General features: G+C 41.8%; 11 non-coding genes and 8 pseudogenes across 11 annotated transcripts; 8 read left to right on the top strand and 11 right to left on the bottom strand.

The window, feature by feature from the left end:
• Window positions 1–34,178: 34,178 nt before the first annotated feature.
• trnay-gua (transfer RNA tyrosine (anticodon GUA)) lies at window positions 34,179–34,267 on the top strand. Its single transcript is given in 2 exon segments — window positions 34,179–34,215; window positions 34,232–34,267. It is a non-coding gene; the product is annotated as a tRNA-Tyr (tRNA).
• Window positions 34,268–34,502: 235 nt separating this feature from the next.
• On the top strand, window positions 34,503–34,575 carry trnak-uuu (transfer RNA lysine (anticodon UUU)). The gene has a single exon. It is a non-coding gene; the product is annotated as a tRNA-Lys (tRNA).
• Window positions 34,576–40,872: 6,297 nt separating this feature from the next.
• Window positions 40,873–40,961, top strand: trnay-gua (transfer RNA tyrosine (anticodon GUA)). Its single transcript is given in 2 exon segments — window positions 40,873–40,909; window positions 40,926–40,961. It is a non-coding gene; the product is annotated as a tRNA-Tyr (tRNA).
• A 226-nt stretch (window positions 40,962–41,187) lies between these two features.
• trnak-uuu (transfer RNA lysine (anticodon UUU)) lies at window positions 41,188–41,260 on the top strand. Its single transcript has one exon. It is a non-coding gene; the product is annotated as a tRNA-Lys (tRNA).
• Window positions 41,261–47,561: 6,301 nt separating this feature from the next.
• On the top strand, window positions 47,562–47,650 carry trnay-gua (transfer RNA tyrosine (anticodon GUA)). Its single transcript is given in 2 exon segments — window positions 47,562–47,598; window positions 47,615–47,650. It is a non-coding gene; the product is annotated as a tRNA-Tyr (tRNA).
• A 226-nt stretch (window positions 47,651–47,876) lies between these two features.
• Window positions 47,877–47,949, top strand: trnak-uuu (transfer RNA lysine (anticodon UUU)). The gene has a single exon. It is a non-coding gene; the product is annotated as a tRNA-Lys (tRNA).
• A 5,961-nt stretch (window positions 47,950–53,910) lies between these two features.
• trnay-gua (transfer RNA tyrosine (anticodon GUA)) lies at window positions 53,911–53,999 on the top strand. The gene is given in 2 exon segments: window positions 53,911–53,947; window positions 53,964–53,999. It is a non-coding gene; the product is annotated as a tRNA-Tyr (tRNA).
• Window positions 54,000–57,689: 3,690 nt separating this feature from the next.
• On the top strand, window positions 57,690–57,762 carry trnak-uuu (transfer RNA lysine (anticodon UUU)). Its single transcript has one exon. It is a non-coding gene; the product is annotated as a tRNA-Lys (tRNA).
• Window positions 57,763–59,156: 1,394 nt separating this feature from the next.
• LOC136723242 (U6 spliceosomal RNA) lies at window positions 59,157–59,263 on the bottom strand. The gene has a single exon (XR_010806640.1). It is a non-coding gene; the product is annotated as a U6 spliceosomal RNA (small nuclear RNA).
• Window positions 59,264–60,242: 979 nt separating this feature from the next.
• On the bottom strand, window positions 60,243–60,361 carry LOC136723248 (uncharacterized; annotated as a pseudogene).
• Window positions 60,362–60,570: 209 nt separating this feature from the next.
• On the bottom strand, window positions 60,571–60,689 carry LOC136723245 (uncharacterized; annotated as a pseudogene).
• A 218-nt stretch (window positions 60,690–60,907) lies between these two features.
• Window positions 60,908–61,026, bottom strand: LOC136723236 (uncharacterized; annotated as a pseudogene).
• Window positions 61,027–61,241: 215 nt separating this feature from the next.
• Window positions 61,242–61,360, bottom strand: LOC136723238 (uncharacterized; annotated as a pseudogene).
• A 217-nt stretch (window positions 61,361–61,577) lies between these two features.
• On the bottom strand, window positions 61,578–61,696 carry LOC136723247 (uncharacterized; annotated as a pseudogene).
• A 210-nt stretch (window positions 61,697–61,906) lies between these two features.
• On the bottom strand, window positions 61,907–62,025 carry LOC136723246 (uncharacterized; annotated as a pseudogene).
• A 209-nt stretch (window positions 62,026–62,234) lies between these two features.
• On the bottom strand, window positions 62,235–62,353 carry LOC136723239 (uncharacterized; annotated as a pseudogene).
• Window positions 62,354–62,569: 216 nt separating this feature from the next.
• Window positions 62,570–62,688, bottom strand: LOC136723237 (uncharacterized; annotated as a pseudogene).
• A 7,568-nt stretch (window positions 62,689–70,256) lies between these two features.
• LOC136723240 (U5 spliceosomal RNA) lies at window positions 70,257–70,371 on the bottom strand. The gene has a single exon (XR_010806639.1). It is a non-coding gene; the product is annotated as a U5 spliceosomal RNA (small nuclear RNA).
• A 23,366-nt stretch (window positions 70,372–93,737) lies between these two features.
• Window positions 93,738–93,814, bottom strand: LOC136723243 (small nucleolar RNA SNORD66). The gene has a single exon (XR_010806641.1). It is a non-coding gene; the product is annotated as a small nucleolar RNA SNORD66 (small nucleolar RNA).
• Between the last annotated feature and the right edge of the window lie 50,365 nt (window positions 93,815–144,179).

Below are 144,179 nucleotides of genomic sequence, written 5' to 3'. Positions count from 1 at the left end.
CGGGGCTGAGAAACAAACCAACAAAAATCATACTTGCGTGCACAGAGCCTCAGTGAGCTCTTGTGTTTTTTCATTCGGTGAGAAGATTGATGTTCATTCCGTAACCTACAATATAATTGAGCACTGTTGCAAAATACGAGGAGTTCAAAAAAAATGTTCTGATCCAAGCTCGGTTTGGTTCTACTTCCTACAAATGCAAAAAGTATGCAAACAACGTATTGCAAACAGCTGGGGGCTCTACAAGGTCACTTCAGTTCATACAAATGATCAATACATAATAACTCTGTGAATGAACTGAGTTCGTGTTTAATTTTAGCTTCACATAAAATACAGACACAAAAATGACATGTATTATTTTACTTATTTAGAATAACATTGATGATATGGCCAGGTTGTAGTTTAATGATTAAAATAAGGGGGAAAACTAAGATCCGAGGAGTTCAAGCATACGTTTGATGTGTCTAACAGTGTGTTTTTTATTTATTTAATTTTGTTTCCATTTTGATTATTTATTCAATTTATATGCCTATGAGATAATCTGGCTTCAATCACAGATGCCCCGGGGACCCAGGGTTTATGAAATTTAAACTCCAAAAACCCTGGCCTGGAATTTTCCCCCGATTTTGGAAACCCTACTGGGGAGTTTGTTCCAGATTGTGACAACTCTATGTGTGAAGAAGTGTCTCCTGTTTTCCGTCTTGAATGCTTTGAAGCCCAATTTCTTTTTGTGTCTCTGCTGATCTGGAAAAGCTCCTCTGGTTTGATGTGGTCGATGCCTTTCATGATTTTGAAGACTTGAATCAAGTCCCCATGTAGTCTCCTCTGTTCCAGGGTGAAAAGGTTCAGTTCCTCAGTCTCTCAGTAGGACATCTCAGTAGGACATCAGCTCTAACTAGTGCATCGTACAGTCTGAACATCACTGCCCTTGATTTAAAAGCAATGGCCCTAACACTGATCCCTGTGGATCTCCACTAACAACCTCACTCCAGATAGAAGCAACTCCTCTAATCGACACCCTCTGTTTCCTCTACATCAACCAGTTCATAATCTACTACTTACATTACCCTGAATGCCTACAGCTTCCAATTTGAGGATCAGTCTTTGGTGTGGAACCTTATCAGAAGCTTTTTGAAAATGTACGTATATCATATCATGTGTTTTCACATGATCTACAGCTGCAGTTGCATGTTCAAAAAACTCTAATACATTTGTAAGACATGATCTGCCTCGTCTAAACCCATGTTGACTATCTCCAAGAATATGGTTTTCATTAAAATGCTCCTCTATTTCTGTCTAATCATTTTTTCCAACATTTTACAAGTAATGCAGGTGAGACTGATTGGTCTGTAATTTCCTGGCTCAGTTTTGTCCCCTTTCTTGTGGATTGGTATGACATTTGCTATCTTCCAGTCAGTTGGCACATCCCCTGTTCTAAGTGTCTTTTGGAATATTTGAGTTAGCGGCCTGTAAATAATTTCCCACATTTCTTTAAGTACTGTTGGAAATATACCATCTGGCCTAGGTGATTTGTTTGTTTTTAATTCTGCTAGTCCCTGTAGTACCTCCACCTCATTTTTCCTGATCTCTCTTAGGGTTTGACTGGACTGGTTATTATCCTGTGGCATGTTATCTGTTTTTTCTTTTGTAAAAACCTCTAAAATACTCATTTAGAACATTTACCATATCTTGTTCATTTTCCAAAATACTTCAATTTTTGCCCTCTATCTGTTTCACTTCATCCTTTATTGACCTCTTGCTGTTGTAGTATTGAAAAAAGCTCTTTGCATTAGTTATAGAGCTATGTTTCTTTCTATTTCCCTCTTTGCTTTCCTGATCCCTTTCTTAAGATCTATTTGCAGTTCAACATATTCTTTGTATTTTGTTTAGTCTCTATCCCTTTTGTATGCGCTATACCACATTTTCTCTCTCTTCAAATTTTTTTGCATACTTCCATTAAACCATTTTGGCCAATGTTTTTTGGTCCTCAATTTGCTAAGTTTTGGTATAAATTTCTCCTGAGCCTCAAGTAGTATATTCTTAAATATACCCATCCATTTTCAACTGAATCTGATCCAGTGTGCTCCAGTCTACCTCTTCCAAGTGTCGCCAAAATTGTAGACCATTGCTTTAGACTTGGGCCTTGTTTCTAGAAAGAATGCCTCAAAGATGACCATATTGTGATCACAGTTTGCTATTGATTCTATAACTAATGTCCCTCTGACTCTATCAAACATCTCGGTTATTTGAAGGGAAATCTGTCAAGGTCACTGTTAAGGTACAACGCTTCAGTTGAAGCAGCCCTTCGGATCCCAGTGAATCGGGCAGTCAGGTCAGTCAGCATTTCAGCTACAGGGGAGACTTTTCAGCAGGAGACGAGCGCTCGGGAAGAAAAATGCACAGACACAGAAGTAGTCTGTTCGTTTATCTTCAGTTTATTGAAAGTTTCACACAGCCTTTATACAGTCTAACAAACATCTTCAGTGATAGTTACGGGGCAGTCCCGATATGTAGTTACACACCATAATAGTACTGATTTTGCAGTGTTCCCACAAGCAGGTGCACATGTCATGCCTCGTGGGAATGTTATTGTCCGAGGATGTGTGTAACCCATAATATATTTGTGTTTCGGGAAGGGGAAAATGTAGCACATACTGTACGAACAACATGTTTTGTGTCTGCCACAGCTGCTTGGATTACAAGCAGTTCTGCAAGCTATTTCAGCAGTGTGCATAAGACATAGATAATAAGTAAAGTTATGAATAACTCACAGTTCCTAACTAGTAACTTACTGGAAAGTTTCCTATATTTTCTAACAGTTATACAGTGGGTATATACAATACATAGGAGGCAATTTTACCCCAACAGTCACCGTTGACAATTGGAAACAGCTCCTCAGTGGAATATGCCAGTAATGAGGACATAAGTGTACAAACATAAAGAAAGTCCTGCTATTACAAACTGCCAGCAAATGCATGTAATGCATTACTCATCTATTCAAAATACCTAGTTTACTGCATTACTATGATTATTATTATCCAATATAGAAATATATTAACACATTAGTCTCAGTAACGTGCATTTTTCACCTTTAATTTTGTGTAATTTCCAGGAAAATAGTGTTGATACATTTTGAATAGTCAGTGAAACATATCAATTTTCAAAGACTTCATGTCCCTCTTAACAGCCCTAGCAAACAATGCATTTACAGCATATTAATAAATAAAGAATACTTTAAGGGGGATGGTGTAAAACATCCATAGGAACAGCAGAGAAACTGTAAGTTAAACATGAACCTGAGATATTTCCACAATGTTTCTGGGTTCAAAAATAGGATCACCAAATAAATAAGCAAGTAAATCTTAAAGTACAGCTATAGATAATTCATTTTTGTAAGGATATTATACATTATTGACAATGTTTTCTGTATCAGTTGTTAAAACCCCTAAAAAGAGCACATTATAAATGGTCAATGTGATTTATTTCCAGCACACAATCCCCAAAGAAATGACAGGAATTAAGGACTGTGTTGTGGAAATACCATTTTAACTTGTATAAAAGGAAAGCTTTAAAGTTAATCTCTACTTTCTTTGGGTCTCAAATATTTAATTCTTAATTCCCCTAACTGGTCTTGGTTTGTATCGTTGAAATGCAATTTGATCACAGAATTTATCTATTTAACATGTCAAACAGTAGGTGGCAGAGTTTACATTACATTATTTGTCATTTAGCAGACGCTCTTATCCAGGGCGACTTACATTTGTACCCATTTATTATTATTATTATTATTATTAATATTTTTATTTCTTGGCAGACGCCCTTATCCAGGGCGACTTACAACATAACTGCAAAAATACAGTGAAGTACAATCAATCAATCAATCAATCAATCAATTTTTATTTGTATAGCGCCCTTCGCAGGGTAGCCACAGAGTGCTTTACAGACTGGTAAACATACAACAAACGTACAGCAAAATAAAAAACATAAATACAATAAAATCAAATATAGACCTGTAAACATTTTACATGATCTAGAATAAAGTGAGTGAACATTTAAGTAAATAAAGCATTTAGGAACGGAGGAGAGAAAAACAAGAAAACTCCTAAGAATGGCATGTAGGAGAAAATGAATCTCTGGGGGTCCACGGCCTAGGGCCTAGGCCTAATGGTTGCCTCCCCTCCAGGCAGTATACTTATTACAGCAGCAAGGAGATCAGAAAGTTCTTTATCGGTGCTGCTGGCTGTGGTCTTCCCTGTGGAGGAGGCCTCTCGCTGGCCATCGGGGGTGGAGGGTTTGGACCATCAACAGGCTTTGGGTTGCGATGGCTCATCAAACCTTGGGTGTGGATGCCCCGTTGACCCTCCATTGTGAGGTGCTTCTGGGATGGGTTGTGCCTCATCAGACAGGTAGGGAGGTGCCAGTCCCTTTAGTGCTTTACATGTTAATAAGAGCACTTTAAAGTCTATCCTGTAGTGCACGGGCAGCCAGTGAAGAGAAGCCAATACTGGAGTGATGTGTTCATGTTTTTATGTTTTTGTTAGGATTCTTGCAGCAGCATTTTGGACTGAAGTGCACAAATAGCTCTGTTTGTGCTGCCTGACAGAATGGCATTACAGTAGTCCAATCTAGATGTAACAAATGCGTGTATCAATTTCTCAGTGTCCTGTAACGAGAGGAATTGTCTTAGTCTAGCAATGTTTCTAAGCTGGAGGAAGGAAGATCTCGACACATTCTGAATGTGTGATTCAAAAGATAGATTATGATCACAGATGACACCCAGGTTTCATGCCATCCCCTTAGGGGAGAAATTAAAGTTATCATTACTCAGTTTTGTTAGTGAATGATGAACAGTTCGATTTTTGTCTCCTAAAATTATGACTTCTGTTTTGTCAGAATTAAGCATAAGAATTTTTTTTGTCATCCATGTTTTAATCTCAGACAGACAGCAGATTCATTTTTCTAGGTCTATGGTGTTGTTAGGATTTACTGACAGATATAATTGTGTGTCGTCTGCGTAACTGTGAAAGTTAATATTATGTCGTCGAATGATATCACCTAAAGGGAGCATGTACAATGAAAAAAGTACAGGTCCGAGGACTGAGCCCTGTGGGACTCCGTACTTAACCTCAGTTAAATTTGAGTGGTTCTCGTTAATCTGTGCATATTGGAGTCTGTTTGACAGATATGATTTAAACCATGAAAGCACATTGCGAGATAGGCCAATACGGTTTTCTAAGCGGTGTATCAAGATTTTGTGGTCGATTGTGTCAAAAGCCGCACTTAAGTCTAATAAAATAATAACACTGGTGTGCCCTACATTGGAGGACTGAAACACGTCATTCAATACTTTTAACAGGGCCGTTTCTGTACTCAGGCCGGAACGGAAGCCTGATTGAAATTCTTCATAAAGGTGATTATCGGTTAAAAAAGCTTGCAGTTGGTTTGCAACTACTTTCTCTAGAACCTTAGAAAGGAAGGGAAGGTTTGAGATAGGTCGATAGTGTTTAAGTTGGTTAGGGTCGACACTGGGTTTCTTAAGAAGTGGTTTAATTACAGCTATTTTAAATGATTCAGGAACAGATCCTGAGAATAAAGAGACATTGATAATATTGTGTATTCTGTGAATAATTCATGGCAGAGATTGTTTTAGCAGTTTAGTGCGTATAGGGTCTAGTGCGCAGGTTGTTGTTTTCATTTTAGTAATTAAGGAGACCAATTCCTGGTGATTTACTACGTTAAACGAGTCCAAGGTAGGCAGGGGCTGTGAAGGACTGCATGTGTCAGCTATAAAATCTGTGTATGTTTCCTGTTCTATCTGTTTTCTAATGCTGTTAACTTTGCTATTGAAATGATCCACGAAGTCACTACAGGTGAAATTGGGGGGGATGACCTCTGAAGGCTTTACCTTCTGGTTAGTAAGTGTCGCTATTGTATTAAAAAGAAAACGCGGGTTGTTCGTCGAACCACGGTGAGTGTTTTGTTGGTTTTTATTTGTCGTGTCCTTAATGGGGCTACTAAAGCAGTGCTTAGTGTATTGTTGAAATTATTTAATAATTCATCTGCAGATCCTTCTTTTGATAAAGCTAGCATTTGGCAAGAGGATAGTGATTTTATAAATAGCAGTGGGATTTAGGCAGCGAGTTTCTATGTTCCTTTCCGTGTGTCTAATTCTACTCCTCCTACAAGGCAATCAATCATTACAAATTAAATTTAGCTAAAACAGCAATTCAAAATAATACATTTTACAAATTTCAATTTACAATTTACACAAGTACAGTAAGTGACTTCCTACATCCTTGACAGTGAAAGCTAAGTGCTGTCAAGATGTAGGGTCACAGTCAAGGGCTACGGGAAAGGGAGCAAGGAGTAAAACAATCAAGAACGCGAGAAGCATAATAAAACTGTGAAGTGCTATCTAGCAGGGATAGAGGACTAATATTACAAGTGCTGTCGGAAGAGATGCGTCTTGAGTAAGTGCCGGAATGAGGTCAAGGACTCTGCTGTTTTGACTTCGGTGGGCAGGTCGTTCCACCATTTAGGTGCCAGGGATGAGAAGGAGCGGTTCTGGAGGAGGCAGAGTTGGTCTATACAACTGGGTATTTTACTGGAGCAATCTAAGTGAAGTACCTTGCTCAAGGGTACAACAGCACTGCCCCACCTGGGATTTGAACCCAAAACCCACAATATGAGTCCAGAGCCCTAAGCACTACTCCACAGTGTTGCATTAATCACAGACTGTACCAAGGCTCCATGTGATTCTTTATTGCACTTATACTGTTATTATTGTTTATTTGATTTAATTTTAATTATTCACTGATTGAGTCATGTTCTCAAATTGTTTGTTTTCATTGATTGTATTCACTGATTGATTGACTTTTATTGATATTCACTATTATTGAACAGGCAGAAGCTTTGATCCCCGATGCGGCGCACCTGTATCACTGAGCAGCGGCCGCCTTCCCTCACGGCCACTACACCTGTGGACACTCAGCTGGAGATAAAGGCTGCCCTGCCAGAACAAAGGGGCACGGCGGAGCACCAGCAGGGACAGTGACTGCGGGACGGGTTACAGAGGAGAGGATATCGGCTGTGAGGGTGCCAGCCGGTAGGCACTAACTCCTCGCAGGGTCGGAGCGGGTCCCTGCAGATCGGGAGCTGCCTGGAGAAACATTAGCCGCTGGACGCAGTGACTCGACAGCGACAAGAGGATCTAAGGAACTATTACTGGCCAGAGACATTGACTTGGCTTCTACAAGACTGTATTCCTGGACTTGCCTTCTTGGTTCTGCGGTTTCCAGCTTCTCGGCGATAGACGGCACTTTGGGGCTCCGGACCAGCAGCCGGAGGGAGAAGCACATAGCGGACGGGTGAGAGGGACGCACTCAATATCCCTGTGAGCTTGTGATCGCAGCACTTGCCAGTGAGCGAGCGTGTCCTCCTCCTGAGACTGCTCTTTGTCCTGGATTGGGGCTGCTTGTGCGGACGAGCTGCTCGTTTGTGAGGATCTCTAGCCTGGGACGGAACCGGAGGCCGAGCCGGGTTGGGACTGTGTAATTGAGACCATTCTCTCGCCATTCTCCATCGTTTCATACATACGTTTTTTGATTGTGAATATAGGGGGTATTGTCTGGGCTTAGTTTTATTTGGGAATTTAGTATAGTTTATTATATTTTCAGCTTTTGTATAGGTTTCTGTATTTTTATTTTTGCCCAGGTGATTAAAGGCAATTTTAATTGTAAAAAAAACATCGAGGGAACGGTGCCCTGCTAGTTGCCCCTGTTGTATTGTACATGGTGAATTTTATTTAATGGACTAGAATAAGACCTTTCTTATTTACTGGTGGCGTCTGTCCTGGGACCTTACCTGCAGGGGGAAATAAGTGAGTGTAACTCAGTTGGGATGGCATAGCGAGACTTCATGCGACCCAGTCAGAGGTGATTCTAGGGTATGTGGGGGCCCCAGGCAAAATAAATCCTGATGGTGAAGCCAGGGAGAGCATGGTGGGGTTTCCCATTTGCGACACCCCTGGACCCACTGTTCACTGCCACTCGTGACAATTTTCAGGTTTTTCTGAATGCTTAAACACTAACAGTGATTCTTGAAGTACTATCTCTGAAATAATTAACACTTTTAGGCAATGTATTTAACAAGTGAGCAATGGGTTCAATCAAATATGAGCTGTTATACTGTTGCAGGTATAATTGGGATATTTTGAGATGGAAACCGGTAAGTGCTGTAGTCTTACTGGTACAGTAATATGTACTGTACTTTCATAATGAGAAGGATCTCTCACTACAGTTTCTCAGTCGTTTATACACTGTGACCGAAAGCATGCACAGAGTGATCCGAGGTTCAAGCTAACATCCCAGAACCACTTCTGCAGGACTATGCACACCTTCACCTTGCTTCAACTCAATTGGTGAGTCCAGTTCACTCATGTTGCAAAACATTACTCGCAACTCTCAATGTGTTGGCACAATTGTCATTGAGAAAACACCTGTACCTTTTGTGCAATACATGAGTCATCAGACAAAACTCAAAGTGCTAATGTACTACAACACACTTCACGTCTGCAAACCCATCCATCCATTTTCAAAACACACAATTCCTGTGAGGGTCGCGGGGCAGCCAGAGCCGATCCCGGCAGTGATAGGGCACAAGGCAGGAATACAACCAGGACAGGATGCCAGGCCATCGCTGGGCAACATATACACAGCAATTTAACATAACCTAAACTGCATGTCTTTGGACAGTGGGAGGAAACTGCAGAGCCTGGAGAAAACCCACACGGACACGGGGAGAACATGTAAACTCCAAACAGACTAGATCCCATGACCCATGGAGTTGTGAGGTAGCAGCACTAACCACCGCACCACCCTGTGCAAACCCAATTAACCAAATTGTTCACTCAGTTGTCCTCGTTCTCTCAAGTATATAAAAAGGTCACACGAGGACTCATGATTGTACAAGAAAAATGGAGCCACAAAGAGCAGAAAGGGGAAGAGGGAGGGGAAGACACAGAGGACGATGAAGGCGACGGAATATATTGAATGAAATAAGAGCCACACTGGTTGATAGTGTAATCAACCATGGGATGAGTATGCGAAAAGCTGGGCAGTGAGTGCAGCCCAATTTGAGCCTCTTTACTGTGGCTGGAATCATCAGGACATTCAGGACTACGAACCGGTGAGTGGGTATAAATTTACCATGCACAATATTTGGATTTCATATATCAACAAGAGTACTGCAAGTCTGTACATCACATTGTATTGTTTGCATACAGGGCTGAGAAGACCAGCTGCTGGTGGGAGAAACGAGGCTGAAATAGTCAACATGGTGTTGGCAAAAAATGCGATTAGACTCAGAGAAATCCAAACGTGTATAATAGAGGACAATGGGATGTTTCAGAACATAGACCATGTTTCAATATCCACTATTGATCGTTTGCTGAGAAGGCACAGGATGAGCATGAAGCAAATATATCGTGTACCATTTGAGAGGAACTCTGATCGTGTGAAAGAGATGTGCTACTTTTACATGCAAGTGAGTATGAAACTGTTTCCAGTACTATTGTGCACTTGGAAGAGACAGAGGTCCAGGAAGTGCAGTAATGCACCATGTTCTAATCACTGTTCCTACATGGTCAGAGAATACTCAAGCTTGATGCCAGCGATGACCACATTGAGTTCATCTATGTGGACGAGGTAGGATTCAAGAGGCAGTGCTGGGGAAGGAACATCATTGGCCAGCGAGCAGGTCCCTGGCCAAAGGGGTGGAAACATAACCATGTGGGCTGCTATCAGTCATTGCATTTTTATGCTTGTTATATATAAATACATTGATAATTTTTGGGTAGGCAGGATCATCCATGCATCCATCCATTTTCAAAACCACTTAGGGTCGCAGGGAAGCTGGAGCTGATCCTAGCACACATAGGGTGCAAGGCAGGAACACACCCAGGGCAGGATGCCAGGCCAGCACTGGGCAACACACACATACAGGGCAATTTAGTATGGCCAATTAAGCTAACCCACATGTCGTTGGACGGTGGGAGGAAACCCACATGTACCCGGGGAAAACATGCAAACTCCATACAGACAGGCAACCCAAGCTGGGTCTTGAACCTGGGACCCCTAGAGCTGTAAGGCAACACACCACTGTGCCACGCCTGGCCAGGATCAAACATTGTATAATATAAAGTTCTTTACTGTCTGTGTTGATGGATTCTTTTTGTTTTCCTACATGAATCTTCCATTTTGAGGAGAGAGTTTTATTTTTCTAAACACAGTGTATTCTTAATGCTCAGTGTGAGAAACAGATATGATGTATGTGTGTGTGATTCTGACCCAATTCTTTGATTTTGAGGGCTGTGTATATAGTTTTTAGGCCAGAATTTTCCCCTCTGTGTGTTTAGCAGATGTGACTTTTTATTATGGGCATTGTGTTAACAGTTTAGGAGTATTGTGGTATAATAGTGTGTATGCAATTGGGAAAAACTATAAAACCATTCAAATGTTTTTAGAGGACTGCAAGAAAACCAGTATCTGGTCGACTGTTCACCCTAGAGCAGGAGACGCACATTGTAAATATAAAATAACTGCATCACACTCAGAGAACTGCAGGACCACATAATGGCAGATAACACACATTCCACAACATCAACAGAGTGAGTCTCTCTGCACTCTCTCGTCTACTGAAACTTAATAGAATTGGGATGAAGCAGCTATACAGAGTTCCTTTTGAACAAAACTCAGACCGTGTAAAACAACTGAGATATGAATATCTGCACGTAAGATATACTATCCTATCATTGGTACTGGATCTGGAAGTGCATGGTGCTACATCATATTGACTGATCCCTGTCTTTTCATACTGTGCTACATTGTTTTGTCATGGAGCTAGAAGCAGATTCAGTGCATCGTGAGCTAATATATGTGGACGAGGCAGGTTTCAACCTTGCAAAAACAAGCGGCCACGGCAGAAATATCATCGGACACCGTGCAATCATCAACATCCCAGGACAATGTGGTGGCAACGTAACAATGTGTGCGGTCCTTCACCATCATGCAATCCTTGGCCCATACAACACTGCACACATCATCACATTTCTGGACACCCTCCACAAACAGACTAATCCCTAATGACTGGGTGCCAGAACAGCCCAGGTACGTTATCATCTGGGACAATGTTAGTTTCCACCGGGCTGCTGTGGTCCGCAATTGGTTCACAGGTCACCCACTTTTCATCACACTCAATCGCCCCCATAATCTGCGTTCTTGAATCCTATTGAAGAATTCTTCTCTGTATGACGTTGGAAGGTGTATGATCGCCAGCCCCACCAACGCATACCCCTTCTACAGGCAATGGAGGAGGCTTGTGGAGACCTCGATCAGGGGTCATGCCAGGCCTGGATATGGCACTCCAAGTGATACTTTCCATGCTGCCTGGCTCAAGACAACATCGCATGTGATGTGGATGAAGTCTTATGGCCAGACCCACAAAGAAGGTGAGATGTAGACTAATTTTTTCTGTTCTTTTTCCTAGCACAAATGTCTTTTCTTCTACTGCATTTTTGTTGTTTGAGGAGTGTTAGAACATTGAGAGAAAGAAAAAAAAACATTCCCCTTATTTGTATTGATAATGGGTTACAGTGAGGGAAAAAAGTATTTGATTCCCTGCTGATTTTGTACGTTTAAGAGAGTGCTCCCTTTAAGAGAGTGCTCCTAACCTCAGCTCATTACCTGTATTAAAGACACCTGGGAGCCAGAAATCTTGCTGATTGATAGGGGATCAAATACTTATTTCCCTCATTAACATGCAAATCAATTTATAACTTTTTGAAATGCGTTTTTCTGGATTTTTTTGTTGTTATTCTGTCTCTCACTGTTAAAATACACCTACCATTAAAATTATAGACTGATCATTTTTTTGTCAGTGGGCAAACGTACAAAATCAGCAGGGGATCAAATACTTTTTTCCCCTCACTGTATGTTCGGAATACACATTATTAGTATTATTTTTTTTTCTTGGCAGACGCCCTTATCCAGGGCGACTTACAAAATAGAAGCGCAATACAAAGTGCAAGAATACAATTCAGTACAAGGCATCAACCATTACAAATTAAAATTTACATTATACAAGGCAATTCAAAACATAATACATTTTACAACTTCCAATTTACACAAGTAAATACAATAAGTAAAGTCATACATCCTGGAAAGTGAAAGCTAAGTGCTGTCAAGATGTTAGGTCCCAGTCAAGGGCTACGGGAAAGGGAGCAAGGGGGAAATCAATAATACAAGTATTAGTAATACAAGGCAAGAAGCATGGTAAAATGTTGTGAAGTGCTACCTTACAGGAGAGTAAAGGGACTAATATTACAACTAATATATCCTTCCGGCGCTAACTCAAGACATCTTTTCAGACAGTACTTGTAATATTAGTCCCTTTAATCCCCGTTAGATAGCACTTCATAGCATTTTGTCATGCTTCTTGGATTATTGATTGATTTTCCTCCTTGCTCCCTTTCCCGTAACCCTTGACTGTACCTTACATCTTGACAGCACTTAGCTTTACTTTCCAGGATGTATGTCCGCACTTACTGCACTTAACTGTATAAATTGGAAGTTGTAAAATGTATTATATCTTGAATTGCTTTGTTTAATGTAAATTTGAATCTGTAATGTTTGATGCCTTGTATTTAACTGTATTCTTGCACTTTGTATTGCACTTATTTTGTAAGTCGCCCTGGATAAGGGCGTCTGCCAAGAAATAAAAAAAATAATAATAATATTGTGTCGGTATCGGGAGCCAGTGGCGGGAGCGGAGCAGTGGAGTAGTGTGTGCGAGGGAAAGAGATTACCAGGTGAGCCGCAGAGTTCTGGATGAGCTGGAGCAGCGGGTAGTAGTTGCAGGCAGGCCGGCCAGGAGGGAGTTGCAGTAGTCCAGGCGGGAGAGGACCAGTGACTGGACGAGCAGCTGAGTCAAGAAGTTGGTGCGGAAGGGACGGATTCGGCGTATGTTGCTCAGGAAGAATCTGCAGGTGCCTGTCAGTGTGGTGATGTGCTGGGTGTAGGAGAGCGCAGGATCAAGGATGACTCCTAGATTTTTAGCGGAAGAAGCAGGAGAAAGTGTGGTGGATTCCAAGGGGATTGAGATGGGGAGATCAGCAGAAGGTGAGGAAGAGTGGGGGAAAAAGAGGAGATCCGATTTAGAGAGGTTGAGCTTGAGGTGGTGTGACTGCATCCAGGCGGAGATAGCAGACAAACAGGAAGAGATGCGAGAAGGGATGAGAGGGTAAGAAGAGGGAAAAGACAGGAAGATCTGGGCATCATCTGCATAGAAGTGGTAGGAGAAACCATGGGATGCGATGAGGGGGCCCAGGGAGTGAGTGTAGAGAGAGAACAGGAGCGGGCCCAGGATGGAGCCTTGGGGTACGTCTATGAGGAGAGGTTGGGGGGTGGATGAGGAACCTTGCCATGTCACTTGGTAGGTCCAGTCGTTGAGGTAGGAGGAGATCCAGGTGAGAGCAGTTCCAGAGATACCGAGGTCAGCAAGGTAGGAGAGGAGGATGGAGTGATCGACAGTGTCAAATGCTGCAGAGAGATCAAGGAGGATGAGGACTGAGGAGAGGGAGGCCGCCCGAGCACACCGGGGGGAGTCAGTGACTGCCAGGAGAGCCGTCTCGGTGGTGATTCTGAGTCTGAGATGTCCAGGGGTGTCACGAAGAGTTGCGAAGGGGAACAGCCTCTAGACAAGATGAGGTCTAACTGGCAACCTGCACTGTGAGTGGGTGGAGACGAAGAGAGAAGTTAAAGGAGTAAAAGAGAGGAAGAAATCCGGCAGAGTGGGAGGGTTTGGAGAGGATGGTAGGTGAGGACAGCGAGGGGAGGGAGGAGAGAAGAAAGTCGAGTTCATCCAGGAAGGTGGTGAGTGGACCAGGAGGACAGTAGAGAACTAGAAGAAAGAGGTGAGAGGGAATTCAAAGCTGTTGGAGGCGATAGAGGAGAGAGAAGGGGGTGGCACAGAGAAGAGCAGAGAAGGGGAGATCAGGAGCCCTATTCCCCCCCCACCCAGTAAGACAGGGGGAGTGGGACAGGACAAACACAGAGGATAAGGCAGCAGGGGTGGATGAGTTCTCCGGGGAAATCCATGTCTCAGTGAGAGCAAGGAAATCCAGAGAGTGGTGGGAGGCGAAGGCGGAGATGAAGTCGGCCTTGTTGGAAGCATACTTTACACATTTGGATGCCTGTGTGTATGTGTGTTTACTACATGTATGAATAAACTTTATTGCAAACTGCTATGCCCTGTACATGAAAAAGCAAAAGCCACAAGTGTTTTTCATTTATACTATCATTCATGCTTAGTTGGCGCTTTGTGTGCCTATTCAAATAATGGTTTGTGTGTACTGTATTGCATACGCAACCTATCGTTATCTTTCAAGTCGGAAGCACTGCCCAAGGGGGAGGGGTTGCTGTATAACAAAGCTGTCGCAGGGGCAGAGGCAGCGAGCTGATAAGGGAGCCTGCCACGAGGTGCACCGCAAGTGTGCCTAGGCAACACAACTCCAGACAGTTACCTCAGGGATCCCGTAGGGCCGCACCTGAGCCGTCCAGGAGCGAGGACCATAGTCACGCTCTACCGGGAGCTGTCTGCTATCAGCATATACAAAGCGGGGCTACAGAGGTTAACTCTTATGCCCTCCACTTACAAGAACAAGGCCGGCTGCTCTACTAGTGCAGCTAGGAGCGAGGCTGTAATCTACTTGCACAATGTCTGGTGTAGGCAATCAAGCACTTGTGCGGCCTCCGTGCAATATCATGGCAGTGGACCCCTGATCCAATAGGAGCGGGTCACAGACCCAATGAGAAAAATACAATATAATACATAGCTGGCTAATCAGCAGAGTAGCCGAGCTGAACAATATACAATATAAACATATCGCATGACAGGAAGACCTTCATGGATTTTACTGCCGCTGCTAGCACTCCTGCTGTGGAGGAAAAAGCCCTGTGGACAAACAACCAACACAGCAAGCAGTCGGAATATATATAGAACTATATAAATATGACTATTATTTTTTAAAGGGTCTTCTTGTGAACGAAACTGAAACCGAAAGGGGCAGAATTGGGATTAGCTATCAATAATAACTAAACACACACCAGACAGAGACTATGTGTAGTGAAAAACGGTGGTGAACAACACTATGAAGTGAGCCAGCTAGCCAGATGAAATACGCAGTTTGAATGTTTATTACAAACACAGAGAGCTTACATTCCTGAGTCCAGCGAAGAGGCAAAAGAGGATGAACCTCCGCTGACGTCACATTTTATAGAACAGGAAGTGGGAAGGGACCTGTTCTGAGTGACGCGCGCAGGTGCCAATGCCAGCTTTGATAGAGTGATGTTTCGATCGGGTTCCTACGGAAGTGCGCAGAAACCCCTCCCCCTTGGGCAGTGCTTCCGACTTGAAAGATAACATAATGATATGATTATCTGTAACCCACTTTACTCTTATATCTGACAATTGAGATTCACACAGAAATGTTTTTACTTTGATTAACTTTAGTCAATCTCTCAATGAAGCTAAATAAAATGTATTGTGTTTGTTGAACGAAAGTTGTTGATTGATTTTGAAGTCGTGAAAAATGTTTTATAGTCTGTAATTAGTAAGCAAACTTCGGAGGTTTCAGGAGAAGCATGCAATCTGCCTTAATGTTTCTAAATAGCCCTATTGTAAATATAAACCAAAGATATTAAATGTTGTAATTTCCAAAACAGGGCAGTTGCCATAATATCAGGTACTGTCAAATGTTCTCTAGCCGAAAACTGTTTTTTTCAGTTTGTTACGCCATGGCGTCCAACTCGTAACACCTTTTTTCACTATGTCACCATAGAGACATTTCAAGCCAGGCAGTTTATTAGGTTTACAAATAATAATAAATAATCTAGCTGCTGTTTGACGTCTCCCATGTCAGCTTCTCCTTGTACTGCTTCGAGACAGGACAGAAGATTGCTTTAGTTTCTATGTCGCCACAGTTTCAATGAAGGCACTGTTCCTCGGAAGATGTCACAGAAAATATACAGTATCCTCTTGGACTGGGGCTGGTATTGCGAGACCATGACCGTGCAGGCCCCACACCCCCATCTCCACAGCCATACTTCGTCCCAGTCAGCCTCACTGCGGAGAATAAAGGAGTCAAGGAAAAACATCCTTGGCAAGAATTCATGAGCTCGGCAGGATGACACAAAGAAGGAAATACTACAGAGTAACGAAACAATCACCAATCTAGATGTACACGTAATGTCACTTAAGGAAATATTGAAAGTTTAAAGTTTTTAAATACTGATTATCCCCCAGTCCATTATACTGTGGGTGCAAATATTATATTTCCTCATAGTTTACATTTGCTTACTATAGTATGTTTTTCCAAGGTTTTGCATGTAAACAATACATTAGCTGTTCTTCTCTTATAATATTATTATTGTTATACTGTTTAAAGTTATTGGATCCTATAGGGTATGAAGTTAAAAGTCACACATGAAAGAAGACAACAACATGCCAAAAAATGCAACGAAGTATCCCATAACCACAATATGTAATCTTTACATGCAAAAGTTAATAGAAACAAGAATATCGAAGTTGCCATGGTAAGAATACATAATGTCTCCGTATAGAATAGTATTCAAAGTTATACAGTATATCTAACCTTTAATTAGTTATTTTAAATCAAACTTATGTGTAATGATTGTAGGCTATTCATATTGCAGATATTAAACCACTAAAAACATGATCCTAAGTCAAACTCACTAACAAGCCATTCAGCGGTGGTTCTAGCCCCTTTCATCTCGGGGGGCATGGCTGGGGCCAGTTGTAATCGTAGCGGGGCCATCATCGGGGGGGTGTATTGTCCATGATGTTAGTGGTGGGGGGGGTGCTGACAGTGTTTTGTCCACGGTGCCAGTTAGGGGGGCCACAGGGGGTATGTGCCAAATTTGAGGTATGTGCCTATCCTGCGTTTTCTTTTTTTTCTTATTTCTTTTTTTTTTTACATACCAAAGTAAAGCTGTGACCTTATTTGGCAAAGTAGGGTTCAGGATTTAAATTCACAGTGGCTACCTGAACTAACAGTAATGGGGCACACAACAAGTAAACAGAGAAAATAACTACACTATTCCTACCCTCCCAAATCTTACAGGACAGGACAGGTGAGATGCCCCTACTCCAAGATACTTATACAATAGAAAAACTATGGTAATAATAATATAGCCCAAGACAAAAAATATTAATCTTTCTAGACTGTATTAAAGTTCAGCACTTCGGAAAAATAGAATTATTTTGTATTTCAATAAAACAAAAATTATTACTGGTATCCACACACCCAACCAATGTAAATGTCACGGACGGTGTTAATTAGCTCCTTAATCACCATTACTTATTATATTTATATTTCACTTCACTTTATGCAATATGGCTTGTGTATTTTGTTTGGTTCTATATTGCCATTATTTTGTGTGTTGATTATCTTTCACTTTATTGTTTAATTTGTTATTCACTTAGTATTATTTTGATTGTTTGCACGCGTGCCTTATTATTTGTGTTTCTTTGAGCCAATCACCACCGCACAACTCACCTGGGTCCACCTGCACTCTTCACACGCGTCCCCACTTAATCACCCTGCCCTGGGAGAGGAGAGGAGGGAGCGTCTGATACGAGCCGCAGAGACCTCCCACATTGGAAAGTGGACTACAGCAGACAGGAGGGGAGGTGGCAGACCTGGGAGCAGGACCCAGATCAACACGGCGCACAGGGACAGAATAGTGATGTCGTTCGCGAATGTGCCGGGTCCCGTCTGAGAAAGGATGTCTGTTCTTATGTTTTTATTTCTTATAAATGAATACAAGACAGAAAAAAAGTATGAATGTTGTGTTGATGTGCTGCGTATGATGACATTGTCCCGGTGCTCCCGTTTGGTGCAGCACACACACCTCAACACAAGATTCAGTCAGTGCGAGTGGTGCGGCCGAGCAGTGTGGCGAAAAAAAAATACGATCTTCCAACAGCAATTTCAACTAAAAAAGGAACACAATACAAACTCTTCAATGTAAAGCCAAAATTCACAACAAGCCAAAAAAAAATAAAAAACGGGTTAATTGTTGTTTTAGATCAATTGATTGGAATATAGCTAATAGGATCAGCACAATCCAATCAATCAATCACTCACTCACTTGGCCCTGTTACACAGACTGATTAATAGCAGTATGTTTAAGTCTAACCATAAATTCATAAATTAAAGCAAAGAAACTATTACTATGGGCAAGGACTTGTATAAAATCAAGTTTAAACAATGAAAACATGTAATCAAATACACATAATCCCACAAACAAATACATATAGATTTAAAATAGAGTCAGAGAGCTCCCGTCAACTGAACAGCTCCCCAGCATTTGGCGCACACTGCACACTGCACACTGCACATGTAAAAACAAGCAGCCCCCTATTATCTGCACACAAACCAACACAAGCAATGCTAGCCATAGAAAGAGTCTCTCTTGTGTCTTCTGAGCACTGCTTATATCCCCATCTGCTCCCGGTATGACATCCCGTGATTGGTCGCAATGCTCAGTCCAATTAGGGTTAATAAGAGCCAATTCAATCAGTGACAGAGCCGACTGGCTCATCACAGTACTACTATATTTACAGCATGACATAACAGCGTGGCGCTGGAGCGGGAAAGTGCGCTTCTTTTTGCACATCGTCTACATGCGCGAAAAGCCTGGACACTTGGGCTAAAAAAAAGACAAAAATAGAAAGTGTGAAATATGAACGTTAACATTGTAGCGCAAACATTGGGCTTCGAGCCACGTGTAACAGACAGTGCGATTCAGAACAAAGTCAAAAATAGCTTCTGCACAACAATACAACTCTTAGCTAGTAAATTCATGTGGAAAATGGACGCCCCGTCTACAGGGCTGCGGCAAGTCGTGGCCTATTTGTTGGGGAAGGATGTTGAGCTCGGTTTTCCAAACGAGCCGCTGCATATTGACCTATGTCTATTGTCTAAATGTCTATTTATTTATTGATGTATTCATTTATTTATTTCAACATGTATTGATTCATTGATGATTTTCTCTGTGTATTCATTTTTAATTCTGGCATGGATTATCCTGCATACAAAAGCAAAGGCCCGGGACAGTGCGAGCATGACTTATACAGCGCAGTGCAATCATGGTCGCTGCTTGACATCGTCCTGCAAATAAAAAAACATTGGCTGGATGTCAAGTCACACATTGCCGGGCCAGACCTCGAACCCGGATCCTCCGGATCGTCACCCTGCTGCTCTCCAGCTGAGCTACTCCGGCAACGGAACATCAGCGCGGAAGGGCGCTATTAACTGTGCGCTGTTTCTGCCGTCACTCATCTCCTGCAATGCCGTGTTTATGTGAGAGCTGTGACGCGCTGTAGCAGCAACTACATGTTTACTACATCTCATCTCCTCTGGGGTTTCAGTGTTTGTGAGACGGTGACACTAAACGCTGAAGTATAATGTCGGCCAATAAGCGCACTGGACACCGCCCATTGGCTGTGATTGACACAGCGGGTTTGTATGACGTCATTCACTGCTACAATGATCGAGTCCAGAAATACACCGTGGTCGTGCAAAAATGCTTTTTCTACTCTTGCGGTTTTTATTTTACACTACAGGAATAAATAACTAAACGAATATTAAATACATAGATACATGTCCCTGCCGATTCCAATGTTGGCGATTCATTGAACATGTAGCACTATTTGCACATGCATGTATTTATTGTCTCACATTAGAGATGAGATGTAGAAAACATGTAGTTGCTGCTACAGCGCGTCACAGCTCTCACATAAACACGGCATTGCACATGCCTGTAGCCAAAGTCCGTTTTTTTGTCTTCATTAAAATGATCCTTTACAGGAGTATTACATGCGAAGCCAAGGCCGGCCCTATCGGAATAGGCAAATGCTAGGGGCGCCCGAAACAGTGAACATTTGTACGGAGGTTTGTTGCACTCAGTGCTTGTTATTGTGTGGAACCAAGTCACAGCAATTCCTGGTTATTAGCCAATAGGATGTGAGTGTTAATATGGGATGTCCTGTATAGAGCTGCTGTTAGGGAGTCAGTCAGTGAGTTGCACTGGGCAACAGCGGCACTTTGTACTGTCAAAAACAACACAAAAACAGCTATTGGGTTTTGCTGATTTCTATACATAAGCAGCTAAAATTGGACATTGTCAACCTCGCCTCTAAAATATAAAAGTGCGCACACGACCGGGGGTCACGGTGCCATAGCTTGTGTTCACCTAGAAACTCGTCCGGCAGCGGCGGACACAGCGGATTTCAGTGCAGACGCGTTTCAGCAGCGACACGTTTCCATCACACCCACCGGCACCGCGTCCAGTTTGCATATATAATGTTGCTTGATATGGGATTTTCCGCTGCTGATGTGTGGTTGTGAAGCAAAGATATGTTTGAGTCCAAATCTGCCTGATTTCATGGAGATTTTGAGCTGTTTTTTGACTTGTCTCCAGTTGTTAAAATCTTCCCCAGAACCCGCACCCTGAATTACTCAATCGTCTTCGCCCTCATTTTTCAACACTAATTTTGTGCAGTGCACAGTGGGACAAAGGGAAATGGTACAGACTTTAATCTAATAAGACACAAAATGCTTGAAAGTTTCTATTATGTTTATCTATATGACTACAATAATCTTTAACAAATTAAAATGTAAGTGGTCTGAAACAGTTTTAATACAAATATATACATTTATTTAACCAGTTGATTTTTGTACTTTGTGAAATGAATGTACTAAATATAAGCAACGGGGTAAATGACTAATTCACAGATTTAGTCCATGTCTGGACCTTGACTATACCTTGACCAAGAAATGTGGACCCTGACACAACATAATTGACTACCCCTGCTGTAGAACATTGCTACATTATGCATATTGCACTAAGGTGTCTGTAATATCGTTTTTTCGTGCAATACTTTTTTAATACTGTATTTATAATTCATTTTATGTCACTTGTTTCTTTAAATTATGTTTTTATACTGTTTGTGTGGGGGTTTTGTTTCTAAAATAAAGAAGATCTCAAAGACATAAAGCTATGCAGTCTGTGAGTGTATGAACACAATGACCCTGCGATGCAGGGGGCACCACTTAAAATCTTGCCTAGGGCACCAAATTGGCCCTGTGCGCAGCAACTGACGTTATGCAAACGACATCCAGCTGGATAGTGAGTATGGGGTGAAAAGAGCAGGAGAGACGGGAGAGAAAGCAGGCAGCAGCGTCATTGTCGCAGAATATTGAACATATGTTCAAAAACACTGCCAAACAGGGTAAGGTTGTTATATGTACTACCTAATCTAACAGTTGAGATAGATAACGCTAACTACGTGCTAGCAAACAGTCGTCAACTCCACGCAGAAGGTAGCTAATGTTTTTACTCGTGTGTGTCTGTGTCTGTCAGGATTACACAAAAACTACAAGACCGATTTTCACAAAACTCAGTGGAGGGGTGTAGCATGGGTCAAGGAAGAACACAGTAAATTCTGACCATTATCCATCCAGTGGGACTAGCTAGCTACAGTGACCGATTCAGAAGATTTTTACCCTGAATATGTGTGATGTGTCGGTGCTCCATTCACGTGTGTGTGTGTGTGTGTGTGTGTGCATGTGTCTGTGTGTCTGTGTGCGTGCATGCGTGTGTTTGGACTGAAAAAGGTGGTACATGATCTTGGTAAGCAATTTGACAGCATTGTAGTAAATATTTTCGGTGCATCAAAAAGCGTCCTCGTTAAGATACCAGCAGACAAGCTAATCAGCACAAATTAGTGCATAAAAAGTAACCAAAATGAAGTATTTAAACCTCATAATTGAATACAAAATGAGGGGAAAAACTGCAAAAAGGTCCACTTTTTGAAAAAAAGAACCCCCCTTCCACTAGGCTGGCTACGGGCCTGTTGCAGGAGATGAGTGACAGCAGAAACAGCGCACACTTAATAGCGCTCTTCCGGGTCTTTCCGGAGTTGCCCGAGTAGCTCAGTCGGGAGCGCGTCAGACTGAAGGTATGAAGCCCCAGGTCCGATCCCTGGCTCTGGCAATGAGCTACACTGTTTCCACTTCCACACTTTTACTCTGTACAACAATCTGACGCAGAGCAACCATGATTTTACAGCGAAGTGAAATCATGGTCACTCTGCTTCAGATTGTTCTGCAAAGTAAAAGCTTTCATTACATGTCGTGTAAAAAAAGTGCAAAAGTCCAAAAGTGTCTTGACAAGTGTTGAAATTAAAGCTAGACCCACGCTAACGCGATTCTTTAAATCCCAGACGATATTTAAAATGGTGGGCTGCTCACATTTAATGACAGGCAGGATTTCACGGAATTTAGGTCTTTTGCATCATGATGCCCCAAAACAACTATTGTTATTTGAGGTATTTGAATCAATACTTATGAAAATCAAAATCAAAAACTCAAAATAATGTAACTTGTTTTCGTGGATGTGCTCGACTCTCATTGGCTGCTGCCGGTCTCGGACCCGAGTCGCATCTTTAATATGAATTGTGTTGAATCTACTCGCCTGCCTGGCGAGCTGCAGGTTTGAGCAGAGGGCAGCGGCTCATCGGTTAGGCCCCGACCTGCTGCTTTCTGTTCAACCGGACACTTAATGACTCCATTGAATGAACAACCGGCTTAGATTGTACTTTTCAAATTGTGTAAAAAAGAGTTGGTTCTTTAATATGTTATTCATACAATTCTATGCTTAACTTAAACCCTCTACAGTTAAAAATAATGAAAATGCTCTGATTAAGGTTCAATTAAGCAATCGAGAGCTCTGTTGGAACAGATACCACAGGCAGTGCCCATCTTGCCCATCTTGCCAAAGACTATCAACATCAATATTATTAGCATTAGTAATGTAACTATTCTCAATTTCCCAGCTGAGCTCACAGACACTTTCACTGACCCCCCCCTCCTTCCTGGGGGGTGAATCCCTTCCTAATTGATAGGGTATTTCTGTTAGTGAAAGGACTATTTCCATACAATTTCATGACTTTAGACTTTAAACTATATCTCATTCAATGATTTATTTATTTTACATTAAGTTATACCTTCAGTAGCTTCCTTATTTTCCCTCATATTCCATTCAACCACCATCACAACTCTCATGCTGAAAGTGGCAGCACATGTCTTTCACACATATCAAACTCCCTTTTTCCAGCTTCCCAAGCCTTATTAACTCTTAAACCCCTCGTCAACTTCCTCAAACCTTCCTCAACATCGCTCAGACCCACTAAATTGCTCTGTATCCTAACAGCTGTTCTTTCTCCTTTTCCTAATTTCTTACAAGAAAATTCAAGTTATATTTATTGACATGTATTATTACTATTTATACACACATTTCACTCCATTATTTTAACTAAAATATTTACTTAACAAAATATCTTTTAGAAAATAAGCCTTTTAATTGATTTCAATAATGATTCCCAGGTACCTCAGGAAAACAAAGTTTCAAAAAATGTGTCCAGTCAATGATTTCCCCAATGAAGAGTTTGCGTGAGCACTAAGACTGTCCACCTGCGCGGCTCATATGTCCTTATTGTGTCAACTTCCTCCTATTGAAGTCCAATCTACACCGGTACATGTTCAGAAGAACTGTTCCCGAAACCAGATTGAACTGATCAATAGTTAATTTCTTACCTACACACTGTATTTAGGGATCTTATATCTGGGAATTTCAAAAACTCTTCATTGTGGAACTCACAGCTACCAAATGACCCTTTAATTTCCTGGAGTATCTGGTTATCTATTGAAGACTCTGTATAGGAAGTTGAAGAAAGTGTTTTGTGATAATTATATAATGTTTTATATTAATACTAGCATTAGAAGTAGTTTTGTATACAGACTGAGCAGATTCGATTTAGCAGGACAAGTAAAGGGTCAACAAGGTTGATTTGTTAGAAACTCCTGTCAGAAATGAAAGATCACCCAGTGCCGAAATAGCCTACAGATGTCTGCTGAGAATTTGTTTATGACTTAATCATTTCTCCAGATAGGCAGGAATTGTTTCTGTTAACGAGCGATTGACACTAGGTAAATGACGACCGTGGGATCGCATCTTCCTAGTGCACATCAAAGACGGACATCTGCTTTGGATCCATCACCTCTTCACGGGAGGACAGATCATAAAACGGACCCGGACCTGTATCTTCTGATTGGATGAACGGCCATAAGATGTTACGTCATTTTCCTATAAAGCTGCACTCATGTTGGTAAACATTAAGTTCTCACTGAAGGAATTATGCCTGACGTGGGGCTTCCGAGCGGCTTGATTAAAGTTCTATTTGCTTTATCTCCACGATTTCTCCACTTATTTCCGAGACGGTTCTACATCTATGTATTCATATCTTCACCATATTTTACTGTTTCCTCAGATTCCCATTTCAGAAATTAGCTCAAATTCAATTTTCAACATTTTATTTTGTAGTTCTGGTTTGTAAAATAGTATTTTATTTTTATTTTCTCCTTTAAATGGTTCAATGTTAATTTAGCTCACTTATTCAATGCTTGTCATTTTATATTTCTATAGTATCCTTCAAATTCGTACCCTTTGACTATTTCACTCATCTTAAATCCAAGGTCTAATTTTAACATTTATTTCAGGTATTTTATGCTGGCCCCAAACATTTTCTGAAAATAAGACTATAATATATAACTATTCTGTTTACATTCTCCTGCCTGGATTTTACATCAGGCTGTCAGGGCTGCACCAGAGTGCTGCTCCTGTGGATTTCAGCCTTTCATTTCCCTTTAATTTGACTTTATAGAATTTGTCCATAATATGATTTTTAACAAACAAATCCTTGTCCTTCTGGGTCTTAGACGACACCATTACTATTTATTTACTTTATTATTACTTTATTTTTATTATTTAGTGTATATTGTGTATTACTTTAACATTATTCTCATAATAGAATATATAATTTATTTATAATTTGTGATGCCTTATGCACTCTATATGCACTCTATATACAGTTAAATGTTTAGATCCAGCCTGGAGCTGAACCTCTGGAGCCACTGGGGAGCTGTTCAGTTGACGGGAGCTCTCTGACTCTATTTTAAATCTATATGTGTTTGTTTGTGGGATTATGTGTATTTGATTACATGTTTTCATTGTTTAAACTTGGTTTTATACAAGTCCTTGCCCATAGTAACAGTTTCTTTGCTTTAATTTATGAATTTATGGTTAGACTTAAACATACTGCTATTAATCAGTCTGTGTAACAGGGCCAAGTGAGTGATTGATTGATTGGATTTTGCTGATCCTATTAGCTATATTCCAATCAATTGATCTAAAACAGCAATTAACCCGTTTTTTTTTTGTTTTTTTTTGGCTTGTTGTGAATTTTGGCTTTACATTGAAGAGTTTGTATTGTGTTTTTTTTTTAGTTGAAATTGCTGTTGGAAGATCGTATTTTTTTTTCGCCACACTGCTCGGCCGCACCACTCGCACTGACTGAATGTTGTGTTGAGGTGTGTGTGCTGCACCAAACGGGAGCACCGGGACAATGTCATCATACGCAGCACATAAACACAACATTCATACTTTTATTCTGTCTTTTTTTTTTTTTGGATTGTTGTGAATTTTGGCTTTACATTGAAGAGTTTGTATTGTGTTCTTTTTTAGTTGAAATTGCTGTTGTAATTGTGGTAACTTATATTGGTGTGTTTATTGTATGGTTTATCTGATGTTTATATTGTGGTTTCTTTTCACTTACATTGGTGTTTATTGTATGTTTTTTTTTAGTATTTCTTTAATGAAGGTCAATTGCGGTTTTATTATAATAATTGGTCGTATGTATTTGAGGGAGAAATTAACTTAACTGTTTAATGGATATTGACTTTTTATGGATTGTTTAGTGATACTGTGATTGTTATTCTATTTGCCTAAATTGCACATTGTGTACCCAGCGTATTAAATTGGTTATTAAAAAGACTTGGTTATATACTTCCTCTTGGCTTTTCACTCTCCCTTTACATCACTAATTTTAGCTTCCAGGGTTATTCGACCGGACCGTCCGGTAAACCAAAGGTGGTGGCAGCTACACGCTCCTCTGTCAAATCCAGTTAGGACACGACCTTACTAGGACAGGTTTCGTTACAGTACATATTGATGATCCTGTACTGTTATCCTTACCAACAAAGGCAGATGTGACAAATGAATGCATAACAATAATATTAGTAAATTGGGTTTGATGTATAAGGTGTTGTAGATTATGCAATAGATCTCAACGTCATTTACTGATAGACATCACTCTTTATCACTTTCACTTTTGAAGGAACTGCTTTGTATTCTGTGTATTGTTTTATTGTAGTGCTGCTTCCTTTCTTGGCCAGGTTTTACTTGCAAAAGTGATTTTATTCTCAATGTAAGCTCAAAGTCAAATAGTTTAAATAAGAAAACAATGTATTGAAATGAGAACATCATGAACCTGTGTAATTATGCTGAAGGACAAGCACTGAAAGCAGAGAGAATTTTGTGTTTGGCATTGAATAGCCTTAAAGAAAACTATGCCGTTTTTGGAAACTTTCATATTTAAGTTGAATGTAGGTAAAAACATTCCAGTCACTCTGAAGAGAGAATACAGTTTACTGTGCGAATAAGTAGCCCCTGAATTGAAGATAAAAATCAAAAGTGCTGTTCGTAATTAGTTTACACTTTTACATCAGATGTCTTGTTTTTGCTTTCCAAATTGAGGAGTTGTGGCATATAATGTAAATGAAGTTACTTCACTAGTAGTGTGATTTCTACGTTGTGTATGTGTGTTTGTATATATGAACTCATACATTTTTTAAAGATTGTATTTGGAAAACAAATTCAGGTATAGCACGTGTCCCCCTTTTGAATGGGTTCTATATATAACATTTTAAAACGAATGATTCTGTATAGAACGCTATGTTTGGGGGTTCTTCATGTAACCCCTTTGAAGGGGTTCTACATAGAGCCATAAAGGGATCCACCAGAGCGATTACTCGAGGAACCCTTTATGGTTCTGTGCAGAACAATTTCTTCTAAGAGTGTGGAGTGTCGCCACACAATTTCTCTCAGAGGGCTTTTGACCAATGGCAATCCAATCCTGAATGACGTCACCACTATCCTGTTGTACTTTATGGGAGAGATGTATTAAGTAGTTTATAATGAGAAGAATAACAATAATCACCTGTTTTTCATAGTTGCCTATAGGTTTTGTAGTTTTGTATCCATTGTCTCCTTCATATTAGGAAAGGAAGTTGATCCATAGCCTACTCAGAGACAACTGAGAGTTGGTCTCTGAGCAGCAGCACAAAGGGGTCGAGTCTCTCAATGTCCGTGTGTTGGAGATATTCCACCATATTGGTCCCAGCCTTTAAAACAATGTTAATGAAAGGTACTCACAGTCATTTTAAATATTACATCCTGTAGTGTTTCCTTTCAAAATATGATCTTATTATGACTTGAACTAAATAAATCCTTTGACCCACTAATACCAAATTACAGTTAGGGGGGCCACAGGTGTGATTTGAAAAAACGATCTTCCATGTCTTTCTGTTTTGTTTTGACCTGGGGATCTGTAATTGTCCAAGTGGCTACTGCACATGTACTTATTTTATATTAAATGTGTTATTTAATTAGGCTTGGTTCTGGTGAGCATGTACAAGACGTCAGCTTTTTAAATAACTGTGTGTATTGGATCATACACATTTTAGAAATACTCTCTCAAACTTCCCGCATTGGTACCTCACCAGGGAGGTAGAAAACAGCAATAGCATTGAAAAAGTGTGATTGTAGTTCTGCTCTTCTGCAATATATTTCTACAAGATCAAGAACGGGCTCTGAAAACACTGAGGGTACAGGACGAGGACAGCGAAGCAATGAGCAACACTTGATACAGGATAAGAGCAACGGATACTTAGAATTTATAGGTGTAGGCCCCGTAGTAAAATATTCCCATCCGTTTTCATGGTACAATACTTTGATAATGACCCCCAATAGTCTTTCAAATGCCAGAATATCTGATAAACATTTTTTTTTCTGAATTGAAAACCCTAGCTGGCTATGCATTCGTTTGGCACCATCTAACATTTCGGAATCTGTGCATTCTTTACCCTTCCACAGGCGGTACACACTGGCAGCAAAACATAAATTGTTACCTTGGTTTATGTCTATTATTTTACTAAATAAAATACCTTTTAAGCGCCTCCGCGCACCACCACCACCTTGCATATTTCTAATCACAGTGACCGTTATTCGCAAACTCCCATGTGTTAGAATTTCGGTGTGACTTTGTAGTAAATTAGCTATGCTCTCTAAGAAATCTGCAGCGTCCAGCTCCCCCACATTTCGCCTCCTCGATTAGAAAGGATTATTTAATGACCCCGAGCTCGGTCTCAGCTGTACAAAATCATTAGGACCCACATTGTGTGATATTTCATTTAGCAATCCTTGCACAGCTCCATGCACAATACGGACAGCATTCATATAAGATTGTACCAGATCCAGGTTCACAAACCTGAATTCTTCATAAAACTCCATATCCCGAAACCTATTAATTTCTCGGTCATAGCGACGAATAATCTCCAAAAACCCCCGAGGAGGGTCCCCGCCAACGCCACCCTCAGCCATTTGTTCATCATTTTCATTATTCATCTCTAACATTGCAGCATCACCACCCCCAATCTGATTATCATTGTTATTAGCTACCGATGCTAGTTCCTTAGATACATCCTGATCTATATATTCCTGAATTTCCAAGTTTACCGGATGGCCTCCCGTCTGGAGAGTGTGCAACAGTGTCTGTGACCGTGCTAATTGTGACACATTTGTTCTAAATTTAAGCCTACGCAGCATTCTTTTCGCAGCATTAATTTTATTTCTCATTACCCCCCTAATTACACAAGCAGACTGACAGTTTTTGTGCTTCTCCTTTTTCATTGTTTGTCAATTGTTGTTTTCAGAATTGGTTGTTTTTTGTAACAACCCTTCTCGATCGTGCAGAGACTGATTGATTCACAGTGTTAATTACAGATTCATCAAACTCTCATCAGAAACGGGGCAATTCCCTATTTGTTTTAACAAATTTGTCAAAACATGTATTTTGCACTGAGCGGTGTTTAACGCCTCCACAAGCTGACTTGCTTGCTTGCTAAACACCAGGGCCCTACAATCACCAGGGGTCTGTATGTCAACACAGGGTGATTGATCACATTTCATCTCAGTATCCCCACTAGTGGTGGCTTTAACCGTGCTTTTACCCCGTTTACCTCTTTTTACAGTAGCGGAGCTCGGTCGGTTCACTTTCACACATTGCACCCCCACATCGGTGGTGTCGTGTGCCACCCGGTTTGTCTTACTCAGGGCTTTTCTGGGCGCTGTGTTTCCCCTTTGTGTGACTGGTGGCTGTCTCCCCCGCTGTAGAACGGACCTCCCTTTATCAGCACGATCGGATCTCTTCAGCTGTTTTCCACTTGACACGCCTCTCAAGCAGGGCAATGCAGGCTGTGCCGCATTTTTAGCTATAATAAAACAAACATGTCAATTACACTTTATACAGTGACTTTTCACTACATTTCGAACAAATACAAAATATAATAATATTATTATTATTATTATTATTAATAACATTGGTAAAAACGGTGAATGTTACACACCTCCATTCAAAGTTTGCTCTGTGACTTGGGGTGGGTGGGGGAGTGCTTAGTTATGTGGGTTAAACAACTGTCAATTCAAAAAACAAACATTGGTCCCATAAATGTACACAATATAATGTTTTAGAAGATGTAATTAATTTATAATATATAACAACTTGTTCTATGGCATACCATGGAATCTGAATAAAACTGGCCATTAAACGGACCCCATCATCATCAAATGGACCCCAGTCAGATGCCATTATGAAGAGTGTGTCCCTTCATATATTATATTGGATGTGTAAAATTAACTGCTTGGAGCGGCTTATTTATGGGGGGGCAAAATGGTATTTCATAATTTTTCTAAGAATCACACAAAATTGTATTCCACATAACATACCAGGAAACCGCCAAAAATGTTGTTCTCATTACAGAATTCAGTTGGGGCGGAATGTTGGGGTGTCTATTTCACTCCGATAAAGTTGATCTCCAACAGACATCTGTATCTATGCATGCTATGGTCATGGTCTCACGTTCAAAACAACGTGTACACACTGGGTGAGGTGACCATTTGGAGAGATAAATTGTTATCACATATTTGTTATGGACACGAGCCTAATGGGTACAAATGACTGTACCCACGTGGCACCCATACACGCACCCAACTCCGTCCACACTCCTCCTCCTCTGTATAGCCACTGCCCCCCATTTACCCACGTGTCCCCACACACGCCCCCAACCCCGCCCACACCCCGCCTCCTCTGTAGAGCCGCCGGCCACCATTTACAGTATAAAGAGCATGCTGGTAAACACAGAAAACATGTCACCCGTTCGGGACAGAACAGGTCTGCGGTAACTGGTGGAAACCCCCATAGCGCACTATGGCTACACCAGCTAAGAAGACACCCCCTAGCGACCACGCTGCTGATGAAGATGCGGGGGCACCTAACACAAAATTAAGATGGTCGGAAGACAGGGACCCAAAAGAGGTAACACTTTATTTTACTTTAAAAACGTGTTTAGAATATTATTATTAATTTTAAACGTATGCCGGTGTTTACATGCTGTTAGGCCGTATGTGTGTATATATGAATTTCAATGCAAAGTGAATTTAAATGCATGTTTTCTTCTTTGTATGTTTATCAAAAGAATAGTGTCAGCGCTCCTCCTCTGAGCCCCAGGGATGCTCTCCCAATGTCTGATGAAGACGAAGGTGTCAACACTGGTGATGAGTCTGAAGATGATGACAAGGACCATGAACATGGCAGGGAGGATAAAACCTCAGACACTGATGATGGAGTTGGACCATCAATGGAAAGAGAGGTAAATATAGAGGTCCTACAACTGTGTTTAGTTGTGTACTTCTTTACTGACCGACACACATTACAGTTTTAAGTGTTATTTTCTTTTCTCTTCATTAGAATAGTGGAGTACCAGACACCAGTGATATTGATTCCTCTGTCAACTCTTTAAGACCCCGAACAAGATTGAACATTGCATGCTTCTGTTCTTGCCTTGCTAGAACCCACAAGAGTTTTGATTCAGACAGGGAAGTTCCGAGATATAATTGTAAAAACTATGATGATCATGTAACACTAGTGATGACACACACCATAAAGGGCATTATTGCGCTAGTGTTACAACATTGTATTGGCCGTGAATTAGTTGATAAGTGTGAGGCCTGTCTGATAGGTGACCCCAGCCAAGCACAGCATCTCTGTCTAACTTTAGATCACGAGCAAGGGAGTGTCTGGAGTAGTGTCGCTCTTATATGTAACAAAATAAGTGTCACCCGCTTTCTAAATGTTGTGTTATGTGTTGCACGTGCCCTATGTGGGCTATGCATCACCAGACAGACTGAGAAACAAGTGAAATCTCTTTTGCATAGCTTAGAAACATGCACAAAGGAATTAATGTTTAGTTCCCCCCCCCGCTGTACCGAACCCATAACGAACCGAGACTTCAAAACCGAGGTACGTACCGAACTGTCAGTTTTGTGTACCGTAACGTTACACCCCTAACAAATGCTGTTAAACGGCATATTTGAAACAATACATTTTTGGGAAACAGTCGCGGCTATCTAAGTTTATTTATTCAACGTTGCAGAACCTGAAGGGGAGGGAGTCATATCTCAAAGGAGATCTGATAACACTTTATTTTAAGGGGCCAGAAGTATGCATTAGTTAAGCACAAACACACTCGTAATTAATTTTTAACTTTACATATTAGTCATTATTTATTAAACATTTGAAGGATCCACATTCATGCAATAAATAAACATAAACCTAGTAATTAATGATTAACCGAATGCACAGTAAATGCATTTTAGCCATTATTTACAACTTAGCAAACCATATATTATTGTAGTGTTATGTTGGGTGTATTTTGATAAGAGCATTTTAGCTCTGAGCTGAAGCACTGATCTAAAGAAGACCTCTCCCCCCACCAAAAGTTATCAGATTTCCTTAACTCATCAGCTTGGAACTGGTTTACATCAAAGTGACAGTTTTGGGGAGGATGGCACCGAGAATAGGCCAAATAGTTTGGAATCCTGCTATGAGATAGGAGAAAGGGGCCTGTAGGTAATAAAAACTCTTTGAAGTGGACGAGAGCCGAAATCCCGACATAGAGCTACGAACCCGGGCCAACCGGCATTTCCAAAAGATGGCATGGATTGACATCAGTCATAAATCAAGCCCCCCTCCAATAGGACACTGGGGGCTGAAACCGAAATCCAATCTAAAAAAATCAAGAACCAATCACCTATTGATCTGACAGACTATAAAGAACAGCGCACGGTCTCTCTCTCTTACTCTCTCTCTCACCTGAACCAGAAACTCGCAACCTGTAGCTCTGTTGCCAGAACCGGAACCAGAAACCAACCAAGTCTTTGCCGGCAACAGAAGAATTAAACTGGGAGAAGGAGATTGAGCCGTACGAAGAATTCTTTTAAAGGACTTTATTAAATAAAGAACTTTACAGACCCACCTGATCAGTGGAGTTTTACAGCTGGACAATTGACTAAGTCGACTGAATACGAAAGTGCCAGTCATTTAAATAGCTATTTGAGTCTTAAGAAACTTGACCCTTGGAACAAACAGGGCCCTGCTTTCCTCAAAGACTTTGTCTTCAAGTAACTACGGTGGAACCCTGCTTACAAAGAAGATTTTGTGCACAACCTTGGAGCCTTCAAACCAATGGAAAATCTGTTTGGAAAAGACTCTACATTCGCGAAACCCCAACTTCCAGGTGCATCGACTGAGTGGAAGTTCTTGGACAAAGCTGAACCGGACTGCCTTTGTTCCAACCACACGGACCTCGTGCCGTGTGCTGTTATCTGAGCCCGAAGCCAGAGAGGCCTCTCTGCGACGAAGTTCAGATAAGTTTAACAGTTTGGAGTTTGTGATTCATGACATTTAAGAAATCAATTAGAAATGTTAATCTGTGATTCATAACTCTAGAATGTGTAATATCATTTAGTTTTCTTAAATATAAATGTGTGTTGCATTCAACTGTTTTGTTGATAATTTTAGAAATAAAATCTGTCAACGCCGAGAAATATCTTCTCATTCCTGTTTAACTGTTTAGTCTGAAATTGACACAAGTCAATAGACGTTAGATTATTGGTGGCCCTGCCTATCCTTGATCATTGAATAATAATCAGTTAAGGGAAATTGTGGTAACAAGTAATGATAGGATCTTTCTCGGCACCTAAACGTAAATGAGACTGATATATATATAACGAGAAGTTACCTGACATAAATACTAACCTGCGTAGTTATTTAATGTCTGACTAACAATACTAACGAGAGACTCACCTTCGTCTTACTAACCGGTATTGTAGTTAATGTGTTTATAACCTTTTTTGTTTAACGATTTGTGTGTTATCATATGCGATCCCATGGTCTTTGATTTGGTCACGGAAGTGATTTGTCTTTGATTTGTTGATCTAGAGTTGAATTTTGATTAGCTTTTCCCTTTTGTATAATTAGTGTAGTGCTACATTTAGTCTTTGTTTTTGAATAAATTTAACAATTTATATCTTTGGAATTGGTGTCTGTGTCCAATTATTACAGAAATTGAGTTCTACAAGATTCCAGGATTCGTGATAAGGTGATACTATAAATTCACTTCTTAAATTGAAATTTATAAGTGTACCTTACGATACAACTGATAGCACTGCAACTCAGTGTAGGTGTGCGTTCAGTCCGGCAAACACAACATTTCAGTTATGAAACGCTTTCTACAGGTGATGTATAAATGTAATATTTTCACACATTTGAATAAGTTTGATTTGATACAAGATTTATGAAGTTGACCAAACAAAATGACATAATATTTTTCAGGGGATAAAAATCTCACGACACAATTGGGTAGTCCTCACGGCACACGGGTTGAAAACCACTGAGCCAAGCCACGGTGCTTCTTGGCTTTGCACGGCCACTGAGACTGCCAGGGGAAGACGGTGAGAAGCTTCCCTTCGATAGCTCAGTTGGTAGAGCGGAGGACTGTAGGTTTCAGGCAGCGGGCATCCTTAGGTCGCTGGTTCAATTCCGGCTCGAAGGAAGGCGTGATTATGGTTTGACATCGGTTTTGGACGAGCTCCCAAATGTCAAGCCATTGGAATTGCATGAGGACAAGGAGAAAACACCGGAAATTCGGATTTGCTGTGGAGAACTCGCATTGCCCAAACATCTCATATGCATGTGACCCTTTTCACCCTGAGCCCAGTTTTCTAAACCGGCCAGAAAGCGGTCTGGAACAATCATGAAGCCAACACATTGTGAAGCACTTCACTGAAGGCCGGGTAGCTCAGCCGGTAGAGCATCAGACTTTTAATCTGAGGGTCCAGGGTTCGAGTCCCTGTTCGGGCGCCTTGTTGACCGAGGGCCATGATGGTGAAAAGCCTGGATGGCCTTCCAGGTGACAATGAAATATGCAGTTGCGTCTAGGCAAGGTGTCTAGTCCTCTTTGCTTCTTTCGGCAAATATCCAGCCTGGGCAAGTGTTGTCTTCCAGAGGCAAGTCAAGCCAGGAACTCTGAGAGATGTTTTTGCCGTTGACGACGTGTCACTTTAGAACAGCACAACATGCATCTCTACTTGACTTGGCACAATCTGTGAGGGTTGGGCCAACACAACGTGTCCACACATTTGCAGGCGTCTTGAAATACTTGGAATGACCTGTGGCCCCATGCCATGCAGAAGTCCACAGCTATGCGTGTCAGCATGCTCTGCTCCTCATCCCCAATGTGCCACTTGTAAGAACTTTGTAAAAAGCGACAGAGAACATGATCAGCAAAGAAACACAATTCTCCTGAGAACGACAATCATCGTGCCGATCGTAATCTCAGTGCATACCTGGATGCCCAACAAGCCAAGCCAGTGGTTCCCAAGCGTTGTAATGCCACGGCACACTTTGCTGAGACCAAAAACCTTCGCGGCGCACCAACATGAAAAAAAAAAAAACGGATTTACTAGGTATTGTCTCACCTGAATGGCAACAGGCTGCTAAAACTATTATCACACGCACATTGCATGTTAAAGTATGTCAGTAAGGGAGTAATTTAAAGGGCAAATGTGTGAAGTGCAAGGAGTGGCCCTTAGTGGTTAGGTAAAAAAGTACACAGACAAACTAAATAATCCCTTGATACAAATCATTTATTTAGTGCAGACAGACCAAGACCAGCCACAATAAACTATTCGCAGTAAACATAAATTCACAGCAAAATAGGTTCAGTTCACAATATCCTATAACAAGCTGTATTTAACGAAGTAGTTAAACGTTACAAAGGGCATTACAATTGTTGAAAAACAATAGCACACGGATCAAACATGCTATCCCCGCCATTTTATTCGATTTGATTAGACGTTTCGCGACCGAAATGTTTTGTGTGCAGACTGAACGCACACCTGAGCCGAGCACGATCACTATACATATCCACAGTTAATCTAAGCAGTATCATATTGTAACCGTTTCGGTCTGTTATCAACCCTTCCGGATCCAAAACCAGGAGTCAGACACCCTTTTCGGTGGACATGCTGTTGACTTCTCACAAGCACCATCTGCCTTCACAAAGGCAGCGCTAGCAGTGGAAAGAACGAAGAACTGCAGGAGAAACGCCGGTGCTATTTAGAGCCCGATTATTCAACACAGAGGGGGAAAACCAAGGCCAAATGAGACTTAGAGGAACAGGAGACATCCAACAACAGTATAAAGATAAAAAGGAATTCACCACATGTCCCTTTAATCAATTGCCTTGCAGTTCCACTGTGTAGCGTTATGTTGGGTGTATTTTGATAAGAGCATTTGGGCTCTGAGCTGAAGCACTGATCTAAAGAAGACCTCTCCACCCCCAAAGTTATCAGATTTCCTTTGCTCATCAGCTTGGAACTGGTTTGCATCAAAGTGACAGTTTTGGGGAGGATGGCACCGAGAAGAGGCCAAATAGGTTGAATCCTGCTATGAGATGTCTGGAGAAAGGGGCCTGTAGGTGATAAAAACTCTTTGAAGTGGACGAGAGCCGAAATCCCGACATAGTGCTACGAACCCGGGCCAACCGGCATTTCCAAAAGATGGCATGGATTGACATCAGTCATAAATCAAGCCCCCCTCCATTAGGACACTGGGGGCTGAAACCGAAATCCAATCTCAAGAACTCAAGAACCAATCACCTATTGATCTGACAGACTATAAGGAACAGTGCACAGTCTCTCTCTCTCTCTCTCTCTCTTTCTCTCTCTCTCTCTTTCTCTCTCACCTGAACCAGTAACTCGCTGCCACAGCTCAACCTGTAGCTCTGTTGCCCGAACCGGAACCAGAAACCAACCAAGTCTTTGCCGGCAACAGAAGAGTTAAACTGGGAGAAGGAGATTGAGCCGTACGAAGAATTCTTTTAAAGGACTTTATTAAATAAAGAACTTTACAGACTGCGCATGCCCGCCTGTGCCCACCTGATCAGTGGAGTTTTACAGCTGGACAATTGAGTAAGTCGAATGTATATGAAAGTGTTCAGTCATTTAAATAGCTATTTGAGTCTTAAGAAACTTGACCCTTGGAACGAACAGGGCCCTGCTTTCCTCAAAGACTTTGTCTTCAAGTAACTACGGTGGAACCCTGCTTACAAAGAAGATTTTGTGCACAACCTTGGAGCCTTCAAACCAGTGGAAAATCTGTTTGGAAAAGACTCTAATTTCGCGAAACCCCAATTTCCAGGTGCATCGACTGAGTGGAAGTTCTTGGACAAAGCCGAACCGCACTGCCTTTGTTCCAAACCACACGGACCATGTGCCGTGTGCTGTGATCTGAGCCCGAAGACAGAGAGGCCTCTCTGCGACGAAGTTCAGATAAGTTTAACAGTTTGGAGTTCATGATTCATGACATTTGAGAAATCAATTCGAAATGTTATTCTGTGATTCAAAACTCTAGAATGTGTAATATCATTTAGTTTTCTTAAATATAAATGTGTGTTGCATTAAACTGTTTTGTTGATAATTTTAGAAATAAAATCTGTCAACCCTGAGAAATATCTTCTCATTCCTGTTTAACTGTTTAGTCTGAAATTGACACAAGTCAATAGACGTTAGATTATTGATGGCCCTGCCTATCCTTGATCATTGAATAATAATCAGTTAAGGGAAATTGTGGTAACAAGTAACGATAGGATCTTTCTCGGCACCTAAACGTAAATGAGACTGATATATATATAACGAGAAGTTACCTGACATAAATACTAACCTGCGTAGTTATTTAATGTCTGACTAACAATACTAACGAGAGACTCACCTTCGTCTTACTAACCGGTATTGTAGTTAATGTGTTTATAACCTTTTTTGTTTAACGATTTGTGTGTTAGAGCATCAGACTTTTAATCTGAGGGTCCAGGGTTCGAGTCCCTGTTCGGGCGCCTTGTTGACCGAGGGCCATGGTGGTGAAAAGCCTGGATGGCCTTCCAGGTGACAATGAAATATGCAGTTGCGTCTAGGCAAGGTGTCTAGTCCTCTTTGCTTCTTTCGGCAAATATCCAGCCTGGGCAAGTGTTGTCTTCCAGAGGCAAGTCAAGCCAGGAACTCTGAGAGATGTTTTTGCCGTTGACGACGTGTCACTTTAGAACAGCACAACATGCATCTCTACTTGACTTGGCACAATCTGTGAGGGTTGGGCCAACACAACGTGTCCACACATTTGCAGGCGTCTTGAAATACTTGGAATGACCTGTGGCCCCATGCCATGCAGAAGTCCACAGCTATGCGTGTCAGCATGCTCTGCTCCTCATCCCCAATGTGCCACTTGTAAGAACTTTGTAAAAAGCGACAGAGAACATGATCAGCAAAGAAACACAATTCTCCTGAGAACGACAATCATCGTGCCGATCGTAATCTCAGTGCATACCTGGATGCCCAACAAGCCAAGCCAGTGGTTCCCAAGCGTTGTAATGCCACGGCACACTTTGCTGAGACCAAAAACCTTCGCGGCGCACCAACATGAAAAAAAAAAAAACGGATTTACTAGGTATTGTCTCACCTGAATGGCAACAGGCTGCTAAAACTATTATCACACGCACATTGCATGTTAAAGAATGTCAGTAAGGGAGTAATTAAAAGGGCAAATGTGTGAAGTGCAAGGAGTGGCCCTTAGTGGTTAGGTAAAAAAGTACACAGACAAACTAAATAATCCCTTGATACAAATCATTTATTTAGTGCAGACAGACCAAGACCAGCCACAATAAACTATTCGCAGTAAATATAAATTCACAGCAAAATAGGTTCAGTTCACAATATCCTATAACAAGCTGCACAAAGGCAGCGCTAGCAGTGGAAAGAACGAAGAACTGCAGGAGAAACGCCGGGGCTATTTAGAGCCCGATTATTCAACACAGAGGGGGAAAACCAAGGCCAAATGAGACTTAGAGGAACAGGAGACATCCAACAACAGTATAAAGATGAAAAGGAATTTACCACATGTCCCTTTAATCAATTGCCTTGCAGTTCCACTGTGTAGCGTTATGTTGGGTGTATTTTGATAAGAGCATTTGGGCTCTGAGCTGAAGCACTGATCTAAAGAAGACCTCTCCACCCCCAAAGTTATCAGATTTCCTTTGCTCATCAGCTTGGAACTGGTTTGCATCAAAGTGACAGTTTTGGGGAGGATGGCACCGAGAAGAGGCCAAATAGGTTGAATCCTGCTATGAGATGTCTGGAGAAAGGGGCCTGTAGGTGATAAAAACTCTTTGAAGTGGACGAGAGCCGAAATCCCGACATAGAGCTACGAACCCGGGCCAACCGGCATTTCCAAAAGATGGCATGGATTGACATCAGTCATAAATCAAGCCCCCCTCCATTAGGACACTGGGGGCTGAAACCGAAATCCAATCTCAAGAACTCAAGAACCAATCACCTATTGATCTGACAGACTATAAGGAACAGTGCACAGTCTCTCTCTCTCTCTCTCTCTCTCTCTCTATCTCTCTCTCTCTCTTTCTCTCTCACCTGAACCAGTAACTCGCTGCCACAGCTCAACCTGTAGCTCTGTTGCCCGAACCGGAACCAGAAACCAACCAAGTCTTTGCCGGCAACAGAAGAGTTAAACTGGGAGAAGGAGATTGAGCCGTACGAAGAATTCTTTTAAAGGACTTTATTAAATAAAGAACTTTACAGACTGCGCATGCCCGCCTGTGCCCACCTGATCAGTGGAGTTTTACAGCTGGACAATTGAGTAAGTCGAATGTATATGAAAGTGTTCAGTCATTTAAATAGCTATTTGAGTCTTAAGAAACTTGACCCTTGGAACGAACAGGGCCCTGCTTTCCTCAAAGACTTTGTCTTCAAGTAACTACGGTGGAACCCTGCTTACAAAGAAGATTTTGTGCACAACCTTGGAGCCTTCAAACCAGTGGAAAATCTGTTAGGAAAAGACTCTAATTTCGCGAAACCCCAACTTCCAGGTGCTTCGACTGAGTGGAAGTTCTTGGACAAAGCCGAACCGCACTGCCTTTGTTCCAAACCACACGGACCATGTGCCGTGTGCTGTGATCTGAGCCCGAAGACAGAGAGGCCTCTCTGCGACGAAGTTCAGATAAGTTTAACAGTTTGGAGTTCATGATTCATGACATTTGAGAAATCAATTAGAAATGTTATTCTGTGATTCAAAACTCTAGAATGTGTAATATCATTTAGTTTTCTTAAATATAAATGTGTGTTGCATTAAACTGTTTTGTTGATAATTTTAGAAATAAAATCTGTCAACCCCGAGAAATATCTTCTCATTCCTGTTTAACTGTTTAGTCTGAAATTGACACAAGTCAATAGACGTTAGATTATTGGTGGCCCTGCCTATCCTTGATCATTGAATAATAATCAGTTAAGGGAAATTGTGGTAACAAGTAACGATAGGATCTTTCTCGGCACCTAAACGTAAATGAGACTGATATATATATAACGAGAAGTTACCTGACATAAATACTAACCTGCGTAGTTATTTAATGTCTGACTAACAATACTAACGAGAGACTCACCTTCGTCTTACTAACCGGTATTGTAGTTAATGTGTTTATAACCTTTTTTGTTAAACGATTTGTGTGCTATCATATGCGATCCCATGGTCTTTGATTTGGTCACGGAAGTGATTTGTCTTTGATTTGTTGATCTAGAGTTGAATTTTAATTAGCTTTTCCCTTTTGTATAATTAGTGTAGTGCTACATTTAGTCTTTGTTTTTGAATAAATTTAACAATTTATATCTTTGGAATTGGTGTCTGTGTCCAATTATTACAGAAATTGAGTTCTACAAGATTCCAGGATTCGTGATAAGGTGATACTATAAATTCACTTCTTAAATTGAAATTTATAAGTGTACCTTACGATACAACTGATAGCACTGCAACTCAGTGTAGGTGTGCGTTCAGTCCGGCAAACACAACAATTCAGTTATGAAACGCTTTCTACAGGTGATGTATAAATGTAATATTTTCACACATTTGAATAAGTTTGATTTGATACAAGATTTATGAAGTTGACCAAACAAAATGACATAATATTTTTCAGGGGATAAAAATCTCACGACACAATTGGGTAGTCCTCACGGCACACGGGTTGAAAACCACTGAGCCAAGCCACGGTGCTTCTTGGCTTTGCACGGCCACTGAGACTGCCAGGGGAAGACGGTGAGAAGCTTCCCTTCGATAGCTCAGTTGGTAGAGCGGAGGACTGTAGGTTTCAGGCAGCGGGCATCCTTAGGTCGCTGGTTCAATTCCGGCTCGAAGGAAGGCGTGATTATGGTTTGACATCGGTTTTGGACGAGCTCCCAAATGTCAAGCCATTGGAATTGCATGAGGACAAGGAGAAAACACCGGAAATTCGGATTTGCTGTGGAGAACTCGCATTGCCCAAACATCTCATATGCATGTGACCCTGAGCCCAGTTTTCTAAACCGGCCAGAAAGCGGTCTGGAACAATCATGAAGCCAACACATTGTGAAGCACTTCACTGAAGCCCGGGTAGCTCAGCCGGTAGAGCATCAGACTTTTAATCTGAGGGTCCAGGGTTCGAGTCCCTGTTCGGGCGCCTTGTTGACCGAGGGCCATGATGGTGAAAAGCCTGGATGGCCTTCCAGGTGACAATGAAATATGCAGTTGCGTCTAGGCAAGGTGTCTAGTCCTCTTTGCTTCTTTCGGCAAATATCCAGCCTGGGCAAGTGTTGTCTTCCAGAGGCAAGTCAAGCCAGGAACTCTGAGAGATGTTTTTGCCGTTGACGACGTGTCACTTTAGAACAGCACAACATGCATCTCTACTTGACTTGGCACAATCTGTGAGGGTTGGGCCAACACAACGTGTCCACACATTTGCAGGCGTCTTGAAATACTTGGAATGACCTGTGGCCCCATGCCATGCAGAAGTCCACAGCTATGCGTGTCAGCATGCTCTGCTCCTCATCCCCAATGTGCCACTTGTAAGAACTTTGTAAAAAGCGACAGAGAACATGATCAGCAAAGAAACACAATTCTCCTGAGAACGACAATCATCGTGCCGATCGTAATCTCAGTGCATACCTGGATGCCCAACAAGCCAAGCCAGTGGTTCCCAAGCGTTGTAATGCCACGGCACACTTTGCTGAGACCAAAAACCTTCGCGGCGCACCAACATGAAAAAAAAAAAAACGGATTTACTAGGTATTGTCTCACCTGAATGGCAACAGGCTGCTAAAACTATTATCACACGCACATTGCATGTTAAAGTATGTCAGTAAGGGAGTAATTTAAAGGGCAAATGTGTGAAGTGCAAGGAGTGGCCCTTAGTGGTTAGGTAAAAAAGTACACAGACAAACTAAATAATCCCTTGATACAAATCATTTATTTAGTGCAGACAGACCAAGACCAGCCACAATAAACTATTCGCAGTAAATATAAATTCACAGCAAAATAGGTTCAGTTCACAATATCCTATAACAAGCTGTATTTAACGAAGTAGTTAAACGTTACAAAGGGCATTACAATTGTTGAAAAACAATAGCACACGGATCAAACATGCTATCCCCGCCATTTTATTCGATTTGATTAGACGTTTCGCGACCGAAATGTTTTGTGTGCAGACTGAACGCACACCTGAGCCGAGCACGATCACTATACATATCCACAGTTAATCTAAGCAGTATCATATTGTAACCGTTTCGGTCTGTTATCAACCCTTCCGGATCCAAAACCAGGAGTCAGACACCCTTTTCGGTGGACATGCTGTTGACTTCTCACAAGCACCATCTGCCTTCACAAAGGCAGCGCTAGCAGTGGAAAGAACGAAGAACTGCAGGAGAAACGCCGGTGCTATTTAGAGCCCGATTATTCAACACAGAGGGGGAAAACCAAGGCCAAATGAGACTTAGAGGAACAGGAGACATCCAACAACAGTATAAAGATAAAAAGGAATTCACCACATGTCCCTTTAATCAATTGCCTTGCAGTTCCACTGTGTAGCGTTATGTTGGGTGTATTTTGATAAGAGCATTTGGGCTCTGAGCTGAAGCACTGATCTAAAGAAGACCTCTCCACCCCCAAAGTTATCAGATTTCCTTTGCTCATCAGCTTGGAACTGGTTTGCATCAAAGTGACAGTTTTGGGGAGGATGGCACCGAGAAGAGGCCAAATAGGTTGAATCCTGCTATGAGATGTCTGGAGAAAGGGGCCTGTAGGTGATAAAAACTCTTTGAAGTGGACGAGAGCCGAAATCCCGACATAGTGCTACGAACCCGGGCCAACCGGCATTTCCAAAAGATGGCATGGATTGACATCAGTCATAAATCAAGCCCCCCTCCATTAGGACACTGGGGGCTGAAACCGAAATCCAATCTCAAGAACTCAAGAACCAATCACCTATTGATCTGACAGACTATAAGGAACAGTGCACAGTCTCTCTCTCTCTCTCTCTCTCTCTTTCTCTCTCTCTCTCTTTCTCTCTCACCTGAACCAGTAACTCGCTGCCACAGCTCAACCTGTAGCTCTGTTGCCCGAACCGGAACCAGAAACCAACCAAGTCTTTGCCGGCAACAGAAGAGTTAAACTGGGAGAAGGAGATTGAGCCGTACGAAGAATTCTTTTAAAGGACTTTATTAAATAAAGAACTTTACAGACTGCGCATGCCCGCCTGTGCCCACCTGATCAGTGGAGTTTTACAGCTGGACAATTGAGTAAGTCGAATGTATATGAAAGTGTTCAGTCATTTAAATAGCTATTTGAGTCTTAAGAAACTTGACCCTTGGAACGAACAGGGCCCTGCTTTCCTCAAAGACTTTGTCTTCAAGTAACTACGGTGGAACCCTGCTTACAAAGAAGATTTTGTGCACAACCTTGGAGCCTTCAAACCAGTGGAAAATCTGTTTGGAAAAGACTCTAATTTCGCGAAACCCCAATTTCCAGGTGCATCGACTGAGTGGAAGTTCTTGGACAAAGCCGAACCGCACTGCCTTTGTTCCAAACCACACGGACCATGTGCCGTGTGCTGTGATCTGAGCCCGAAGACAGAGAGGCCTCTCTGCGACGAAGTTCAGATAAGTTTAACAGTTTGGAGTTCATGATTCATGACATTTGAGAAATCAATTCGAAATGTTATTCTGTGATTCAAAACTCTAGAATGTGTAATATCATTTAGTTTTCTTAAATATAAATGTGTGTTGCATTAAACTGTTTTGTTGATAATTTTAGAAATAAAATCTGTCAACCCTGAGAAATATCTTCTCATTCCTGTTTAACTGTTTAGTCTGAAATTGACACAAGTCAATAGACGTTAGATTATTGGTGGCCCTGCCTATCCTTGATCATTGAATAATAATCAGTTAAGGGAAATTGTGGTAACAAGTAACGATAGGATCTTTCTCGGCACCTAAACGTAAATGAGACTGATATATATATAACGAGAAGTTACATGACATAAATACTAACCTGCGTAGTTATTTAATGTCTGACTAACAATACTAACGAGAGACTCACCTTCGTCTTACTAACCGGTATTGTAGTTAATGTGTTTATAACCTTTTTTGTTTAACGATTTGTGTGTTAGAGCATCAGACTTTTAATCTGAGGGTCCAGGGTTCGAGTCCCTGTTCGGGCGCCTTGTTGACCGAGGGCCATGGTGGTGAAAAGCCTGGATGGCCTTCCAGGTGACAATGAAATATGCAGTTGCGTCTAGGCAAGGTGTCTAGTCCTCTTTGCTTCTTTCGGCAAATATCCAGCCTGGGCAAGTGTTGTCTTCCAGAGGCAAGTCAAGCCAGGAACTCTGAGAGATGTTTTTGCCGTTGACGACGTGTCACTTTAGAACAGCACAACATGCATCTCTACTTGACTTGGCACAATCTGTGAGGGTTGGGCCAACACAACGTGTCCACACATTTGCAGGCGTCTTGAAATACTTGGAATGACCTGTGGCCCCATGCCATGCAGAAGTCCACAGCTATGCGTGTCAGCATGCTCTGCTCCTCATCCCCAATGTGCCACTTGTAAGAACTTTGTAAAAAGCGACAGAGAACATGATCAGCAAAGAATCACAATTCTCCTGAGAACGACAATCATCGTGCCGATCGTAATCTCAGTGCATACCTGGATGCCCAACAAGCCAAGCCAGTGGTTCCCAAGCGTTGTAATGCCACGGCACACTTTGCTGAGACCAAAAACCTTCGCGGCGCACCAACATGAAAAAAAAAAAAAAGGATTTACTAGGTATTGTCTCACCTGAATGGCAACAGGCTGCTAAAACTATTATCACACGCACATTGCATGTTAAAGTATGTCAGTAAGGGAGTAATTAAAAGGGCAAATGTGTGAAGTGCAAGGAGTGGCCCTTAGTGGTTAGGTAAAAAAGTACACAGACAAACTAAATAATCCCTTGATACAAATCATTTATTTAGTGCAGACAGACCAAGACCAGCCACAATAAACTATTCGCAGTAAATATAAATTCACAGCAAAATAGGTTCAGTTCACAATATCCTATAACAAGCTGCACAAAGGCAGCGCTAGCAGTGGAAAGAACGAAGAACTGCAGGAGAAACGCCGGGGCTATTTAGAGCCCGATTATTCAACACAGAGGGGGAAAACCAAGGCCAAATGAGACTTAGAGGAACAGGAGACATCCAACAACAGTATAAAGATGAAAAGGAATTCACCACATGTCCCTTTAATCAATTGCCTTGCAGTTCCACTGTGTAGCGTTATGTTGGGTTTATTTTGATAAGAGCATTCGGGCTCTGAGCTGAAGCACTGATCTAAAGAAGACCTCTCCACCCCCAAAGTTATCAGATTTCCTTTGCTCATCAGCTTGGAACTGGTTTGCATCAAAGTGACAGTTTTGGGGAGGATGGCACCGAGAAGAGGCCAAATAGGTTGAATCCTGCTATGAGATGTCTGGAGAAAGGGGCCTGTAGGTGATAAAAACTCTTTGAAGTGGACGAGAGCCGAAATCCCGACATAGAGCTACGAACCCGGGCCAACCGGCATTTCCAAAAGATGGCATGGATTGACATCAGTCATAAATCAAGCCCCCCTCCATTAGGACACTGGGGGCTGAAACCGAAATCCAATCTCAAGAACTCAAGAACCAATCACCTATTGATCTGACAGACTATAAGGAACAGTGCACAGTCTCTCTCTCTCTCTCTCTCTCTCTCTCTCTATCTCTCTCTCTCTCTTTCTCTCTCACCTGAACCAGTAACTCGCTGCCACAGCTCAACCTGTAGCTCTGTTGCCCGAACCGGAACCAGAAACCAACCAAGTCTTTGCCGGCAACAGAAGAGTTAAACTGGGAGAAGGAGATTGAGCCGTACGAAGAATTCTTTTAAAGGACTTTATTAAATAAAGAACTTTACAGACTGCGCATGCCCGCCTGTGCCCACCTGATCAGTGGAGTTTTACAGCTGGACAATTGAGTAAGTCGAATGTATATGAAAGTGTTCAGTCATTTAAATAGCTATTTGAGTCTTAAGAAACTTGACCCTTGGAACGAACAGGGCCCTGCTTTCCTCAAAGACTTTGTCTTCAAGTAACTACGGTGGAACCCTGCTTACAAAGAAGATTTTGTGCACAACCTTGGAGCCTTCAAACCAGTGGAAAATCTGTTAGGAAAAGACTCTAATTTCGCGAAACCCCAACTTCCAGGTGCTTCGACTGAGTAAAAGTTCTTGGACAAAGCCGAACCGCACTGCCTTTGTTCCAAACCACACGGACCATGTGCCGTGTGCTGTGATCTGAGCCCGAAGACAGAGAGGCCTCTCTGCGACGAAGTTCAGATAAGTTTAACAGTTTGGAGTTCATGATTCATGACATTTGAGAAATCAATTAGAAATGTTATTCTGTGATTCAAAACTCTAGAATGTGTAATATCATTTAGTTTTCTTAAATATAAATGTGTGTTGCATTAAACTGTTTTGTTGATAATTTTAGAAATAAAATCTGTCAACCCCGAGAAATATCTTCTCATTCCTGTTTAACTGTTTAGTCTGAAATTGACACAAGTCAATAGACGTTAGATTATTGGTGGCCCTGCCTATCCTTGATCATTGAATAATAATCAGTTAAGGGAAATTGTGGTAACAAGTAACGATAGGATCTTTCTCGGCACCTAAACGTAAATGAGACTGATATATATATAACGAGAAGTTACCTGACATAAATACTAACCTGCGTAGTTATTTAATGTCTGACTAACAATACTAACGAGAGACTCACCTTCGTCTTACTAACCGGTATTGTAGTTAATGTGTTTATAACCTTTTTTGTTAAACGATTTGTGTGCTATCATATGCGATCCCATGGTCTTTGATTTGGTCACGGAAGTGATTTGTCTTTGATTTGTTGATCTAGAGTTGAATTTTAATTAGCTTTTCCCTTTTGTATAATTAGTGTAGTGCTACATTTAGTCTTTGTTTTTGAATAAATTTAACAATTTATATCTTTGGAATTGGTGTCTGTGTCCAATTATTACAGAAATTGAGTTCTACAAGATTCCAGGATTCGTGATAAGGTGATACTATAAATTCACTTCTTAAATTGAAATTTATAAGTGTACCTTACGATACAACTGATAGCACTGCAACTCAGTGTAGGTGTGCGTTCAGTCCGGCAAACACAACAATTCAGTTATGAAACGCTTTCTACAGGTGATGTATAAATGTAATATTTTCACACATTTGAATAAGTTTGATTTGATACAAGATTTATGAAGTTGACCAAACAAAATGACATAATATTTTTCAGGGGATAAAAATCTCACGACACAATTGGGTAGTCCTCACGGCACACGGGTTGAAAACCACTGAGCCAAGCCACGGTGCTTCTTGGCTTTGCACGGCCACTGAGACTGCCAGGGGAAGACGGTGAGAAGCTTCCCTTCGATAGCTCAGTTGGTAGAGCGGAGGACTGTAGGTTTCAGGCAGCGGGCATCCTTAGGTCGCTGGTTCAATTCCGGCTCGAAGGAAGGCGTGATTATGGTTTGACATCGGTTTTGGACGAGCTCCCAAATGTCAAGCCATTGGAATTGCATGAGGACAAGGAGAAAACACCGGAAATTCGGATTTGCTGTGGAGAACTCGCATTGCCCAAACATCTCATATGCATGTGACCCTGAGCCCAGTTTTCTAAACCGGCCAGAAAGCGGTCTGGAACAATCATGAAGCCAACACATTGTGAAGCACTTCACTGAAGCCCGGGTAGCTCAGCCGGTAGAGCATCAGACTTTTAATCTGAGGGTCCAGGGTTCGAGTCCCTGTTCGGGCGCCTTGTTGACCGAGAGCCATGATGGTGAAAAGCCTGGATGGCCTTCCAGGTGACAATGAAATATGCAGTTGCGTCTAGGCAAGGTGTCTAGTCCTCTTTGCTTCTTTCGGCAAATATCCAGCCTGGGCAAGTGTTGTCTTCCAGAGGCAAGTCAAGCCAGGAACTCTGAGAGATGTTTTTGCCGTTGACGACGTGTCACTTTAGAACAGCACAACATGCATCTCTACTTGACTTGGCACAATCTGTGAGGGTTGGGCCAACACAACGTGTCCACACATTTGCAGGCGTCTTGAAATACTTGGAATGACCTGTGGCCCCATGCCATGCAGAAGTCCACAGCTATGCGTGTCAGCATGCTCTGCTCCTCATCCCCAATGTGCCACTTGTAAGAACTTTGTAAAAAGCGACAGAGAACATGATCAGCAAAGAAACACAATTCTCCTGAGAACGACAATCATCGTGCCGATCGTAATCTCAGTGCATACCTGGATGCCCAACAAGCCAAGCCAGTGGTTCCCAAGCGTTGTAATGCCACGGCACACTTTGCTGAGACCAAAAACCTTCGCGGCGCACCAACATGAAAAAAAAAAAAAAGGATTTACTAGGTATTGTCTCACCTGAATGGCAACAGGCTGCTAAAACTATTATCACACGCACATTGCATGTTAAAGTATGTCAGTAAGGGAGTAATTAAAAGGGCAAATGTGTGAAGTGCAAGGAGTGGCCCTTAGTGGTTAGGTAAAAAAGTACACAGACAAACTAAATAATCCCTTGATACAAATCATTTATTTAGTGCAGACAGACCAAGACCAGCCACAATAAACTATTCGCAGTAAATATAAATTCACAGCAAAATAGGTTCAGTTCACAATATCCTATAACAAGCTGCACAAAGGCAGCGCTAGCAGTGGAAAGAACGAAGAACTGCAGGAGAAACGCCGGGGCTATTTAGAGCCCGATTATTCAACACAGAGGGGGAAAACCAGGGCCAAATGAGACTTAGAGGAACAGGAGACATCCAACAACAGTATAAAGATAAAAAGGAATTCACCACATGTCCCTTTAATCAATTGCCTTGCAGTTCCACTGTGTAGCGTTATGTTGGGTGTATTTTGATAAGAGCATTTGGGCTCTGAGCTGAAGCACTGATCTAAAGAAGACCTCTCCACCCCCAAAGTTATCAGATTTCCTTTGCTCATCAGCTTGGAACTGGTTTGCATCAAAGTGACAGTTTTGGGGTGGATGGCACCGAGAAGAGGCCAAATAGGTTGAATCCTGCTATGAGATGTCTGGAGAAAGGGGCCTGTAGGTGATAAAAACTCTTTGAAGTGGACGAGAGCCGAAATCCCGACATAGAGCTACGAACCCGGGCCAACCGGCACTTCCAAAAGATGGCATGGATTGACATCAGTCATAAATCAAGCCCCCCTCCATTAAGACACTGGGGGCTGAAACCGAAATCCAATCTCAAGAACTCAAGAACCAATCACCTATTGATCTGACAGACTATAAGGAACAGTGCACAGTCTCTCTCTCTCTCTCTCTCTCTCTCTCTCTTTCTCTCTCACCTGAACCAGTAACTCGCTGCCACAGCTCAACCTGTAGCTCTGTTGCCCGAACCGGAACCAGAAACCAACCAAGTCTTTGCCGGCAACAGAAGAGTTAAACTGGGAGAAGGAGATTGAGCCGTACGAAGAATTCTATTAAAGGACTTTATTAAATAAAGAACTTTACAGACTGCGCATGCCCGCCTGTGCCCACCTGATCAGTGGAGTTTTACAGCTGGACAATTGAGTAAGTCGAATGTATATGAAAGTGTTCAGTCATTTAAATAGCTATTTGAGTCTTAAGAAACTTGACCCTTGGAACGAACAGGGCCCTGCTTTCCTCAAAGACTTTGTCTTCAAGTAACTACGGTGGAACCCTGCTTACAAAGAAGATTTTGTGCACAACCTTGGAGCCTTCAAACCAGTGGAAAATCTGTTTGGAAAAGACTCTAATTTCGCGAAACCCCAATTTCCAGGTGCATCGACTGAGTGGAAGTTCTTGGACAAAGCCGAACCGCACTGCCTTTGTTCCAAACCACACGGACCATGTGCCGTGTGCTGTGATCTGAGCCCGAAGACAGAGAGGCCTCTCTGCGACGAAGTTCAGATAAGTTTAACAGTTTGGAGTTCATGATTCATGACATTTGAGAAATCAATTAGAAATGTTATTCTGTGATTCAAAACTCTAGAATGTGTAATATCATTTAGTTTTCTTAAATATAAATGTGTGTTGCATTAAACTGTTTTGTTGATAATTTTAGAAATAAAATCTGTCAACCCCGAGAAATATCTTCTCATTCCTGTTTAACTGTTTAGTCTGAAATTGACACAAGTCAATAGATGTTAGATTATTGGTGGCCCTGCCTATCCTTGATCATTGAATAATAATCAGTTAAGGGAAATTGTGGTAACAAGTAACGATAGGATCTTTCTCGGCACCTAAACGTAAATGAGACTGATATATATATAACGAGAAGTTACCTGACATAAATACTAACCTGCGTACTTATTTAATGTCTGACTAACAATACTAACGAGAGACTCACCTTCGTCTTACTAACCGGTATTGTAGTTAATGTGTTTATAACCTTTTTTGTTTAACGATTTGTGTGTTAGAGCATCAGACTTTTAATCTGAGGGTCCAGGGTTCGAGTCCCTGTTCGGGCGCCTTGTTGACCGAGGGCCATGATGGTGAAAAGCCTGGATGGCCTTCCAGGTGACAATGAAATATGCAGTTGCGTCTAGGCAAGGTGTCTAGTCCTCTTTGCTTCTTTCGGCAAATATCCAGCCTGGGCAAGTGTTGTCTTCCAGAGGCAAGTCAAGCCAGGAACTCTGAGAGATGTTTTTGCTGTTGACGACGTGTCACTTTAGAACAGCACAACATGCATCTCTACTTGACTTGGCACAATCTGTGAGGGTTGGGCCAACACAACGTGTCCACACATTTGCAGGCGTCTTGAAATACTTGGAATGACCTGTGGCCCCATGCCATGCAGAAGTCCACAGCTATGCGTGTCAGCATGCTCTGCTCTTCATCCCCAATGTGCCACTTGTAAGAACTGTGTAAAAAGCGACAGAGAACGTGATCAGCAAAGAAACACAATTCTCCTGAGAACGACAATCATCGTGCCGATCGTAATCTCAGTGCATACCTGGATGCCCAACAAGCCAAGCCAGTGGTTCCCAAGCGTTGTAATGCCACGGCACACTTTGCTGAGACCAAAAACCTTCGCGGCGCACCAACATGAAAAAAAAAAAAAGGATTTACTAGGTATTGTCTCACCTGAATGGCAACAGGCTGCTAAAACTATTATCACACGCACATTGCATGTTAAAGTATGTCAGTAAGGGAGTAATTAAAAGGGCAAATGTGTGAAGTGCAAGGAGTGGACCTTAGTGGTTAGGTAAAAAAGTACACAGACAAACTAAATAATCCCTTGATACAAATCATTTATTTAGTGCAGACAGACCAAGACCAGCCACAATAAACTATTCGCAGTAAATATAAATTCACAGCAAAATAGGTTCAGTTCACAATATCCTATAACAAGCTGCACAAAGGCAGCGCTAGCAGTGGAAAGAACGAAGAACTGCAGGAGAAACGCCGGGGCTATTTAGAGCCCGATTATTCAACACAGAGGGGGAAAACCAAGGCCAAATGAGACTTAGAGGAACAGGAGACATCCAACAACAGTATAAAGATAAAAAGGAATTCACCACATGTCCCTTTAATCAATTGCCTTGCAGTTCCACTGTGTAGCGTTATGTTGGGTTTATTTTGATAAGAGCATTCGGGCTCTGAGCTGAAGCACTGATCTAAAGAAGACCTCTCCACCCCCAAAGTTATCAGATTTCCTTTGCTCATCAGCTTGGAACTGGTTTGCATCAAAGTGACAGTTTTGGGGAGGATGGCACCGAGAAGAGGCCAAATAGGTTGAATCCTGCTATGAGATGTCTGGAGAAAGGGGCCTGTAGGTGATAAAAACTCTTTGAAGTGGACGAGAGCCGAAATCCCGACATAGAGCTACGAACCCGGGCCAACCGGCATTTCCAAAAGATGGCATGGATTGACATCAGTCATAAATCAAGCCCCCCTCCATTAGGACACTGGGGGCTGAAACCGAAATCCAATCTCAAGAACTCAAGAACCAATCACCTATTGATCTGACAGACTATAAGGAACAGTGCACAGTCTCTCTCTCTCTCTCTCTCTCTCTCTTTCTCTCTCACCTGAACCAGTAACTCGCTGCCACAGCTCAACCTGTAGCTCTGTTGCCCGAACCGGAACCAGAAACCAACCAAGTCTTTGCCGGCAACAGAAGAGTTAAACTGGGAGAAGGAGATTGAGCCGTACGAAGAATTCTATTAAAGGACTTTATTAAATAAAGAACTTTACAGACTGCGCATGCCCGCCTGTGCCCACCTGATCAGTGGAGTTTTACAGCTGGACAATTGAGTAAGTCGAATGTATATGAAAGTGTTCAGTCATTTAAATAGCTATTTGAGTCTTAAGAAACTTGACCCTTGGAACGAACAGGGCCCTGCTTTCCTCAAAGACTTTGTCTTCAAGTAACTACGGTGGAACCCTGCTTACAAAGAAGATTTTGTGCACAACCTTGGAGCCTTCAAACCAGTGGAAAATCTGTTTGGAAAAGACTCTAATTTCGCGAAACCCCAATTTCCAGGTGCATCGACTGAGTGGAAGTTCTCGGACAAAGCCGAACCGCACTGCCTTTGTTCCAAACCACACGGACCATGTGCCGTGTGCTGTGATCTGAGCCCGAAGACAGAGAGGCCTCTCTGCGACGAAGTTCAGATAAGTTTAACAGTTTGGAGTTCATGATTCATGACATTTGAGAAATCAATTAGAAATGTTATTCTGTGATTCAAAACTCTAGAATGTGTAATATCATTTAGTTTTCTTAAATATAAATGTGTGTTGCATTAAACTGTTCTGTTGATAATTTTAGAAATAAAATCTGTCAACCCCGAGAAATATCTTCTCATTCCTGTTTAACTGTTTAGTCTGAAATTGACACAAGTCAATAGACGTTAGATTATTGGTGGCCCTGCCTATCCTTGATCATTGAATAATAATCAGTTAAGGGAAATTGTGGTAACAAGTAATGATAGGATCTTTCTCGGCACCTAAACGTAAATGAGACTGATATATATATAACGAGAAGTTACCTGACATAAATACTAACCTGCGTAGTTATTTAATGTCTGACTAACAATACTAACGAGAGACTCACCTTCGTCTTACTAACCGGTATTGTAGTTAATGTGTTTATAACCTTTTTTGTTTAACGATTTGTGTGTTATCATATGCGATCCCATGGTCTTTGATTTGGTCACGGAAGTGATTTGTCTTTGATTTGTTGATCTAGAGTTGAATTTTAATTAGCTTTTCCCTTTTGTATAATTAGTGTAGTGCTACATTTAGTCTTTGTTTTTGAATAAATTTAACAATTTATATCTTTGGAATTGGTGTCTGTGTCCAATTATTACAGAAATTGAGTTCTACAAGATTCCAGGATTCGTGATAAGGTGATACTATAAATTCACTTCTTAAATTGAAATTTATAAGTGTACCTTACGATACAACTGATAGCACTGCAACTCAGTGTAGGTGTGCGTTCAGTCCGGCAAACACAACATTTCAGTTATGAAACGCTTTCTACAGGTGATGTATAAATGTAATATTTTCACACATTTGAATAAGTTTGATTTGATACAAGATTTATGAAGTTGACCAAACAAAATGACATAATATTTTTCAGGGGATAAAAATCTCACGACACAATTGGGTAGTCCTCACGGCACACGGGTTGAAAACCACTGAGCCAAGCCACGGTGCTTCATGGCTTTGCACGGCCACTGAGACTGCCAGGGGAAGACGGTGAGAAGCTTCCCTTCGATAGCTCAGTTGGTAGAGCGGAGGACTGTAGGTTTCAGACAGCGGGCATCCTTAGGTCGCTGGTTCAATTCCGGCTCGAAGGAAGGCGTGATTATGGTTTGACATCGGTTTTGGACGAGCTCCCAAATGTCAAGCCATTGGAATTGCATGAGGACAAGGAGAAAACACCGGAAATTTGGATTTGCTGTGGAGAACTTGCATTGGCCAAACATCTCATATGCATGTGACCCTTTTCAATATCCAGCCTGGGCAAGTGTTGTCTTCCAGAGGCAAGTCAAGCCAGGAACTCTTAGAGATGTTTTTGCCGTTGACGACGTGTCACTTTAGAACAGCACAACATGCATCTCTACTTGACTTGGCACAATCTGTGAGGGTTGGGCCAACACAACGTGTCCACACATTTGCAGGCGTCTTGAAATACTTGGAATGACCTGTGGCCCCATGCCATGCAGAAGTCCACAGCTATGCATGTCAGCATGCTCTGCTCCTCATCCCCAATGTGCCACTTGTAAGAACTGTGTAAAAAGCGACAGAGAACGTGATCAGCAAAGAAACACAATTCTCCCGAGAACGACAATCATCGTGCCGATCGTAATCTCAGTGCATACCTGGATGCCCAACAAGCCAAGCCAGTGGTTCCCAAGCGTTGTAATGCCACGGCACACTTTGCTGAGACCAAAAACCTTCGCGGCGCACCAACATGAAAAAATAAATAAAAGGATTTACTAGTTATTGTCTCACCTGAATGGCAACAGGCTGCTAAAACTATTATCACACGCACATTGCATGTTAATGTATGTCAGTAAGGGAGTAATTAAAAGGGCAAATGTGTGAAGTGCAAGGAGTGGCCCTTAGTGGTTAGGTAAAATAGTACACAGACAAACTAAATAATCCCTTGATACAAATCATTTATTTAGTGCAGACAGACCAAGACCAGCCACAATAAACTATTCGCAGTAAATATAAATTCACAGCAAAATAGGTTCAGTTCACAATATCCTATAACAAGCTGTATTTAACGAAGTGGTTAAACGTTACAAAGGGCATTACAATTGTTGAAAAACAATAGCACACGGATCAAACATGCTATCCCCGCCGTTTTATTCGATTTGATTAGACGTTTCGCGACCGAAATGTTTTGTGTGCAGACTGAATGCACACCTGAGCCGAGCACGATCACAATACATATCCACAGTTAATCTAAGCAGTATCATATTGTAACCGTTTCGGTCTGTTATCAACCCTTCCGGATCCAAAACCAGGAGTCAGACACCCTTTTCGGTGGACACGCTGTTGACTTCTCACAAGCACCATCTGCCTTCACAAAGGCAGCGCTAGCAGTGGAAAGAACGAAGAACTGCAGAAGAAACGCCGGGGCTATTTAGAGCCCGATTATTCAACACAGAGGGGGGAAACCAAAGCCAAATGAGACAAAGTGACAGTTTTGGGGAGGATGGCACCGAGAAGAGGCCAAATAGGTTGAATCCTGCTATGAGATGTCTGGAGAAAGGGGCCTGTAGGTGATAAAAACTCTTTGAAGTGGACGAGAGCCGAAATCCCGACATAGAGCTATGAACCCGGGCCAACCGGCATTTCCAAAAGATGGCATGGATTGACATCAGTCATAAATCAAGCCCCCCTCCATTAGGACACTGGGGGCTGAAACCGAAATCCAATCTCAAGAACTCAAGAACCAATCACCTATTGATCTGACAGACTATAAGGAACAGTGCACAGTCTCTCTCTCTCTCTCTCTCTCTCTCTCTCTCTTTCTCTCTCACCTGAACCAGTAACTCGCTGCCACAGCTCAACCTGTAGCTCTGTTGCCCGAACCGGAACCAGAAACCAACCAAGTCTTTGCCAGCAACAGAAGAGTTAAACTGGGAGAAGGAGATTGAGCCGTACGAAGAATTCTTTTAAAGGACTTTATTAAATAAAGAACTTTACAGACTGCGCATGCCCGCCTGTGCCCACCTGATCAGTGGAGTTTTACAGCTGGACAATTGAGTAAGTCGAATGTATATGAAAGTGTTCAGTCATTTAAATAGCTATTTGAGTCTTAAGAAACTTGACCCTTGGAACGAACAGGGCCCTGCTTTCCTCAAAGACTTTGTCTTCAAGTAACTACGGTGGAACCCTGCTTACAAAGAAGATTTTGTGCACAACCTTGGAGCCTTCAAACCAGTGGAAAATCTGTTTGGAAAAGACTCTAATTTCGCGAAACCCCAACTTCCAGGTGCATCGACTGAGTGGAAGTTCTTGGACAAAGCCGAACCGCACTGCCTTTGTTCCAAACCACACGGACCATGTGCCGTGTGCTGTGATCTGAGCCCGAAGACAGAGAGGCCTCTCTGCGACGAAGTTCAGATAAGTTTAACAGTTTGGAGTTCATGATTCATGACATTTGAGAAATCAATTAGAAATGTTATTCTGTGATTCATAACTCTTGAATGTGTAATATCATTTAGTTTTCTTAAATATAAATGTGTGTTGCATTAAACTGTTTTGTTGATAATTTTAGAAATAAATTCTGTCAACCCCGAGAAATATCTTCTCATTCCTGTTTAACTGTTTAGTCTGAAATTGACACAAGTCAATAGACGTTAGATTATTGGTGGCCCTGCCTATCCTTGATCATTGAATAATAATCAGTTAAGGGAAATTGTGGTAACAAGTAATGATAGGATCTCTCTCGGCACCTAAACGTAAATGAGACTGATATATATATCACGAGAAGTTACCTGACATAAATACTAACCTGCGTAGTTATTTAATGTCTGACTAACAATACTAACGAGAGACTCACCTTCGTCTTACTAACCGGTATTGTAGTTAATGTGTTTATAACCTTTTTTGTTTAACGATTTGTGTGTTATCATATGCGATCCCATGGTCTTTGATTTGGTCACGGAAGTGATTTGTCTTTGATTTGTTGATCTAGAGTTGAATTTTAATTAGCTTTTCCCTTTTGTATAATTAGTGTAGTGCTACATTTAGTCTTTGGTTTTGAATAAATTTAACAATTTATATCTTTGGAATTGGTGTCTGTGTCCAATTATTACAGAAATTGAGTTCTACAAGATTCCAGGATTCGTGATAAGGTGATACTATAAATTCACTTCTTAAATTGAAATTTATAAGTGTACCTTACGATACAACTGATAGCACTGCAACTCAGTGTAGGTGTGCGTTCAGTCCGGCAAACACAACATTTCAGTTATGAAACGCTTTCTACAGGTGATGTATAAATGTAATATTTTCACACATTTGAATAAGTTTGATTTGATACAAGATTTATGAAGTTGACCAAACAAAATGACATAATATTTTTCAGGGGATAAAAATCTCACGACACAATTGGGTAGTACTCACGGTACACGGGTTGAAAACCACTGAGCCAAGCCACGGTGCTTCTTGGCTTTGCACGGCCACAGAGACTTCCAGAGGAAGACGGTGAGAAGCTTCCCTTTGATAGCTCAGTTGGTAGAGTGGAGGACTGTAGGTTTCAGGCAGCGGGCTTCCTTTCCGGCTCGAAGAAAGGCGTGATTATGGTTTGACATCGGTTTTGGACGAGCTCCCAAATGTCAAGCCATTGGAATTGCATGAGGACAAGGAAAAAACCCCGGAAATTCGGATTTGTTGTGGAGAACTCGCATTGCCCACACATCTCATATGCATGTGACCCTTTTCACCCTGAGCCCAGTTTTCTAAACCGTCCAGAAAGCGGTCTGGAAATATCATGAAGCCAACACATTGTGAAGCACCTCACTGAAGCCCGGGTAGTTCAGCCGGTAGAGCATCAGACTTTTAATCCGAGGGTCCAGGGTTCAAGTCCCTGTTTGGGTGCCTTGTTGACCGAGGGCCATGATGGTAAAATGACAATGAAATCTGCAGTTGCGTCTAGGCGAGGTGTCTAGTCCTCTTTGCTTCTTTCGGCAAATATCCAGCCTGTTGTCTTCCAGAGGCAAGTCAAGCCAGGAACTCTGAGAGGTGTTTTTGCCGTTGACGACGTGTCACTTTAGAACAGCACAACATGCATCTCTACTTGACTTGGCACAATCTGTGAGGGTTGGGCCAACACAACGTGTCCACACATTTGCAGTCGTCTTGAAATACTTGGAATGACCTGTGGCCCCATGCCATGCAGAAGTCCACAGCTATGCGTGTCAGCATGCTCTGCTCCTCATCCCCAATGTGCCACTTGTAAGAACTGTGTAAAAAGCGACAGAGAACGTGATCAGCAAAGAAACACAATTCTCCTGAGAACGACAATCATCGTGCCGATCGTAATCTCAGTGCATACCTGGATGCCCAACAAGCCAAGCCAGTGGTTCCCAAGCGTTGTAATGCCACGGCACACTTTGCTGAGACCAAAAACCTTCGCGGCGCACCAACATGAAAAAATAAATAAAAGGATTTACTAGTTATTGTCTCACCTGAATGGCAACAGGCTGCTAAAACTATTATCACACGCACATTGCATGTTAATGTATGTCAGTAAGGGAGTAATTAAAAGGGCAAATGTGTGAAGTGCAAGGAGTGGCCTTTAGTGGTTAGGTAAAAAAGTACACAGACAAACTAAATAATCCCTTGATACAAATCATTTATTTAGTGCAGACAGACCAAGACCAGCCACAATAAACTATTCGCAGTAAATATAAATTCACAGCAAAATAGGTTCAGTTCAAAATATCCTATAACAAGCTGTATGTAACGAAGTGGTTAAACGTTACAAAGGGCATTACAATTGTTGAAAAACAATAGCACACGGATCAAACATGCTATCCCCGCCATTTTATTCGATTTGATTAGACGTTTCGCGACCGAAATGTTTTGTGTGCGGACTGAACGCACACCTGAGCCGAGCACGATCACAATACATATTCACAATTAATCTAAGCAGTATCATATTGTAACCGTTTCGGTCTGTTATCAACCCTTCCGGATCCAAAACCAGGAGTCAGACACCCTTTTCGGTGGACACGCTGTTGACTTCTCACAAGCACCATCCGCCTTCACAGAGGCAGCGCTAGCAGTGGAAAGAACAAAAACGGAGGGAAAATTCGCTTGCGCCGAACGGGGTCGAGAGATCCGCTGTGACGCAGGAGTGCGAGAGGACTCGACACCACCGAGCACGGGCGCGAGAGGGAGAGATACCCACGGTGTGAGAAACCGCCCGCGACGCAAGCACCAGATGCCCGCAAGGACAATGGGAACCGGCGCGCTACCGAGAAACTGACCAAGATATGGAACGCTTCACGAATTTGCGTGTCATCCTTGCACAGGGGCCATGCAAATCTTCTCTGTATCGTTCCAGTTTTATTATACGTATTGCCGTCGCGAACACAAGGGCTGGGTTAGAGAGCACCCGCCTTTGTACCCAGGTGGGCCGGGGGAGCGAGGCGACTCGCTGTTTGGGGCCGGGAAGCCTGTCCCACTCCCTGCTCGTTGGCGGTGAGGCCGGGGGCCTTCCCTGGAGAGACTCTAGCGCCTCTCTTTCACCAAACGTCCGTACCACCATGGCAGACAGGGACACTTCACCCCATCCCCATGCCGGGCAGAGGCATGCTGGGGGAATGTGCAAATCCGGAGAGGTAATCAATCAACCGTAATCCCAAGTGTCATTGGAAAACGGAGCAGAAATCCACTACAATCCCCGATACGCCGAAGTAGTGGGCAGAGATGCTTCCCCCCTGCCAGCCGCCAGGCGGAGCGGCCGGGGCTGCGCTGGTGAGGTGAGGTGTATCGTATCGTATCGTATCGTATCTTGATGTTCCCTTACAGCCCCCCTCCCCTGAGCCATTAACGATGACTCCATACCTGGTCTGCAATGATTAGCTCACAATGTGGGCTGCAGGACGTGCGTGACCTGTAGATTTCTCCACTGCACCTGTGTAACGTCTTGAACACGTCATTGGTACTAAGCCTTGGTGGGTAATTTGATTCTGAATTGCACCATTATAAAAATCTCTTGTGCCTTGGCAAGTCGCACAGGAAGAGGGCGTCTGCTAAGAAAGAAGTAGTGAGAAATGACAATCGGTCGCCTGCCCCGTTTAGCTTCCGAGATCTGACGAGATCGGGCGCGTTCAGGATGGTGTGGCCAAAAGCAGAGAGGCCTGGCTGCATGATGTCGCTTAAAGGCTGGTGGGTATTGACGGAACTTCCAGCAAAAAAAAAAAAAAAAAAAAAAAAAATGGAGGGAACAATATCAGTGCAGCAAAGGGTGTTGTAAGTAGCGGGGTACGTGTAAAATTCTTCAATTATATCTCCTCCAGACAGAAAGAGAGTATTAAGAGCTACGATGAAGTTACCCAAGTGACGTAAAAAGCTTGCAGCACCTGGTATTTCCAGGAGGTCTCCCATCCAAGTACTGACCAGGCCCTGACCCGTTTAAGTTCCGAGATCTGACGAGACGGGGTGCGTCCAGGACGGTGTAGCCGCAAGCCGAGAGGCCTGGCTGCATGATGTCTCTTTAAGGCAGACGGGTGTTGACGGAACTTCCAGCAAATAAAAAAAGAAAAATGGAGGGAAAAATATCAGTTCAGCAAAGGGTGTTGAAAGTAGCCGGGTACGTGTACATTTCTTCAATTATATCTCCTCCAGACAGAAAGAGAGAATTAAGAGCTACAATGAAGTTACCCAGGAGACATAAAAAGCTTGCAGCACCTGGTATTTCCAGGAGGTCACCCATCCAAGTACTGACCAGGCCCTGCCCCGTTTAGCTTCCGAGATCTGACAAGATCGGTAGCGTTCAGGACGGTGAGGCCGCAAGCCGAGACGCCTGGCTGCATGATGTCTCTTAAAGGCTGGCGGGTATTGACGGAACTTCCAGCAAAAAAAAAAAAAAAAAAAAGAAAAATGGATGGAAAAATATCAGTGCAGCAAAGGGTGTTGAAAGAAGCCGGGTACGTGTACAATTCTTCAATTATATCTCCTCCAGACAGAAAGAGAGAATTAAGAGCTACAATGAAGTTACCCAGGAGACGTAAAAAGCTTGCAGTACCTGGTATTTCCAGGAGGTCTCCCATGCAAGTACTGATCAGGCCCTGCCCCGTTTAGCTTCCGAGATCTGATGAGATCGGGCGTGTTCAGGACGGTGAGGCCGCAAGCCAAGAGGCCAGGCTGCATGATGTCTCTTAATGGCTGGCGGGTATTGACGTAACTTCCAGCAAAAAAAAAAAAAAAATGAAAAATGGAGGGAAAAATATCAGTGCAGCAAAGGGTGTTGACAGTAGCCGGGTACGTGTACAATTCTTCAATTATATCTCCTCCTGACAGAAAGAGAGAATTAAGAACTACGATGAAGTAACCCAGGAGACGTAAAAAGTTTGCAGTACCTGGTATTTCCAGGAGGTCACCCATCCAAATACTGACCAGGCCCTGCCACGATTTGCTTCCAAGATCTCACAAGATTGGGCGCGTTCAGGACAGTGTGGCCGCAAGCAAAGAGGCCTGGCTGCATGATGTCTCTTAAAGGCTGGCGGGTATTGACGGAACTTCCAGCAAAAAAAAATAAAAATAAAGAAAAATGGAGGGAAAAATATCAGTGCAGCAAAGGCTGTTGATAGTAGCCGGGTACGTGTACAATTCCTAAATTATAACACCTCCAGACAGAAAGAGAGTATTAAGAGCTACGATGAAGTTTCCCAGGAGACGTAAAAAGCTGGCAGCACCTGGTATTTCCAGGAGATCACCCATCAAAGTACTGACCAGGCCCTGCCCCGTTTAGCTTCCGAGATCTGTCGAGATCGGGCGCGTTCAGGACGGTGTGGACGCAAGCCAAGAGGGCTGGCTGCATGATATCTCTTAAAGGCTGGCGGGTATTGATGGAACTTCCAACAAAAAAAAAAAAAGAAAAATGAAGGGAAAAATACCAGTGCAGCAAAGGGTGTTGAAAGAAGCCGGGTATGTGAATAATACTTCAATTATATCTCCTTCAGACAGAAAGAGAGTATTAAGAGCTACGATGAAGTTACCCAGGAGACGTAAAAGCTTGCAGCACCAGGTATTTCCAGGAGGTCTCACATTCAAGTACTGACCAGGTCCTGCCCCGTTTAGCTTCCGAGATCTGACGAGATCGGTCGCGTTCAGGATGGTGTGGCCGCAAGCCAAGATGCCTGGCTGCATGATGTCTCTTAAAGGCTGGCGGGTATTGACGGAACTTCCAGCAAAAAAAAAAAGAAAAATAGAGGGAAAAATACCAGTGCAGCAAAGGGTGTTGAAAGTAGCCGGGTACGTGTACAATTCTTCAATTATATCTTCTCCAGACAGAAAGAGAGTATTAAGAGCTACGATGAAGTTCCCCAGGAGACGTAAAAAGCTGGCAGCACCTGGTATTTCCTGGAGATCTCCCATCCAAGTACTGACCAGGTCCTGCCCCGTTTAGTTTCCGAGATCTGACGAGATCGGGCGCGTTCAGGACTGTGTGTCCGCAAGCCGAGAGGCCTGGTTGCATGATGTCTCTTAAAGGCTGGCGGATATTGACGGAACTTCCAGAAAAAAGAAAAAAGAAAAAGAAAAATGGAGGAAAAAATATCAGTGCAGCAAAGGGTGTTGAAAGTAGCCGGGTACGTGTACATTTCATCAATTATATCTCCTCCAGACAGAATGAGAGTATTAAGATCTACGATGAAGTTACCCAGGAGACGTAAAAAGCTTGCAGTACCTGGTATTTCCAGGAGGTCTCCCATCCAAGTACTGATCAGGCGCTGCTCCATTTAGCTTCCGAGATCTGATGAAATCGGGCGCGTTCAGAACAGTGTGGCCGCAAGCCAAGAGGCCTGGCTGCATGATGTCTCTTAAAGGCTGGAGGGTATTGACAGAACTTCCAGCAAAAAAAAAAAAAAAAAGAAAAATACACATACCACGTGGGCAATTCTAGAGCGTCCCCTAGAGTACAAACAGTGTATCGTGCCTACAAAAGTTTTCTTGTTACTAACCTTTGGAATCTGGATTTCTGGACAAAGCTCTCCAATAACTATTACAGAACTTAGTTCTTTTCAGTCTAAGATTCCTCTCACGGGGCACCAATTATGTAGCGTAAGGTACACTTATAAATTTCAATTATAGAAGTGTATTTATAGTATCACCTTATCATGAATCCTGGAATCTTGTAGAACTCAATTTCTGTAATAATTTGACGCAGACACCATTTCCAAAGATATAAATTGTCAAATTTATTCAAAACAAAGACTAAATGTAGCACTACACTAATTATACAAAAGGGAAAAACTAATTAAAATTCAACTCTAGATCAACAAATCAAAGACAAATCACTTCCGTGACCAAATCAAAGACCATGGGATCGCATATGATAACACACAAATCGTTAAACAAAAAAGGTTATAAACACATTGACTACAATACCGGTTAGTAAGACGAAGGTGAGTCTCTCGTTAGTATTATTAGTCACACATTAAATAACTACGCAGGTTAGTATTTATGTCAGGTAACTTCTCATTATATATATATATATATATATATATATATATATATATATATATATATATATATATATATCAGTCTCATTTACGTTTAGGTGCCAAGAAAGATCCTATCATTACTTGTTACCACAATTTCCCTTAACTGATTATTATTCAATGATTAAGGATAGGCAGGGCCACCACTAATCTAATGTCTATTAACTTGTGTCAATTTCAGAATAAACAGTAAAACAGGAATGAGAAGATATTTCTCGGCGTTGACAGATTTTATTTCTAAAATTATCAACAAAACAGTTTAATGCAACACACATTTATATTTAAGAAAACTAAATGATATTACACATTCTAGAGTTATGAATCACAGATTAACATTTCTAATTGATTTCTCAAATGTCATGAATCATGAACTCCAAACTGTTAAACTTATGTGAACTTCGTCGCAGATAGGCCTCTCTGGCTTCCGGCTCAGATAACAGCACACGGCACGAGTTCCGTGTGGTTGGAACAAAGGCAGTCCGGTTCGGCTTTGTCCAAGAACTTCCACTCAGTCGATGCACCTGGAAGTTGGGGTTTCGCGAAAGTAGAGTCGTTTCCAAACAGATTTTCCACTGGTTTGAAGGCTCCAAGGTTGTGCACAAAATCTTCTTTGTAAGCTGGGGTTCCACCGTAGTTACTTGAAGATGAAGTCTTTGAGGAAAGCAGGGCCCTGTTTGTTCCAAGGGTCAAGTTTCTTAAGACTCAAATAGCTATTTAAATGACTGACACTTTCGTATTCAGTCAACTTAGTCAATTGTCCAGCTGTAAAACTCCACTGATCAGGTGGGCACAGGCGGGCAGTGCAGTCTGTAAAGTTCTTTATTTAATAAAGTCCTTTAAAAGAATTCTTCGTACGGCTCAATCTCCTTCTCCCAGTTTAACTCTTCTGTTGCCGGCAAAGACTTGGTTGGTTTCTGGTTCCGGTTCTGGCAACAGAGCTACAGGTTATGCTGTGGCAGCGAGTTACTGGTTCAGGTGAGAGAGAGAGAGAAAGAAAGGCCGTGTTTGTCCTTTATAGTCTGTCAGATCAATAGGTGATTGGTTCCTGAGTTCTTGAGATTGGATTTCGGTTTCAGCCCCCAGTGTCCTATTGGAGGGGGGCTTGATTTATGACTGATGTCAATCCATGCCATCTTTTGGAAATGCCGGTTGGCCTGGGTTCGTAGCTCTATGTCGGGATTTCAGCTCTCATCCACTTCAAAGAGTTTTTATCACCAACAGGCCCCTTTCTCCAGACATCTCATAGCAGAATAACAAACTATTTGGCCTCTTCTCGGTGCCATCCTCCCCAAAACTGTCACTTTGATGCAAACCAGTTCCAAGCTGATGAGCTAAGGAAATCTGATAACTTTGGGGGGGAGAGGTCTTCTTTAGATCCGTGCTTCAGCTCAGAGCCCAAATACTCTTATCCAAATACACCCAACATAACGCTACACACCACATCCCAAAGATGCTCTATTGGGTTGAGATCTGGTGACTGTGGTTGCCAGTTTAGTACAGTGAACTCATTGTCATGTTCAAGAAACCAATTTGAAATGATTCGACCTTTGTGACATGGTGCATTATCCTGCTGGAAGTAGCCATCAGAGGACGGGTACATGGTGGTCATAAAGGGATGGACATGGTCAGAAACAATGGGCCGTGGCATTTAAACGATGCCCGATTGGCACTAAGGGGCCTAAAGTGTGCCAAGAAAACATCCCCCACACCATTACACCACCACCACCAGCCTGCACAGTGGTAACAAGGCATGATGGATCCATGTTCTCATTCTGTATACACCAAATTCTGACTCTGAAATCGAGACTCATCAGACGTATGTATGTATGTATGCATGTCCAATTGCTTTGACAATACAAATGCACTGAATTGAGAGAGAGAGAGAGAGAGAGGTAGTCCAGACCGCTGCAAAATTCCTGCTGAAGTGATCTGGATCACCACACAATGGCCCAAGGACCACTGCAAACTTGGATTTCAATGTATTTGTGTAATGTGTGTTGCAATAGCACCTACCATGTTCCTTTGTGGTGATCTGGTTAATTCTGATCTGGGAAAACCACAATCCTGCAGGTTTAATAAGTCTCTCTACACATCAGTCCCTGAGTACCTTCAACCAATGGTCATTTTGACCAATTAAGCCCAAGATTTGAGTCAATTAACTTGTCAAGGACTACCCAGTGAAGACGTGAACTCACGACTAGGTCACACTGTGAGCTCACCAGAGCAGACATTACACTGAGCTCACTGTGAGCTCACTTAGTGCTTTTCCAGCGACATGGTGATGGTGCTGGAGCCGGAGCCGCTGCCCTTACTCGGTGGCTAACCCACCTCTATGTTACAAATGTTCCCTAAACACTTATTTTGCAAGATCAATAAAAATCCTTTAGGAAATTTAAACTTTTACTGACACACATAGTTAATAGCAATGTATTATAACTTTACCAAAAATAATAATCTGTATATCTTTAATTGTTTAGACATTATTAAGATATAATGCATCTTTCACATAGGGAACATTTGTAACATGTTAGGAAAAACAAACAAATGATTTGAAAATATTCATAATTACAGCATACAATTTGTCAGGCTTCATAAGAATGGTATTTATAACATACTCTGTAAAAATCAAGCAAATAGCATTTGTGGTTCACAAGAAAATATATATATATATATATATATAATCAAAGCTATCAGACTATAGCAGCCGTTGTATGAAGACACATACGATTATACAGCATTATTTGGCAGCTTCGCAAGACCTAATTTTAAACGTTGTTGGTAAGTTAGATAATTAGTGGGGACCCTCTATTTGCAGTTCTTCCCCTCCATAATTGCTAAAATAAAGTTTTACTGACATTTTATTGACCCTACCACTGCATAGGGCATATCTGTAACATGAACGCTACTGAATGGCACATACATTGAAAACTACAGAGAACTGAGACAAATCCACTTTACACTTCATAAATAATCTTAAAACGTTTCCAACCAAGGCAACACCCACTTGAAATACATTAATTCTCATTTTTGGTAAACAAAAAGAGAGATTGTTACATATGTTCCCTATGATGCATCTACAGAGAGAGAGAGACAGACAGACACTAACACTCTCTCTCTCTCTCTCTCTCAGCTGGGAGTGTGTGGGAGGGGTCTGCAGTGAGCGGGAGTGCTGCTGAGAGCTCTGTCCTTTGGCTGCGTTTTTTTGTTGCTTTACTTTTTTCAGTTTGTTTATTTTGTCTTCTGTTTTCAGTGCTTTTCTTATTGTGGGGGAACAGGGGAGGGGAGGGGGGAGTACCGGTAGTTCTTCCCGGGTCGGGGGGTCGGACCCCCTGAATGCGTCTTTGATAAGAAAAACTGACCCGACGCCATGGAGTCAAGATCGCTCCGGTGCAGTTCTGCCCCCTAGAGCAGTGTGTGTTAGCGGTTGGGGAGGTAGCAGGGTGTGAAAATATCAAGTCTGCTGCCATTGTTATCTTCTTAAAAACCACTGATCTGCTCAATCAGCTAGTGGCTAATGGCACAGTGTTAGACGACACTTTCACCCCGGTGTTGCCGCTCGCTGCTCCTGCCCGGAAGGTAACGCTGTCTAACGTCCCTCTGTTCATCCGCACCGGCTCGGGCAGCTGATGTCCGGCATTAAGAGGGTCCCGCTGGGCTGCAAAGCCCCGCAACTGAAACACGTCGTGTCCTTCCGAAGGCAGCTGTATATGATCCTCAATAACATCAATGAGGATCTTAATGTCTCCGAAGTTGGATCTCTCTTTCTGCCACCACCACGAAGATTGCTCTTTAGTAATGTTGGAAAGTCAAAGACAGCAACCGTCAGGGTTCTTGCATATGACGTATTCGTGCTGCACCTCTCTGCAAGGATCCAGGACAGTTTGTCAATGTAAACTCCAGTGCCTGGGAATATTTCCACCTAAAAGACAATGGTAAATAAAAAACAAGTTTATCCCCAAACTATTCTTATATTATGTTAAGTGGAATACTCAGACATTATCAGTGAGGCTGTGATTTTGTTACAGAAATGTGTTATTAAAGACCACAGTATGTCTCAATTCTAAGTTTATTAATTTACAGACATAATAAAGTCAGTGAATCTGTGACACCCATAATTCAATTACATTCTTATTATCAACTATAACTATGAATATACCTGATAATGTAGCATCATTAGATTGTTTACAACCAATATTTGTTTTCAATATATATATTTTTACCTTGTCTTTGTAATATTGTAGACCAAGAGTGTTACACCTGTTTTGGTGATTCTTTGTCAGATTCAGAACAATTTGCTGTGGGGCTGTCAGAACCACTTGATGGTGACACACTTTTGTCTTCATTGCTGATAAATGTGGCTTTTGTTACAATTTTTTTCAGATTGTCCAAAATTGATTGATAATCATTTCTAGTAATATATTTAATACAAAGTGAAAACAAAACCATCAATGCCTGCAATTATACTTGAGAGACTTGCTCTATGTTATTGGCAAACTGACCTTTTTGTGGGTCATTAACATTAGCTACGAAAAAAATAAAAAAGATAAAATACAACAATTACCAGGTCTAATGTAATGCATATAGTCATTAATGTAGGATTATGAAGTTATGTTGAAAAACTTTATTTAATAATCAGTATTATTAAACTATTAGACAGTGCACATTACGAGTCTGTATTGTGGTTCTAGATTACTTCAGTATGATCAACTATAATACATTACTCTGGAATCTAAATTACTTAAGAATAACATTTATCAAGGTAAGGAATTATTTGCTATAAATAAAAAAACTTACCATCAACCATACGGTTTCGAAGACATTGGTTTTCATTTTTAAGTCTTGTGTTTTCCTTTTCGAGCTGCTTAACTTTTTGCTGTAGCTCAACTTCACTGGACTCTTTAAATGTCTGTAGAATGTGATGGGATCTAATTCTTGAAGCTCCATCGGTTTTCTTTCTTATTTTGTGCTGTATTCAGAGAGAAAAAGAGTTTAAAATGAAATTATATATATATATATATATATATATATATATATATATATATATATATATATATATATATATATATATATATGAAAATGATTAAAAAAAAACAATCCTGCAATACATTTATTTAATATTTGCAGTAATTATCTCACCGGTAACTGTGGTTCATCAAGGTCACTATCATCTGAAATTTGAAGTTTTTTGTTTGTTTTAGGTACTCTCTTCATTTTAGGAGAGGGCATTTTTGTTAGGTCATTAAGTTTTCTTCTTAGTTCACCTTCTTTTCCTAAAATAAAAATAAAATAAATAAAACCCTGCATTATGTCCACAGATATTTGGGGATTATATTTATTTGTCATAAAAATACTGTGCTTTGACCATACAAATTAAGATGAACAGCCAACACTGAATCAAAACTGAAGTTAAATTATATCTGGTTTAATTTATTTTGTGATTTGGGGGATTTTATTGTAAAGCACAACACACAATAAATCGTTCTTACAAATGCCAGTCAAGTATGACGAGTTTTTAGTGCCCTCACCACCACCTACCATGTTATAAGAGTATGTTAGAAGTACAACACATTAATAACTTAAACATTCATTTCAAATATACTGTGATTGTATATATCAAATAGCATGTAAAGACTTTAATGTTTTTTTTTTTTAAATAAACATTTTTACCAGTCATAATGATCTGCGCTTCATGGACAGGCCATCCACCTTTTGGAGGTTTGTTCATGTCTCTCCACTCTGCTCTGAAGTTTCGAGTCGTCTCTTCGTCATCATCAGCAATGCTGAATAAATCAAAATTGCGAAAGCAAGCAGTGGGAATCACGCTGTAAGAGTCTTTGTCGACCCCGCTTTCCCACTTCACCAACGCGTGCATCACCGCCATACTACCTTCACCTTCTCATCCGTTTTTTCTGCGCGTTTTTCCCCCGACAAGTCACGGCACAAAAAACAGTCCCGCTCTGCATTCTGGTACTTGGCGTTCTTAATAACACCAACAGGGTGTAATCGCATAGACCACTCGAGTATAAAGTACTACATATCCCATCAGTTACAGTTTTTTTTCATCTTCTGAAACTGCAATTTAGCACTTTCAACTGTTTCTTAGTGATTCCTAGAATTACTAACCGGTATTGTAGTCAATGTGTTTATAACCTTTTTTGTTTAACGATTTGTGTGTTATCCTATGTGATCCCATGGTCTTTGATTTGGTCACGGAAGTGATTTGTCTTTGATTTGTTGATCTAGAGTTGAATTTTAATTAGTTTTTCCCTTTTGTATAATTAGTGTAGTGCTACATTTAGTCTTTGTTTTTGAATAAATTTAACAATTTATATCTTTGGAATTGGTGTCTGCGTCCAATTATTACAGAAATTGAGTTCTAAAAGACTCCAGGATTCGTGATAAGGTGATACTATGAATTCACTTCTTTAATTGAAATTTATAAGTGTACCTTACGCTACATATATATATATATGTATGTATGTATGTCCAATTGCTTTGACAATACAAATGAATTGAATTGAGAGAGAGACAGACAGACAGACAGACTGACAAACAGAAAAACAGACAGACACAGATACACACACACACACACACACACACAGAGCCAGCCAGCCAGCCAGCTCAGCGATGACATCACGAGCCTCTCTCAGCTGACTGCTATGACATCACAGAGCATGTACATTCCGTTGCTTGCCGTCTGTCAACCACTCAGTCACTGCCAGCCAGACTGGCTGGCTGGCTGGATGGGGGGGCTGCTTGCTGCTGCTGCGTACCTTAGCAAGCTTATTTGCTTGACCGGCCTTCCTCCTCCGCCCACATGCCCACCTATGCCCGATCTGCTGTTCACCTGGATCACAGCTCCGCCCCAACAAGGCAGAGCCTCCCAAAAATGGTACAAACTCACCCACGATCCCCTCCACGGAAAGCTTTAGCAAAAGGCAAAAGCGTTATACGTAATGAAGAGGAACCCGAGTCCAAGACGCATCCGACCAGCCATACATATTTGTGTGTATTAAAGATCACATTTTCTTACATTTAGTTTTTCTGTACTTTATTACATCTTATTGTGATTTATAAATGTATTGTTTCTTTTCCATATGTATGTATGTATGTATGTGTGTGTGTGTGTGTCTGTCTCTGTGTGAAAGTTAGTGTGTGTGTCTGTACGTGTGTGTGCCTGTCTCTGTGTGAAAGTGAGTGTGTGTGTGTGTATGTCTCTCTGTGAAAGTGTGTGTGTGTGGGGGTGTGACAGTGTGTGTGAGTGTCTGTCTGTCTGTCTGTCTTGTTGTCTGTCATATAACTCGCACATCTGTGAGGGCACCATTTTTGCAGAAGAGATGTACACATTTTGGAGCAACATATGCTGCCATCCAGACCTCATCTTTTCCAGTGACGTCCCTGCATTTTCAAAAAGATCACATTTTATTACATTTTGTTTATCTGTACTTTATTACATCTTATTGTGATTTATACTTGTAATGTTTCTTTTCCATATATATGTATGTACAGTGGGGGAAAAAAGTATTTGATCCCCTGCTGATTTTGTACGTTTGCCCACTGACAAAGAAATGATCAGTCTATAATTTTAATGGTAGGTGTATTTTAGCAGTGAGAGACAGAATAACAACAAGAAAATCCAGAAAAATGCATTTCAAAAAAGTTATAAATTGATTTGCATGTTAATGAGGGAAATAAGTATTTGACCCATTTTCAATGCCCTGGCTTAGGGAAGGAGGTTCTCACCCATGATTTGACGGTACATGGCCCCGTCCATCGTCCCTTTGATGCGGTGCAGTTGTCCTGTCCCCTTAGCAGACAAACAGCCCCAAAGCATAATGTTTCCACCTCCATGTTTGATGGTGGGAATGGTGTTCTTGGGGTCATTCCTCCTCCTCCAAACACGGCGAGTTGAGTTGATGGCAAAGAGCTTGATTTTGGTCTCATCTGAGACCACTTTCACCCAGTTCTCCTCTGAATCATTCAGATGTTCATTGGCAAACTTCAGACGGGCCTGTATATGTGCTTTCTTGAGCAGGGGGACCTTGCGGGCGCTGCAGGATTTCAGTCCTTCATGGCATAGTGTGTTACCAATTGTTTTCTTGGTGACTATGGTCCCAGCTACCTTGAGATCATTAACAAGATCCTCCCATGTAGTTCTGGGCTGATTCCTCACCGTTCTCATGATCATTGAAACTCCACGAGGTGAGATCTTGCATGGAGCCCCAGACTGAGGGAGACTGACAGTTATTTTGTGTTTCTTCCATTTGCGAATAATCGCACCAACTGTTGTCACCTTCTCACCAAGCTGCTTGGTGATGGTCTTGTAGCCCATTCCAGCCTTGTGTAGGTCTACAATCTTGTCCCTGACATCCTTGGACAGCTCTTTGGTCTTGGCCATGGTGGAGAGTTTGGAATCTGATTGATTGATTGCTTCTGTGGACAGGTGTCTTTTATACAGGTAACGAGCTGAGATTAGGAGCACTTCAACAGAGTATGAAAGACACCTGGGAGCCAGAAATCTTGCTGATTGATAGGGGATCAAATACTTATTTCCTTCATTAACATGCAAATCAATTTATAACTTTTTTGAAATGCATTTTTCTGGATTTTTTGGCTGTTATTCTGTCTCTCACTGTTAAAATACACCTACCATTAAAATTATAGACTGATCATTTCTTTGTCAGTGGGCAAACGTACAAAATCAGCAGGGGATCAAATACTTTTTTCCCCCACTGTACATACATATATATGGAAAAGAAACATTACAAGTATAAATCACAATAAGATGTAATAAAGTACAGATAAACAAAATGTAATAAAATGTGATCTTTTTGAAAATGCAGGGACGTCACTGGAAAAGATGAGGTCTGGATGGCAGCATATGTTGCTCCAAAATGTGTACATCTCTTCTGCAAAAATGGTGCCCTCACAGATGTGCGAGTTATATGACAGACAAACAGACAGACAGACAGACAGACACTCACACACACTGTCACACCCCCACACACACACACTTTCACAGAGAGACATACACACACACACACTCACTTTCACACAGAGACAGGCACACACACGTACAGACACACACACTAACTTTCACACAGAGACAGACACACACACACACACACATACATACAGGATAACGCCAAACCACATTCTGCCCAGATTTCAAGCGCATGGTTGCATAGGCAGAGAGTGCGGGTGCTAGCATGGCCTGCCTGCAGTCCTGACCTGTCTCCAAATTGAGAATGTGTGGCGCACTAGTGCAAATTAAGACAACGAAGGCCCTGTGCAGTTGCGCAGCTGAGGAAATGCATAATGGATGAATGGGGGAAAATCCCGCTTGCTAAACTTAACCAAGTGGTGTCTTCAGTGCCCAAGTGCTTAATAAGTGTTATTAAAAGAAAAGGTGATGTTACATAGTGGTAAACAGTCGACTGTCCCAACTTTCTTGGTTTCTTTTCACTGCTAATGAGATGCTGTAGAGTGAGTTAGTTATATTGCTTTCAGGAGCTCTAATCGTATTGATGAGTTCATGCAGCATTTTTAATTGAATTTCAAAAAGAAATCCTTGCTGTCTGGCCTGTGTGTATGAGATGTACTCTGTCAATCTTTGGCTAACAACTGAAACATTGGTAGAACAGAAATGGCAACATAAAAAAGAAAAGTACATTTTAAAAGAGCACATTAAATAGGATGAATATACAGTTTTTTACAATCACTTTGTCACTAATTTCAGAACCTTGATGTCATTTTTCAAAACTCTAGACACAAAACTCAAAACGGTCATCACTTGTAACACAGGCTGTCCAATGTTCAAGACATTGCATTGTGCATTCATATCTTTAAAGAAACCTTGCACTTGCAGACTTGTTGGTTCAAATAACTCATTTATCATGAAATACCATAGTAACATAGTAAAACAGAAGATACCGATAGTTTCACTGTGTAGTTGTTCGTACAATCATTAAATATTGTAGTACAAAATATGTGATACATGTTTCATTATGGTACTACACATAAATACATCACTGTAAAAGGACTAGTAGAGAGAATACTACAGACACAGTGGAATCATTGAACAAAATCTGAAATACAATACAATACAATACAATCAAATCACACCATAGGTTTCTTTGAATCCATGCAACAATAATTAGCTACAAAAAAGAACAAAACTACAGTAAAATGTCAACTGCAGTGTTCCTCACCTGGCTTAGTGTAAAAAGCAAAACAAAGGATTGATTACCGTACTTCTAAATTTCCATCAGCCCTGTGTTCAGGTTCAGGTTCTCACAACCATTTTTCACAAGAGGCATCTTGAAACTGAACATACCTGAACATATTCAGTCATCAGCTGCTTCACTCTGTCTGCATTTCTTTCAAAAGGCACACTATACTCTGTGCTACACATTGGTATGCAGTATACAGTCATTTGACAATTGAGAGTAGCCTAATGTTTTGTGCATGCTGAAGACTTGCCGCTTCTCAGTACGGAAATTTCTGATGATTGAGGCCACAGTTGATCCTGAGTTGATTCTGAGGTTTGATTGAATCATTGTAGCTGCCTCAGTCATGGTCATGCCATGATTTACAACATGCTCTACAACTATTTCTCGGATTTCACTGGACACTATTTGCTGTTGCTGCCGCTGTCTGGTCCGTGGCCTTGTCCTCTACCACGTTCCCCCAACACCTCTCAAATGAGGCCCATGGCTGCCTCTCTGGTGAGCCCTAAGCCCTCCTCTATGACGAGGCCCATGACCACCTCTCAGAAGGGGTGCATGTCCCCTTCCATTCCTTTGACCACCACGTCTTCCTCCTCCCACTGCTTTACCTCTATTGTGACCTGGATGACCTGCCGGCTCCATGTTATCACTGTGTTGCTGGGGTGGATAGCACTCATTTCACTCGATACTCGTACCACAATGTGAAATCAATCATCAATAACCAGTTGGCAGTATTGGAAAAGCAATTACAAGGGCCTGCATACATACAGTAATGTCAAATCTGATGTGGAAGAACAATCATCTTCAACCAGGTTGGAGCGTTAGTTGCAATGCCTTTAATACACGCAGCGTGGAGAGGAACAGTGACTCAAGAAGATCCCAAAGTCACTCTGCCTTCATTTTAACAGTCAGAGCTTTTATACACAAAAATCAAAGAGCTGGTTATAATCAGAAAGTCATTACTATGTTATCTTAAAAGTTAGCTAAGCAGAATTTATATCATTATAGGACAGAGTTCATAGATCAACACATGGATTAGGGAGCAGGCACTTCAATCATACTGTTTGACATTGTCTCCAAGATTCTCATCGTAAATAAAAAACAGAAATCAAACTACCTTCTGGCCTGACCTTCTAGCTTGACCTTATCTTTCTTAAGTATACAAGAAAGAAAAACAGGTATTAGAGAAAGAATTTCCAACTTTCCTTCCACACTGAAAACATGGTGTGGAAAAGTGCTACATGATGATGAATGATGATGAAATATTACATCCATAGATAATGTAGTCCAACTGGTTCATGCTCCTCGGTTATTGGTGTCAATGGATCTCATTATCCTGAAACTTTCATTATCGAAACATGGAATACTCTTCGTCAGTTTCCATAAAACTATGAATTAAGAGTAATGCAACAGTCACTTATCATTTTGAGCAGCTGTATCAATTGATAGTTAGATCTTTGTAATGAAATGAATAGACAGTGATCTCAGATGTAATGTGTGAATTGCATTTTGAAATGGTAATTCTTTGATGTTAAGTTGTGTCATTTTAGTTCAATGAACAAATGATCTGAGGTTGATGTGTATTGTATCCAAGCAATTGAAAAATGTGCATTTTGATCATTGGGTGTGAGTTTTGTGTCTAGAGTTTTGAAAAATGACATCAAGGTTCTGAAATGAGTGCCAAAGTGATTGTAAAAAAGTGTAATATCAGGGGACAGTGGCTATTACTGATCTGGCCTTCCATGGCCTCTGTATTAATGTAACAGGTCACATTGTATGTGTACACTGATACTTGATAGTATAATATAGTACAAGTAAAAAACATACATAGGTATCATAGAAGTATTTTGCAGAAATGATTAAGGATACTTATCAAAATGGAGAGGAAATGCTAAATCCAGTCTCCCCAGGCTGAGCTTCTATTGCTACACCTGCTAAGTGGCTGCTGGCCCCACTATATGGATAGAGCCACACCAAGTACAAGAGTCTCCCCGTTGCTATTTATATCTCCCTATCCAGTCTTCTATACGTGTCAGGGTGGGGTGCCTATTCCCCTGTGTGTGTGTGAAAGTGTGTCTGTGTGTGTGTCTGTAAGTGTGTGTGTCTGTCTGTGATAGTGTGTGTGTGTGTCTGTCTGTCTGTCTGTCTGTCTGTCTGTGAAAGTGTGTGTGTGTGTGTGTGTGTGTGAAAGTGTGTGTGAGTGTTTGTCTGTCTGTCTGTCATGTAACTTGCACATCTGTTAGGGCACCATTAATGCAGAGATGTACACATATTGTTTATTTTCCATATATATGTATGTATGTATGTATGCATGTCCAATTGCTTTGACAATACAAATGCACTGAATTGAGACAGAGAGAGAGAGAGAGAGAGAGAGAGAGAGAGAGAGAGACAGACAGAGAGAGAGAGGTGCTAAGGCACATTTGTAACATAAATTAGGGAACATTTGAAACATGCTTAGGGAACATTCATAAGAACATAAGAACATAAGAACATAAGAAAGTTTACAAACGAGAGGAGGCCATTCGACCCATCATGCTCGTTTGGTGTCCATTAATATCTAAGTGATCCATGGATCCTATCCAGTCTATTTTTAAATGTTCCCAAACTTTCAGCTTCTACCACTTTCCATCTTGAATGCCTTGAAGCCCAATTTCCATTTGTGTCCCCTGGTGTGTGTGTCCCTGCTGATCTGGAAAAGCTCCTCTGGTTTGAGGAACCTTTCATGATTTTGAAGACTTGGATCAAGTCCCCACGTAATCTCCTCTGTTCCAGGGTGAAAAGGTTCAGTTCCCTCAGTCTCTCCGAGTAGGACTTTCCCTTCAGACCTGGAATAAGTCTGGTTGCTCTCCTCTGAACTGCCTCTAAAGCAGCAATATCCTTCTTGAAGTGTGGTGCCCAGAACTGTACACAGTATTCCAGATGAGGTTTAACTAGCGCATTGTACAGTCTTAACATTACTTCCCTTGTTTTAAATTCTACACTTTTGACGATATACCCTAGCATTCTGTATGCCTTTTGTATTGCTTCCCCACATTGTTTGGATGGAGAAAGTGAATCCACATAGATTCCTAGGTCTTTCTCATGCATTACTTCATCTAGATCTGTACCTCCCATAGTGTAATTATAGTGGACATTTTTGTTTCCTGCATGTATTACCTTGCACTTGTCCACATTGAATTTCATTTGCGAGGTGTCAGCCCACAACTGAATTTATCTAAGTTCCTCTGAATAGCATGTGCTGCCAAGATTGTATCTGCTGAGCCACCTATTTTAGTATCATCTGCAAATTTGACAAGGTTGCTAAGTATCCCAGAGTCCAGATCATTAATATAGATTAGAAAAAGCAAAGGCCCTAGTACTGATCCCTGTGGAACTCCACTAACAACCTCACTCCAGTTAGAAGTGACTCCTCTAATCTGTTTCCTATACATCAACCAGTTCATAATCCATCTACTTACATTACCCTGAATGCCTACAGCTTCCAATTTGAGGATCAGTCTTTGGTGTGGAACCTTATCAAAAGCTTTTTGGAAATCTAAGTATATCATATCATATGCTTTCACGTGATCTACAGCTGCAGTTGCATGTTCAAAAAAATTTATTAAGTAAGTAAGACATGATCTGCCTCGTCTAAACCCAAGTTGACTATCTCCAAGAATATGGTTTTCATTGAGATGCTCCTCTTATTTTCTGTCTAATCATTTTTTCCAACATTTTACAGGTGATGCAGGTGAGACTGATTGGTCTGTAATTTCCTGGCTCAGTTTTGTCCCCTTTCTTGTGGATTGGTATGAAATTTGCTGTCTTCCAGTCAGTGGGAACATCCCCTGTTCTAAGTGTCATTTGGAATAATCGAGTTAGCAGCCTATACATAATTTCCCTCATTTCTTTAAGTACTGTTGGAAATATCCCATCTGGCCCAGGTGATTTGTTTGATTTTAATTCTGCTAGTCCCTTTAGTACCTCCTCCTCATTTATCCTGATCTCTCTTAGGGTTTGACTGGATTGATTGTCAACCTGTGGCATGTCATCTGTTTCTTCTTTTCTAAAAACCTCTGTGAAATACTCATTTAGAATATTTGACACATCTTGTTCGTTTTCCAAGATACCTCCATTTTTGCTCTTTATCTGTTTCACCTCCTCCTTAATTGACCGCTTGCTGTTGTAATTTTGAAAAAAGCTCATTGCATTGGTTGTAGCTCCAAGAGCTATGTTTCTTTCTATTTCCCTCTTTGCTTTCCTGATCCCTTTCTTAAGATCTCTTTGCAGCTCAACATATTCTATGTATTTTGTTTCATCACCATCCCTTTTGTATGTGCTATACAACATTTTCTTCCTCTTTATATTTTTTTGCATGCCTCTGGTTTGTATGTATGTATGTATGTATGTATGTATGTATGTATGTGTGGAAGGAAAGTTAGAATTTCTTTTCTCACAACTGTTTTTCTTTCTTGTATACTTAAGAAAGATAAGGTCAAGCTAGAAGGTCAGGAGGCCATAAGGTAGTTTGATTTCTCTTTGTTATTTACAATGAGAACCTTGGAGACAATGTCAAACAGAATGACCTACGTGCCTGTTCCCTAATACCATGTGTAGACCTATGAACTCTGTTCTATAATGATATATGTTCTGCTTAGTTAGCCTTTAAGATAACATAGTAATGACTTTCTAGCATGTATGTATGTATGTATATATATATATATATATATATATATATATATATGTATGAATGTATGTATGTCCAATTGCTTTGACAATACAAATGAATAGAATTGAGAGGGAGAGAGAGAGAGAGACAAACAGACAGACTGACAAACAGAAAAACAGACAGACACAGACACACACACACACACACACACAGAGCCAGCCAGCCAGCCAGCTCAGCGATGACATCACGAGCCTCTCTCAGCTGACTTCTATGACATCACAGAGCACGTACATTCCATTGCTTGCCGTCTGTCAACCACCCAGTCACTGCCAGCCAGACTGGCTGGCTGGCTGGATGGGGGGGCTGCTTGCTGCTTCTGCGTACCTTAGCAAGCTTATTTGCTTGACCGGCCTTCCTACTCCTCTGCCCACATGCCCACCTATGCCCGATCTGCTGTTCACCTGGATCACAGCTCCGCCCCAACAAGGCAGATCCTCCCAAAAATGGTACAAACTGATTCACGTTCCCCTCCACGGAAAACTTTAGCCCAAAATAAGGGACACATTCTGTAACAACATAATGGATGCCCACCCAACCTGTGACAAAACTGAGAAAAAAGAAAAACGCTCAGTCCTCCTGGGGTAGGGACACACAGCCACCCTGGCTGCCCAATATGTCAGCGCCTACCACAGCCTGAGGGACACAGTGACACACGAGCACCGACTGTAAATATAATGTAAATACTCGTTTGTAATGCATGTCGTTGTATTTCAAAAAAGGAATCTGGAAATAGTAAACCTATTTTCTTTATTTGTATGTATTAAAGATCACATTTTATTACATTTTCTTTTTCTGTACTTGATTACGTGATTCATAATTCTATTATTCATTTTCCGTGTATATGTATATATGTATGTATGTATGTGTGTATATATATATATATATATATATATATATATATATATATATATATATATATATGTATATGTATGTATGTCCAATTGCTTTGACAATACAAATGAATTGAATTGAGAGGGAGAGAGAGAAAGAGAGAGAGAGAGAGAGAGAGAGAGAGGAATATGAGCTCCTAAAAAACATTTGTTTTTATACATAAGCAGATTTAATTTGTCATTTACAAATGAATATATAGCACTATAAACATACACAGAAGACATGGAATAGAAATTCAGAAGAAAAAGTATTCAAAAAATAATAATTTTAATAAAAACACAAAAAGTAGAAAGCAGAGAGACAGTTCAGGAAGAAAAGTCAGAAAAGAAAAGCTGAAGACAAGAATTGGAGGTAAGACCTTTCACCTATAGACACAAATTATTAAACAAAACAATATATATAAATAAAATAAATAAGCATTCTCAGTAGTTGACTCAGCTAATGAAAATGCAGAGCTCACTTTGAATAGAGTGACAGTAGGAGAGAGCCCAACTGCCACTGAGACTGATACAAATCTATCGAACAGCAGTCTGACTGCAGAGCTGCCTTTTGAAATCCGATACCCTGAAGACATTCGCTCTACACAGGCTAAGAAGGACTACAAACAAGCTGTGATGAGAGCATCTCCTGAGACCCTCATCCTAGACTACACCGGTAAAGGAGAAAACAGGGTCAAGAACAATCTACTGTTCTACACCGCCTTTCACAAAACCCTGTGCCAGACATACCCCAATAACAACAAGAGGGGCATTAGCAGAGGCAGGCAGATCTCAGTGCTGGTAGAGAAAGACACAGACAGTGTGATGCTCACTTTTAATGTATACCACAATGGGACCATCATGGTGCAGGGCAGCGAGAGCAGCCTGGACCAATTATCTCTCGGCTTCCACACCTCAAAGCAGCAGACTGAGGTAGAGAAACAAGTGCCAGAGCCGGCCACCCTGCAGTCTGCCCCCAGCCACACGGAGCCAGACAGTGCCCAATCTCCCACAGACTGCCCTCCTGTCTACCCAAAACTCTCCAGCAACATTAAAACACTAAAGGAATGCCTATCAGTGCTGGAGCTGGAGTTTGCGCAGCTCCGGGATGAGATGCACAGACTAAAGATGCAGCACAAGGCTGAGATCCATGAGCTGAGAGCAGCAGTGAGAGACCTGGAGGAGCAGAGTCAAACCCTGAGGACGGAGCTGTGCAGAGCGAGGGAGGAGCTGACCAGGACACCCCAGCACAGCCAGCTAAGGAGCCTGCAGAGCCAGCTGGAGGAGCTAAGAGAGGAGCTACACATCACTGGAGCACAGAGACTACACTGCACTGACCCCACAACACCTCCAACCCCTGATACCTCCAACACTGACACACCCACTGATCCACCCACACTCCCCACCACTCCTGACACCCCCACTATCACCAGACCTGCCACTAATACACAAACCCCTGAAACGCCACTCCCCCAAAACACACCCGCTGCCCCCACCACTTCCGACGCAAACCCGGAGTGGCAGGTCAACACAGAGGTGGTCATTCTGAGCGACTCCAATGGGAAGTTCCTGGATGAGAGGTGCCTCTTCCCTGGGTGAAAAGTGAAAAAGCTTTGGTGCCCGACAGCACAGAGAGCCCTGGAGCTGCTCTCCAAGAGGAGGCTGTGCCAGGTCAAACACATCCTCATCCACACCGGCACTAACGACCTGAGTGCCCGCATGGGCGATGTGGCCTCAGCCCTGAGACAGGTGGCAACGAAAGCCACAGAGGAATTCCCAACTGCCAAAATCACCATCTCCACACTGCTGCCCCGCACAGACATGCCCCTGCACATCATCCAGGCCATCAACGCAGATGTGTCCCGAAGATGTGCCCTCCTCCCCAATGTACACCTGGCACACCACTGAGACATCCAGCCACATCACCTGTATGACCACGACCACCTCAACAAGACGGGTGTGAGGATCTTCGCAAAGGTCCTCAAGGACACAACCCTGTGCCGAAACCCCACACACCCCCACCTCGAGACCAGGAGCAAACCCCCCAGCCCCCGGCCACATCCCCAGCCACCGGCCCCACTCCAGCCCCAGCCCCTGAGACCCCGCGGCCCCACCTCCCATCCCCAGAGGGCCCGTCCAGCACAGCAGAGCGGACAGCCGGGGACCAGCACAGCCACACAGCCACGCAGCAGCGGCTTCCAGAGCCTGGAGGCCCAATGCCGCCCAGCTGGCCCAGATAAGGCAACTCCTCAGTGTCATCTGTACCACACTGCTGAGTTAACTGAGCCTCAACACACATATATATGGTTGTGGAGATGGAGAGTAAGAAAAAATGTAATTTAATTATTCTGATATTTTGATGCAAAGATTAAATCTGTGAGTGATAACGCTACCAATAATAATAATAGAATTCTATACATTATGTATATCCATATATAATTATTAATAGTAATATAATATCAGTTGTAGACCACAAATTAAACTTTCTTATGTAGAAGAGACAAGTATAATAAAATATATTAACATGTCCTTTAAAATAAGCAGTTGGAATATCCAGGGTTTACGCTCCTCAACTTTTGGAATGAAGAGCACAGACCCTGAACTGATCAACACTGTAAATAGTTCAGATGTTTTCATTCTTGTAGAGACTTGGTGCTGTGCAGATATGTCTACATCCTGTCCCAATGTATACAGGGAGCTGATTGTGCCCTCCTATAAAAAACCCAAAGTCAGGTGTGGCAGGGCCTCGGGGGGGATTATCGTGTGGTACAGGGAGGAGCTCCGAGCAGCCCTATGCCCAGTACAGAGAGGAGACACACACCTGCGGTTGAAAATCAGAAAAGACACCCTACAAAATAACACAGATATATACCTATGTGCAATTTATATGCCACCCGCAGACTCCCCCTACTATAATGAGGAAGGCTTTCAAGAGATTCAAAAAGAAATCTGCCACTTCCAGACCCTGGGCTCTGTACTGCTGTGTGGCGATCTCAATGCCAGGACTGGCAGAGAGATGGACTACATCAATGCAGAGGGGAACACACACCTGTTCTGAGACTCCCCGCTGTGCCACACACACACCTCCACACTGAGACACAGCCAGGACAGCGTGGTAAACAAGAGCGGGAAGCAGGTAGTGCGCCTATGTAAAAGCCTGGGTCTATATATCATCAATGGCAGGACCAGGGGGGACTCTCTGGGGAGATTCACATACTGCTCGGCTCTGGGCAGAAGTGTGGTGGACTACGCCATAAGTGACCTGGACCCACAAGCCATCAATGCGTTTATAGTCAGACAACAATCTCCACTATCAGACCACAGCCAAATAACACTTTACCTAAAAAGATCAGCGCAGCCACAAATCAGAGCCAAACTTCCCACAAAACTGGTCTCCCTGCCCCCCAGTTACAGATGGTCAGAGCCCAGCACAGAGAACTACACAAGAGCCCTGAATAGTGATGAGATTGAAAACATGTTAGACAGATATCAATCCTCACACTATCAAATAAACCAAAACGGAATAAACTCAGCCACCAAAACATTGAATGAAATATTTGAAAGACTGGCTTTAAAATGAAACATTAAAACAATTAAAAACCAAAATATAAAATCGTCTAAAAGAAAAAAAGAACAGTGGTGTGACCAGGAGTGTGAAACTTCTAGGAAACACCTGAGACATCTCTCCAACACTAAACACAGAGAGCCCGACAACCAGGCCAGCTACTGCCAGGCCCTGCGGCACTACAAGCAACTCTTCAGGAAGAAAAAAGACCACTATATGGGCAGAATAAATACCCCAAAAACAAAAAATGAAATACCAATTCAAAATGGAGAAATCTGGAAAACACACTTTGAAAAACTTTACCAAAATGTTGAAAACAATCCAAACCCAGAACAGGTTAAAATATTAAAAAACCTAAATAAATTGGAAGAAATCATTAAGAATAATCAAAATCCCTTAGATAACCCAATTACAAAATACAGGACCTAAAACATCAACTCAAAATCCTCAAACCCAGGAAAGCCAGCGGCCCCGACAGCATCAGCCCTGAGATGCTGAAGCACAGCAGCCCGCAGCTGCAGGAGGTTCTGCTCAAACGCTTTAACCTGGTGCTGAGAGCCGGGTGTTTCCCTGAGGTCTGGAATCAAGGATTGATCACCCCGATTTTTAAAAGTGGAGACAAATTAGACCCCAATAACTACCGGGGCATCTGTGTGAGCAGTAACCTGGGGAAGGTGTTCTGCAGTATCATCAACGCCCGGATACTGGCCTTCCTTACCGAGCACAGTGTCCTGAATAAGAGTCAGATTGGCTTCCTACCAATACACCGCACAACCGATCATATTTACACTCTACACTCCCTCATAAATAAATATACCCAAAACAATAAAGGAAAAATATTTGCCTGTTTTGTAGACTTTAGAAAGGCATTTGACTCAATCTGGCACAAAGGACTATTTTATAAACTTCTACAGAGTGGTGTAGGGGGTATAGTTTATGACATCATTAAATCAATGTATTCTGAAAACAAATGCGGAGTTCAAATTGGCAACTCAAGAACAGAGTTCTTCACTCAGAGGCGGGGAGTGAGACAGGGCTGCAGTCTGAGTCCAACACTGTTCAACATCTACATCATCGAGTTGGCCACAGTGTTGGAGCAGTCTGACGCCCCCGGCCTCACTCTCCACGACACAGAGATCAAGTTCCTGCTCTACGCAGACGACCTGGTGCTGCTGTCGCCCACAGAGCAGGGGCTTCAGCAGAACCTGGCTCTGCTAGAGCAGTACTGTCAGAAATGGGCCCTGGCAGTCAATCTGGACAAGACCAGAGTTATGGTTTTCCAGAAAAAAGCCCGATCTCAGGGAAACAGGTACTGCTTCACTCTGGGCAGCACTGTATTTGAGCACTGCACCAGATACAACTACCTTGGCCTGACCATCAGTGTGTCAGGGAGCTTCAGCCTGGATATAAACGCATTAAAAGACAAGGCACGACGGGCATTTTATGCCATAAAGACACGATTTGGGAAAACAACAATACCAATAACTATTTGGATTAAAATATTCAACTCCATCATCTAACCAATCCTGCTATATGGGAGCGAAGTGTGGGGTCCCCTCATGAACCTCAATAACAAAAATTGGGACAAAAGCCCCACGGAAATATTCCACCTAGAATTTATTAAAAACATCTTACACGTACACAGAAACGCCCCCAACATCGCCTGCAGAGCCGAATTAGGACTCTTCACTCTGCACAAGAAAGAGCAGCCAAGTTCTGGCTGCACCTAAACACAGCAGAGACCCAGTCCTAACAATACAAGGCTCCACTGAGCAACCACCTCTCCCCAGACAAGGACCCCCTTGGCCGGCTGGCTCTGAGGCTCACAGAGCCCGAACACACAATGACCAAAACAACAACAATTGGGAAAATTGACATGTACCTGAAAAGCAAATACACAAAAGAATGGAGACACGAATTAGAATTACAAAACAAATTAGAATGCTACCGGGCCCAGAATAGAAACATTACATTGGCTGAATACTTAAAAATCCAAAATATAAAAGAGAGACAAAATCTAACTAAATACAGGCTCACTGACCACAGCCTCGCCATTGAAAAAGGCCGCAACAGAAAATTCTGGGTTGCCAGAGAAGAGCGGCTGTGCAGCCAGTGTGACCTAGGGGAGGTCGAAACAGAGGCGCATTTCCTGCTGTCCTGCCCTAAATACACAAAAATCAGGGAGACATACTTTAAAATATTCAAAATGCAAATCCCTGAGTTCAACATGATCCCCGATTGCTGCAAACTCCCCGTCCTGCTGGGAGAGGAGGAGCGCACTGCCATCTTAGCAGCACAATATGTATCCACCTGCCACAGCCTGCGAGATAGTGTGTAGACACCAGCCTGTGGGACTCCATTTGCAAAACAAAATAAAAACAGTGATTTTTCTGATGTCATGACACAAATTTTGATACAAACAACAAATATGGTTTATATTCTACGTAATTTTATTTCAATGTGTATGATATTTGTTCCACTGAATCTTGTATTGCAATGTTTTGTCTTGTTTGATAGAACATTTGTATCTGCTTTGGCAATATTGTGATAGATCATGCCATTAAAGCACCTTTGAATTGAATTGAAATGAATTGACAGACAGACAGACAGACACACACACACACACACACACACACACACAAACACAGAGCCAGCCAGCCCGCCAGCCAGCCAGCTCAGCGATGACATCACGAGCCTCTCTCAGCTGACTGCTATGACATCACAGAGCACGTACATTCCGTTGCTTGCCGTCTGTCAACCACTCAGTCACTGCCAGCCAGAGTGGCTGGCTGGCTGGATGGGGGGGCTGTTTGCTGCTTCTGCGTACCTTAGCAAGCTTATTTGGTTGACCGGCCTTCCTACTCCTCTGCCCACATGCCCACCTATGCCCGATCTGCTGTTCACCTGGATCACAGCTCCGCCCCAACAAGGCAGATCCTCCCAAAAATGGTACAAACTGATTCACGTTCCCCTCCACGGAAAACTTTAGCCCAAAATAAGGGACACATTCTGTAACAACATAATGGATGCCCACCCAACCTGTGACAAAACTGAGAAAAAAGAAAAACGCTCAGTCCTCCTGGGGGAGGGACACACAGCCACCCTGGCTGCCCAATATGTCAGCGCCTACCACAGCCTGAGGGACACAGTGACACATGAGCACCGGCTGTAATTATAATGTAAATACTCGTTTGTAATGCATGTCATTGTATTTCAAAAAAGGAATCTGGAAATAGTAAACCTATTTTCTTTATTTGTATGTATTAAAGATCACCTTTTATTACATTTTCTTTTTCTGTACTTCATTACATCTTATTGTGATTCATAATTCTATTATTTATTTTCTGTATGTATGTATGTTTGTATGTATGTATGTATGTATGTATGTATGTATATATGGAAGGAAAGTTAGAAATTCTTTTCTCACACCTGTTTTTCTCTCTTGCATACTCCAGAAAGATAAGGTCAAGCTAGAAGGTCAGGAGGCCATAAGGTAGTTTGATTTCACTTTGTTATTTTAACGATGAGAACCTTGGAGACAATGTCAAACGGTATGACCTACGTGCCTGTTCCCTAAAACCATGTGTAGACCTATGAACTCTGTTCTATAATGATATATGTTCTGCTTAGTTAGCCTTTAAGATAACATAGTAATGACTTTCTAGCATGTATGAATGTATGTATGTATATATAAATATATATATATTCGTATATATATATATATATATATATATATATATATATATAATATATATATATATATATATACATATATATATATATGTATATATACATATATACGTATATATATATGTATATATATATATATATATATATATATATATATATACCCAAAACAATAAAGGAAAAATATTTGCCTGTTTTGTAGACTTTAGAAAGGCATTTGACTCAATCTGGCACAAAGGACTATTTTATAAACTTCTACAGAGTGGTGTAGGGGGTCAAGTTTATGACATCATTAAATCAATGTTTTCTGAAAACAAATGCAGAGTTCAAATTGGCAACTCAAGAACAGAGTTCTTCACTCAGGGGCGGGGAGTGAGACAGGGCTGCAACATCTACATCAATGAGTTGGCCACAGTGTTGGAGCAGTCTGACGCCCACGGCCTAACTCTCCATGACACAGAGATCAAGTTCCTGCTCTACGCAGACGACCTGGTGCTGCTGTCGCCCACAGAGCAGGGGCTTTAGCAGAACCTGGCGCTACTAGAGCAGTACTGTCAGAAATGGGCCCTGGCAGTCAATCTGGACAAGACCAGAGTTATGGTTTTCCAGAAAAAAGCCCGATCTGTTATATATATATGTATGTGTAGAACCGTATGGGAAATAAGTGGAGAAGTCGTGGAGATAAAGCAAATAGAACTTTAATCGAGCCGCTCGGAAGCTCCACGTCAGAAATAATTCCTTCAGTGAGACTTAATGTTTACAAACATGAGTACAACTTTATAGGAAAATGACGTAACATCTTATGGCCGTTCATCCAATCAGAAGATACATGTCCGGGTCCGTTTTATGATCTGTTCTCCCCTGAAGAGGTGATGGATCCAAAGCAGATGTCCGTCTTTGATGTGCACTAGGAAGATGCGATCCCACGGTCGTCATTTACCTAATGTCAATCGCTCGTTAACAGAAACAATTCCTGCCTATCTGGAGAAACGATTAAGTCATAAACAAATTCTCAGCAGACAGCTGTAGGCTATTTCGGCACTGTGTGATCTTTCATTACTGACAGGAGTTTCTAACAAATCGACCTTGTTGACCCTTTACTTGTCCTGCTAAATCGAATCTGCTCAGTCTGTATACAAAACTACTTCTAATGCTAGTATTAATATAAAACATTATATAATAATCACAACACACTTTCTTCAACTTCCTATACAGAGTCTTCAGTCGCTCAGAGATCTCTCTACCTCCTGCAGTCGGCTGCCATACGAATCGACTGTGCCCTGAAGAGTAGCAATAGACTCTCGCGTCTCAGATTGAAACGATTTAATGGAGCTCTGTATTTTGCTCACCGCTGCGACAAGAAAGGCCAGGTCTCCGCCACTCTCTGGTGAGGGATTGCCACCCCCTGTCAGGCCTGAATCTAACTCGGGTTGAGTTGCCTCTGTCGCTGGCCCCTTCTTGCTCTTTTGTTTAGACATGTTTTTAAAACAATAATACACTTATAATATACTGCAGCTTATTGCTTAAAATAAATAAAAGAAAATAACCTGTTTGCTGGAAAAAAAAATCAAAATATCGCAGGAGCTCTCTTCACACGTCTACACCGAAACCATGCTCAACAGCGCCCCATCTAGTCTAGTAATTTAAACGTCAGGAATGAGAAGTCCCATCTGTCCCATCATTTCTGGCAATGACATTCAGTGCTTCTATGTTTTTATATTTTGCAGGATTGGAACATCACCAAACAAAAATTCCAGCAAAGAGGTTTGGTGATTTGCGGAGGGCAGGTCCGTATCTTGATTCCAGACAGCTGCGATGTGTAAGACTGCTCTCTGTGCTTAAGGCAGATGTGCACAACAGAGCATGTTGGCCACTCTGGGCCTCTGGACGTCTGTGTGAGGTCCTGACTGTCCTGATTCTCTCCTCCTCATCTGCAGGAGCCAGGATCCCTTACTCTGGACATCCTAGTGGGGGACAAGCCAGCCTGAACACCTCCTTAGACATGGGTCAATTCTGTCCTAAAATTACACTCTTCAAGTTGAGTGATACCAGGAAATCCATCCCAGGTGACCTTCGAAGTTACAGTGCTTTTCCTGTGAGGGAAAGCAAAAACTCAGGATGAGTCTCTTTTTTTTAACATGTGTCATGCTGACAGATTCAGAGGAAACAGCTGTCACACAATCCTGGTCCTGGGAGGCTGTCTTGGGTTTCATCCAGTCATTCTCAATCCCCTGGTAAGGGGCAGTGTTGTTTAGTTATGGGTTTTCGGATAGTTACACTAATAGTTAACGATTTTTGATCCTAGTTGTATTTAGTTATAGTTATTGGATTTAAGTTAGTTATCTCGTTCTTTCTTGGTTTCTTAATAATTTTTCCGTCTTCTCGTTTCTGACCACTTTTTTAAACGCGTCTCCTCCTTCAGTTTTTCAAACATCACGATAAACACTTTTTGTACAATATCTGAGAATGTATGCTATTGCTCCAGGTCCAGATCCTCTTGAGGCCCCCAAGGACCCTAACATTTTTTACATCTAATAACTGCTGATAGCTTACTTTTAGCACCATACTTACAATTTAACACTAATAGTAAACCATAGATTATCTTTCTGAATATATATCTATCCTTTGACCCACTGAGAGCCAAGTACTGCATGCTGTTTATGTTAGAACTTGTTTTCAGATGTTGAACATCTCATTTCTCCTTCCAGCATGCATTTAAGAGTAATATGAATGGAACATAGATAGAAAAGTGTGTATGAAGCTTCCAAAAATGCTATCTAGCTTGCTATCGGAGCTAAGGATCATGGGATACTGTAAAAAAATGTTTTTTGACATTTGACAGCCTATAACGCTTTACGGGTGGCAGATATAATGTTTGTCACTATAGAACACATATATGTAACCAGATGGGCTCTTTCCAAGCATGACCTTTGAAGAACCCAGTCTGGATGCATAGATGGTACATTTATTTATTTAACATGCCAGGCCTGAAAGGGGCCCAGCATGGAAGCACTCTACCTCAGCAGAGACTTATTGAACAGCACAAGTGGTCAGCCTTATATACATTGCAGGACATGTGGGTCTGTGGCCGGAGTCTGTCACTGGGGGTTTGCCAGAGTGTTATCTTGAGGTCAGATTTCTGACCCTTGTAATGTTCATGGTAGTCTTCCTTGGTAGAGGTGTGGGATTCAAAGAACAGATGTCTTCCTTTGATATACTAGGAAAGGTCCGATCCCACGGATCTTATTTAACAACTGTCAATCGTTCATTAACAAAAACAGTTCCTGCCTATCTGGAGAAAAGATTAAGTCCACAGACTTTTAACAAACATCTGTGGGCCCTCTCTCTCTGCAGTTTGATCTTTTCTATTATTGACAGGAATGTCTAGAGGGTATGCCCTGAACAACTTACAAAATGGTTGTTGCTACCATAATACATTTACTTTGCTTGTCTGCATATTATTATTAATATAAAACATAATACAGTTTATATAAAATATTAATAACGGCTCTTCAACCTTCAACTTCACCTCCGACCTTTCCTTTCAGGTCAAAGGTGATTTTTTGATTTTTGGCTTACAGCTTTCAAAAGTCATCACAGTCATCATACATGTCATAAAGTGCCAAATATGTTCTTCTGAATAAATGCTTGAACTTTGACCCTTCCTTTAGGCTGATGATTGCTACAGAACTCAGATAGTAACTCATATGAGGTCTGTTCACAAATGTCCTCCACTGTGACCATTGACCTCTACTTAAGATCAAAGTGAGAACTAACTCATAACTCCTTTCATAGTGCACTTAGGCTCATACTTACAATGGAGCACATATAGGAACCCATGTATGTACCTGAAAATGCCCTTTCTGATGACCTTTGACCTTCCTGTCAGCTCAAATTCAAAGTCCTCTCATAAATCCTTCCAGAAAAAAGCTATAAAGCTGCTTTGAAGCTACAATTATTTAAAAGGCATTTAACATGCTGAACTGCTTACATTCATTAGATACTATTTGAATTGGTCTTAAAACATCCTTTTTCTAATTTGTAGCAGTTCCTGTCCCCCTGTACATCTATTGAGCTTCTGCTCACAATTTCTTACCGGTGGCTTCACAAACACAGTTTAGTACTTGTCTCTGACTATCAGATTTTATATGAGGTAGAGAACTCCGAGACTAGTGCTAACCGAGGTCGGTGAAACTGAGTTTACATCTCTGGCCAGTGATCATCACACTATTTCTGCAAGTCCTGTAGTCTGAACTACATATGTAGCCTGCTTGTATCTGAAACGTTGTTGTACTTGAAATAACTCCACATTATAACACATATTTCACTCCCCACGTACTTCTTTGTACCGAGATTATTTTAAACAGGATTGACCCACCAGCAGCTGGTGCTGTGAAGACAGTCCTCCCTCCACACTCTGATCTACAGTGCACCACCATTCAATATAGTATAGATATAGATATCCATTTTCATTTTATTTTGTAGATTAGACAGAGAAGGGAAAGAAATGTAATGATTGTATGTTGATGCTTTCATCTTCACCAGAGAAGGACTGGTGCTTCTATTTCTAGTGCTTTCACAAAAGGCCCTCTCTTCCTGGCCTGCTCTGCTCAGGCCTGACCGACGCGTGACAGGACACTTTCGCTGGAGTTCGCTTCACGTCGGTTGTACATCTTGATCATGAGCTTCTGCTGCACCTTGATCTGCTCACGGTGCACCTCCTGCTCTGCATCCTTGTGGACCTGGTCGATTGTCTTAGGACCCTGGTCACCCCTCCTGGGCACCCAGTTATCCTGAAGAAGAGGAGAAAGAGTCAGTGACCATGGTAGAGAGAGAGAACGAGAGGCAGACAGGGATTGGGGGGCTGGGAAGCTGAAAGCAAGGAAGGTTTCTATTCTCCCAACACTCATGACTTACTCTTCTCAGGTCCAAGACGTCCTGCAGCATGAAGCGGATTCAAGAGGAGGTCTTCCTTTCTTTGATGATCTGCTCCATCTGGCTGAAGTACTGGTCCATGCGGGGCTGGTGAAAAGGTCGATTAGAAAACTGAGCAGACAGCAGGTACAAAAGTAACTTTATACCACCAAGTGAAGCAGCATTCCTTCAAGAAGGCGTCTGCAGATGCTCAGAAACACTTATTCAGACCACTGTCAATAGGCCTCATCACGTTGCTGGATGTTTAGCCAGGGCTCAGTCTGGCACGACGGCCGGAACTGCCTTACCTTGGCGGTTTCCAAGTCCAGGTCTTTGCCGATAGTGGAGAGGAGTAGGCACAGGCACTCCAGGGACTCTTCGTGGTTCTTCAACAGCTTGACGATGCAATTGTGCATGGTGGTCTTTATCAGCATCTTCACCTTGAACAGCTCCCCAATGAACCTGATGTTGCCTAGTGAGCGCTGCTGGGCCTTGCACTTGGCCTCCTGCAGCTCGTCACGTAGACGCTGCCACTCCTCACCCTGCGCACACACGGCACTTAATTACATACTATCATAACAGAGGCATGATTCTACAAGCATTTTCAAGCACTGGAAATCAGTTTTTTTTTTTCAGACTTTTTCCAGACATCCAGACTAGCGTACAAACCCTGTTTATATTTAAAATAAATACTTGGGTTGTCAGTCGATTCAAATTACAATAAGTGTTACAGTCTTTAAGTGGTTGTGCCACACAGTTATACTTTAATAAATACTAGTCATTGATAATACAGTAGAACAATGCTGAATGGGAAAGGAGAAAAATATATAAATGAATATTAAATAAAAAACACTAAATCATTATAATTAACACTATACAAGCGCAGGGCTGCTCAGTTTGACTGATTTAATGTTAATTACTCTGGGTTCCTGAATACTCTGTGCAGACCCGTTCTTTACTTTTACTAAATATATGTATCAAATATGCCTAAGAAGCGTTTTAGCTGTCACGATCTCTACCTCACCTACAGTCTACAGTCTTTCATGTGCTTGAAAAACACACGCATTGTATAGCATTACAGGTGTAGTCAGATTGAGTGATTAAACACTTGTTTCTTTAGTTTTGATTGTGCTGTGGACGCCTTCAGAAAACAAAGTGCTTTGATCTTATTTATACCAATCATTTGAATGTTTTATGTTCATATTTAAATGTAAATACTACTTATGCTAGTTTTATTTGATTGTTTGCCTTTCATTATACCACAGCATTTAAAGAGCTATCGGCTGTTGTAGGTGGTTCAAAAACTCTGTGATTCTACTGTTAACCGTATATCACTATTATGACATTTTTGTTTTTTAAATCAGCTCGATTAAATAGAAAAAATGTTGATCGTCAATTCAATTAGTTGATTCATAGACCCGATTAATTGATTAATCGAGGCAGCCCTAAAAATACGTTCAAATGTTCCTACCACCAAGGATGCATCCAGCAACTTCTGCTTCTTCTCCAAGACCTCGTCTCCATCCTCCTCCGTCTCAAACTCCTTCTGGCAGCGGTTCAAAAGCAGAGAGCGGAAAGGCACCGTCTCTCCCGGCTTGTCAACGGCTGGGACTTTGAGCTACAGAAAGGGGAGCAGGAACAACATAAACCCTAAGCAAGATGGTGTGCTAGGCTGGCTTCCAGCTTTAATAGGTATCGGAGTGAAAACTCTTGATATGCGCATCACAAGACAGGCATCTGCTAGTCCATTCAAAACTGAACTCCCACAAATTACAATTCCAGAGCTAAACAAATCTGATCCATGTATTATTATTATTATTATTATTATTATTATTATTATTATTATTATTATTATTATTATTATTATTATTTATTTCCTAGCAGATGTCCTTGTCCAATATAAGAGCAATACAAAGTGCAATAATACAGAGCAGTTCAAGTCGTAATACATTTTACAAGTTCAAATTTACACAAATAGCATCTTCACAATCCTCTACCATTCCCTCCCTCCCTCTTTCACTTCACTCTCCCCGTCACCCTCCTTCTCTCACCCTCAGAAGGCACTGGCACATATTGGCGTATGAGGCGGAGAAGTTGGGTTCGGAGACGGCCTTCTCGAAGATGAGCTCCATGACACCCTGGAGTCGCTGCTCCGTGTCGATGGTCAGCTCGTTCACTTGACGCATCCACGGCTGGAACATCTGTGGGGTCAGCTTGTTCAGAATACCACTCACCCTGCGGAAGAGCTCCTGTTGAAGGGGAAAGGGGGGAGGAGGGAAGGAAGGAAAAAGAGTTAGTTCTGCAAACCTCGGCCAAGTCCGTGTTTTTATTTGTTCTGGAGAGGTGGGTGCATGTGAGCGTACTCAGCCCCTCAGTTCATCTTCTCCATCAGTAGAGGTCAGTGGCCCAGACACCAATGCACTACAAATAGATCATCAGTGGGGCTCCAATTTTACCCACAATCCCCTTTACTAGACTAGCAAATTATTATTCCCACCCCCCCAAACATGAACCGTGTCCTCTGCTCCTACATACCTGGGTCTTAATGACCTCGGGGTCATCACCCACTGTGGGAGCCTTCTTAATTGTAGGCAGGTAACACACATACAGTCATCTAAATAACAATCGCAATTAGACAGCAGTTGACAAAAAGTACAAATGAGACAAATGTCCAAGATCAGCATTAAACAGATCCATCAGAACAATGCAGGTAACCATCTCAATCAGAAGGATTTATATATAAAAACATGAAAATAAAACTCTAGGGTCTCCTAGACAAGCAGGGGGCTGCATACCTTAGCCAGGACCACATCGCTAATGCGGAGTTTCTGCAGCCTGTCACAGATGAACTCTAAGTCCAGCAGGAACTGACGCTCATTTTTCTCCTTCTCATCAGGGACATAATTACACCTGCAACATAATTTGAAAGCAACAACATTTCCACAGGAGTCTTGGTTGTGCCGAGGATTACGAAATAATGAAAGCAATACATTTTAGACGTCGGCTCAAAATCCCTACCATTCGGCGTTGAAATGACCCAGGTTTATTTTGTATTTATACCATATCCAGTTCACCATATTCACATCCTCTCATACAGTAATCAATAAACGAGAATAATGGTTCAATTTGTAGCTACACACCTATGCTTAGGAGCAATTCACACGATCTTGTACTGGTGAAGAACATTATTATTCACAATATGTCATTTAAAAAAATGTAGGCTATACATACCCTGCTGCAATGAAAAGAAAAAGATAGATTAATGAAACGGCCTACCTGAATCTTGCGGAGTCTTCAAGACAAAACTTGAAGTTTGCAATCGCTGCCATGCTTTTGAATTCAATACAACCAAAAGGCTCTCGGGAACACTGAAATTACTCAGAGGTAAAATCAATCAACCGTACGACTCCGTCTCCAAACACACTATCAGCTCTAATTAGGCAATATCCACAGAGCAAACAGAATCGAATTCCAGCAACTGTTACGTATGCAACTGACAACAACTGACGTCATACCCAACACATATCAGAACAACATAATACAGTTCAGAAACGAGAGGCCACTCGACCCATCAGCTCGTTTGGTGTCCATTAATAACTAAATGATCCAAGGATCACATCCAGTCTATTTCTGAATGTTCCCAAATTGTGGCTTCAACCACATCGCTGGGGAGTCTGTTCCAGATTGTAATAACTCTCTGTGTGAACAAGTGTCTCCTGTTTTCTGTCTTGAATGGCTTGAAGCCCAATTTCCATTTGTGTCCAAACACACTGAATCGAGTCACTCAATCGGTTCGCATCGCCCCACAACAGTCCCTCAGCCAGGCTCACACTGCGCACTTTTACAACCCGACCCGAGTCTGAGAGGCGGGCAGCGTGGCTTTCCCTGGATGCTGTCTTTTGCTGGTGAAGAGTCGCACTACTGATCATTAAGGATCAACATTTGATCTGCATGGCTTATCACATCAGCGCCAACACAACAAGCAACGAGCAGCACAAGTGTCCCTCAGTCCAAGTCCACAACACACACGAGTGGCCTGTAACTCCCGATCAACAGCAGAGCTAGTAGGCTGGCACCCCCTCCTGTAAAATGAGCGGAACAACCCTATTCATCAATACAAGGCTGTAAGTCTAGAGAGAGGGCCTACCTTACATGTGTTTTCCTCTGGATTTTCAGGAAGCCAAGTCTTTGATGATGTCACCAAAACCCAGGTGGTGCTTTAAGGGCTTCAGAGTGAGCGCTCAGTCTGTCAGCCCCACTGTAGAGGCGCCCTGTTCTGCACAGGCCGGGTTACACACAGAGCGACCTGCACAGCCACGCAACTGGGAAAGTGACATATATGCGCAATGCAATGTCCACCTTCGGGCCACAGATTGCAGCTTCTTTCACGCAGTGACTGAAGCAAGGCGCTTGCAGTTTTGATATATCCCTTGAAATGAGACATTGCGTCTGTGAAATCCTCTTAGATCAGCGCAGTGTTTCCTCTGAAGCAACAGCACAGGATCGGGGTTCTTGAGATGAGAGCTGATGTCCGTCCTGTTTCCAAACTTCGCTATTACTTTCCCCCGCTTTGTCTTTACAGTAATTGAACCCGTGAAAGGCTCTCTGGATTGTCAGTCTGCTTAGTCCCACCTTCAAGCAGAGAAACCAACTCTGATAGGACAGAACTGCGCCGGTAATCCCATGCATTAAATAGGGCCTGATTGTAGCGCCGTCTCCTGGTCAAGGGTGGACAGTGGTCAGCAGGCACCAACACCAGCCTAGGCACCCACACCGGGCCGCAGACCTCTGCAGGGCCCCAGGGTCCAAAGCAGGGGCCCACACTTCCCCACATCACCCCCTCCACACTCTGTGATCTGGTATATCTACCGCACAGTGCACAATTCATTGAATTGCTGGTAAATTAAATACATTGTGAGCATAAGCGACATATATGTGAACCTTTTCTTGTCCCAAGAGTAGCACTGTTATCATTTCCGTTGCACAGAGCACAAGCATTTCCAAATCTTTTTCAAATATTTAACATAACAACATAAGAAAGTTTACAAACGAGAGGAGGTCATTTGCCACATCGTGCTCGTTTGGTGTCCATTAATAACTAAGTGATCCAAGGATCCTATCCAGTCTGATTTTAATTGTTCCCAAATTTTCAGCTTCAACCACATCACTGGGGAGTAGTGTTTCCAGCCCGGGGACCCGTGGTACCGAAAACCCGGGCAACCCGGACGATTTGTCAATCTCACAAGCCCGGGTTTGGCATGGGTATAAAACCGGGGCTGAGAAACAAACCAACAAAAATCATACTTGCGTGCACAGAGCCTCAGTGAGCTCTTGTGTTTTTTCATTCGGTGAGAAGATTGATGTTCATTCCGTAACCTACAATATAATTGAGCACTGTTGCAAAATACGAGGAGTTCAAAAAAAATGTTCTGATCCAAGCTCGGTTTGGTTCTACTTCCTACAAATGCAAAAAGTATGCAAACAACGTATTGCAAACAGCTGGGGGCTCTACAAGGTCACTTCAGTTCATACAAATGATCAATACATAATAACTCTGTGAATGAACTGAGTTCGTGTTTAATTTTAGCTTCACATAAAATACAGACACAAAAATGACATGTATTATTTTACTTATTTAGAATAACATTGATGATATGGCCAGGTTGTAGTTTAATGATTAAAATAAGGGGGAAAACTAAGATCCGAGGAGTTCAAGCATACGTTTGATGTGTCTAACAGTGTGTTTTTTATTTATTTAATTTTGTTTCCATTTTGATTATTTATTCAATTTATATGCCTATGAGATAATCTGGCTTCAATCACAGATGCCCCGGGGACCCAGGGTTTATGAAATTTAAACTCCAAAAACCCTGGCCTGGAATTTTCCCCCGATTTTGGAAACCCTACTGGGGAGTTTGTTCCAGATTGTGACAACTCTATGTGTGAAGAAGTGTCTCCTGTTTTCCGTCTTGAATGCTTTGAAGCCCAATTTCTTTTTGTGTCTCTGCTGATCTGGAAAAGCTCCTCTGGTTTGATGTGGTCGATGCCTTTCATGATTTTGAAGACTTGAATCAAGTCCCCATGTAGTCTCCTCTGTTCCAGGGTGAAAAGGTTCAGTTCCTCAGTCTCTCAGTAGGACATCTCAGTAGGACATCAGCTCTAACTAGTGCATCGTACAGTCTGAACATCACTGCCCTTGATTTAAAAGCAATGGCCCTAACACTGATCCCTGTGGATCTCCACTAACAACCTCACTCCAGATAGAAGCAACTCCTCTAATCGACACCCTCTGTTTCCTCTACATCAACCAGTTCATAATCTACTACTTACATTACCCTGAATGCCTACAGCTTCCAATTTGAGGATCAGTCTTTGGTGTGGAACCTTATCAGAAGCTTTTTGAAAATGTACGTATATCATATCATGTGTTTTCACATGATCTACAGCTGCAGTTGCATGTTCAAAAAACTCTAATACATTTGTAAGACATGATCTGCCTCGTCTAAACCCATGTTGACTATCTCCAAGAATATGGTTTTCATTAAAATGCTCCTCTATTTCTGTCTAATCATTTTTTCCAACATTTTACAAGTAATGCAGGTGAGACTGATTGGTCTGTAATTTCCTGGCTCAGTTTTGTCCCCTTTCTTGTGGATTGGTATGACATTTGCTATCTTCCAGTCAGTTGGCACATCCCCTGTTCTAAGTGTCTTTTGGAATATTTGAGTTAGCGGCCTGTAAATAATTTCCCACATTTCTTTAAGTACTGTTGGAAATATACCATCTGGCCTAGGTGATTTGTTTGTTTTTAATTCTGCTAGTCCCTGTAGTACCTCCACCTCATTTTTCCTGATCTCTCTTAGGGTTTGACTGGACTGGTTATTATCCTGTGGCATGTTATCTGTTTTTTCTTTTGTAAAAACCTCTAAAATACTCATTTAGAACATTTACCATATCTTGTTCATTTTCCAAAATACTTCAATTTTTGCCCTCTATCTGTTTCACTTCATCCTTTATTGACCTCTTGCTGTTGTAGTATTGAAAAAAGCTCTTTGCATTAGTTATAGAGCTATGTTTCTTTCTATTTCCCTCTTTGCTTTCCTGATCCCTTTCTTAAGATCTATTTGCAGTTCAACATATTCTTTGTATTTTGTTTAGTCTCTATCCCTTTTGTATGCGCTATACCACATTTTCTCTCTCTTCAAATTTTTTTGCATACTTCCATTAAACCATTTTGGCCAATGTTTTTTGGTCCTCAATTTGCTAAGTTTTGGTATAAATTTCTCCTGAGCCTCAAGTAGTATATTCTTAAATATACCCATCCATTTTCAACTGAATCTGATCCAGTGTGCTCCAGTCTACCTCTTCCAAGTGTCGCCTCATACCTTCAAGGTAGACCAAAATTGTAGACCATTGCTTTAGACTTGGGCCTTGTTTCTAGAAAGAATGCCTCAAAGATGACCATATTGTGATCACAGTTTGCTATTGATTCTATAACTAATGTCCCTCTGACTCTATCAAACATCTCGGTTATTTGAAGGGAAATCTGTCAAGGTCACTGTTAAGGTACAACGCTTCAGTTGAAGCAGCCCTTCGGATCCCAGTGAATCGGGCAGTCAGGTCAGTCAGCATTTCAGCTACAGGGGAGACTTTTCAGCAGGAGACGAGCGCTCGGGAAGAAAAATGCACAGACACAGAAGTAGTCTGTTCGTTTATCTTCAGTTTATTGAAAGTTTCACACAGCCTTTATACAGTCTAACAAACATCTTCAGTGATAGTTACGGGGCAGTCCCGATATGTAGTTACACACCATAATAGTACTGATTTTGCAGTGTTCCCACAAGCAGGTGCACATGTCATGCCTCGTGGGAATGTTATTGTCCGAGGATGTGTGTAACCCATAATATATTTGTGTTTCGGGAAGGGGAAAATGTAGCACATACTGTACGAACAACATGTTTTGTGTCTGCCACAGCTGCTTGGATTACAAGCAGTTCTGCAAGCTATTTCAGCAGTGTGCATAAGACATAGATAATAAGTAAAGTTATGAATAACTCACAGTTCCTAACTAGTAACTTACTGGAAAGTTTCCTATATTTTCTAACAGTTATACAGTGGGTATATACAATACATAGGAGGCAATTTTACCCCAACAGTCACCGTTGACAATTGGAAACAGCTCCTCAGTGGAATATGCCAGTAATGAGGACATAAGTGTACAAACATAAAGAAAGTCCTGCTATTACAAACTGCCAGCAAATGCATGTAATGCATTACTCATCTATTCAAAATACCTAGTTTACTGCATTACTATGATTATTATTATCCAATATAGAAATATATTAACACATTAGTCTCAGTAACGTGCATTTTTCACCTTTAATTTTGTGTAATTTCCAGGAAAATAGTGTTGATACATTTTGAATAGTCAGTGAAACATATCAATTTTCAAAGACTTCATGTCCCTCTTAACAGCCCTAGCAAACAATGCATTTACAGCATATTAATAAATAAAGAATACTTTAAGGGGGATGGTGTAAAACATCCATAGGAACAGCAGAGAAACTGTAAGTTAAACATGAACCTGAGATATTTCCACAATGTTTCTGGGTTCAAAAATAGGATCACCAAATAAATAAGCAAGTAAATCTTAAAGTACAGCTATAGATAATTCATTTTTGTAAGGATATTATACATTATTGACAATGTTTTCTGTATCAGTTGTTAAAACCCCTAAAAAGAGCACATTATAAATGGTCAATGTGATTTATTTCCAGCACACAATCCCCAAAGAAATGACAGGAATTAAGGACTGTGTTGTGGAAATACCATTTTAACTTGTATAAAAGGAAAGCTTTAAAGTTAATCTCTACTTTCTTTGGGTCTCAAATATTTAATTCTTAATTCCCCTAACTGGTCTTGGTTTGTATCGTTGAAATGCAATTTGATCACAGAATTTATCTATTTAACATGTCAAACAGTAGGTGGCAGAGTTTACATTACATTATTTGTCATTTAGCAGACGCTCTTATCCAGGGCGACTTACATTTGTACCCATTTATTATTATTATTATTATTATTAATATTTTTATTTCTTGGCAGACGCCCTTATCCAGGGCGACTTACAACATAACTGCGAAAATACAGTGAAGTACAATCAATCAATCAATCAATCAATCAATTTTTATTTGTATAGCGCCCTTCGCAGGGTAGCCACAGAGTGCTTTACAGACTGGTAAACATACAACAAACGTACAGCAAAATAAAAAACATAAATACAATAAAATCAAATATAGACCTGTAAACATTTTACATGATCTAGAATAAAGTGAGTGAACATTTAAGTAAATAAAGCATTTAGGAACGGAGGAGAGAAAAACAAGAAAACTCCTAAGAATGGCATGTAGGAGAAAATGAATCTCTGGGGGTCCACGGCCTAGGGCCTAGGCCTAATGGTTGCCTCCCCTCCAGGCAGTATACTTATTACAGCAGCAAGGAGATCAGAAAGTTCTTTATCGGTGCTGCTGGCTGTGGTCTTCCCTGTGGAGGAGGCCTCTCGCTGGCCATCGGGGGTGGAGGGTTTGGACCATCAACAGGCTTTGGGTTGCGATGGCTCATCAAACCTTGGGTGTGGATGCCCCGCTGACCCTCCATTGTGAGGTGCTTCTGGGATGGGTTGTGCCTCATCAGACAGGTAGGGAGGTGCCAGTCCCTTTAGTGCTTTACATGTTAATAAGAGCACTTTAAAGTCTATCCTGTAGTGCACGGGCAGCCAGTGAAGAGAAGCCAATACTGGAGTGATGTGTTCATGTTTTTATGTTTTTGTTAGGATTCTTGCAGCAGCATTTTGGACTGAAGTGCACAAATAGCTCTGTTTGTGCTGCCTGACAGAATGGCATTACAGTAGTCCAATCTAGATGTAACAAATGCGTGTATCAATTTCTCAGTGTCCTGTAACGAGAGGAATTGTCTTAGTCTAGCAATGTTTCTAAGCTGGAGGAAGGAAGATCTCGACACATTCTGAATGTGTAATTCAAAAGATAGATTATGATCACAGATGACACCCAGGTTTCATGCCATCCCCTTAGGGGAGAAATTAAAGTTATCATTACTCAGTTTTGTTAGTGAATGATGAACAGTTCGATTTTTGTCTCCTAAAATTATGACTTCTGTTTTGTCAGAATTAAGCATAAGAATTTTTTTTGTCATCCATGTTTTAATCTCAGACAGACAGCAGATTCATTTTTCTAGGTCTATGGTGTTGTTAGGATTTACTGACAGATATAATTGTGTGTCGTCTGCGTAACTGTGAAAGTTAATATTATGTCGTCGAATGATATCACCTAAAGGGAGCATGTACAATGAAAAAAGTACAGGTCCGAGGACTGAGCCCTGTGGGACTCCGTACTTAACCTCAGTTAAATTTGAGTGGTTCTCGTTAATCTGTGCATATTGGAGTCTGTTTGACAGATATGATTTAAACCATGAAAGCACATTGCGAGATAGGCCAATACGGTTTTCTAAGCGGTGTATCAAGATTTTGTGGTCGATTGTGTCAAAAGCCGCACTTAAGTCTAATAAAATAATAACACTGGTGTGCCCTACATTGGAGGACTGAAACACGTCATTCAATACTTTTAACAGGGCCGTTTCTGTACTCAGGCCGGAACGGAAGCCTGATTGAAATTCTTCATAAAGGTGATTATCGGTTAAAAAAGCTTGCAGTTGGTTTGCAACTACTTTCTCTAGAACCTTAGAAAGGAAGGGAAGGTTTGAGATAGGTCGATAGTGTTTAAGTTGGTTAGGGTCGACACTGGGTTTCTTAAGAAGTGGTTTAATTACAGCTATTTTAAATGATTCAGGAACAGATCCTGAGAATAAAGAGACATTGATAATATTGTGTATTCTGTGAATAATTCATGGCAGAGATTGTTTTAGCAGTTTAGTGCGTATAGGGTCTAGTGCGCAGGTTGTTGTTTTCATTTTAGTAATTAAGGAGACCAATTCCTGGTGATTTACTACGTTAAACGAGTCCAAGGTAGGCAGGGGCTGTGAAGGACTGCATGTGTCAGCTATAAAATCTGTGTATGTTTCCTGTTCTCTGTTTTCTAATGCTGTTAACTTTGCTATTGAAATGATCCACGAAGTCACTACAGGTGAAATTGGGGGGGATGACCTCTGAAGGCTTTACCTTCTGGTTAGTAAGTGTCGCTATTGTATTAAAAAGAAAACGCGGGTTGTTCGTCGAACCACGGTGAGTGTTTTGTTGGTTTTTATTTGTCGTGTCCTTAATGGGGCTACTAAAGCAGTGCTTAGTGTATTGTTGAAATTATTTAATAATTCATCTGCAGATCCTTCTTTTGATAAAGCTAGCATTTGGCAAGAGGATAGTGATTTTATAAATAGCAGTGGGATTTAGGCAGCGAGTTTCTATGTTCCTTTCCGTGTGTCTAATTCTACTCCTCCTACAAGGCAATCAATCATTACAAATTAAATTTAGCTAAAACAGCAATTCAAAATAATACATTTTACAAATTTCAATTTACAATTTACACAAGTACAGTAAGTGACTTCCTACATCCTTGACAGTGAAAGCTAAGTGCTGTCAAGATGTAGGGTCACAGTCAAGGGCTACGGGAAAGGGAGCAAGGAGTAAAACAATCAAGAACGCGAGAAGCATAATAAAACTGTGAAGTGCTATCTAGCAGGGATAGAGGACTAATATTACAAGTGCTGTCGGAAGAGATGCGTCTTGAGTAAGTGCCGGAATGAGGTCAAGGACTCTGCTGTTTTGACTTCGGTGGGCAGGTCGTTCCACCATTTAGGTGCCAGGGATGAGAAGGAGCGGTTCTGGAGGAGGCAGAGTTGGTCTATACAACTGGGTATTTTACTGGAGCAATCTAAGTGAAGTACCTTGCTCAAGGGTACAACAGCACTGCCCCACCTGGGATTTGAACCCAAAACCCACAATATGAGTCCAGAGCCCTAAGCACTACTCCACAGTGTTGCATTAATCACAGACTGTACCAAGGCTCCATGTGATTCTTTATTGCACTTATACTGTTATTATTGTTTATTTGATTTAATTTTAATTATTCACTGATTGAGTCATGTTCTCAAATTGTTTGTTTTCATTGATTGTATTCACTGATTGATTGACTTTTATTGATATTCACTATTATTGAACAGGCAGAAGCTTTGATCCCCGATGCGGCGCACCTGTATCACTGAGCAGCGGCCGCCTTCCCTCACGGCCACTACACCTGTGGACACTCAGCTGGAGATAAAGGCTGCCCTGCCAGAACAAAGGGGCACGGCGGAGCACCAGCAGGGACAGTGACTGCGGGACGGGTTACAGAGGAGAGGATATCGGCTGTGAGGGTGCCAGCCGGTAGGCACTAACTCCTCGCAGGGTCGGAGCGGGTCCCTGCAGATCGGGAGCTGCCTGGAGAAACATTAGCCGCTGGACGCAGTGACTCGACAGCGACAAGAGGATCTAAGGAACTATTACTGGCCAGAGACATTGACTTGGCTTCTACAAGACTGTATTCCTGGACTTGCCTTCTTGGTTCTGCGGTTTCCAGCTTCTCGGCGATAGACGGCACTTTGGGGCTCCGGACCAGCAGCCGGAGGGAGAAGCACATAGCGGACGGGTGAGAGGGACGCACTCAATATCCCTGTGAGCTTGTGATCGCAGCACTTGCCAGTGAGCGAGCGTGTCCTCCTCCTGAGACTGCTCTTTGTCCTGGATTGGGGCTGCTTGTGCGGACGAGCTGCTCGTTTGTGAGGATCTCTAGCCTGGGACGGAACCGGAGGCCGAGCCGGGTTGGGACTGTGTAATTGAGACCATTCTCTCGCCATTCTCCATCGTTTCATACATACGTTTTTTGATTGTGAATATAGGGGGTATTGTCTGGGCTTAGTTTTATTTGGGAATTTAGTATAGTTTATTATATTTTCAGCTTTTGTATAGGTTTCTGTATTTTTATTTTTGCCCAGGTGATTAAAGGCAATTTTAATTGTAAAAAAAACATCGAGGGAACGGTGCCCTGCTAGTTGCCCCTGTTGTATTGTACATGGTGAATTTTATTTAATGGACTAGAATAAGACCTTTCTTATTTACTGGTGGCGTCTGTCCTGGGACCTTACCTGCAGGGGGAAATAAGTGAGTGTAACTCAGTTGGGATGGCATAGCGAGACTTCATGCGACCCAGTCAGAGGTGATTCTAGGGTATGTGGGGGCCCCAGGCAAAATAAATCCTGATGGTGAAGCCAGGGAGAGCATGGTGGGGTTTCCCATTTGCGACACCCCTGGACCCACTGTTCACTGCCACTCGTGACAATTTTCAGGTTTTTCTGAATGCTTAAACACTAACAGTGATTCTTGAAGTACTATCTCTGAAATAATTAACACTTTTAGGCAATGTATTTAACAAGTGAGCAATGGGTTCAATCAAATATGAGCTGTTATACTGTTGCAGGTATAATTGGGATATTTTGAGATGGAAACCGGTAAGTGCTGTAGTCTTACTGGTACAGTAATATGTACTGTACTTTCATAATGAGAAGGATCTCTCACTACAGTTTCTCAGTCGTTTATACACTGTGACCGAAAGCATGCACAGAGTGATCCGAGGTTCAAGCTAACATCCCAGAACCACTTCTGCAGGACTATGCACACCTTCACCTTGCTTCAACTCAATTGGTGAGTCCAGTTCACTCATGTTGCAAAACATTACTCGCAACTCTCAATGTGTTGGCACAATTGTCATTGAGAAAACACCTGTACCTTTTGTGCAATACATGAGTCATCAGACAAAACTCAAAGTGCTAATGTACTACAACACACTTCACGTCTGCAAACCCATCCATCCATTTTCAAAACACACAATTCCTGTGAGGGTCGCGGGGCAGCCAGAGCCGATCCCGGCAGTGATAGGGCACAAGGCAGGAATACAACCAGGACAGGATGCCAGGCCATCGCTGGGCAACATATACACAGCAATTTAACATAACCTAAACTGCATGTCTTTGGACAGTGGGAGGAAACTGCAGAGCCTGGAGAAAACCCACACGGACACGGGGAGAACATGTAAACTCCAAACAGACTAGATCCCATGACCCATGGAGTTGTGAGGTAGCAGCACTAACCACCGCACCACCCTGTGCAAACCCAATTAACCAAATTGTTCACTCAGTTGTCCTCGTTCTCTCAAGTATATAAAAAGGTCACACGAGGACTCATGATTGTACAAGAAAAATGGAGCCACAAAGAGCAGAAAGGGGAAGAGGGAGGGGAAGACACAGAGGACGATGAAGGCGACGGAATATATTGAATGAAATAAGAGCCACACTGGTTGATAGTGTAATCAACCATGGGATGAGTATGCGAAAAGCTGGGCAGTGAGTGCAGCCCAATTTGAGCCTCTTTACTGTGGCTGGAATCATCAGGACATTCAGGACTACGAACCGGTGAGTGGGTATAAATTTACCATGCACAATATTTGGATTTCATATATCAACAAGAGTACTGCAAGTCTGTACATCACATTGTATTGTTTGCATACAGGGCTGAGAAGACCAGCTGCTGGTGGGAGAAACGAGGCTGAAATAGTCAACATGGTGTTGGCAAAAAATGCGATTAGACTCAGAGAAATCCAAACGTGTATAATAGAGGACAATGGGATGTTTCAGAACATAGACCATGTTTCAATATCCACTATTGATCGTTTGCTGAGAAGGCACAGGATGAGCATGAAGCAAATATATCGTGTACCATTTGAGAGGAACTCTGATCGTGTGAAAGAGATGTGCTACTTTTAAATGCAAGTGAGTATGAAACTGTTTCCAGTACTATTGTGCACTTGGAAGAGACAGAGGTCCAGGAAGTGCAGTAATGCACCATGTTCTAATCACTGTTCCTACATGGTCAGAGAATACTCAAGCTTGATGCCAGCGATGACCACATTGAGTTCATCTATGTGGACGAGGTAGGATTCAAGAGGCAGTGCTGGGGAAGGAACATCATTGGCCAGCGAGCAGGTCCCTGGCCAAAGGGGTGGAAACATAACCATGTGGGCTGCTATCAGTCATTGCATTTTTATGCTTGTTATATATAAATACATTGATAATTTTTGGGTAGGCAGGATCATCCATGCATCCATCCATTTTCAAAACCACTTAGGGTCGCAGGGAAGCTGGAGCTGATCCTAGCACACATAGGGTGCAAGGCAGGAACACACCCAGGGCAGGATGCCAGGCCAGCACTGGGCAACACACACATACAGGGCAATTTAGTATGGCCAATTAAGCTAACCCACATGTCGTTGGACGGTGGGAGGAAACCCACATGTACCCGGGGAAAACATGCAAACTCCATACAGACAGGCAACCCAAGCTGGGTCTTGAACCTGGGACCCCTAGAGCTGTAAGGCAACACACCACTGTGCCACGCCTGGCCAGGATCAAACATTGTATAATATAAAGTTCTTTACTGTCTGTGTTGATGGATTCTTTTTGTTTTCCTACATGAATCTTCCATTTTGAGGAGAGAGTTTTATTTTTCTAAACACAGTGTATTCTTAATGCTCAGTGTGAGAAACAGATATGATGTATGTGTGTGTGATTCTGACCCAATTCTTTGATTTTGAGGGCTGTGTATATAGTTTTTAGGCCAGAATTTTCCCCTCTGTGTGTTTAGCAGATGTGACTTTTTATTATGGGCATTGTGTTAACAGTTTAGGAGTATTGTGGTATAATAGTGTGTATGCAATTGGGAAAAACTATAAAACCATTCAAATGTTTTTAGAGGACTGCAAGAAAACCAGTATCTGGTCGACTGTTCACCCCAGAGCAGGAGACGCACATTGTAAATATAAAATAACTGCATCACACTCAGAGAACTGCAGGACCACATAATGGCAGATAACACACATTCCACAACATCAACAGAGTGAGTCTCTCTGCACTCTCTCGTCTACTGAAACTTAATAGAATTGGGATGAAGCAGCTATACAGAGTTCCTTTTGAACAAAACTCAGACCGTGTAAAACAACTGAGATATGAATATCTGCACGTAAGATATACTATCCTATCATTGGTACTGGATCTGGAAGTGCATGGTGCTACATCATATTGACTGATCCCTGTCTTTTCATACTGTGCTACATTGTTTTGTCATGGAGCTAGAAGCAGATTCAGTGCATCGTGAGCTAATATATGTGGACGAGGCAGGTTTCAACCTTGCAAAAACAAGCGGCCACGGCAGAAATATCATCGGACACCGTGCAATCATCAACATCCCAGGACAATGTGGTGGCAACGTAACAATGTGTGCGGTCCTTCACCATCATGCAATCCTTGGCCCATACAACACTGCACACATCATCACATTTCTGGACACCCTCCACAAACAGACTAATCCCTAATGACTGGGTGCCAGAACAGCCCAGGTACGTTATCATCTGGGACAATGTTAGTTTCCACCGGGCTGCTGTGGTCCGCAATTGGTTCACAGGTCACCCACTTTTCATCACACTCAATCGCCCCCATAATCTGCGTTCTTGAATCCTATTGAAGAATTCTTCTCTGTATGACGTTGGAAGGTGTATGATCGCCAGCCCCACCAACGCATACCCCTTCTACAGGCAATGGAGGAGGCTTGTGGAGACCTCGATCAGGGGTCATGCCAGGCCTGGATATGGCACTCCAAGTGATACTTTCCATGCTGCCTGGCTCAAGACAACATCGCATGTGATGTGGATGAAGTCTTATGGCCAGACCCACAAAGAAGGTGAGATGTAGACTAATTTTTTCTGTTCTTTTTCCTAGCACAAATGTCTTTTCTTCTACTGCATTTTTGTTGTTTGAGGAGTGTTAGAACATTGAGAGAAAGAAAAAAAAACATTCCCCTTATTTGTATTGATAATGGGTTACAGTGAGGGAAAAAAGTATTTGATTCCCTGCTGATTTTGTACGTTTAAGAGAGTGCTCCCTTTAAGAGAGTGCTCCTAACCTCAGCTCATTACCTGTATTAAAGACACCTGGGAGCCAGAAATCTTGCTGATTGATAGGGGATCAAATACTTATTTCCCTCATTAACATGCAAATCAATTTATAACTTTTTGAAATGCGTTTTTCTGGATTTTTTTGTTGTTATTCTGTCTCTCACTGTTAAAATACACCTACCATTAAAATTATAGACTGATCATTTTTTTGTCAGTGGGCAAACGTACAAAATCAGCAGGGGATCAAATACTTTTTTCCCCTCACTGTATGTTCGGAATACACATTATTAGTATTATTTTTTTTTCTTGGCAGACGCCCTTATCCAGGGCGACTTACAAAATAGAAGCGCAATACAAAGTGCAAGAATACAATTCAGTACAAGGCATCAACCATTACAAATTAAAATTTACATTATACAAGGCAATTCAAAACATAATACATTTTACAACTTCCAATTTACACAAGTAAATACAATAAGTAAAGTCATACATCCTGGAAAGTGAAAGCTAAGTGCTGTCAAGATGTTAGGTCCCAGTCAAGGGCTACGGGAAAGGGAGCAAGGGGGAAATCAATAATACAAGTATTAGTAATACAAGGCAAGAAGCATGGTAAAATGTTGTGAAGTGCTACCTTACAGGAGAGTAAAGGGACTAATATTACAACTAATATATCCTTCCGGCGCTAACTCAAGACATCTTTTCAGACAGTACTTGTAATATTAGTCCCTTTAATCCCCGTTAGATAGCACTTCATAGCATTTTGTCATGCTTCTTGGATTATTGATTGATTTTCCTCCTTGCTCCCTTTCCCGTAACCCTTGACTGTACCTTACATCTTGACAGCACTTAGCTTTACTTTCCAGGATGTATGTCCGCACTTACTGCACTTAACTGTATAAATTGGAAGTTGTAAAATGTATTATATCTTGAATTGCTTTGTTTAATGTAAATTTGAATCTGTAATGTTTGATGCCTTGTATTTAACTGTATTCTTGCACTTTGTATTGCACTTATTTTGTAAGTCGCCCTGGATAAGGGCGTCTGCCAAGAAATAAAAAAAATAATAATAATATTGTGTCGGTATCGGGAGCCAGTGGCGGGAGCGGAGCAGTGGAGTAGTGTGTGCGAGGGAAAGAGATTACCAGGTGAGCCGCAGAGTTCTGGATGAGCTGGAGCAGCGGGTAGTAGTTGCAGGCAGGCCGGCCAGGAGGGAGTTGCAGTAGTCCAGGCGGGAGAGGACCAGTGACTGGACGAGCAGCTGAGTCAAGAAGTTGGTGCGGAAGGGACGGATTCGGCGTATGTTGCTCAGGAAGAATCTGCAGGTGCCTGTCAGTGTGGTGATGTGCTGGGTGTAGGAGAGCGCAGGATCAAGGATGACTCCTAGATTTTTAGCAGAAGAAGCAGGAGAAAGTGTGGTGGATTCCAAGGGGATTGAGATGGGGAGATCAGCAGAAGGTGAGGAAGAGTGGGGGAAAAAGAGGAGATCCGATTTAGAGAGGTTGAGCTTGAGGTGGTGTGACTGCATCCAGGCGGAGATAGCAGACAAACAGGAAGAGATGCGAGAAGGGATGAGAGGGTAAGAAGAGGGAAAAGACAGGAAGATCTGGGCATCATCTGCATAGAAGTGGTAGGAGAAACCATGGGATGCGATGAGGGGGCCCAGGGAGCGAGTGTAGAGAGAGAACAGGAGCGGGCCCAGGATGGAGCCTTGGGGTACGTCTATGAGGAGAGGTTGGGGGGTGGATGAGGAACCTTGCCATGTCACTTGGTAGGTCCAGTCGTTGAGGTAGGAGGAGATCCAGGTGAGAGCAGTTCCAGAGATACCGAGGTCAGCAAGGTAGGAGAGGAGGATGGAGTGATCGACAGTGTCAAATGCTGCAGAGAGATCAAGGAGGATGAGGACTGAGGAGAGGGAGGCCGCCCGAGCACACCGGGGGGAGTCAGTGACTGCCAGGAGAGCCGTCTCGGTGGTGATTCTGAGTCTGAGATGTCCAGGGGTGTCACGAAGAGTTGCGAAGGGGAACAGCCTCTAGACAAGATGAGGTCTAACTGGCAACCTGCACTGTGAGTGGGTGGAGACGAAGAGAGAAGTTAAAGGAGTAAAAGAGAGGAAGAAATCCGGCAGAGTGGGAGGGTTTGGAGAGGATGGTAGGTGAGGACAGCGAGGGGAGGGAGGAGAGAAGAAAGTCGAGTTCATCCAGGAAGGTGGTGAGTGGACCAGGAGGACAGTAGAGAACTAGAAGAAAGAGGTGAGAGGGAATTCAAAGCTGTTGGAGGCGATAGAGGAGAGAGAAGGGGGTGGCACAGAGAAGAGCAGAGAAGGGGAGATCAGGAGCCCTATTCCCCCCCCACCCAGTAAGACAGGGGGAGTGGGACAGGACAAACACAGAGGATAAGGCAGCAGGGGTGGATGAGTTCTCCGGGGAAATCCATGTCTCAGTGAGAGCAAGGAAATCCAGAGAGTGGTGGGAGGCGAAGGCGGAGATGAAGTCGGCCTTGTTGGAAGCATACTTTACACATTTGGATGCCTGTGTGTATGTGTGTTTACTACATGTATGAATAAACTTTATTGCAAACTGCTATGCCCTGTACATGAAAAAGCAAAAGCCACAAGTGTTTTTCATTTATACTATCATTCATGCTTAGTTGGCGCTTTGTGTGCCTATTCAAATAATGGTTTGTGTGTACTGTATTGCATACGCAACCTATCGTTATCTTTCAAGTCGGAAGCACTGCCCAAGGGGGAGGGGTTGCTGTATAACAAAGCTGTCGCAGGGGCAGAGGCAGCGAGCTGATAAGGGAGCCTGCCACGAGGTGCACCGCAAGTGTGCCTAGGCAACACAACTCCAGACAGTTACCTCAGGGATCCCGTAGGGCCGCACCTGAGCCGTCCAGGAGCGAGGACCATAGTCACGCTCTACCGGGAGCTGTCTGCTATCAGCATATACAAAGCGGGGCTACAGAGGTTAACTCTTATGCCCTCCACTTACAAGAACAAGGCCGGCTGCTCTACTAGTGCAGCTAGGAGCGAGGCCGTAATCTACTTGCACAATGTCTGGTGTAGGCAATCAAGCACTTGTGCGGCCTCCGTGCAATATCATGGCAGTGGACCCCTGATCCAATAGGAGCGGGTCACAGACCCAATGAGAAAAATACAATATAATACATAGCTGGCTAATCAGCAGAGTAGCCGAGCTGAACAATATACAATATAAACATATCGCATGACAGGAAGACCTTCATGGATTTTACTGCCGCTGCTAGCACTCCTGCTGTGGAGGAAAAAGCCCTGTGGACAAACAACCAACACAGCAAGCAGTCGGAATATATATAGAACTATATAAATACGACTATTATTTTTTAAAGGGTCTTCTTGTGAACGAAACTGAAACCGAAAGGGGCAGAATTGGGATTAGCTATCAATAATAACTAAACACACACCAGACAGAGACTATGTGTAGTGAAAAACGGTGGTGAACAACACTATGAAGTGAGCCAGCTAGCCAGATGAAATACGCAGTTTGAATGTTTATTACAAACACAGAGAGCTTACATTCCTGAGTCCAGCGAAGAGGCAAAAGAGGATGAACCTCCGCTGACGTCACATTTTATAGAACAGGAAGTGGGAAGGGACCTGTTCTGAGTGACGCGCGCAGGTGCCAATGCCAGCTTTGATAGAGTGATGTTTCGATCGGGTTCCTACGGAAGTGCGCAGAAACCCCTCCCCCTTGGGCAGTGCTTCCGACTTGAAAGATAACATAATGATATGATTATCTGTAACCCACTTTACTCTTATATCTGACAATTGAGATTCACACAGAAATGTTTTTACTTTGATTAACTTTAGTCAATCTCTCAATGAAGCTAAATAAAATGTATTGTGTTTGTTGAACGAAAGTTGTTGATTGATTTTGAAGTCGTGAAAAATGTTTTATAGTCTGTAATTAGTAAGCAAACTTCGGAGGTTTCAGGAGAAGCATGCAATCTGCCTTAATGTTTCTAAATAGCCCTATTGTAAATATAAACCAAAGATATTAAATGTTGTAATTTCCAAAACAGGGCAGTTGCCATAATATCAGGTACTGTCAAATGTTCTCTAGCCGAAAACTGTTTTTTTCAGTTTGTTACGCCATGGCGTCCAACTCGTAACACCTTTTTTCACTATGTCACCATAGAGACATTTCAAGCCAGGCAGTTTATTAGGTTTACAAATAATAATAAATAATCTAGCTGCTGTTTGACGTCTCCCATGTCAGCTTCTCCTTGTACTGCTTCGAGACAGGACAGAAGATTGCTTTAGTTTCTATGTCGCCACAGTTTCAATGAAGGCACTGTTCCTCGGAAGATGTCACAGAAAATATACAGTATCCTCTTGGACTGGGGCTGGTATTGCGAGACCATGACCGTGCAGGCCCCACACCCCCATCTCCACAGCCATACTTCGTCCCAGTCAGCCTCACTGCGGAGAATAAAGGAGTCAAGGAAAAACATCCTTGGCAAGAATTCATGAGCTCGGCAGGATGACACAAAGAAGGAAATACTACAGAGTAACGAAACAATCACCAATCTAGATGTACACGTAATGTCACTTAAGGAAATATTGAAAGTTTAAAGTTTTTAAATACTGATTATCCCCCAGTCCATTATACTGTGGGTGCAAATATTATATTTCCTCATAGTTTACATTTGCTTACTATAGTATGTTTTTCCAAGGTTTTGCATGTAAACAATACATTAGCTGTTCTTCTCTTATAATATTATTATTGTTATACTGTTTAAAGTTATTGGATCCTATAGGGTATGAAGTTAAAAGTCACACATGAAAGAAGACAACAACATGCCAAAAAATGCAACGAAGTATCCCATAACCACAATATGTAATCTTTACATGCAAAAGTTAATAGAAACAAGAATATCGAAGTTGCCATGGTAAGAATACATAATGTCTCCGTATAGAATAGTATTCAAAGTTATACAGTATATCTAACCTTTAATTAGTTATTTTAAATCAAACTTATGTGTAATGATTGTAGGCTATTCATATTGCAGATATTAAACCACTAAAAACATGATCCTAAGTCAAACTCACTAACAAGCCATTCAGCGGTGGTTCTAGCCCCTTTCATCTCGGGGGGCATGGCTGGGGCCAGTTGTAATCGTAGCGGGGCCATCATCGGGGGGGTGTATTGTCCATGATGTTAGTGGTGGGGGGGGTGCTGACAGTGTTTTGTCCACGGTGCCAGTTAGGGGGGCCACAGGGGGTATGTGCCAAATTTGAGGTATGTGCCTATCCTGCGTTTTCTTTTTTTTCTTATTTCTTTTTTTTTTTTACATACCAAAGTAAAGCTGTGACCTTATTTGGCAAAGTAGGGTTCAGGATTTAAATTCACAGTGGCTACCTGAACTAACAGTAATGGGGCACACAACAAGTAAACAGAGAAAATAACTACACTATTCCTACCCTCCCAAATCTTACAGGACAGGACAGGTGAGATGCCCCTACTCCAAGATACTTATACAATAGAAAAACTATGGTAATAATAATATAGCCCAAGACAAAAAATATTAATCTTTCTAGACTGTATTAAAGTTCAGCACTTCGGAAAAATAGAATTATTTTGTATTTCAATAAAACAAAAATTATTACTGGTATCCACACACCCAACCAATGTAAATGTCACGGACGGTGTTAATTAGCTCCTTAATCACCATTACTTATTATATTTATATTTCACTTCACTTTATGCAATATGGCTTGTGTATTTTGTTTGGTTCTATATTGCCATTATTTTGTGTGTTGATTATCTTTCACTTTATTGTTTAATTTGTTATTCACTTAGTATTATTTTGATTGTTTGCACGCGTGCCTTATTATTTGTGTTTCTTTGAGCCAATCACCACCGCACAACTCACCTGGGTCCACCTGCACTCTTCACACGCGTCCCCACTTAATCACCCTGCCCTGGGAGAGGAGAGGAGGGAGCGTCTGATACGAGCCGCAGAGACCTCCCACATTGGAAAGTGGACTACAGCAGACAGGAGGGGAGGTGGCAGACCTGGGAGCAGGACCCAGATCAACACGGCGCACAGGGACAGAATAGTGATGTCGTTCGCGAATGTGCCGGGTCCCGTCTGAGAAAGGATGTCTGTTCTTATGTTTTTATTTCTTATAAATGAATACAAGACAGAAAAAAAGTATGAATGTTGTGTTGATGTGCTGCGTATGATGACATTGTCCCGGTGCTCCCGTTTGGTGCAGCACACACACCTCAACACAAGATTCAGTCAGTGCGAGTGGTGCGGCCGAGCAGTGTGGCGAAAAAAAAATACGATCTTCCAACAGCAATTTCAACTAAAAAAGGAACACAATACAAACTCTTCAATGTAAAGCCAAAATTCACAACAAGCCAAAAAAAAATAAAAAACGGGTTAATTGTTGTTTTAGATCAATTGATTGGAATATAGCTAATAGGATCAGCACAATCCAATCAATCAATCACTCACTCACTTGGCCCTGTTACACAGACTGATTAATAGCAGTATGTTTAAGTCTAACCATAAATTCATAAATTAAAGCAAAGAAACTATTACTATGGGCAAGGACTTGTATAAAATCAAGTTTAAACAATGAAAACATGTAATCAAATACACATAATCCCACAAACAAATACATATAGATTTAAAATAGAGTCAGAGAGCTCCCGTCAACTGAACAGCTCCCCAGCATTTGGCGCACACTGCACACTGCACACTGCACATGTAAAAACAAGCAGCCCCCTATTATCTGCACACAAACCAACACAAGCAATGCTAGCCATAGAAAGAGTCTCTCTTGTGTCTTCTGAGCACTGCTTATATCCCCATCTGCTCCCGGTATGACATCCCGTGATTGGTCGCAATGCTCAGTCCAATTAGGGTTAATAAGAGCCAATTCAATCAGTGACAGAGCCGACTGGCTCATCACAGTACTACTATATTTACAGCATGACATAACAGCGTGGCGCTGGAGCGGGAAAGTGCGCTTCTTTTTGCACATCGTCTACATGCGCGAAAAGCCTGGACACTTGGGCTAAAAAAAAGACAAAAATAGAAAGTGTGAAATATGAACGTTAACATTGTAGCGCAAACATTGGGCTTCGAGCCACGTGTAACAGACAGTGCGATTCAGAACAAAGTCAAAAATAGCTTCTGCACAACAATACAACTCTTAGCTAGTAAATTCATGTGGAAAATGGACGCCCCGTCTACAGGGCTGCGGCAAGTCGTGGCCTATTTGTTGGGGAAGGATGTTGAGCTCGGTTTTCCAAACGAGCCGCTGCATATTGACCTATGTCTATTGTCTAAATGTCTATTTATTTATTGATGTATTCATTTATTTATTTCAACATGTATTGATTCATTGATGATTTTCTCTGTGTATTCATTTTTAATTCTGGCATGGATTATCCTGCATACAAAAGCAAAGGCCCGGGACAGTGCGAGCATGACTTATACAGCGCAGTGCAATCATGGTCGCTGCTTGACATCGTCCTGCAAATAAAAAAACATTGGCTGGATGTCAAGTCACACATTGCCGGGCCAGACCTCGAACCCGGATCCTCCGGATCGTCACCCTGCTGCTCTCCAGCTGAGCTACTCCGGCAACGGAACATCGGCGCGGAAGGGCGCTATTAACTGTGCGCTGTTTCTGCCGTCACTCATCTCCTGCAATGCCGTGTTTATGTGAGAGCTGTGACGTGCTGTAGCAGCAACTACATGTTTACTACATCTCATCTCCTCTGGGGTTTCAGTGTTTGTGAGACGGTGACACTAAACGCTGAAGTATAATGTCGGCCAATAAGCGCACTGGACACCGCCCATTGGCTGTGATTGACACAGCGGGTTTGTATGACGTCATTCACTGCTACAATGATCGAGTCCAGAAATACACCGTGGTCGTGCAAAAATGCTTTTTCTACTCTTGCGGTTTTTATTTTACACTACAGGAATAAATAACTAAACGAATATTAAATACATAGATACATGTCCCTGCCGATTCCAATGTTGGCGATTCATTGAACATGTAGCACTATTTGCACATGCATGTATTTATTGTCTCACATTAGAGATGAGATGTAGAAAACATGTAGTTGCTGCTACAGCGCGTCACAGCTCTCACATAAACACGGCATTGCACATGCCTGTAGCCAAAGTCCGTTTTTTTGTCTTCATTAAAATGATCCTTTACAGGAGTATTACATGCGAAGCCAAGGCCGGCCCTATCGGAATAGGCAAATGCTAGGGGCGCCCGAAAGAGTGAACATTTGTACGGAGGTTTGTTGCACTCAGTGCTTGTTATTGTGTGGAACCAAGTCACAGCAATTCCTGGTTATTAGCCAATAGGATGTGAGTGTTAATATGGGATGTCCTGTATAGAGCTGCTGTTAGGGAGTCAGTCAGTGAGTTGCACTGGGCAACAGCGGCACTTTGTACTGTCAAAAACAACACAAAAACAGCTATTGGGTTTTGCTGATTTCTATACATAAGCAGCTAAAATTGGACATTGTCAACCTCGCCTCTAAAATATAAAAGTGCGCACACGACCGGGGGTCACGGTGCCATAGCTTGTGTTCACCTAGAAACTCGTCCGGCAGCGGCGGACACAGCGGATTTCAGTGCAGACGCGTTTCAGCAGCGACACGTTTCCATCACACCCACCGGCACCGCGTCCAGTTTGCATATATAATGTTGCTTGATATGGGATTTTCCGCTGCTGATGTGTGGTTGTGAAGCAAAGATATGTTTGAATCCAAATCTGCCTGATTTCATGGAGATTTTGAGCTGTTTTTTGACTTGTCTCCAGTTGTTAAAATCTTCCCCAGAACCCGCACCCTGAATTACTCAATCGTCTTCGCCCTCATTTTTCAACACTAATTTTGTGCAGTGCACAGTGGGACAAAGGGAAATGGTACAGACTTTAATCTAATAAGACACAAAATGCTTGAAAGTTTCTATTATGTTTATCTATATGACTACAATAATCTTTAACAAATTAAAATGTAAGTGGTCTGAAACAGTTTTAATACAAATATATACATTTATTTAACCAGTTGATTTTTGTACTTTGTGAAATGAATGTACTAAATATAAGCAACGGGGTAAATGACTAATTCACAGATTTAGTCCATGTCTGGACCTTGACTATACCTTGACCAAGAAATGTGGACCCTGACACAACATAATTGACTACCCCTGCTGTAGAACATTGCTACATTATGCATATTGCACTAAGGTGTCTGTAATATCGTTTTTTCGTGCAATACTTTTTTAATACTGTATTTATAATTCATTTTATGTCACTTGTTTCTTTAAATTATGTTTTTATACTGTTTGTGTGGGGGTTTTGTTTCTAAAATAAAGAAGATCTCAAAGACATAAAGCTATGCAGTCTGTGAGTGTATGAACACAATGACCCTGCGATGCAGGGGGCACCACTTAAAATCTTGCCTAGGGCACCAAATTGGCCCTGTGCGCAGCAACTGACGTTATGCAAACGACATCCAGCTGGATAGTGAGTATGGGGTGAAAAGAGCAGGAGAGACGGGAGAGAAAGCAGGCAGCAGCGTCATTGTCGCAGAATATTGAACATATGTTCAAAAACACTGCCAAACAGGGTAAGGTTGTTATATGTACTACCTAATCTAACAGTTGAGATAGATAACGCTAACTACGTGCTAGCAAACAGTCGTCAACTCCACGCAGAAGGTAGCTAATGTTTTTACTCGTGTGTGTCTGTGTCTGTCAGGATTACACAAAAACTACAAGACCGATTTTCACAAAACTCAGTGGAGGGGTGTAGCATGGGTCAAGGAAGAACACAGTAAATTCTGACCATTATCCATCCAGTGGGACTAGCTAGCTACAGTGACCGATTCAGAAGATTTTTACCCTGAATATGTGTGATGTGTCGGTGCTCCATTCACGTGTGTGTGTGTGTGTGTGTGTGTGCATGTGTCTGTGTGTCTGTGTGCGTGCATGCGTGTGTTTGGACTGAAAAAGGTGGTACATGATCTTGGTAAGCAATTTGACAGCATTGTAGTAAATATTTTCGGTGCATCAAAAAGCGTCCTCGTTAAGATACCAGCAGACAAGCTAATCCAGCACAAATTAGTGCATAAAAAGTAACCAAAATGAAGTATTTAAACCTCATAATTGAATACAAAATGAGGGGAAAAACTGCAAAAAGGTCCACTTTTTGAAAAAAAGAACCCCCCTTCCACTAGGCTGGCTACGGGCCTGTTGCAGGAGATGAGTGACAGCAGAAACAGCGCACACTTAATAGCGCTCTTCCGGGTCTTTCCGGAGTTGCCCGAGTAGCTCAGTCGGGAGCGCGTCAGACTGAAGGTATGAAGCCCCAGGTCCGATCCCTGGCTCTGGCAATGAGCTACACTGTTTCCACTTCCACACTTTTACTCTGTACAACAATCTGACGCAGAGCAACCATGATTTTACAGCGAAGTGAAATCATGGTCACTCTGCTTCAGATTGTTCTGCAAAGTAAAAGCTTTCATTACATGTCGTGTAAAAAAAGTGCAAAAGTCCAAAAGTGTCTTGACAAGTGTTGAAATTAAAGCTAGACCCACGCTAACGCGATTCTTTAAATCCCAGACGATATTTAAAATGGTGGGCTGCTCACATTTAATGACAGGCAGGATTTCACGGAATTTAGGTCTTTTGCATCATGATGCCCCAAAACAACTATTGTTATTTGAGGTATTTGAATCAATACTTATGAAAATCAAAATCAAAAACTCAAAATAATGTAACTTGTTTTCGTGGATGTGCTCGACTCTCATTGGCTGCTGCCGGTCTCGGACCCGAGTCGCATCTTTAATATGAATTGTGTTGAATCTACTCGCCTGCCTGGCGAGCTGCAGGTTTGAGCAGAGGGCAGCGGCTCATCGGTTAGGCCCCGACCTGCTGCTTTCTGTTCAACCGGACACTTAATGACTCCATTGAATGAACAACCGGCTTAGATTGTACTTTTCAAATTGTGTAAAAAAGAGTTGGTTCTTTAATATGTTATTCATACAATTCTATGCTTAACTTAAACCCTCTACAGTTAAAAATAATGAAAATGCTCTGATTAAGGTTCAATTAAGCAATCGAGAGCTCTGTTGGAACAGATACCACAGGCAGTGCCCATCTTGCCCATCTTGCCAAAGACTATCAACATCAATATTATTAGCATTAGTAATGTAACTATTCTCAATTTCCCAGCTGAGCTCACAGACACTTTCACTGACCCCCCCCTCCTTCCTGGGGGGTGAATCCCTTCCTAATTGATAGGGTATTTCTGTTAGTGAAAGGACTATTTCCATACAATTTCATGACTTTAGACTTTAAACTATATCTCATTCAATGATTTATTTATTTTACATTAAGTTATACCTTCAGTAGCTTCCTTATTTTCCCTCATATTCCATTCAACCACCATCACAACTCTCATGCTGAAAGTGGCAGCACATGTCTTTCACACATATCAAACTCCCTTTTTCCAGCTTCCCAAGCCTTATTAACTCTTAAACCCCTCGTCAACTTCCTCAAACCTTCCTCAACATCGCTCAGACCCACTAAATTGCTCTGTATCCTAACAGCTGTTCTTTCTCCTTTTCCTAATTTCTTACAAGAAAATTCAAGTTATATTTATTGACATGTATTATTACTATTTATACACACATTTCACTCCATTATTTTAACTAAAATATTTACTTAACAAAATATCTTTTAGAAAATAAGCCTTTTAATTGATTTCAATAATGATTCCCAGGTACCTCAGGAAAACAAAGTTTCAAAAAATGTGTCCAGTCAATGATTTCCCCAATGAAGAGTTTGCGTGAGCACTAAGACTGTCCACCTGCGCGGCTCATATGTCCTTATTGTGTCAACTTCCTCCTATTGAAGTCCAATCTACACCGGTACATGTTCAGAAGAACTGTTCCCGAAACCAGATTGAACTGATCAATAGTTAATTTCTTACCTACACACTGTATTTAGGGATCTTATATCTGGGAATTTCAAAAACTCTTCATTGTGGAACTCACAGCTACCAAATGACCCTTTAATTTCCTGGAGTATCTGGTTATCTATTGAAGACTCTGTATAGGAAGTTGAAGAAAGTGTTTTGTGATAATTATATAATGTTTTATATTAATACTAGCATTAGAAGTAGTTTTGTATACAGACTGAGCAGATTCGATTTAGCAGGACAAGTAAAGGGTCAACAAGGTTGATTTGTTAGAAACTCCTGTCAGAAATGAAAGATCACCCAGTGCCGAAATAGCCTACAGATGTCTGCTGAGAATTTGTTTATGACTTAATCATTTCTCCAGATAGGCAGGAATTGTTTCTGTTAACGAGCGATTGACACTAGGTAAATGACGACCGTGGGATCGCATCTTCCTAGTGCACATCAAAGACGGACATCTGCTTTGGATCCATCACCTCTTCACGGGAGGACAGATCATAAAACGGACCCGGACCTGTATCTTCTGATTGGATGAACGGCCATAAGATGTTACGTCATTTTCCTATAAAGCTGCACTCATGTTGGTAAACATTAAGTTCTCACTGAAGGAATTATGCCTGACGTGGGGCTTCCGAGCGGCTTGATTAAAGTTCTATTTGCTTTATCTCCACGATTTCTCCACTTATTTCCGAGACGGTTCTACATCTATGTATTCATATCTTCACCATATTTTACTGTTTCCTCAGATTCCCATTTCAGAAATTAGCTCAAATTCAATTTTCAACATTTTATTTTGTAGTTCTGGTTTGTAAAATAGTATTTTATTTTTATTTTCTCCTTTAAATGGTTCAATGTTAATTTAGCTCACTTATTCAATGCTTGTCATTTTATATTTCTATAGTATCCTTCAAATTCGTACCCTTTGACTATTTCACTCATCTTAAATCCAAGGTCTAATTTTAACATTTATTTCAGGTATTTTATGCTGGCCCCAAACATTTTCTGAAAATAAGACTATAATATATAACTATTCTGTTTACATTCTCCTGCCTGGATTTTACATCAGGCTGTCAGGGCTGCACCAGAGTGCTGCTCCTGTGGATTTCAGCCTTTCATTTCCCTTTAATTTGACTTTATAGAATTTGTCCATAATATGATTTTTAACAAACAAATCCTTGTCCTTCTGGGTCTTAGACGACACCATTACTATTTATTTACTTTATTATTACTTTATTTTTATTATTTAGTGTATATTGTGTATTACTTTAACATTATTCTCATAATAGAATATATAATTTATTTATAATTTGTGATGCCTTATGCACTCTATATGCACTCTATATACAGTTAAATGTTTAGATCCAGCCTGGAGCTGAACCTCTGGAGCCACTGGGGAGCTGTTCAGTTGACGGGAGCTCTCTGACTCTATTTTAAATCTATATGTGTTTGTTTGTGGGATTATGTGTATTTGATTACATGTTTTCATTGTTTAAACTTGGTTTTATACAAGTCCTTGCCCATAGTAACAGTTTCTTTGCTTTAATTCATGAATTTATGGTTAGACTTAAACATACTGCTATTAATCAGTCTGTGTAACAGGGCCAAGTGAGTGATTGATTGATTGGATTTTGCTGATCCTATTAGCTATATTCCAATCAATTGATCTAAAACAGCAATTAACCCGTTTTTTTTTTGTTTTTTTTTGGCTTGTTGTGAATTTTGGCTTTACATTGAAGAGTTTGTATTGTGTTTTTTTTTTAGTTGAAATTGCTGTTGGAAGATCGTATTTTTTTTTCGCCACACTGCTCGGCCGCACCACTCGCACTGACTGAATGTTGTGTTGAGGTGTGTGTGCTGCACCAAACGGGAGCACCGGGACAATGTCATCATACGCAGCACATAAACACAACATTCATACTTTTATTCTGTCTTTTTTTTTTTTTGGATTGTTGTGAATTTTGGCTTTACATTGAAGAGTTTGTATTGTGTTCTTTTTTAGTTGAAATTGCTGTTGTAATTGTGGTAACTTATATTGGTGTGTTTATTGTATGGTTTATCTGATGTTTATATTGTGGTTTCTTTTCACTTACATTGGTGTTTATTGTATGTTTTTTTTTAGTATTTCTTTAATGAAGGTCAATTGCGGTTTTATTATAATAATTGGTCGTATGTATTTGAGGGAGAAATTAACTTAACTGTTTAATGGATATTGACTTTTTATGGATTGTTTAGTGATACTGTGATTGTTATTCTATTTGCCTAAATTGCACATTGTGTACCCAGCGTATTAAATTGGTTATTAAAAAGACTTGGTTATATACTTCCTCTTGGCTTTTCACTCTCCCTTTACATCACTAATTTTAGCTTCCAGGGTTATTCGACCGGACCGTCCGGTAAACCAAAGGTGGTGGCAGCTACACGCTCCTCTGTCAAATCCAGTTAGGACACGACCTTACTAGGACAGGTTTCGTTACAGTACATATTGATGATCCTGTACTGTTATCCTTACCAACAAAGGCAGATGTGACAAATGAATGCATAACAATAATATTAGTAAATTGGGTTTGATGTATAAGGTGTTGTAGATTATGCAATAGATCTCAACGTCATTTACTGATAGACATCACTCTTTATCACTTTCACTTTTGAAGGAACTGCTTTGTATTCTGTGTATTGTTTTATTGTAGTGCTGCTTCCTTTCTTGGCCAGGTTTTACTTGCAAAAGTGATTTTATTCTCAATGTAAGCTCAAAGTCAAATAGTTTAAATAAGAAAACAATGTATTGAAATGAGAACATCATGAACCTGTGTAATTATGCTGAAGGACAAGCACTGAAAGCAGAGAGAATTTTGTGTTTGGCATTGAATAGCCTTAAAGAAAACTATGCCGTTTTTGGAAACTTTCATATTTAAGTTGAATGTAGGTAAAAACATTCCAGTCACTCTGAAGAGAGAATACAGTTTACTGTGCGAATAAGTAGCCCCTGAATTGAAGATAAAAATCAAAAGTGCTGTTCGTAATTAGTTTACACTTTTACATCAGATGTCTTGTTTTTGCTTTCCAAATTGAGGAGTTGTGGCATATAATGTAAATGAAGTTACTTCACTAGTAGTGTGATTTCTACGTTGTGTATGTGTGTTTGTATATATGAACTCATACATTTTTTAAAGATTGTATTTGGAAAACAAATTCAGGTATAGCACGTGTCCCCCTTTTGAATGGGTTCTATATATAACATTTTAAAACGAATGATTCTGTATAGAACGCTATGTTTGGGGGTTCTTCATGTAACCCCTTTGAAGGGGTTCTACATAGAGCCATAAAGGGATCCACCAGAGCGATTACTCGAGGAACCCTTTATGGTTCTGTGCAGAACAATTTCTTCTAAGAGTGTGGAGTGTCGCCACACAATTTCTCTCAGAGGGCTTTTGACCAATGGCAATCCAATCCTGAATGACGTCACCACTATCCTGTTGTACTTTATGGGAGAGATGTATTAAGTAGTTTATAATGAGAAGAATAACAATAATCACCTGTTTTTCATAGTTGCCTATAGGTTTTGTAGTTTTGTATCCATTGTCTCCTTCATATTAGGAAAGGAAGTTGATCCATAGCCTACTCAGAGACAACTGAGAGTTGGTCTCTGAGCAGCAGCACAAAGGGGTCGAGTCTCTCAATGTCCGTGTGTTGGAGATATTCCACCATATTGGTCCCAGCCTTTAAAACAATGTTAATGAAAGGTACTCACAGTCATTTTAAATATTACATCCTGTAGTGTTTCCTTTCAAAATATGATCTTATTATGACTTGAACTAAATAAATCCTTTGACCCACTAATACCAAATTACAGTTAGGGGGGCCACAGGTGTGATTTGAAAAAACGATCTTCCATGTCTTTCTGTTGTGTTTTGACCTGGGGATCTGTAATTGTCCAAGTGGCTACTGCACATGTACTTATTTTATATTAAATGTGTTATTTAATTAGGCTTGGTTCTGGTGAGCATGTACAAGACGTCAGCTTTTTAAATAACTGTGTGTATTGGATCATACACATTTTAGAAATACTCTCTCAAACTTCCCGCATTGGTACCTCACCAGGGAGGTAGAAAACAGCAATAGCATTGAAAAAGTGTGATTGTAGTTCTGCTCTTCTGCAATATATTTCTACAAGATCAAGAACGGGCTCTGAAAACACTGAGGGTACAGGACGAGGACAGCGAAGCAATGAGCAACACTTGATACAGGATAAGAGCAACGGATACTTAGAATTTATAGGTGTAGGCCCCGTAGTAAAATATTCCCATCCGTTTTCATGGTACAATACTTTGATAATGACCCCCAATAGTCTTTCAAATGCCAGAATATCTGATAAACATTTTTTTTTCTGAATTGAAAACCCTAGCTGGCTATGCATTCGTTTGGCACCATCTAACATTTCGGAATCTGTGCATTCTTTACCCTTCCACAGGCGGTACACACTGGCAGCAAAACATAAATTGTTACCTTGGTTTATGTCTATTATTTTACTAAATAAAATACCTTTTAAGCGCCTCCGCGCACCACCACCACCTTGCATATTTCTAATCACAGTGACCGTTATTCGCAAACTCCCATGTGTTAGAATTTCGGTGTGACTTTGTAGTAAATTAGCTATGCTCTCTAAGAAATCTGCAGCGTCCAGCTCCCCCACATTTCGCCTCCTCGATTAGAAAGGATTATTTAATGACCCCGAGCTCGGTCTCAGCTGTACAAAATCATTAGGACCCACATTGTGTGATATTTCATTTAGCAATCCTTGCACAGCTCCATGCACAATACGGACAGCATTCATATAAGATTGTACCAGATCCAGGTTCACAAACCTGAATTCTTCATAAAACTCCATATCCCGAAACCTATTAATTTCTCGGTCATAGCGACGAATAATCTCCAAAAACCCCCGAGGAGGGTCCCCGCCAACGCCACCCTCAGCCATTTGTTCATCATTTTCATTATTCATCTCTAACATTGCAGCATCACCACCCCCAATCTGATTATCATTGTTATTAGCTACCGATGCTAGTTCCTTAGATACATCCTGATCTATATATTCCTGAATTTCCAAGTTTACCGGATGGCCTCCCGTCTGGAGAGTGTGCAACAGTGTCTGTGACCGTGCTAATTGTGACACATTTGTTCTAAATTTAAGCCTACGCAGCATTCTTTTCGCAGCATTAATTTTATTTCTCATTACCCCCCTAATTACACAAGCAGACTGACAGTTTTTGTGCTTCTCCTTTTTCATTGTTTGTCAATTGTTGTTTTCAGAATTGGTTGTTTTTTGTAACAACCCTTCTCGATCGTGCAGAGACTGATTGATTCACAGTGTTAATTACAGATTCATCAAACTCTCATCAGAAACGGGGCAATTCCCTATTTGTTTTAACAAATTTGTCAAAACATGTATTTTGCACTGAGCGGTGTTTAACGCCTCCACAAGCTGACTTGCTTGCTTGCTAAACACCAGGGCCCTACAATCACCAGGGGTCTGTATGTCAACACAGGGTGATTGATCACATTTCATCTCAGTATCCCCACTAGTGGTGGCTTTAACCGTGCTTTTACCCCGTTTACCTCTTTTTACAGTAGCGGAGCTCGGTCGGTTCACTTTCACACATTGCACCCCCACATCGGTGGTGTCGTGTGCCACCCGGTTTGTCTTACTCAGGGCTTTTCTGGGCGCTGTGTTTCCCCTTTGTGTGACTGGTGGCTGTCTCCCCCGCTGTAGAACGGACCTCCCTTTATCAGCACGATCGGATCTCTTCAGCTGTTTTCCACTTGACACGCCTCTCAAGCAGGGCAATGCAGGCTGTGCCGCATTTTTAGCTATAATAAAACAAACATGTCAATTACACTTTATACAGTGACTTTTCACTACATTTCGAACAAATACAAAATATAATAATATTATTATTATTATTATTATTAATAACATTGGTAAAAACGGTGAATGTTACACACCTCCATTCAAAGTTTGCTCTGTGACTTGGGGTGGGTGGGGGAGTGCTTAGTTATGTGGGTTAAACAACTGTCAATTCAAAAAACAAACATTGGTCCCATAAATGTACACAATATAATGTTTTAGAAGATGTAATTAATTTATAATATATAACAACTTGTTCTATGGCATACCATGGAATCTGAATAAAACTGGCCATTAAACGGACCCCATCATCATCAAATGGACCCCAGTCAGATGCCATTATGAAGAGTGTGTCCCTTCATATATTATATTGGATGTGTAAAATTAACTGCTTGGAGCGGCTTATTTATGGGGGGGCAAAATGGTATTTCATAATTTTTCTAAGAATCACACAAAATTGTATTCCACATAACATACCAGGAAACCGCCAAAAATGTTGTTCTCATTACAGAATTCAGTTGGGGCGGAATGTTGGGGTGTCTATTTCACTCCGATAAAGTTGATCTCCAACAGACATCTGTATCTATGCGTGCTATGGTCATGGTCTCACGTTCAAAACAACGTGTACACACTGGGTGAGGTGACCATTTGGAGAGATAAATTGTTATCACATATTTGTTATGGACACGAGCCTAATGGGTACAAATGACTGTACCCACGTGGCACCCATACACGCACCCAACTCCGTCCACACTCCTCCTCCTCTGTATAGCCACTGCCCCCCATTTACCCACGTGTCCCCACACACGCCCCCAACCCCGCCCACACCCCGCCTCCTCTGTAGAGCCGCCGGCCACCATTTACAGTATAAAGAGCATGCTGGTAAACACAGAAAACATGTCACCCGTTCGGGACAGAACAGGTCTGCGGTAACTGGTGGAAACCCCCATAGCGCACTATGGCTACACCAGCTAAGAAGACACCCCCTAGCGACCACGCTGCTGATGAAGATGCGGGGGCACCTAACACAAAATTAAGATGGTCGGAAGACAGGGACCCAAAAGAGGTAACACTTTATTTTACTTTAAAAACGTGTTTAGAATATTATTATTAATTTTAAACGTATGCCGGTGTTTACATGCTGTTAGGCCGTATGTGTGTATATATGAATTTCAATGCAAAGTGAATTTAAATGCATGTTTTCTTCTTTGTATGTTTATCAAAAGAATAGTGTCAGCGCTCCTCCTCTGAGCCCCAGGGATGCTCTCCCAATGTCTGATGAAGACGAAGGTGTCAACACTGGTGATGAGTCTGAAGATGATGACAAGGACCATGAACATGGCAGGGAGGATAAAACCTCAGACACTGATGATGGAGTTGGACCATCAATGGAAAGAGAGGTAAATATAGAGGTCCTACAACTGTGTTTAGTTGTGTACTTCTTTACTGACCGACACACATTACAGTTTTAAGTGTTATTTTCTTTTCTCTTCATTAGAATAGTGGAGTACCAGACACCAGTGATATTGATTCCTCTGTCAACTCTTTAAGACCCCGAACAAGATTGAACATTGCATGCTTCTGTTCTTGCCTTGCTAGAACCCACAAGAGTTTTGATTCAGACAGGGAAGTTCCGAGATATAATTGTAAAAACTATGATGATCATGTAACACTAGTGATGACACACACCATAAAGGGCATTATTGCGCTAGTGTTACAACATTGTATTGGCCGTGAATTAGTTGATAAGTGTGAGGCCTGTCTGATAGGTGACCCCAGCCAAGCACAGCATCTCTGTCTAACTTTAGATCACGAGCAAGGGAGTGTCTGGAGTAGTGTCGCTCTTATATGTAACAAAATAAGTGTCACCCGCTTTCTAAATGTTGTGTTATGTGTTGCACGTGCCCTATGTGGGCTATGCATCACCAGACAGACTGAGAAACAAGTGAAATCTCTTTTGCATAGCTTAGAAACATGCACAAAGGAATTAATGTTTAGTTCCCCCCCCCGCTGTACCGAACCCATAACGAACCGAGACTTCAAAACCGAGGTACGTACCGAACTGTCAGTTTTGTGTACCGTAACGTTACACCCCTAACAAATGCTGTTAAACGGCATATTTGAAACAATACATTTTTGGGAAACAGTCGCGGCTATCTAAGTTTATTTATTCAACGTTGCAGAACCTGAAGGGGAGGGAGTCATATCTCAAAGGAGATCTGATAACACTTTATTTTAAGGGGCCAGAAGTATGCATTAGTTAAGCACAAACACACTCGTAATTAATTTTTAACTTTACATATTAGTCATTATTTATTAAACATTTGAAGGATCCACATTCATGCAATAAATAAACATAAACCTAGTAATTAATGATTAACCGAATGCACAGTAAATGCATTTTAGCCATTATTTACAACTTAGCAAACCATATATTATTGTAGTGTTATGTTGGGTGTATTTTGATAAGAGCATTTTAGCTCTGAGCTGAAGCACTGATCTAAAGAAGACCTCTCCCCCCACCAAAAGTTATCAGATTTCCTTAACTCATCAGCTTGGAACTGGTTTACATCAAAGTGACAGTTTTGGGGAGGATGGCACCGAGAATAGGCCAAATAGTTTGGAATCCTGCTATGAGATAGGAGAAAGGGGCCTGTAGGTAATAAAAACTCTTTGAAGTGGACGAGAGCCGAAATCCCGACATAGAGCTACGAACCCGGGCCAACCGGCATTTCCAAAAGATGGCATGGATTGACATCAGTCATAAATCAAGCCCCCCTCCAATAGGACACTGGGGGCTGAAACCGAAATCCAATCTAAAAAAATCAAGAACCAATCACCTATTGATCTGACAGACTATAAAGAACAGCGCACGGTCTCTCTCTCTTACTCTCTCTCTCACCTGAACCAGAAACTCGCAACCTGTAGCTCTGTTGCCAGAACCGGAACCAGAAACCAACCAAGTCTTTGCCGGCAACAGAAGAATTAAACTGGGAGAAGGAGATTGAGCCGTACGAAGAATTCTTTTAAAGGACTTTATTAAATAAAGAACTTTACAGACCCACCTGATCAGTGGTGTTTTACAGCTGGACAATTGACTAAGTCGACTGAATACGAAAGTGCCAGTCATTTAAATAGCTATTTGAGTCTTAAGAAACTTGACCCTTGGAACAAACAGGGCCCTGCTTTCCTCAAAGACTTTGTCTTCAAGTAACTACGGTGGAACCCTGCTTACAAAGAAGATTTTGTGCACAACCTTGGAGCCTTCAAACCAATGGAAAATCTGTTTGGAAAAGACTCTACATTCGCGAAACCCCAACTTCCAGGTGCATCGACTGAGTGGAAGTTCTTGGACAAAGCTGAACCGGACTGCCTTTGTTCCAACCACACGGACCTCGTGCCGTGTGCTGTTATCTGAGCCCGAAGCCAGAGAGGCCTCTCTGCGACGAAGTTCAGATAAGTTTAACAGTTTGGAGTTTGTGATTCATGACATTTAAGAAATCAATTAGAAATGTTAATCTGTGATTCATAACTCTAGAATGTGTAATATCATTTAGTTTTCTTAAATATAAATGTGTGTTGCATTCAACTGTTTTGTTGATAATTTTAGAAATAAAATCTGTCAACGCCGAGAAATATCTTCTCATTCCTGTTTAACTGTTTAGTCTGAAATTGACACAAGTGAATAGACATTAGATTGTTGGTGGCCCTGCCTATCCTTAATCATTGAATAATAATCAGTTAAAGGAAATTGTGGTAACAAGTAATGATAGGATCTTTCTCTGCACCTAAACGTTAATGAGACTGATATATATATATAACGAGAAGTTACCTGACATAAATACTAACCTGCGTAGTTATTTAATGTCTGACTAACAATACTAATGAGAGACTCACCTTCGTCTTACTAACCGGTATTGTAGTCAATGTGTTTATAACCTTTTTTGTTTAAATATTTGTGTGTTATCATATGCGATCCCATGGTCTTTGATTTGGTCACGGAAGTGATTTGTCTTTGATTTGTTGATCTAGAGTTGAATTTTAATTAGTTTTTCCCTTTTGTATAATTAGTGTAGTGCTACATTTAGTCTTTGTTTTTTAATAAATTTGACAATTCATATCTTTGGAATTGGTGTCTGCGTCCAATTATTACAGAAATTGAGTTCTACAAGATTCCAGGATTCGTGATAAGGTGATACTATAAATTCACTTCTTTAATTGAAATGTATAAGTGTACCTTACGCTACATTATGTTGTGTAGTATTGTACTTCACAATCTATTAAATTAACTGAACAATATGAAGCTAGTAACTATGTTTAATTAGTGCTGGTTTTACAGTTATAAATTGCTCAAATATTGTAAGAAAGACAATTTGACCGCCTGTTCTAAAGTGAAAGTTATATTCACATTAATTATTGCACTAATTCAGTGATATTTAGGTTTATTGGCCTAGAATAAGGCAATAATTATGGCTAAACTGCCAACAACACAGTACTAAAGAGAATTGGACTCCCTGTTGTAAAGATTTACACTAGGGGTGTCCCGAAGCACAATACCTTATTCGGAAAGGCACGGATAATGGCTTCAAAACCAATAACGAATAATTTTGCCGAATAATATGCGGCTAAGGCTGAGACAGTCACAGCTTGTGTTTGATGGATAACAGGTGAGCCAGGGGATCATATCACGAAACTTAAATGTCTGAAATCACTAGGCAATAATGTCCGTGTGAAATGAATGTGTGTAAACTTTAGGAATGAAATAAGCGCAAATCAAATAGCAGCTCTCTGCGCTTCTCTCTGAAATCAGAGCTTTAACGGGGTGCTTGAATATGATTTCACTTTTCTAACTTTAGTTAGTGTGTAATGTTGCTGTTTGAGCATAAACAACATCTGCAAAGTTACGAAGCTCAAAGTTCAAAGCAAAGGGAGATATTTGCTGTTAAAGAAATCGTTTTTTAAGGACTACAACAAACGGCTGGGTTAGTGACATCACTAACCCTAGAATTGACATAAACCCCGTCCCCTGAACACAATTCAGAGATTATCAAGACAGAATATGCTAATCAATGAGTAGAAGATAACTAAACATAGTCCAGTTAACATAATAGATGGTGAGGTACATTACTACACACAAATAATATGGTTTGCTAAGTTGTTAATATGAAAGAATGTTGATCCTTCAAATGTTTAATACATGTTAAATAATGGGTAATATGTCCTTACTAATCATGAATTACTAGTGTACTTATGCTTAACTAATGCATCATTCTGGACTATTCAAATAAAGTGTTACCACAGTTCTTAATGACATGCATATTTTGGACATAGTCAGGTGCAAAAACAAGAAGGTTACTTTGTTGTCGGTGTTTGCGCAGAGGTTGCGTATGTTTGCGCACAGATAGCGGATAATCGCTCGCACCTTGGAACCTATTTCCGGGAGCGCGTTGTTGAGCCACCAGGCTCTGTTTTGTGCGGAAGGGCGGCCGGAGCGCGTTAAGGGTTTTCTGTTACAACGTTGTCGTTAATAACTAATGATCTTCGCATGCAAGTCAATCAATCAAAACTAACTTGAGCTGGACAATAACTTTATTCTAGAGCTGCTGTAAAGCCAAAACAATCTCTGTCACTTTCATTTCTTATCACTGGAAAGCTGCTTTCAAACAATTCATATTGTTAAAAGCGCTATATAAATGAAGGTGATTGACTTCCCTTGCATAGACTTTTTGTCACTGCTGGTTTTACTGTTCTAAATAACAGTAGGACTTAGCCTAGATTTAATACCAGATTTCTTTGTTTTTTAAGTTCAAATGTATTATTATGTGAATTGGTACTTAAGTAAATGGTGTGTGATTATATGCATGACATTCATTCAGTGACAGTGGAATACAAACAGTCTTACCGGTGTATTCTCAACATCAGTTTCATCTGAATCCGTATATCCGTGTATCATAACAGCTTCACATTATTTATTGGCCTCGACAGGGTAAAAACAAAATGCATTAGATAGGTCTACTTACTGCTCACAAACTTGATAGAGGCAGCGTACACTGGCCAGCCATGTTTTGGCTTTTTCCCTTTCTGCCATCCCACAGCAGCTGAACAGTCAGTTTGCGGGTATCCATCGTCATCCATCTTGGTGTCATCATATTTACGTATGGCTTCGGTTTCCACCTCGCTATACATCCCAGCATCCTCCCCACTGACCCATTGGACCACTGCAAACTTTCTCATCACACCTTGGGCTTTAGAAGAGTTTGGCTTTTAGTGAATTTAGTGAATTCACGGCTGTTTCATCAGATCTCACATGGGAAGGTCACAGTTTTGTGTCTTGTGAGTCTGATTGTAGCGTCATGGGCATCATTTTTGCTTTGTAAGACCAGTTTGCCAGACACAGACATAATGCTAGGCCAGCTAAATGTCAGCTGCATGCAAGTTAGCTGCAGATCTGTGAAAGATTAGTACAATCGATAATGAGGGCTGTCGATTTAACGCGGTAATCTGATTCATTAACGTTAGTTGTGAGAAACTAACGCGATTCAAATATTTTAACTCAATTAACCCACCCGCCCCTGACCAACGTAGGTAGATTTGTGTAATGAAATAGATTCAAAACTGAATCGCTTGACAGTAAAAAAAGTAAATGTAGTCTAATGTTAACGGTATAATACCCATTCAACATAAACCAACAAATACATGAATCCAGTTCACGTTACCTAAATACACGAAGCAAGGGCAATATCAAAGTTGTTGCTGGCTCAGTTAGCTCCTAGCAAGGTAACCTTAACTCTTGCAACTGTTGTCTTATTGAACAAACCAACTACTTTGCTTATAAATTACTAAATGAACCAACCTGAATCAACACTAATCCCTGAGTAATAATTACAACAAGATACAATTATTCTTTCCTTCGGGGTGACGTTAGAAATCCATGTTTAATCGATCTGAAACCTCTGTTGAAACTTAAAGCAACGGCCCGTGTTACCGCTGTCTGGCTGCTTCAATGAGTCAGTGATCTGGATTTCTATTGGATCCCGCGCAGCAGTTCAAACATCAACCAATCGGCATATTGTATGGTCTTATGGCCCTAATGCACTTGCCTACATGTAGCTATGTGTTCCGAAAATAGGCTACTTTTCTATTATGCAAAATGGCGAAACGAAAATTGTGTTGCTTTAACATTTGCCAAGAAGAAAGAATGATTCCTCGTCGTACTCGGACCAGGTGGAAAACAAGGCAAAACTTGTTTTTCCAGCAAAGTTTTGGTCATATTGATCATTTATAGGCCCTACAAATGTGTGTATTAAATATGATAAACTATAATATATTCATAAATAGGCATTATACTTATTGTTGAACATAATTGTACAAATAATGTTTAGTTTAAGTTATGTTAAGTTTTAAGGTTTTAAAAATGTGTTTAAAATGCTGTAACACGCATTGCCAAACAATTATTATTTTTTCAATTAATTTATACCTCCAAAAGGGTGACGTATCCTGGGTGATACAAACATTTACAGACAGATTATGAAAAAAAATAAAAATGTAATTCATAAAAGTCATAAACGAAAAAAGCTAACGCTTAACAACAACTTTTTAAGCGTGAGTCCCCTCCAAAAATTGTAAATATGTGAAATATATCGACTTTTATCTGAAGGCGAGTAGATTTCCCACTACAGCTGGTCATGTTGTTTTTAAATGCTGCCCGTGAACTGAACAATGAACGAAGTCACCATATCTAAATATTCACAACAAACACCCTTTCGACATGAAACCAAGAAATGAGAGCAATGCTTTCACTGCTCGCCATAGCGTCTCAATGTTAGTGTCCCTCAGCAGGATATGTCGCCCATTTTAGGTTTACAGGCATTCTATAAATTAGCAGCCTGGCATTAGTACTGTCAGTAAAATATTATGCATGGCTAATCATTTTATGTCATAATAATATATTCATCTGTAGCCTATGGAGATGGCTTCCATCTCAAGACACCAATATAAATCTAAGCACAACAGCAATGCTAAAATGTAATGTATTATTGTGTCTGTAAAAGTGAAAGGAGCATACAGGTAGATGGTGGGGTGAGTTGTGAACACTAGCTTTAATCTTGATGAACATCCTGGGAATTAATAACAGTCAAAACAGCTTGCCATATTGTTGAACAAGAATATCAACATTTAGAGTAAAACAGGTTTCTTTTGGTACACACTTTGCTTATGATCACTCATATTTGGATTCTTTCCCATTTGTTACAGAATACCAACCAATCAAACCAGGTGTCTTAAGGTCCCTCAAATGACCATGTCACAGATGCCAGTTGGCTGAACATCCTCGCATTTTCCATGAAGCACAATGTAACAGAGGCTTTAATGGAGGACCTACTGAAGCTGTTAAGGTTATGTAGTGGGGATGCTGCAAGCATCCCAAGTAGCAAGTACATGCTAGAGAAGGAGTTTAAAGATTATGTAGACAAATCAGAATACCATCATTATTGTGGTGTTTGCAGCTCTTACATTGGCCTCTCAGTGTCAAAGGACGGTGAATTAAAATGTCAGATTTGCTCATCAACCCAAACTGTGAGACAAAGTTTAGAGTTGGGTCAATTTTTTATTTGTATACCTTTGAGGAATCAACTTCAAGCTCTTTTGGAGAATGAGCCTATTCCAAATATTTACAATGACCAAAACAGATGGAATAACAGATTTTTCAGATGGGAAGTTGTACAAATATCTGAAATCAGTTAGTGATTCATTCTTTTCCCTGTCTTTCAATTGTGACGGAGTGCCAGTGTTCCAGTCATCTAAATACAGCATATGGCCCTTACTATGCTCTGTTAATGAATTACCCCCAGAGGAAAGAGATACAAATGTCATACTATGTGCCTTGTGGTTTGGGTCATCAAAACCACAAATGACTAGCTTCCTCAAACCTTTTGTGGAGGAATGCAAAAGTCTTGGACAAACAGGTCTTCAGTGGCAGGATCCAGTAGATCACTCAATCAAAACGACAAAGGTCTATGCATTATGTGCCATATGTGACGCTGTTGCACGACCTTTACTGCAAAATTTCAAGCAGTTTAATGGAGAGTATGGGTGTGGGCACTGTCTTCATCCAGGTGTTCAAGTGAGAAAAGGAAATGGGACTGTGCGAGTGTATCCTTGTTTAGAGGAGATGCCAGACCTTAGAGATCATGACACAACTGTGCAAATAGGTGAGATTGCCAAAAATAATGAACAGAGCATTTTGGGCACAAAAGGGCCATCTCCAATTGTGGTCTTGCCAGATTTTGACCTGATCAATGGCATGGTCCCTGATTACATGCATTGTGTGTTGCTGGGGGTTTGCCGGCAAATAGCCACTTTATGGTTTGATTCCAAAAGCTATAGTAAACCATGGTATGTTGGTTTGAACACTGCAACAGTGGATGTAAATCTTTTAGCAATCAAGCCTCCAAGCATTTTTTCCAGAATCCCACGGTCTATTGTTGAGCGAAGGTTTTGGAAAGCTCACGAATGGCAGAACTGGCTTTTATATTACAGTTTGCCAGTCCTGAAGGGGATACTTCCAAACAGGTATCTTTGCCACTGGGCTCTACTTGTGGAGGGTGTGAGCATTTTGCTAGGTTCAGACATTAGCCAAGAGGATATTGTCCATGCTCATGAGGCTCTTGAGCTTTATGTTAAATCAGTTCAGTCTTTGTATGGCGAAGATCAGATGACCTACAATATGCATTCACTTCTGCATTTGACTAAGAGTGTTGAGAATTTGGGTCCTCTCTGGGCCTAGTCTGCTTTCATGTTTGAGAGCTATAATGGATACTTGCTCAAGCAAGTCAAAAGCAGTAATGCAGTGCCTCAGCAGCTTTGCAAAAGAGTAGCATGGTCTCGGGCATTGCCACGCATAGCTAAGGCCTGCTCATCCAATGATGTCTCACCTGAAATTAAATCATTCTACACAGAAATGACCTCTGGTAAACGTCATGTAAAGAATTATGCTAGATATGACTTGCAATTGAAGTGCCAAAGATTAATCCAGTGTCTGAAAATAATATGAATGCATTGCATGCATTGCTATTTGTACCTGGGACCTCTATTGGCAGGTACTACAACAGAATAGTTGTCAACGGAGAGGTCATTCACAGCCAAACATACACAAAGACAAAGAAAAGGAACAACTCGGTTGTGATATTGAAAGACGGCAGTATGTACAAGGTTTCACACTTTCTCTGTGTGAGTGATGACCAATATGACTTATATGCAGTTGGCAAATTTGGAAATTGTACAGTGCAGAAGCTGGTTCGAGGATCTGCTGTCAAAATATCACTGACCTTTATGCGGACTGTTCATTTTCCTACAGGATTTGAAAGAGCAGTTGATCTAAGGTTGATTATACAGTATATGACCATGTTTGATTATAGGCATAGGGCTCCACTTAGGACAAGGCAAGAGCATGAGTTAAGTACAGCCTTATACTGCTAAACTGCACTGTGTTTTATACATGTCTTCATATGCTGGACATTCATATTCAATTTGCACTATTTTCCTATGTTTTTACTTCATCAAAAACTATATGCCTTTAGTTGTATGTAAGACATATATGATTAAAAATACATTAATATTATGCAATTTATATATGTGTTTTTTGCAGCATACACTCACCTAAAGGATTATTAGGAATACCTGTTCAATTTCTCATTAATGCAATTATCTAACCAACCAATCACATGGCAGTTGCTTCAATGCATTTAGGGGTGTGGTCCTGGTCAAGACAATCTCCTGAACTCCAAACTGAATGTCTGAATGGGAAAGAAAGGTGATTTAAGCAATTTGGAGCGTGGCATGGTTGTTGGTGCCAGACGGGCCGGTCTGAGTATTTCACAATCTGCTCAGTTACTGGGATTTTCACGCACAACCATTTCTAGGGTTTACAAGGAATGGTGTGAAAAGGGAAAAACATCCAGTATGCGGCAGTCCTGTGGGCGAAAATGCCTTGTTGATGCTAGAGGTCAGAGGAGAATGGGCCGACTGATTCAAGCTGATAGAAGAGCAACTTTGACTGAAATAACCACTCGTTACAACCGAGGTATGCAGCAAAGCATTTGTGAAGCCACAACACGTACAACCTTGAGGCGGATGGGCTACAACAGCAGAAGACCCCACTGGGTACCACTCATCTCCACTACAAATAGGAGGCTACAATTTGCACAAGCTCACCAAAATTGGACAGTTGAAGACTGGAAAAATGTTGCCTGGTCTGATGAGTCTCGATTTCTGTTGAGACATTCAGATGGTAGAGTCAGAATTTGGCGTAAACAGAATGAGAACATGGATCCATCATGCCTTGTTACCACTGTGCAGTCTGGTAATTGGTGGTGTAATGGTGTGGGGGATGTTTTCCTGGCACACTTTAGGCCCCTTAGTGCGAATTGGGCATCGTTTAAATGCCACGGCCTACCTGAGCATTGTTTCTGACCATGTCCATCCCTTTATGACCACCATGTACCCATCCTCTGATGGCTACTTCCAGCAGGATAATGCACCATGTCACAAAGGTCGAATCATTTCAAATTGGTTTCTTGAACATGACAATGAGTTCACTGTACTAAACTGGCCCCCACAGTCACCAGATCTCAACGCATTAGAGCATCTTTGGGATGTGGTGGAACGGGAGCTTCGTGCCCTGGATGTGCATCCCACAAATCTCCATCAACTGCAAGATGCTATCCTATCAATATTGGCCAACATTTCTAAAGAATGCTTTCAGCACCTTGTTGAATCAATGCCACGTAGAATTAAGGCAGTTCTGAAGGCGAAAGGGGGTCAAACACAGTATTAGTATGGTGTTCCTAATAATCCCTTAGGTGAGTGTATATGTCCTTTTCAATATTCTGTTGGAACATATAAGAATCACAGGTTTTTTTAGCAAACCTTTTCCATATGGGTAAGCAGAACATATATCATTATAGAACAGAGTTAGTAGGTCAACACATGGTTTTAGGGAACAGGCACGTAGGTCATACCGTTTGACATTGTCTCCAAGGTTCTCATCGTAAATAACATTCAGAAATCAAACTACCTTCTGGCCTGACCTTCTAGCTTGACCTTATCTTTCTTATGTATACAAGAGAGAAAAACAGGAGTGAGAAAATAATTTCTAACTTTCCTTCCACACATACATACATACATACATACATACATACATACATACATACATACGGAAAATAAATAATAGAATTATAAATCACAATAAGATGTAATGAAGTACAGAAAAAGAAAATGTAATAAAATGTGATCTTTAATACATACAAATAAAGAAAATAGGTTTACTATTTCCAGATTCCTTTTTTGAAATACAATGACATGCATTACAAACGAGTATTTACATTATATTTACAGCCGGTGCTCGTGTGTCACTGTGTCCCTCAGGCTGTGGTAGGTGCTGACATATTGGGCAGCCAGGGTGGCTGTGTGTCCCTCCCCCAGGAGGACTGACCGTTTTTCCTTTTTTCTCAGTTTTGTTCGATGGGCATCCATTATGTTGTTACAAAACTGTGTCCCTTATTTTGGACTAAAGCTTTCTGTGGAGGGGAACGTGGATCAGTTTGTACCATTTTTGGGAGAATCTGCCTTGTTGGGGCGGAGCTGTGATCCAGGTGAACAGCAGATCGGGCATAGGTGGGCATGTGGGCAGAGGAGTAGGAAGGCCGGTCAAGCATATAAGCTTGCTAAGATACGCAGCAGCAGCAAGAAGACCACCATCCAGCCAGCCAGCCAGTCTGGCTGGCAGTGACTGAGTGGTTGACAGACGGCAAGCAACGGAATCTACGTGCTCTGTGATGTCATAGCAGTCAGCTGAGAGAGGCTCGTGATGTCATCGCTGAGCTGGCTGGCTGGCTGGCTCTGTGTGTGTGTGTGTGTGTGTGTGTGTGTGTGTCTGTCTGTCTGTCTGTCTGTCTGTCTGTCTGTCAATTAAATTCATTTCAATTCAATTCAAAGGTGCTTTATTGCATGATCTATCACAATATTGCCAAAGCAGATACAAATGTTCTTTTAAACAAGACAAAACATTGCAATACAAGATTCAGTGGAACAAATATCGTACACATTGAACTAAAATTACGTAGAATATAAACCATATTTGTTGTTTGTATCAATATTTGTGTCATGACATCAGAAAAATCACTGTTTTTATTTTGTTTTGCAAATGGAGTCCCACAGGCTGGTGTCTACACACTGTCTCGCAGGCTGTGGCAGGTGGATACATATTGCGCTGCTAAGATGGCAGTGCGCTCCTCCTCTCCCAGCAGGACGGGGAGTTTGCAGCAATCGGGGATCATGCTGAACTCAGGGATATGCATTTTGAATATTTTAAAGGATGTCTCCCTGATTTTTGTGTATTTAGGGCAGGACAGCAGGAAATGCGCCTCTGTTTCGACCTCCCCTGGGTCACACTGGCTGCACAGCCGCTCTTCTCTGGCAACCCAGAATTTTCTGTAGCGGCCTTTTTCAATGGCGAGGCTGTGGTCACTGAGCCTGTATTTAGTTAGATTTTGTCTCTCTTTTATATTTTGGATTTTTAAGTATTCAGCCAATGTAATGTTTCTATTCAGGGCCCGGTAGCATTCCAATTTGTTTTGTAATTCTAATTCGTGTCTCCATTCTTTTGTGTATTTGCTTTTCAGGAACGTGTCAATTTTCCCAATTGTTGTTGTTTTGGTCATTGTGTGTTCGGGCTCTGTGAACCTCAGAGCCAGCCAGCCAAGGGGGTCCTTGTCTGGGGAGAGGTGGTTGCTCAGTGGAGCCTTGTATTGTTAGGACTGGGTCTCTGCTGTGTTTAGGTGCAGCCAGAACTTGGCTGCTTTTTCTTGTATGCCTATGTGCAGAGGGAAGAGTCCTAATTCGGCTCTGCAGGCGATGTTGGGGGCGTTTCTGTGTACGTGTTAGATGTTTATAATAAATTCTGGGTGGAATATTTCCGTGGGGCTTTTGTCCCAATTTTTGTTATTGAGGTTCATGAGGGGACCCCACACTTCGCTCCCATATAGCAGGATTGGTTATTGGCTATAGTTATTGGTATTGTTGTTTTCACGATAATCCCCTCCGAGGCCCTGCCACACCTGACTTTGGTTTTTTTATAGGAGGGCACAATCAGCTCCCTGTATCCATTGGGACAGTGTGTAGACATATCTGCACAGCACCAAGTCTCTACAAGAATGAAAACATCTGAACTATTTACAGTGTTGATCTGTTCAGGGTCTGTGCTCTTCATTCCAAAAGTTGAAGAGCGCAAACCCTGGATATTCCAACTGCTTATTTTAAAGGACATGTTAATATATTTTATTATACTTGTCTCTTCTACATAAGAAAGTTTAATTTGTGGTCTACAACTGATTTTATATTACTATTAATAATTATATATGGATATACATAATGTATAGAATTCTATTATTATTATTGGTAGCGTTATCACTCTGATTTTATCTTTGCATCAAAATATCAGAATAATTAAATCACATTTTTTCTTAGTCTCCATCTCCACAACCATATACACTCACCTAAAGGATTATTAGGAACACCTGTTCAATTTCTCATTAATGCAATTATCTAACCAACCAATCACATGGCAGTTGCTTCAATGCATTTAGGGGTGTGGTCCTGGTCAAGACAATCTCCTGAACTCCAAACTGAATGTCTGAATGGGAAAGAAAGGTGATTTAAGCAATTTTGAGCGTGGCATGGTTGTTGGTGCCAGACGGGCCGGTCTGAGTATTTCACAATCTGCTCAGTTACTGGGATTTTCACGCACAACCATTTCTAGGGTTTACAAAGAATGGTGTGAAAAGGGAAAAACATCCAGTATGCGGCAGTCCTGTGGGCGAAAATGCCTTGTTGATGCTAGAGGTCAGAGGAGAATGGGCCGACTGATTCAAGCTGATAGAAGAGCAACTTTGACTGAAATAACCACTCGTTACAACCGAGTGTGAAGCCACAACACGTACAACCTTGAGGCGGATGGGCTACAACAGCAGAAGACCCCACCGGGTACCGCTCATCTCCACTACAAATAGGAAAAAGAGGCTACAATTTGCACAAGCTCACCAAAATTGGACAGTTGAAGACTGGAAAAATGTTGCCTGGTCTGATGAGTCTCGATTTCTGTTGAGACATTCAGATGGTAGAGTCAGAATTTGGCGTAAACAGAATGAGAACATGGATCCATCATGCCTTGTTACCACTGTGCAGGCTGGTGGTGGTGGTGTAATGGTGTGGGGGATGTTTTCTTGGCACACGTTTGGCCCCTTAGTGCCAATTGGGCATCGTTTAAATGCCACGGCCTACCTGAGCATTGTTTCTGACCATGTCCATCCCTTTATGACCACCATGTACCCATCCTCTGATGGCTACTTCCAGCAGGATAATGCACCATGTCACAAAGGTCGAATCATTTCAAATTGGTTTCTTGAACATGACAATGAGTTCACTGTACTAAACTGGCCCCCACAGTCACCAGATCTCAACCCAATAGAGCATCTTTGGGATGTGGTGGAACGGGAGCTTCGTGCCCTGGATGTGCATCCCACAAATCTCCATCAACTGCAAGATGCTATCCTATCAATATGGGCCAACATTTCTAAAGAATGCTTTCAGCACCTTGTTGAATCACTGCCACGTAGAATTAAGGCAGTTCTGAAGGCGAAAGGGGGTCAAACACAGTATTAGTATGGTGTTCCTAATAATCCTTTAGGTGAGTGTATATGTGTGTTGAGGCTCAGTTAACTCAGCAGTGTGGTACAGATGACACTGAGGAGTTGCCTTATCTGGGCCAGCTGGGCGGCATCGGGCCTCCAGGCTCTGGAAGCCGCTGCTGCGTGGCTGTGTGGCTGTGCTGGTCCCCGGCTGTCCGCTCTGCTGTGCTGGACGGGCCCTCTGGGGATAGGGGGGTGGGGAGTGGGGCCGCGGGGTCTCAGGGGCTGGGGCTGGGGTGGGGCCGGTGGCTGGGGATGTGGCCGGGGGCTGGGGGGTTGCTCCTGGTCTCGAGGTGGGGGTGTGTGGGGTTTCGGCCCAGGGTTGTGTCCTTGAGGACCTTTGCGAAGATCCTCACACCCGTCTTGTTGAGGTGGACGTGGTCATACAGGTGATGTGGCTGGATGTCTCAGTGGTGTGCCAGGTGGACGTTGGGGTGGAGGGCACATCTTCGGGACACTTCTGCGTTGATGGCCTGGATGATGTGCAGGGGCACGTCTGTGCGGGTCAGCAGTGTGGAGATGGTAATTTTGGCAGTTGGGAATTCCTCTGTGGCTTTCCTTGCCACCTGTCTCAGGGCTGAGGCCACATCGCCCCTGCGGGCACTCAGGTCGTTAGTGCCGGTGTGGATGAGGATGAGTTTGACCTGGCACAGCCTCCTCTTGGAGAGCAGCTCCAGGGCTCTCTGTGCTGTCGGGCACCAAAGCTTTTTCACTTTTCGCCCAGGGAAGAGGCGCCTCTCATCCAGGAACTTCCCATTGGAGTTGCTCAGAATGACCACCTCTGCGTTGACCTGCCACTCCGGGTTTGCGTCGGGAGTGGTGGGGGCACCGGGTGTGTTTTAGGGGAGTGGCGTTTCAGGGGTTTGTGTATTAGTGGCAGGTCTGGTGATAGTGGGGGTGTCAGGAGTGGTGGGGAGTGTGGGTGGATCAGTGGGTGCGTCAGTGGGTGCGTCAGGGGTTGTAGGTGTTGTGGGGTCAGTGCAGTGCAGTCTCTGTGCTCCAGTGATGTGTAGCTCCTCTCTTAGCTTCTCCAGCTGGCTCTGCAGGCTCCTCAGCTGGCTGTGCTGGGGTGTCCTGGTCAGCTCCTCCCTCGCTCTGTGCAGCTCCGTCCTCAGGGTTTGGCTCTGCTCTTCCAGGTCTCTCACTGCTGCTCTCAGCTCATGGATCTCAGCCTTGTGCTGCATCTTTATTCTGTGCATCTCATCCCGGAGCTGATCGCACAAGGAGGTCTGGGCCAGGGTGCTCAGGGTCTGCTCCCTGAACTCCGCAAACTCCAGCTCCAGCACTGATAGGCATTCCTTTAGTGTTTTAATGTTGCTGGAGAGTTTTGGGGAGACAGGGGGGCAGTCTGTGGGAGATGGGGCACTGTCTGGCTCCGTGTGGCTGGGGGCAGACTGCAGGGTGGCCGGCTCTGGCTCTTGTTTCTCTACCTCAGTCTCCTGCTTTGAGGTGTGGAAGCCGAGAGCTTATTGGTCCAGGCTGCTCTCACTGCCCTGCACCATGATGGTCCCGTTGTGGTATACATTAAAAGTGAGCATCACACTGTCTGTGTCTTTCTCTACCAGCACTGAGATCTGCCTGCCTCTGCTAATGCCCCTCTTGTTGTTATTGGGGTATGTCTGGCACAGGGTTTTGTGAAAGGCGGTGTAGAACAGTAGATTGTTCTTGACCCTGTTTTCTCCTTTACTCGCTTATGTATAAAAACAAATGTTTTTTAGGAGCTCATATTCCTCTCTCTCTCTCTCTCTCTCTCTCTCTCTCTCTCTCTCTCTCTCTCTCTCTCTTTCTCTCTTTCTCTCTCTCCCTCTCAATTCAATTCATTTGTATTGTCAAAGCAATTGGACATACATACATATACATACATACATACATACATACATACATACATACATACATACATACATCTACACGGAAAATAAATAATAGAATTATGAATCACAATAAGATGTAAACAAGTACAGAAAAAGAAAATGTAATAAAATGTGATCTTTAATACATACAAATAAAGAAAATAGGTATACTATTTCCAGATTCCTTTTTTGAAATACAATGACATGCATTACAAACAAGTATTTACATTATATTTACAGCCGGTGCTCGTGTGTCACTGTGTCCCTCAGGCTGTGGTAGGCGCTGACATATTGGGCAGCC

The sequence above is a fragment of the Amia ocellicauda genome, unplaced genomic scaffold (genome assembly GCF_036373705.1).
Source record: "Amia ocellicauda isolate fAmiCal2 unplaced genomic scaffold, fAmiCal2.hap1 HAP1_SCAFFOLD_154, whole genome shotgun sequence".
Lineage (NCBI taxonomy): Eukaryota > Metazoa > Chordata > Actinopteri > Amiiformes > Amiidae > Amia > Amia ocellicauda.
This window is presented reverse-complemented; position numbering and strand designations above follow the sequence as displayed.